This window comes from Schistocerca cancellata, chromosome 5 (assembly GCF_023864275.1).
Source record: "Schistocerca cancellata isolate TAMUIC-IGC-003103 chromosome 5, iqSchCanc2.1, whole genome shotgun sequence".
Taxonomy (NCBI): Eukaryota; Metazoa; Arthropoda; class Insecta; order Orthoptera; family Acrididae; genus Schistocerca; species Schistocerca cancellata.
The window spans coordinates 710514717-710658895 of NC_064630.1; positions in this window are offsets into that span (position 1 = coordinate 710514717).

Genomic DNA, 144179 nt, shown 5'->3' on the forward strand with positions numbered 1-144179 from the left:
GGTACTAGGACAACTTTTTGAAATTAGAGAAAATCGTAAAATGATGGACGTTTGAAACAAACATATAGTTTTGTATTGTGCTTTGTCTCAGTTTCTTGCAATAACTGTTGTTTTTGTTGTGGTCTTCAGTCCTGAGACTGTTTTTACGCATCTCTCCGTGCTACTCTATCCTGTGCAAGCTTCTCCATCTCCCAGTACCTACTGCAACCCACATCCTTCTGAATCTGCTTAGTGTATACATCTCTTGGCCTCCCTCTACGATTTTTACCCTCCACGTTGCCCTCCAATACTAAATTGATGTTCCCTTGATGCCTTAAAATATGCCCTACCAACGGATCCCTTCTTCTAGTCAAGTCGTGCCACAAACTTCTCTTCTCCCCAATTCTATTCGATACTTCCTCGTTAGTTATGTGATCTACCCATATAATCTTCAGCATTATTCTGTAGCACCACATTTCGAAAACTTCTATTGGCTTCTTATCCAAAATATTTATCGTCCATGTTTCACTTCCATACACGGCTACACTCCACACAAATACTTTCAGAAACGACTTCCTGACACTTAAATTTATACTCTGTAAGTAGGCTGTTTAAGTTTTCTTATTGGTAACGCCACGTAGGGCTCTGTATGAAAATCAGTGGCTGTGCTGTATGCAGTCTGTGGCTAGTTTGCATTGTTGTCTGCCATTGTAGTGTTGGGCAGCTTGATTTTAACAGGGCGTAGCGTTGCGCAGTTGGACGTGAGCCGCCAGCAGTGGTAGATGTGGGGAAGTGAGATCATCCGCTCTCAAAAATGCGCCATCTCACTTCCCCACATCCACCACTGCTGGCGGCTCACCTCCAACTGCGCAACGCTACGAGCTGTTAACATCCAGCTGCCCAACACTACAATGGCAGACAACAATGCAAACTAGCCACAGACTGCACACAGCACAGCCAGTGATTTTCATACAGAGCACTACGTGGCGTTACCAATAAGAAAACCTAAACAGTCTACTTACAACTCGATGTTAAAAAAATTTCTCTTCTTCAGAAACGCTTCCCTTGCCAGTCCCACTCTACATTTTATATCCTCTCTACTTCGACCATCATCAGTTGTTTTGCAAAACTCCTTTACTACTTTAAGTATCTCATTTCCTAATCTAAGTCCCTCAGCATCACCCGACTTAGTTCGACTATATTCCATTATCCTCGTTTTGCTTTTGTTGATGTTCATCTTATATCCTCCTTTCAAAACACTGTCCATTTCGTTTAACTGCTCTTCCAAGTCCTTTGCTGTCTCTGACAGAATTACAATGTCATCGGCGAACCTCAAAGTTTTTATTTCTTCTCCATGGATTTTAATGCCTACTCCAAATTTTTCTTTTAATTCCTTTACTGATTGCTCAATATACAGATTGAATAACATCGGGCAGAGGCTACAAACCTGCCTCACTCCTTCCCAACCAGTGCTTCCCTTTCATGTCCCTCGACTCTTATAACTGCCAAGCTGGTTTCTGAACAATTTGTAAATAGCCTTTCGCTCCCTGTTTTGTACCCCTGCCACCTTCAGAATTTGAAAGAGTATATTCCAGTCAACATTGTCAAAACCTTTCTCTAAGTCTAGAAATGCTAGAAACGTAGGTTTGCCTTTCCTTAATCTATCTTGTAAGGTAAGTCGTAGGGTCAGTATTGCCTCACGTGTTCCAATATTTCTGCGGGATCCAAACTGATCTTCCCCGAGGTCGGCTAAGTTGAAACAAGGGCGCGGGAGTAGACAACATTCCATGAGAACAACTGACAGCCTTGGGAGTGCCAGCCCTGACCAAACTCTACCATCTGGTGAGCAAGATGTATGAGACAGGAATTAGTAACGCGAATTCTTGCAATAACTAATTAATTAAAATAAAAAACTAGTCTATTGTTCCTTGCAGACATGCTCATATATTAATTCAATCCCGTTGCAGAAGTATAAGTTTATTAGTGCGCGTACAATCCATTCATCAGCAACATTCCTCTCCCCCTCCCCCTCAAAGTGACGGACCGTCGTCGTGTATGGAGCACGACAACGGGAGGGAGGCAGGCGCGTGGACGTTTTGATGGACCAGAAGCGGTGGTTCAAGGGGACGTTAGACTTGCGGTCGTACTCCGTTATCCGGTCTTTGCTCTGGTGGTAACGTCTCCCGGAAAACGGAAGGGTTCGCGTCCACCTCCTGTGGCCCATAACAAGATGTAGAAGGCGTCTGCAGCTGAGGCAAGGGCGGCTCTAGACATCGGTAGGACGAGAGAACGCGGAGGAAGTGAAGGCTCCGTCTCCATGGGGTCGTCTCGCGGTGTCGTGATGACACCCTCTGGTACGACTGCTGTGGCCGGCTGTATTCGGGATACGTGAATCTGGGGGAAGAGATACAGAAGAATCACCGTGTTAATAACAGTGGCAAATTTGACTGTGATGGTGTTGCAACCCGTCTGGGCCTGAACTGATATATATATATATATATATATATATATATATATATATATATACAGGGTAAGTCACCTAACGTTACCGCTGGATATATTTCGTAAACCACATCAAATACTGACGAATCGATTCCACAGACCGAACGTGAGGAGAGGGGCTAGTGTAATTGGTTAATACAAACCATAAAAAAATGAAAAAATGCACGGAAGTATGTTTTTTAACACAAACCTACGTTTTTTTAAATGGAACCCCGTTAGTTTTGTTAGCACATCTGAACATATAAACAAATACGTAATCAGTGCCGTTTGTTGCATTGTAAAATGTTTATTACATCCGGAGATATTGTAACCTAAAGTTGACGCTTGAGTACCACTCCTCCGCTGTTCGAGCGGAGTCAGGGATTTTCACCTGCCTCGAGATGACTGGGTGTTTGTGTTGTCCTCATCATTTCATCATCATCCAGGAAAGTGGCGAAATTGGACTGCGCAAAGATTGGATAATTGTACGGGCGCTGATAACCACGCTGTTGAGCGCCCCACAAACCAAACATCATCATCATTATCATCCGCTGTTCGATCGTGTGTATTGGAGAGCACCGAATTACGTAGGGATCCAAAGGGAACGGTGATGGACCTTAGGTACAGAAGATACTGGAACAACAGATTACGTCCACATGCTAACACATTTTTATTGGTCTTTTTCACTGACGCACATGTACAGTCGTGGACAAAACGAGCGAGACCCCTCGCCTTTTCGTTATGCTGATCCGCACGGCTTTAAAGTCTGCTACACAGCATAACAGGCAAGGCGACGAAGTGCTACCAACATAATATGGACAGGCGTGAAATTGACAAACTATCTGAACTTTTTTAGACTGTTTTCAATAATCTGTAAGACTATATTAATGCTGAATAGTGTGTTAAATACAACACGTAAATATAAGACAGAACTGAAATAAGAAACGCTAATTGGTATGAACTGGACCAATAAAAATGAATTTCAACTTATCGAGATAACATAACTGTTTCAGTAAGACAAACAAGCCCAGATCGGTACGAAGTAGCAAAACATTATCCGCATTCGGCCGCGAAACGGTCTGTGTCAACGTTCAGACCAGTCATTCTGGATTACCGTTGCTGACCTACCATGAAAGTGTGCAAATTTAGCAATGCGTGAAGATTCATAACGAAATTCACTTAAAAATCATTCAGTGCCACGCTTAAGTCAATTCCATTATTGACAGAAGCGGAAAAAGTAGGCAGTAACATATATGAAATTCTACAAGAGTGTCATATTGACATCCACAGGACGCCAGTACAGAATAAAGGTAGTGATTAAACGTATGGGGGGCGCGAGAATTTCTTAAAGTTGCTTTACTGATGTTCTACCTGCCTCTATAGAGATTAGAACCGAAAACAAACTAGACCTTCCTTTCACTACGCTAGCAGACAACCCAGGCAAACAGCCCTCTATTATTACCCCAGACATGAACAAGCCGGCAATTTCGCAATGAAAATCTGCAGTTTCTGTTGCATAGAGCTTTCTGGACCCAAAAACATGAATTTTCATCCATTATGTCACCGCTTATGTGACAATCATTCGAGATGTTTATCGAAATAACAAATTACTGTTATTAGAGAGTAAATTTTGTAGGATAATTCTGCACCACCCCAGGAAATAAACGGCTACTTAGTTGCCAAACGTATCTACACTGTTTCGAATTCTCCACTAGACTCACCACAGCCAGAAAGCGTTCATTAGCCGAAGTGTTTCTTAGGCTAGCTAGCAATGGGAATGTTTGCACTTCTAAAACGCGGTGGCATTAATACTGGGATGTGAATTACCACGTGATTTGGATCGAAAACGTAGCTACGATTAATATGCTGATGTATCGACTGCAACTAGAACATTTCGAATAAAGAGTAGCGGGTGTTATTTATGCGGCCCTCATCTTCAGTAGCTGTCGTAGCTGTTTTCGTTGTTAGGATTTCGTCACCTAAACCGGTAAAAACGGAACCCTACTAGTCTCACTTTCTTGACCGACTATCGGTCTACCCAACCCTTAAAACCCGTTTACCTCCAGAACGGGTGGACATAATAAGCGGAAATGTATCGCACTTCTTGCGGTAACCGGTCCCTTGGTGGTATAAAAAAGTGAGCTTCTATGTCAACGCAATCTAAAGATGCGACCGTTTATGTAAAGAAAATTTACGCGAAAGGTCAAAAAATGGCTTCAAGAACTATGCGACCTAACTGCTTAGGTCATCAGCCCCTAGACCTCGAACTACTTAAACCTAGCTATCCTAAGGGCATCACAGACATCTATGCCCGAGGTAGGATTCCAACCTGCGACTGAAGCAGCCGTGCGGTTCGTGACTGAAGCGCCTGGAACCGCACGGCCACCGCACCCGGCGAAACCCTATTCACCTCATGTATAATGATAATACATACTGTCTAGTGAGGATAAACTGTATTCGCCAGCAACTCAGATCATTTGATCGCGGAAGTTTTACGAAGCTACATTCAAACTTTGTTCGAAGTCGTCTGTAATATCCATTTATAAACACCCTAGGAACGTCGTATGCGATATCCACTTCTGAAGACGCTGGCAGATACTGCAGCACTATAACAAGTAGGTGGGAATTTATTGTTATTGGTCCATGCATGACACTTTATTTCAATATCAATTTAACGCGCCTAGGTGTCCGTATATGGCTGAAACTAATGAACAAAAAGTAAATAAACAGAAAACAATTTCGATGTTCAAATCAAATGAATGTCACATGTCGTAATTACAACATAATTTCGTTGTTACATCTACATGACTACATCAACAGGATTTCTTGGCATTCCGGACTTACGTGCCTGGCAGAAGGTTCGAGTTATTTCTCTACCGTCCCACTTATTAACAGTGTGCGGGAAAAAGGACCACTTAAATCTTTTCTTGCGAGCCTTGAGTTACATTATTACTATGGTTTCTTCCTGTGTAAGTTCCCGAGGAAATACCCTGATCTTGCTGAAACTTCGCTCAGTGAAAGAGGGGACAAAATAAGCTAACACGTGTCTCGGCTTATCTGCTTACACTCTACCACTTCTGAGAAAACGACGGTCAAAGTTTTCAATGCGCTGTTGCTATAGTGTAGATACCTCTTAGCGGGTAAGCATTCAACTAAACCGGTGGCTCTGCGGCTACCATAGCGACTTCGAAACTTTGCGCTGCGAGTTCGAAACCTGGTTTTTCCTTTTTTCCCCCCTCACTCTCTGAATTATCTACGAATGTTTATTCTAATTTATGTTCAAACACTGTTGTCGTTATTCGCCAGCTAATTTACGGTGTAAAGAAATAAGTTAAAAAGGGAACACACAGTGCGTAGTGGGGCGATCACTCTGTTGTAGAAATAATTCAGAAGCCAGGATCGCTTAAATACTGTTTACAGGATAACCGGTTTCCACACACTAAAGGTGCCATAATCGGATCTGAATGTAGATTAACATTTATATTTTATTATATTATTATAATTTTATATATTTTATATATTTATAGATTTATAATAATATTATATATTTTATATATTTTATTATATTATTTATATTTTTATTTTGGATGTAACGATACATGAGGCAGACCAGATGATTTTAGTTCAGCTTGTCTCATTCGTTTATTCCTTTCTAATTCATTAATTACACATAAAGTTAATTGGCGAATAATGACAACATTATTTCAACATAAATTAGAAAAAAAGATTCGTAGATAATTCTGATAGAGAGGCAGGAAAAAAAATAACAAAAATACCCAATATGGTCTCGAACACGGGAATCAAAGTTAAGAAGGAACGAGCGTGGCCACTGAGCCACTGCTTCAATTGCGTTCTCGGCAGCAGAAGGTATCTACACTAGAGCAACAGCGCGTTGATAACTTTGACCGTCGTTTTCTCGGAAACGGTCGAGTGTCTGCAGATAAGCCGAAACACATGTTCGCTTATTTTGTCCTCTCCTTTACTGAGCAAAGATTCCGGACAATCAGCCTATGACACTTGGCGAGTTCCCCTCGTTAGTCGAGTCGCTTCTTACGCCCGGCGAGAATTATGTATGCCTCAGAGTAAACTGCGCCACTTGGAAACACGGCGAGCGGGGATAAACACGTTTTCCTTCTTATAAGGCAACCTTCTACAGATAAAATTCACGAAATGTTCTTCAGGTTGCCTCAGATATTTCAGAAATGTTTCTTGCGTTAGGCCTGCCGCATATGCAAAACGTAAACATTTCATTTCATGAAACATTTATCAGGATAAGACATGACAAGAGTGGACCAGTCCCGTCTGAGAAAAAATTACAGATTCTAAGTTGCTCCACTATGTAATGACACGGGTACGGGCTTGCGATCTCTCGTTTATGCCATCGATTTCCGTGTTACACATACTTGGCCACTGCGTTGTGGCTGCCATCTTGGAGGAGGCAGTCTGTTTCCTGCCAGCGCTATTTCCGCAGCCGTTAGTAACCGCGACGAATCATTCAGTCAGCGCTAAATGGCCCATCTGGCTGAGGCAGACAAGGGCGCTATAATAGCACTTCATGCAGAGGGATTTTCAAATGGCTATATAACAAGTCGACGGTAGCCAGGTGGATCAGACGAAAGGAAGAGAGTGGTAACCTGAATGGGAGGCCTCATGGCCGTCGCCGCAAAACAACAGCAGCTCAGGATCAGCAGATACGCCGTTTCAGTGAGAACGAACCGTCCATTTGTCAACGCACGACAAATTCAGCAAATTCATGACGCTTGGAATGAGTTACTTGAATCTCCTAGTTCTGTGGCTCGAGTTGTGGGCTCAATGCCCAACAGACTTCCAGCTGTTGTGGTAGCCAAAGGAGGCTATACGCGATAGTAATCAGCATCAGCAGAGGTGTTATCTTTTTTTTTCAGCCCTTCACCAATCAGCTGCAAAAGCTGTTTCAAGTTTTTTTTTGTTTTTTTGTTTTTTTACAGGCGTATATGTTATATAATTTCAAGGAAACGCAATAAGTGGAATGTGGACAAACAGATAAATACACAGCAATATATGTAATATTTAATTCGATAAGAGATGAAATACTCACCTTATATATTCATGCAGTCTCTATAAAATGACACACGTGTAAATGCAAGAAGGGTACAAAACAGTTCAGCACAAATTACAAATATTGAGGAGAAGCTCGCCGATGAAGGCGTAATTGGAGTACAAAGGTTGGGCTAGAAGGAGAGGTAAGGAGGCCCGAAAAAGCAGAGAAAAATCAAATATACCTACAAAAAACTGGAGGAAGGTCTGGAAAAATATCATCAGTAAAATTATACCAACTAGAGTCAGTGCCGTATGGTGCGACGTTGCAAACGAAACCATACCCACAGCGGAACGATTACGAAAAATCAAATTGAGACCATCTCCATACTGCGACAAATGTGGGCTTGTAGAAACTGTAATAGGGGGAGACTTCAATCTACCAGGTAGAGAATGGGATAGTCACACAATCAGAACTGGAGCCAGGGACAGAGACTCTTGTGACATTATCCTGACTGCCTTGTCCGAGAATTACTTCGAGCAGATAGTTAGAGAACCAACTCGTGAAGCTAACGTTTTAGACCTCATAGCAACAAATAGACCGGAACTTTTCGACTCCGTGAATGTAGAAGAGGGTATCAGTGATCATAAGTCAGTGGTTGCATCAATGACTACAAGTGTAATAAGAAATGCCAAGAAAGGAAGGAAAATATATTTGCTTAACAAGAGTGATAGGGCACAAATCGCAGAATATCTGAGTGACCACCATCAAACGTTCATTTCTGAGGAAGAGGATGTGGAACAAAAATGGAAAAAATTCAGAAACATCGTCCAGTACGCCTTAGATAAGTTCGTACCGACTAAGGTCCAAAGCGAGGGGAAAGATCCACCGTGGTATAACAATCATGTACGAAAGGTACTACGGAAACAAAGAAAGCTTCATCATAGGTTTAAGAGTAGTCGAATCATAGCTGATAAGGAAAAGCTGAACGAAGCGAAAAAGAGCGTAAAGAGAGCAATGAGAGAAGCATTCAACGAATTCGAACATAAAACATTGGCAAACAATCTAAACAAGAACCCTAAAAAGTTTTGGTCATATGTAAAATCGGTAAGCGGATCTAAATCCCCTATTCAGTCACTCGTTGATCACGATGGCACCGAAACAGAGGACGACCGAAGAAAGGCAGAAATACTGAATTCAGTGTTCCGAAACTGTTCCACTGCGGAAAATCGTAACACGGTCCCTGACTTCAGCCGTCGCACGGACGCCAAAATGGAAAATATTGAAATAAACGATATCGGAATTGAAAAACAACTGCTATCACTTAGTAGCGGAAAAGCATCCGGACCAGACGAGATACCCTTAAGATTCTACAGTGATTATGCTAAAGAACTTGCCCCCTTTCTATCAGCAATTTATCGTAGATCGCTGGAAGAACGTAAAGTACCTAGCGACTGGAAGAAAGCGCAGGTCGTTCCCATTTTCAAGAAGGGTCATAAATCAGATGCGAATAATTATAGGCCTATTTCGCTTACGTCAATCTGTTGTAGAATAATGGAACATGTTTTGTGTTCTCGTATTATGACGTTCTTAGATAATACAAATCTCCTTCATCATAACCAACATGGATTCCGCAAACAGAGATCATGTGAAACTCAGCTCGCCCTATTTGCCCAAGAAATTCACAGTGCCGTAGACACTGGCGAGCAGATTGATGCTGTATTCCTGGACTTCAGGAAGGCATTTGATACGGTTCCGCACTTACGTTTAGTGAAAAAAAATACGAGCTTACGGAATATCGGACCAGGTTTGTGATTGGATTCAGGATTCCCTAGAAGAAAGAACACAACATGTCATTCTTAACGGCAGATGTAGAGGTAATTTCGGGAGTACCGCAAGGAAGCGTGATAGGACCTTTATTGTTTACAATATACATAAATGACTTAGTTGACAACATCGGTAGCTCCGTGAGGCTATTTGCAGATGACACGGTTGTCTACAAGAAAGTAGCAACATCAGAAGACTCGTACGTACTCCAGGAAGACCTGCAGAGGATTAATGCATGGTGCGACAGCTGGCAGCTTTCCCTAAACGTAGATAAATGTAATATAATGCGCATACATAGGGGCAGAAATCCATTCCAGTACGATTATGCCATAGGTGGTAAATCATTGGAAGCGGTAACGACCGTAAAATACTTAGGAGTTACTATCCGGAGCGATCTGAAGTGGAATGATCACATAAAACAAATAGTGGGAAAAGCAGGCGCCAGGTTGAGATTCATAGGAAGAATTCTAAGAAAATGTGACTCATCGACGAAAGAAGTAGCTTACAAAACGCTTGTTCGTCCGATTCTTGAGTATTGCTCATCAGTATGGGACCCTTACCAGGTTGGATTAATAGAAGAGATAGACATGATCCAGCGAAAAGCAGCGCGATTCGTCATGGGGACATTTAGTCAGCGCGAGAGCGTTACGGAGATGCTGAACAAGCTCCAGTGGCGGACACTTCAAGAAAGGCGTTACGCAATACGGAGAGGTTTATTATCGAAATTACGAGAGAGCACATTCCGGGAAGAGATGGGCAACATATTACTACCGCCCACACATATCTCGCGTAATGATCACAACGAAAAGATCCGAGAAATTAGAGCAAATACGGAGACTTACAAGCAGTCGTTCTTCCCACGCACAATTCGTGAATGGAACAGGGAAGGGGGGATCAGATAGTGGTACAATAAGTACCCTCCGCCACACACCGTAAGGTGGCTCGCGGAGTATAGATGTAGATGTAGATGTAGCGCACACCTTCTTATGTGAAAATAGACTCAGAATTTGGAACTGGACTAGGAAGAAATTAGCGCTATCAACAGAACCGCAAAACGTCATATACCGATAACTGAAGCTTTACAACACGAAATTGTTACCCGTCCGCAAAGAATAACAGTTATTCGTGGCTACTGGGACAGTTTGTGTTTTACGTCGGAATAAACAAAACTTAGGACTTAGAAGAGTGCATGTTTTATATTGCAGAAGAACATTATAAGCTGAAGAAGAATAACAAATATAAGGAATGGTTTAAAATTTTTTTATCTATTGCTTTGTGTGGGCTACAAAGAGGTGGACAGTTTTATTGATTAGAAGCAGAATACTATTCTTCCACATTTTTCATTCCTGGAATATTCTTTTACGTTGGTTCTAAAATCAGAACTGTTCTAATTTGGCATAACCCCTCCGGCTCCGAAACTTCTTCAATTTGTTGAAAAATAAATGGCTTCGTTACAGACCTCATATGCATCCAGTGCATAATAACTTAAATTGTGAATATATTTCTGAATGAATGTTTGTTATTTATTTTTCCATCACCCTGTTCACTGTTATAAGTTATGTTCCACAAGGAACGCCCACCATTGGATGCGACAATCTGAAATTTACTTTACCTTAATTACTACTTCAATTTTGTTCTACACTTTAAAGGAATATACGAGTGCAAACATGGAATACATGTCTATAATGCAGCTGTTTAGTGACAGGTATGGGGGAGGCAATGTGGCCAGGCCTCGGATTTTTTCGACCCCTGCCCTCTTTGCCTCTGCCTACCTGGTGCTGAAAGTTTTCTCAAACTTTAAAAAAAAAATAGTGCAGTGGTCAGCACGTCTGTCTAGTAAGCAGGAGGTCTAGGTTCGAAGCTCAGTCGGTCACAAATTTTCATCTGCCGTCGTTGCTGTATTTCAACGACCTGTGACAATGTGGACATCGGTCCTTCGATATTTAAGATGCAATTTTTTTTGAGGCGATAGAGGTGATTTGCGAACATTGGTCTTGCCATCAAAATAACGGGACTCCAACGGCATCCAATCCTTAGTCATACTTAAGTTTTTCGTGTTAATTTTCTCATTTCATTCTAAAATAAGGGCGTTGATATGAGAAGAGGAAATGAAATATACGCTTCCAAGACATAATATTTCCTTGTGTGCTGCTACTGCATACATGAAAGCCCTGCAGTTAATTTTTGTATGTTGGATAAATTTTGATATCACCTCACATTCCTTTGTGAGAAGGTTCCTATTTTCTTGGGATTCAAATAGTGGACATTTCATCACTGGTTATTCTGATGACTAATGACATGATACCCGCTGCAATTGCTCCATGGCACCTGTGAGTAGAGTCTCACGTTGGTTACTATAAGAACACGCAGGCAGTGATATCCGCTCACTGCAGTCAGAACCAAAGGTGATTTCTTTCTGTTTATGGCGAAGCGTCTGCTGCAGTGTCCACGCTCAGCCAACATAAACAAATCGCGGCGGCATTGGGCACTGCTGATCGCTGCGCTTGTCGCAGGCCTCGACAACAAGAGCGCACTGTCTCTGCTAACGATACTATAGAGTTAATACGTAATATGCAGGACGTGGGTTGGGTGAAAATTCAGTTTGTAACTTCCCATCGCATTAACATACTTTACAGTCATATTTGATGCAATATTTATTGCCGGTTGTCTCTCTAATGTTAATAGTATCGATTCAGATTGTGCATGAACACGAAAACTCTCTCTCACACACAAACACACACACACACACACACACACACACACACAGTCATTGATTCCAGTGGGGGTGACAACTACTGTGTGTTGAACAACACATGCACCAGTCAGTTCCTCAGTTGGTGTCGAGTGGATGAGTTTTTTCAATTACCTTGCATTGCAAGAATTGTAAGGAGGAGCCTGAAAGTAAATGGACTTGTATCCTAAAGAGCTGCGACAAAGCAAAACTTGACCGATTATCAGATAATTGTCCACATGGGTTTTGTGGACGAGTATACTTTTAGTAACCGCGCGTGATTAGCCGAGCAGTCAGGGGCGCTGCAGTCATGGGCTGCGTGGCTGATCCCGGCGCAGGTTCGAGTTCTCCCTCGGGCATGGGTGTGTGTGTTTGTCCTTAGGATAGTTTAGGTTAAGTAGTGTGTAAGCTTAGGTACTGATGACCTTAGCAGTTAAGTCGCATACGATTTCACACACATTTGAACATTTGTTCTTTTCCTGTAAATAAACTGTTATCTCGTTAGTTCATACATTTATCTTGAAATAACGTATTTGTAATAAGCACATTGTATTATTATTTTCCACAGTGTTTAAGAATTCAGGCCATGCCATAGATAAGTGATCTATATTCAACAGTCCGATTAAGAATGTGGTTTACCCAGTCTATCATATGATGAGAGTCGTAGTCGGATATCCACATTAAGACTACCTAGCTGAATCCGATTAGAACGATCTGGTATCGAAATGAAATTACAGAATCGGATAATATGAACGTCTGTATTGCAACAATGCTCCGCACATAAATTCCTATGATGGAGTAACAGGTAGCAACTGCCTAAGAGAAAGTGAGAAATATGTCTACTAGTAGCAATGTAACGTAATTATAACCCACATTTATGTGATGGAAATACTGAATCGAACAATACCCATCTATTTCAGTGGTGGGAAGATACACCATATCGGATTTGCTGAGACATAATGACAATAATAATAATAATAATAAAAATAATAATCGCGTGTGGCGGATAGGGGAAACCCTCCCCCATAAGGGTGGTACCGAGGAAATCAAATACTAGGGGTGAAGCAAATACTAACACAATCCGGAACGGCTACTCAATCCGTTGAACCCAAAATCCAGACACGTCTGAGTGAAAATCACCGCTACTCTGGTCACCATCTGTTAGCTCAATGAGCTTGGCTGAAAATATTTGCTTTCAAAGGCTTCAACACCCTCTGGTCCTGTCCGGTCCTGGTATCACCCAAGCACAACCAATGAAACACAAGCAAACATGAACTATGCAAGCAAAGTCAACTTTACCCCAGGAGGTACACAGCCCGGCTGTCGACAGGCGGCAGCTGGATTTTCGGATTCTGGGGAGTCCAGGTTAGCACGACAGAGAATATCGAAGATCTCTGGTAAATTTCCCTACGAGCAAAAAACATGCATTTAAAAGGAAACATCGATACCTTGATCCAAACACGAAAACTAAATAATCTCACAAAAGAAATTGTGCGCACACTCCGCTGCAGAGTGAAAATCTCATTCTGGAAACATCCCCCAGGCTGTGGCTAAGCCATGTCTCCACAATATCCTTTCTTTCAGGAGTGCTAGTTCTGCAAGGTTCGCAGGAGAGCTTCTGTAAAGTTTGGAAGGTAGGAGACGAGATACTGGCAGAAGTAAAGCTGTGAGTACCGGGCGTGAGTCGTGCTTCGGTAGCTCAGATGGTAGAGCACTTGCCCGCGAAAGGCAAAGGTCCCGAGTTCGAGTCTCGGTCGGGCACACAGTTTTAATCTGCCAGGAAGTTTCAGCTATGTAGCCGTTTATTTCCTGGGGTGGTGCAGAATTATCCTACAAAATTTACTCTCTAATAACAGTAATTTGTTATTTCGATAAACATCTCGAATGATTGTCACATAAGCGGTGACATAATGGATGAAAATTCATGTTTTTGGGTCCAGAAAGCTCTATGCAACAGAAACTGCAGATTTTCATTGCGAAATTGCCGGCTTGTTCATGTCTGGGGTAATAATAGAGGGCTGTTTGCCTGGGTTGTCTGCTAGCGTAGTGAAAGGAAGGTCTAGTTTGTTTTCGGTTCTAATCTCTATGGAGGCAGGTAGAACATCAGTAAAGCAATGTTAAGAAATTCTCGCGCCCCCCATACGTTTAATCACTACCTTTATTCTGTACTGGCGTCCTGTGGATGTCAATATGACACTCTTGTAGAATTTCATACATGTTACTGCCTACTTTTTCCGCTTCTGTCAATAATGGAATTGACTTAAGCGTGGCACTGAATGATTTTTAAGTGAATTTCGTTATGAATCTTCACGCATTGCTAAATTTGCACACTTTCATGGTAGGTCAGCAACGGTAATCCAGAATGACTGGTCTGAACGTTGACACAGACGGTTTCGCGGCCGAATGCGGATAATGTTTTGCTACTTCGTACCGATCTGTACTTGTTTGTCTTACTGAAACAGTTATGTTATCTCGATAAGTTGAAATTCATTTTTATTGGTCCAGTTCATACCAATTAGCGTTTCTTATTCCAGTTCTGTCTTATATTTACGTCTTGTATTTAACACACTAATCAGCATTAATATAGTCTTACAGATTATTGAAAACAGTCTAAAAAAGTTCAGATAGTTTGTCAATTTCACGCCTGTCCATATTATGTTGGTAGCACTTCGTCGCCTTGCCTGTTATGCTGTGTAGCAAACTTTAAAGCCGTGCGGATCAGCATAACGAAAAGGCGAGGGGTCTCGCTCGTTTTGTCCACGACTGTACATTACCATGAGTGGTGAGGTACACGTACACATGTGGTTTCCGTTTTCAATTACGGAGTGGAATAGTGTGTCCCGACATGTCAGGCCAATAGATGTTCAATGTGGTGGACATCATTTGCTGCACACAATTGCAATCCCTGGCGTAATGAATGTCGTACACGCCGCAGTACATCTGGTGTAATGTAGCCGCAGGTTGCCACACTAGTTGTTTCATATCCTCTGGGGTTGTAGGCACATCACGGAACACATACTCCTTTAACGCACCCCACAGAAAGAAGTCCAGAAGTGTAAGATCAGGAGAACGGGCTTGCCAATTTATGCGTCCTCCACGTCCTATGAAACGCCCGTCGAACGTGTACGTTACGGGGTTATTACGAATGATTGAAGCGATTACACAGCCCTACAATAACTTTATTATTTGAGATATTTTCACAATGCTTTGCACACACATACAAAAACTCAAAAAGTTTTTTTAGGCATTCAAAAATGTTCGATATGTGCCCCTTTAGTGATTCGTCAGATATCAAGCCGATAATCAAATTCCTCCCACACTTGGCGCAGCATGTCCCCATCAATGAGTTCGAAAGCATCGTTGATGCGAGCTCGCAGTACTGGCACGTTTCTTGGTAGAGGAGGTTTAAACACTGAATCTTTGACATAACCCCACAGAAAGAAATCGCATGGGGTTAAGTCGGGAGAGCGTGGAGGCCATGACATGAATTGCTGATCATGATCACCACCACGACCGATCCATCGGTTTTCCAATCTCCTGTTTAAGAAATGCCGAACATCATGATGGAAGTGCTGTGGAGCACCATCCTGTTGAAAGATGAAGTCGGCGCTGTCGGTCTCCAGTTGTGGCATGAGCCAATTTTCCGCGGGCCACGCGTGAAACTTGCCCGCACGCGTTCAACCGTTTCTTCGCTCACTTCAGGCCGACCCGTTGATTTCCTCTTACAGAGGCATCCAGAAGCTTTAAACTGCGCATACCATCGCCGAATGGAGTTAGCAGTTGGTGGATCTTTGTTGAACTTCGTCCTGAAGTGTCGTTGCACTGTTATTACTGACTGATGTGAGTGCATTTCAAGCACGACATATGCTTTCTCGGCTCCTGTCGCCATTTTGTCTCACTGCGCTCTCGAGCGCTCTGACGGCAGAAACCTGAAGTGCGGCGTCAGCCGAACAAAACTTCATGAGTATTTCTACGTATCTGTAGTGTGTCGTGACCATATGTCAATGAATGGAGCTACAGTGAATTTATGAAATCGCTTCAATCTCATATATATATATATATATATATATATATATATATATATATATATATATATATAGGGTGTTACAAAAAAGTACAGCCAAACTCTCAGGAAACATTCCCCACACACAAAGAAAGAAAATATGTTATGTGGACATGTGTCCGGGAACGCTTATTTTTCCATGTTAGAGCTCATTTAATTACTTCTCTTCAAATCAGATTAATCATGGAATGGAAACACACAGCAACACAACGTACCAGCGTGACTTCAAACACTTTGTTACAGGAAATGTTCCAAATGTCCTCAGTTAGCGAGGATACATGCATCCACCCTCCGTCCCTGATTCGCTGATGCAGCCCTGGAGAATGGCGTATTGTATCACAGCCGTCCACAATACGAGCACGAAGAGTCTCTACATTCGGTACCGGGGTTGCGTAGACAAGAGCTTTCAAATGCCCCCATAAATGAAAGTCAAGACGGTTGAGGTCAGGAGAGCGTGGAGGCCATGGAATTGGTCCGCCTCTACCAATCCATCGGTCACCGAATATGTTGTTGAGAAGCGTGCGAACACTTCGACTGAAATATGCAGGGGCTGCATCGTGCATGAACCATATGTTGTGTCGTACTTGTAAAGGTACATGTTCTAACAGCACAGGTAGAGTATCCCGTACGTAATCATGATAACGTGCTCCATTGAGCGTAGGTGGAAGAGCATGGGGCCCAATCAATACATCACCAACAATGCCTGCCCAAACGTTCACAGAAAATGTGTGTTGATGACGTGATTGCAGAATTACAAGCGGATTCTCGTCAAGTGGGCCAACTGGCGGTGAATCGAGGAAGTACACTATATACTGAAGAAACTAAAATGAGCTCTAACATGGAAATTAAGCGTTTCCAGACACTTGTCCACATAACATCTTTTCTTTATTTGTGTGTGAGGAATGTTTCCTGAAAGTATGGCCGTACCTTTTTGTAACACCCTGTATATGCCATGTTGAAGAAGGATCTCGCCTCGTCCCCATCGTCAGGTACTGGTAAAAACCCTGAAAATCACAATATCATGCGGCGCAAAGCGATACTTGCGGACTTCCTTCGGCGCCGGATGCTGAGGAGGCTGGATCAGGTGGAGCTATGTCCGACAACTGCGGCCGTGAAGCAGTTCCGCCGGCGATGGTCCATCTCGTGGTTGCGAACGATAGGAGGTGAGAAACAGTTGCAATGCTTGATCCCACAGTGTGTGCGGTGCGAAGTTCTGGCAAGTTCCACTCCGCCGTTGAACCGTGGATGGAACGGTGCACTAATTAGATACTGTAGGTCATTGCGATCACAGAATGTTTCAGATTCATTTGACGTGAACTAAGCGTCGACCGACTCTATGAATTCAGGAAAACCTTCGAGGCCAAAAATAGAGAACAACGCCTGAACTGCGCTGCGTGAAGTTGTCGAGTTCACTGGCACAGCAAAAAGAAACTTGCCATGAGTCAACCACAATCAACCAACAAGTGGTCCCAAAAGATTCCGCAAAATCGATGTGCACACGTTGTCATGGTGTATGCGACTTAGGCCAAGCAGAGAATTTTTGTGCAGGAGCGGACTGAAGTTCCGCACATGCGTGATACTGTGACGTCATCTTTTCTATTTCAGTGTCCATACCTTGCCGAGTACAGTGTCAACGCTTTAACTGTTTCGTACGAACAAACCCCCAGTGTCCTTGGTGAAGTAACTACAACACTTCTTTTTTCAAAAGCTTTGGGGATCAACATACATGTCAGTCCACTGTCATTTTGAACAAGAATCACACCTTGCTGTACAGCGAGGCTATGCCGACGTGCAAAGTATCGGCGCACTACAGAGTTCTTTATGGTATGAAGCAAGCCAGGCCAAGATGTGCGGAAGTATTTTAGCAAAATTTTCAGATCTGAATCAGCTCCCGTGGCCTGTGCAAGTTTCCTGTTGTTCAGAGGATAGGATTCAAGCAATTCAGAATCCTGAGCATCGATGTGACAAGATGCAGCAGAAGCGTCAAAGTCAGTATCAGGGCCAATCGGAAGACGTGAAAGTGAGTCCACATTACCATGGTGAGCTGTCGGACGATACACAATCTCGTATTGGTACTGAGACAACAAAAAATCCCATCGTTGCAGTTTTTGGCCAGTTCGCACAGGACTGCAATGGCTTGTGATCCGTTACTAAGTACGAGAATTTTCTGCCATACAAATAGTGGTGGAGTTTGGTGACACTATACAAAATAGCCAATGCCTCTTTCTCTATTCTTGAATGGTTACAATGAGCTTTGGACAACAATTTTGATGCAGAAAGCATTAGGTCTGTCTTTATCACAAATACCGTATGAAAGAACTACATCGATTCCGCAAGAGAAAGCGTCAACTTGCAACACAGCTGGCTTTTCAGGATCAAAGTGAACCAAGCATCGATCACTGAGCAAAGCGTCTTTAAGTTTTTGAAAAGCTTCTTGGCACTCATCTGTACAAACAAAGGGGACGTTCTTGGAATGCAGGCGATGAAGTGGAGCTGCGATTTATGGAGCGTTCGGTATGAACCTAAAATAACAGTTTATTTTCCCTAAGACTGACTGCAGTTCTATGACAGTTCGAGAAAATGGCACGTCACATATGGCTAACAAATGTGACTGAAGACGATATACACCTTGACTGTTTGTGAAATGACGAAGATATTGTAACTCAGGTTCAAATTAAATACACTTGTCTAGTCTACACTTTAGTCCTGCATCAGATAACACAGGAAACAAAGCACACCAATTTAGAATGTGTTCTTCCAGTGTACGATCTGCTACGACAATATCGTTGTAGAGTTTGGTTCTTGAGCAGTCAGCTGTTCCAAATACCGTTGGAAAATGACGGGTGCGGAAGCACTGCCAAAAGGCAAACGTAAATATTTACACAAGTCCAAATGAGTGTTCACAACACTCATGGTTTGAGATTCTTCATCTATTGGTAACTGAAGATGTGCATCGCTAAAACCAGTTTTGGAAATGTAGCGACCAGCTACTGATCTGTCCATGAGATCCTATGGGTGTGTGAATGGAGAGGTATCAATCACAATTTGGGGTTTGACTATAAAGTCAACACAGAGGGGAAGGTTTTGGGAGCAAAACCAGTGGACTCGCCCATTGCTAGTTTGTATGGGTGCAATAGCTCTGCTACCTTCGAATTCTTTAAGTTCAGCAGCGACTTTGCCCCGTAGTGCAATGGCCCTGACAAAATTTCGATTGAGCGTTGTCTTCATAGCAATATACGAGTATGCTACAAATTTCTTAGCCTTGCCTAAACCTTCAGAAAAGAGTTCAGGGAATTCTTTAAAGTTAGCTACACTGTCTTTGGAACTGAATACAGTCACTGACAACACATTGTCCTGAATTTGAAAGCTAAACAGATAAAACGAATCAAGGCCAAATATGTTCTCACAATCACATGACTGTAGCCCAGTGAAACTCACAGTCCCCCGTATGCAAGCGGTACATTGCAGGCACAGTACATTTTCCGAGAACAGGATTGTATTGTCCATTATAAGCCGTCTGTTGCGTGCTAGCTTCAGACAGGCGTGGGGAGCCTAACACTTCATATGCGTAATGATTCAGGAATGCAACACAGGCAATCATGTCCAACTGAAATTACACACGTTTATCACTAATATGCAAATGAACAAAAAGTTTGTTGGACTGACATAGCACTGAAGAAACTGTTTGCCTGTTAGATTTGCTAACGCCTGCAGCAGGCTTTCGTACACTGCATTGATTATATGGACCAGATTTTTGTGAGTGGGCAGAATTCTTATGTTCGTTCTGTTGCAAACATACGGATTGCATGTGACCTTTCTTACGACAAACGTAACACTGAATTTGTCTGGAAGGCCTGTCTTGGCGTTTCTAGTGTAAATAGCACCGAGGGCATGGTTTAATTGTGTTCAGTGATGCAGCCGCCTGTTTAGAGAACTGTTTAAATAGCTTGGCACGTGTGTGCTGTCGCTACCCACTGGACCTGCTCTGAGCACAGGACGAGTCAACCTGACAAATTGGTGGCTACTCAAATGTATTGGTCGCTATGGCACCTGAATAGTACTCATCTAGATTTTGCACTAAGTGATGAAATGATGAATATGACTTTCAGAATCTGTTCACTAAGTTTGACATCTTTTAAATTGTACACGGTCGCATCATGCAACAAAACACCTGAATATAAAGCACCACAAGCACAATTTAAAGTGCATTTCCTCGTCATACCCTTCCAATCTGTTACCCACTCGCTATAAGTTTGTTCTGACAGTTTCTTGCAATAAAAGAATTGGTATCTACCTGCCACCACATTCGCTTGTTGTTCGTAATAGTTAGAGAATCTACAGCCTGAGTAGCGTTAGGAAACAATTTGTCAATGAAAGGAAAGACTGTACTTCTTACCGTTCACAAAAATTAATGTAGTTTCCCAATACCTGGTACATTGCGAACAATGCTGTGGGAATCATACTGTTGCAACCACTCAAGCCATTCATTCTCTTTTTCGTTGAAATCTCATAAAAGCGGTATGGCACTAGAAGGTACAGTTGTTGCATGTTGGGCTGCGTTACGTGTCTGGTTCGCAAATAACTGCTGTACCGTATTGAGAAGGTTTGCAATCTGCGGTGTCTGAAACTGAAACACCTGTGTTAGCAGTGTTGCATCTATCGCTTGCAGCTGAGGCACCTGTGGAGGGCGTGAGACAGGCGGTCTTTAGTTCTGGACTAGGCAAATGCAATAAACAGAAAATGGAAGCAATAAAAATAAATGCACAAACAAAGAAAATTTCTACAACGCCACCTGAAAACACTCAACGGAAAAAACACTATAAGACACGTTGTTGAATTGGATTGTTTGAGGGAAGAGACCAGCGAGGTCATCAGTCTCATCGGATTAGGGAAGGACGAGGAAGGGAGTCGGCCGTGCCCTTTCAAAGGAACCATCCCAGCATTTGCCTGGAGCGATTTAGGGAGATCACGGAAACCTAAATGAGGATGGCCGGATGCAGGATTGTACCGTCGTCCTCCCGAATGATAGTCCAGTGTGCTAACCACTGCGCCACCTCGCTCGGTAAGAGACACTGTTTAAAACATGTAAACACACCTCTGTGAAGAAAAGACAAGGTAAAATTAAGGAGCCAGCAAAACACAAAAGCTCAAGAAAAAAAAGAAGAAAACTGTGGAAGCCAGGCTCTGGGTCGTGGCTATGGTATTCGTTAAACACGTCGCCAATCTTTCGTCCAGCCTCATCGTCAATCTTGTTGTGTCTACGAACCCTGTACACACCATTAGATATACAATCAAATAATCAAATACAATATTTAACTTTGGTAACTGCGCAGATGTGTCACAACGAAAGGCGACATACCGAAAATTAGTCTTTGTAGTGACTGCTGATCTCTGACTGACAAAAGTCTTTCCTGAACCGCTATCGAAGAGCCTAACGCTGACGCTGCTATCCAAGTGGTTAATCTTGACACTGCTACTGAACTCGGGCGCCACCAATCGGGCGCGGCTGTTATGTCCTCTCCACCTAGGGGCTGCTGTTGCGTTGTCGTCCTCGAAGGAAGGTCGGTCAGCATGTCAATGGCTGAGTTCTTCGCACAGTCTTCTCTTCTTTGTCTTTCCTGACTGTCGTGCCGGCGCCTGACTTTACGCCGTAACATTATTAATCTATAGGAAATACACAGGGAGTACTAGCACAGCTTTTTGGAATTACAGAAAGTAATAAAATGATGGACGTTTGAAACAATGATATAGTTTTGTCGTGTGTTTTGTCTCACGTTTCCTGCAATGACTAATTAATAATTTAAAATAAAAAAACTAGTCTATTATTCCTTGCAGACATGCCTATATATTAATTCAAACCAATTGCAGAAATATAAGTTTATTAGTGCACTCACAATCCGTTGCGTCAACTTGAGGTACAGTATTTTTATATGGAGTCCTATAACTGACAGCCACGTATTGCGTGCCCATAACGCAGTACCCACACATGAAATTAAAAACTAGCATTAATAAAATTCTTAAACAGGTTGTCAGCACGTACGCTCAGGTGCCAAAAGCCACGGAATAGCGATAAGCACATTTATAGACGGTGGTAGTATCCATCAACAAGGACTAAAAGGATAGTTTATTGGCGTAGCTGTTATTTTTACACAGATAATTCATATGAAAAGTTTGCTGACGTAATTATGCCCACAAGACGGGAATTAACAGGGTTTGAACGCGGAACGATATGTGGAGCTAGGCGCATAGGACATTCCGTTTCAGAAATCATCAGGGAATTCAATATTCCGAGGTTCGTAGTGTCAAGCGTGTACCGAGATACCGAGTTTAGCAAATTTCGGGCACTACGAGGCGCATTCAAGTTCTAAGGCCTCCCATTTTTTTTCTCCGGACTGGAAAGAGATAGAAACATGCGCATTGTTTTAAAATGAGGCCGCGTTCATTGTCAATACGTCCCAGAAATGGCAGGACCGTACGGCAGATGGAATTTTACCGCCAGCGGCGAGAATGAGAACTGTTTTGAATACTTAAAATGGCGACGTTTTCCTTACTTGAACAGCGCGCAATCATTCGTTTTCTGAATTTGCGTGGTGTGAAACCAATTGAAATTAATCGACAGTTGAAGGAGACATGTGGTGACGGAGTTATGGATGTGTCGAAAGTGCGTTCGTGGGTGCGACAGTTTAATGAAGGCAGAACATCGTGTGACAACAAACCGAAACAACCTCGGGCTCGCACAAGCCGGTCTGACGACACGATCGAGAAAGTGGAGAGAATTGTTTTGGGGGATCGCCGAATGACTGTCGAACAGATCGCCTCCATAGTTGGCATTTCTGTGGGTTCTGTGCACACAATCCTGCATGATGACCTGAAAATGCGAAAAGTGTCATCCAGGTGGGTGCTACGAATGCTGACGGACGACCACACGGCTGCCCGTTTGGCTTGTTGCCAAGCAATGTTGACGCGCAACGACAGCACGAATGGGACTTTCTTTTCGTCGGTTGTGACAATGGATGAGACATGGATGTCATTTTTCAATCCAGAAACAAAGCGCCAGTCAGCTCAATGGAAGCACACAGATTCACCGCCACCAAAAAAATTTCGGGTAACCACCAGTGCTGAAAAAATGATGGTGTCCATGTTCTGGGACAGCGAGGGCGTAATCCTTACCCATTGCGTTCCAAAGGGCACTACGGTAACATGTGCATCCTACGAAAATGTTTTGAAGAGCAAATTCCTTCCTGCACTGCAACAAAAACGTCCGGGAAAGGGCTGCGCGTGTGCTGTTCCACCAAGACAACACACCCGCACATCGAGCTAACGTTACGCAACAGTTTCTTCGTGATAACAACTTTGAAGTGATTCCTCATGCTCCCTACTCACCTGACCTGGCTCCAAGTGAATTTTGGCTTTTTCCAACAATGAAAGACACTCTCCGTGGCCGCACGTTCACCAGCCGTGCTGCTATTGCCTCAGCGATTTTCCAGTGGTCAAAACAGACTCCTAAAGAAGCCTTCGCCGCTGCCATGGAATCATGGCGTCAGCGTTGTGAAAACTGTGTGCGTCTGCAGGGCGATTACGTCGTGAAGTAACGCAAGTTTCATCGATTTCGGGTGAGTAGTTAATTAGAAAAAAAATCGGAGTCCTTAGAACTTGAATGCACCTCGTACCTCTCACCGCGTACAAAACAGTGGCCGATGGCCTTCCCTTTACGACCGAGAGCGGCGGCGTTTACATAGAGGTTTCACTGCTAACAGACAAGCAGTACTGCGTGGAATAACCGCATAAATCAATGAAAGCTCACTGCCAAACTTATGGCATTTAATGTCGCTCGGAGCAGTAACGAATAGGCTGTACAAGCCGTATCGTAAGTTAGGGGTAGCGCCTTAACAAAGCAAAGTAATCAGCGTCTTCCAGAAATTACTTTCTGATAATGAATATTATTCGCATCGTAAATAGTCACAATCCGTTGCATGGACGTCTGGCATAGAATACATCAGAGTTTTCTTACTGCAATAAAAATGTAGCAAACATACATTTCAACGAACTCAATTAATCACTGGACAATTAAAAATTGGATTTGCGTACTTTCTACTTACAAGACTTTAATGGCATAATTTTGTTATTTTATTTCGATTGTAGAAGGCTTTTGAAAGTCAAATTACGTTTATTTTTTGTTGAGTGAATACTTTAATTGGGGACCAGAAAAGCAATTAACTAGGTGTCATATCTAATAACTAGGCTAGCGACCTCAATTTAGCTATGAACAGAGATAGTAGATGGTATTGTGTGTTCGTTGCCTAGCTCTTTGCTTAACAAGCTCCAAGTCGTCACATTTAAGCATTTCCGCTCGTCATCGGCAGTACAGCTTTGACAAGAATCATTAGCCTTCCTACTACTCGCTTCAGTTTTTAACCAATTTCATGCAGAATACGAAACTGTTAGACTTTTTCTTTAAGTATAGTTACGTATTTTCCACTAAATAAAACAATGTTCGGGCTACTAACAGCTGACAAGTTCAAGTGGCTCTGAGCTCTATGGGACTTAACATCTCAGCTCATCAGTCCCCTAGAAATTAGAACTAGTTAAACCTAACTAACCTAAGAACATCACACACATCCATGCCCGAGGCAGGATTCGAACCTGCGACTGAAGCGGTCTCGTGGTTCCAGACTGCAGCGCTTAGAACCGCTGACATATCCATTTCGATTAGATAATATTTTTCATATCAAATGCCACTGACACGATCACAGAAATCATTGAACTATGGCATGATTTCAGCACTGTGCAATTTTCAGTTGCTACTCCTACAAAATTACGACGACAGGAGTACCATTTAAAAACTGCACATTCTAAAAATCGTGTAATATAAGTGACAGGTTTCGTACCACAGTCGAGATGAAAAATGGAATTGTTTTTTTAACATTGACCAGAACTACGTTCAAACAGAAGGCGTAGGTGCTTAAAATGATACTGTGAAATGATGGTCGCAAACCATAAATGTAAAAGCTGCCTAACTGCCGGGCAAGGAGTTTTCGTTCAACCATAATTATTCACACGAGCCTTAGAGAAATTGTACTTACGATTCAACCAGAATTACCAAAATGAATATAGATCACATCTTAAATCATTGTGTTTCGCTGGTGACATTTTAATAATATCTGTATCTCAAGAACAAATAAAGTTCAACCATCAAGGCAAGTACTTAACAGAACGAGCCTGAAAGCAGACATTGACTTCAGTTATAACACCACCCAAGTAATTTAAAGTGAATACTTGGGAAAGAGAATGGTACATATTCATATGAAGTATTCATTTTATGCCTAGTGATATTAAAAATAAGGACCGAATGTTTAGGGAAAGAAAACAAAAATGATTAAACGCAGTTTTGAATGTTTATGTTAGATTAATGATATTTGTTTCGTTGATTAAAGTAGAAAGTGTGTAGAAGGTATTAATAAAGGTGTGCTACATGTTTTTTTTAACGGCTGCGAGACAGATTTTCAGAACGACAGTAACTAAAATACTCATAATTCTTTGCAAGGAGTGAAGAGATGACTACTGTAAGTCAGTTGAGGAGGAAGGAAAGCAGATTAAATGATGAAGAGCCAGACTGGAGTAAAAGACATAATTACGAGATTGATGACATTGACTTGGAGTGTGTTGGGAAATGTAGCCATCCGAATGCCTCTCACGTGGACCTCAGCAGATTTTTCTTGATCTCCAAGAAGGTGATTATGAAATGACAGGTAGGTGACACAACGAGGCATGCGATCATAATCTTTGTTGGTTAAAATACTTAGAAAGATCTGAACCCATTATTTGGCTGTAGATGTGAAAATATTTGTGTATGCAAGTGTGTGTGTGTGTGTGTGTGTGTGTGTGTGTGTGTGTGTGTGTGTCTGCGTGTGTGTGTGTGTGTGCGATTATGTGTGTGTGCGTGCGCGGGGCCCGATGGGACATTGTGAATGCTTCTTACAACGAATCAAGAGATAAAGGTTTCGATAGTTTGCCATTTATAACTTTTCACCTCAGGCAATTATCTGTTGCTACTGAAAGCTTCCTCGTACCTTCTTGGGCTAAACTGAGAACATGGGACGCTAAAATGCCGCTTTGCACATAATTTCTACCTAAGAACAATTTCTACACAATATGATTACTGTTCGGTTCAAAGATTCAAGGGTAGGAGATGCATTCATTGCGCAACGAAGAAGGAAAGAAGAGCCTGAACGGGTATTCGAGGGCATCCAAGATCACGGTTACGCTTTGCAATTACCTAGCCTGATTCATATGTGTGAGGATGTCCTCCCTGACATGTAAAAAATGGTTCAAATGGCTCTGAGCACTATGGGACTTAACAGCTGTGGTCATCAGTCCCCTAGAACTTAGAACTACTTAAACCTAACTAACCTAAGTACATCACACACATCCATGCCCGAGGCAGGATTCGAACCTGCGACCGTAGCAGTCGCGCGGTTCCGGACTGCGCGCCTAGAACCGCGAGACCACCGCGGCCGGCCCTGACATGCAGATCACGCACAACGAGAATGTCCAACCTCACATTTTAAGCCTAACAACTGTTCGCATAAGAACATGTAATAGTCAATTCGAACACAGTATGGATCTGCATAAAGTCTGACATTCTCACGACCTTGCTTTATCTTATAGGGCTGTAAAAGCCTGAAAAATTGCCGGCCGGGGTGGCCGAGCTGTTCTAGGCGCTACAGCCTGGAACCGCACGACCGCTACGGTCGCAGGTTCGAATCCTGCCTCGGGCATGGATGTGTGTGATGTCCTTAGGTTGGTTAGGTTTAAGTAGTTCTAAGTTCTAGGGGACTGATGACCTTAGATGTTAAGTCCCATAGTGCTCAGAGCCATTTGAACTATTTGAACCATGAAAAATTCAAAATATTTGTGTTGATGGCAGTTCTATTCACTTTGATTAATGCTTCTGCTGAAGGTACAATGTACTGAATAATCTGTTCTCAAATCAAGTACTGTTCCGTACACGAGAATGAGTGAACGTAATAGCACAAGTGGACAGTTCAAAAATCGCACAAGCTTCATAAATGACTGAAGAATGTAAATAAATTATAGATACTTTAGTGAACTTCTGATTATTAATAACGAATGCCGTACGCTAATCTTACAGATGGAGGACTGAAGTACCGATACCGTGTCGCGTGTATGGATATCTCGCTCTTTGAACAGCTGAACTTACGTCTGCACACGACTACACATACATCTACAGATTTGAAAGATTTGTAGACAAAATATTACGCCTAGCTGTGAGAGCAATAGCACGACCGCAACATGTACTGTGCAGCGTGGGGAACGGCTTTCAGGGCGTAACCCAATGCAGTACACAGCGTCCACAAACCTACTCCACCATACATGTAAAACCAGAACAGCAAAACTGCCGATTGCAGAAAACAAAGTCGTCAGCATAAAACCGGAAACGGAGTAGGAGATTGATTGGCAATGTGGCCAGGCTAAGTTATACCTCAAAATATGCTCAAATGTGTGTGAAATCTTATGGAACTTAACTGCTAAGGTCATCAGTCCCTAAGCTCACACACTACTTAAACTAGATTATCCTAAGGACAAACACACACACCCATGCCCGAGGGAGGACTCGAACCTCCGCCGGGACCAGCCGCGCAGGCCATGACTGCAGCGCCCTAGACCGCTCAGCTAATCCCGCGCGGCAAGGTATACCTAATTTTCAGCTATAGCAGTAGTCGGAAATGAAAAGGAATGAGTGATTATAATCTCCTGCTGTTGAAGAATGATGTAGAATAAGGGATAATACCACTGTAATGGCCTAAAAGAAGCGTTCCTTGGCCATGGTTTTGGGGGTAGAAGGAAAGGTGATGGAAAAATAATACTTATGGTAGTTACTGAGCATGTATTCCAGTATACCACAAAAAATATTTAAGGAAAAATATTACAAAATGGCGACACTGCACCAGTTCTCCCGAGGCACAATGAATTTGAGTCAATCTACTGCACGCACTGTAACTGGTGCCGATTTGAATCTGGAGAAAAGAAAATTCTATGTAATCTACATGTGTCTAGCTAGCGAAACTTGTAGGGAATTTTAAAAATATTGACTTTTGTGTAATTGACGAGTGTTTTAATAAAGTCGTTAAATTTTCGTCATAAAAATGGTCATTTGCTAATAAATCGTGTTTAAATTAACTTATCAAAAATCCCCTATTTGGTTCACAGTGAAGTGTCATTTCGAAGTTCTGCTTAAATTTTCAAATAAAAAGACTAAAAATTGGTGGAATTATGCTACGTGCCGTTTTGAAACATCGTGATCCGAGAAAAACGCGTTTGAAATACTTCAGTCTGACACCCAGCGGTTTCATGTCTTCTTCAACTCCATCCCACCTATCTCTTTCTTGGGCGTCCCCTCCGTCGTCTGCCTCCAGCTTGGCCATCAAAAATCCTCTTACATGCTCTGTCTTATTCCATTCTGACCACGTGCCCTGCCCACCGCAGTCTTCTTATTTTAATGGTAGTGACAATGTCAGGTTCTTCATAAAGGTATTGTAGTTCTGCATTCGTACATATGTGCCAACCTTCTTGCTCATATATTGGGCCATATATTTTACGTAGCACCTTTCTCTCCCAAATGCTAAGGATTCTTTCCTCATTTACAGTCAAGGTCCACGTTTCGACACAGTATTATAAAGATTTGCTATAAGTATCGCCGGAGTGGTCTTCGTTCAACCTCTACTTCTACGTCCTCCCCCTACATAAACAGGTCAAAAGCCGCTGATGGCATGCCCACTTTACCTTCGGTGACGCCATTCCACAAATACCGTACACTCTTTAACATTATGGCCGAAATTTCCGTAGCTAAATTGTGATTATGGAGTCTAGGTATGACACATTCTATACAGTTTCCTTAAAAAAGACTTAGTCATTTTGTTTGATCACAATGTATATACAAACTGGCACCTACCCTACAGTTTTCGGAAAATCCGTTCCCAAAGAAGACGAAGTAAATATTCCAGAATTCAAATGGAGAACAACTGTCAGCATGAGTAACTTATAAGTAGATATCCCGGGTGTAATGAAGCAGTTTAAAGCACTTAATAAAAGCAAGTCTTCCGATACAAATACCACACCAGCAAGGTTCCTGTCAGAGTGTGCTGATGCCAAACCCCCATACTTTCCAATCATAAAAAATCGGTCGCTCGACAAAATATCCGTACCAAAAGTAATAAAAAAATTGAAAGTTGTACAAGTGACACCGATATCCAGGAAAGTAAAATAGAAATAATCCACTGAACTACAGAGCCATATCACTAATGCCAATTTGCAGTATGATTCTGGGACATGTATTGTGTTCGAACATTATGAATTACTTCGAAGGTAACAGTCTATTGACACAGAGGTCACGAGGGTTCAGAAAACATCGTTCTTGTGAAAAAAAAAACCTAGACGTTTATTCGCACGGAGAAGTGAGCGCTATCGACAGGGGGTCTCAAACTGGTTCCATATATATAGATTTCCAGAAGGCTTTTGACACGGTCCTCAAAAGAGACTTTTAATTAAACTGTATGCCTATGGAGTACCGCTTTAGCTGTGCCACTGGATCCACGATTTTTTCTCTTTAAGGTTACAGTACGTAGTAACTGACGTATAATCACCGAGTAAAACAGAAAAGATATTTGGCGTTCCGCAAGGAAGTATTGCAGGCCTTCGGCTGTTGTTACTATATACAAACGATTTATCGGATCACCTAAGAAACCCTTTTAGAATATTTGCAGTTGATGCTTTCATTTACCGTCTAGTGAAGTCAAAATGACTTAGACACGATATACAATGTTGCGAAAAGTGGCAGTTGTCTCTCAACAATAAAAAGTGAGACATCTCCCATATGAGTACAAAAAAAAACTTTAAATTTCCATTATACGATAAGTCACACAAATATAAAGGCTGTCAATTCGACTAAATAACTAGGAATTACAATCGGGAAGAACTTAACTTGGAACGATCACGTGGTTAATGCTGCACGGAAGGAAAACCAAAGACTAAGTTTTATTTGAAGAACACTTAGAAGATGGAACAGGCTGACGGAGACTGCCCACACTATGCTTGTTCGACCTCTACTAGATTGCTTCTGTGCTGTAAGGGATCCTAAACACATGGGATTGAACGAAGACTCGAAAAAATTCAAAGAAAGACAGTTCGTTTTGTACTATCGTGAAATAGGAGACACAGTGTCACGTAGTAGGATAAGCAAGTTGGGATATTAATCATTACAACAGTGACGTTTTTAACAAGATATGATCCTGATTCCAGCAATGTTAGGAGTTTTTCGTTGCTGCGAAATGTTTTCATGAAGTGTCAATCACCGACTTTCTCCCTTGAATGTGGAAACATTTCATTGTCGTTAGCATATGTAGGGAGAAATGGTGATCATAGTAAAGTAAGAGAAATGAGAGCTCGTATAGAATAATTTAAGCATTCATTTCCCCTGCGCGCCGTTAGAGAGTGAAACGGTAGAGAAACAGTCTGAAGATGGTTCGAAGATTCCTCTGCCAGGCACCTAAGTTGAACTGCAGAGTACTCATGTAGAAGTTCATGTACATCAGGGTAACTAAAATCAACAAAATTTATTACAACTCGGAGTGGTACACTTAACTGGTCTGTGCTGTGCACGGTATTGCTTGTAGAACCTGCTTCTTTATTACTTCACTGATCTCAGCTCTGAGAAAAACGAGATCAGGATTTTAACTCTTCTTCCAGCGACGACAATAGAATGTCTTTGGCTGCTTTGAGTCATGGTTGACTTTTAGTTGCCAGCACTCTGTCCACAACTCAAGTCAACCGTTGTTACATGGACTGACGCGCGGGATTAGCCGAGCGGTCTAGGGCGCTGCAGTCATAGACTGTGCGGCTGGACCCGGCGGAGGTTCGAGTCCTCCCTCGGGCCTGGGTGTGTGTGTTTGTTCTTAGGATAATTTAGGTTAGGTATTGTGTAAGCTTAGAGACTGATGATCTTAGCAGTTAAGTCCCATAAGATTTCACACACTTTTTTTTTGTTACATGGAATGTATCCCCCAACAATGTGGTGTCTGTTGAAATCGCCGATAATGACTGTTTCTTCTGGTTGCGGTGATTTCGTGGGGGTAGGAAAACAAACTTAGTAGCAGGGTGCAGTTGTCAAGTTCCAAGGTTAGGATTTCGATGTCGTCATCATCTGCTAGACATGCGGATTTTATCATTAGGCTTGCTTATCAGAATATTGTACATCCATGCTTTGATTGAGGTCTCTCTGTAACTAGACTCATGCCATGGATTCCGGCTGCCACTCGTTACTACTACTGTGGGTTTCATGTTTGCATAAAATATCATAGTCATGTTTTTGACATATGTCTGATAGTAAAAGTGATTTCATTGTTTGAAATACCTCATTGATGATGGAGATTGTTCTTAAAGAAGATCCTGAAAAGGGCCTCCTCTGTAAATCCCTGGTTGCCATAGTAGCGAGGTCTGGTCAGGCCAATGGAACAGTTGTTGGGTGACGCCGGGTGACCTTTTTCGTCGTAAGAACCCCGCACATGGAGTCACCTGTCTTGTCCCCTGCCTCACCGGTAAGACAACCATACTTCCAATGAGTCGTCTACAGCCATACCTTCACTTTACCAGCCAAACACTGATTAGAAATCGAGAACCCGGAAACAGCACATCTTTGTAACAGTTTGACGGCTCACAATCCGTGATGAATATATTGAAAGACGACCTTCAGTAACGAATTTAAGCATGAGAAATGCCATGGTACACGGTGATTCAGATTGAAGCTGTAATTTATAGTGCTCGGTTATTCAGTTCAGGTCCTAAGAAGCGGAGGGAATATCATCTGCGGCAGCGTTATCCCTACTAAAGCACTGCGTAGACGGCATCAGATTTTCTGCAGAATGTGTAACACTACACTGCGTGCAGTTGAGGGCGTCCCTGGGTATGACGCCCGAAGGAGGAATGCGTACGCAGCATACGGCAGAGGAGGTCGCTGCTCCTTTTGAGAGCGTCGCAGACGTCGTCGCCGGAGCTGCAGCAGCCAGAAAGGGTGTCTCCGAGGGCAGGCCCGTATATACCAGACGACCCCTTTTTTCTTCGTACTACCGCTCGGTATCTAGCGCCCGACGCTATTTTTATTGACTCGGTGAACTTTACTGTTGCCGTTTATCATGAGTACTAAAACTTTTACGACGTTCTATCGCGAGAAGCAAACACTGGGGCACTCAGAAAGCCGTTCTGCCCATCTGTATTCCGGGCAGGCGCCCCGCAGCCGTGTCGCATCCGCTGCGTCTGCCAGCGCGCCCTGTCACCGGCCCTGTCAGCGCGCCCGACCTCGCGTTTTACTTGCAAAATGAAACGAGCGGTCGTCCCAAACATCTGCGACAGGCAAATAAACAGCGAGACGAAACAGCGCAGTCAAATGAATCTCGTTTCAGAAAATCACAGGCAGCACGAAGGTTTACATCGACCACTGTAAGTGTTAACCGAAATGGGTATGATGCAGTATGTTGATGAATTATTTACACAAATGCAACCTTTGATTATAAAAAGGTAAGTAACTTACAGAAATGACTGATGTAGACCGAATGCAGTATATCTTCAAATTTCGCTTCCAAATATTCAGTGTGGCTACCTTTTGTAACAGCACAAATATCCCATCTGTAATCAATTTCCTGCCGGGAAATCGTCGTCGCCGGCGATTGCTGGTTTACAAATCACTTGTCAATGTGGACGGCACTCTAGGTGCTTCGACATCTTCCGGGAAGGGTAAAAAGAACGAAACGAGAGGTGTTTCTAAAACAGCTCAATTCGTTTTAATTCATGGTCCTACTTTGTTTTGTGGGGCTAGGTTCAATTTTTCTTTAATGAAGGTATCTTCTTCCTCTAGTATAGGTAACGGATGGCTGACTGTAGCTTTCGTTGCCTGTAACAATGCAGGGAGAGCAGGTTTGGAATCCTTTGAAAGCAGAGAAATCTTAGCTTACCGTACTATACCTGTTTCTGAGATTATCATTCCTAGTGAGGCTTCCTACCTTTTACCGCACGGGAGTTTGTCTTTGTCTTGTCGTAGACGTTGTAAGATAAATTCCGACTGTAGCGTTCACTTGTGGGTGAAGGCAAGTGGTCCGTCATCTTTGGAAGATTGTCGCATTGTCAGTGATTGTACTTTATATAATCAAAGCAAGCCTTGGTGTATGGTGGCAACTGCTTATGTTATGATTGTTATGAGTTGTGACAGCTCGTCGAAGATTCCCAAAAGCGGAGGAAAAAATACTATCTCAATAATACGAGGGTTGTCAACAAAGTAAGTTCCCATCGGCCGCTAAATGGACACCACAGTGAAAACCCGAAGATGCTTTGCACAGATGTGTTGGGTAGTGTCTCCAGTATGACCATCGATCGCAGCAAGACGCTCTTTTCAGTTTTGAGCGCACTGTGAACGAGTAAAGGCGCCAAGAACAACGATGTCTCCCACCAAGTAGGAGCGCCCGCTCAAAGGCTTCGCCTTAATGAATGCAGCCCGCCTAACACAACTGCCACGCACTCCCTTCTTCACAGCAATTCTCAGCCGCACTCTGCAGGGGCAGTGAAGACGCTCCTGCAGCCTTTTCGATGTGAAGTGTTCGATCACCCACAACACAGCTCTAATTGGCTGGCCCTGAGTATCGTCTCTGTTGACATGAAACACTGGGTACGAAGTCAACACGTGGGCACAGGCTACGCGCTACACACCAGCGTAGAGAATTATCGGAAAGCACAGGCGGCAGTCTTCTATGATGATGGTGTTGGAAACTTGGTATAGCGCTCCGACAAATGTCTAAGTCAATGCGGCGACTATGTAGAGGCATATCTGAAAAGTGTAGCTAACTCTTGCAAATAAAATGTTTCTGATTTTCACTGTGGTTTCCGTTTAGTGACCGATTGGAACTTACTTTCTGGACAACCCACATGTAATCCCACTCCCAGAAGTCCCTTGACGTTAAATCCAGTGTTCTTGGTGGCCAGGATATTGTTCCACCACGTTCAGTACTAGTCAGCACATTCTGTGGAGACACACGACAACTCCAAGATGATAATGTAGTGACGCACCATCTTACTGGGAGATATTCTGTTTTAATTTAGGCACTACATGGTTTTTAAGCATTTCCAGGTATGACAAGCCAGTTACAGTAGACCCAAAAAAGGAACCGTAGGTCTCGTTTCAATTTACTACGATGACGTGGTTTCTGTTCGCCCCATATCCAAATAATATGCTGATTCACTTCACTTTGCCTGAGGTGTGAAAGGTGACTTCGTCACTGCAAACAATTTTATTAAGAAATTGATCTTCAGCGTACATTTTGTCGAACATTTCTACACAAAACTCATCCCGACTTTCCGTCACTTTCTTTTAAATTTTGCAACATTTCCAATTTATAGGCTATCAGGCGTTTCCGTTATACCTTCCACAATGTACCAATAGGTAGAATCAGTTTTTTGCAGCACGTCTCACTGATTTGCCCGGACTACGAATGTAAGACTACCGAACTTGTTAAATTGCGGCATCGGTGACTTCTGGCCTACGCTGAGCCGGCCTCCTATTTCGGTGAAACATTGTAATCTGTTATAACAGATTTCTTTGTAGTCTAGCTCGCAATATTTAGTCCTGAATTGTCTCGGAACTGTAATAGCGAATTTTGATTCGTGAAACCATAAACAACACTACACATTCTGTGCAGCGTTATACGACTCCACGAAGAATGTTGAAATAACACATTCACGCAAGCCACCTAGTGGGAACGTCAGGAAGCTGCAGTGTCAGGCACGAATAAGACTTTAAGAGATACTGCATTCAGTGCTGTATCAAACATTTTTGTAAGTTATGCACCTTTTTCGCAATTAAATGTTACCATCGTATGGCGCCTTCGTCCTCCCGCCCCCGTCCAGCCGTAGACTGATCTGTATTGCTAAAGGGCTAAGGCGTCCAATCCATTCAAATTGCAGGTTGCCAGTCTAGTGGCTTCGAGGAACAATAACAATTTCATTTTCAGATTTTATACAAGTATTGACAGAATTGGAATAATGCAATCATTAAGAAGTATATTTACGTTTAAAATGAGCTATCTGAAAATTACCACAAGACAGAACATTCTGTTTGGTATTGGAGGGTGTCAGATGCGCGCACACACACACACACACACACACACACACACACACACACACACACACACATACTGTAAAATTAACAAGTACAGTCTTTCACACTTTTTTTCAAGTAACTTTAATTACAATGGCCAGCTTAAAAAATTAAAATCAACGGTAAAGGCCACCAAGGGAAGAGATGTTCTTCCTTTCACCCTCTTAGTAACAGTGGGGTTAATAGGACCCCACAGGCACATAAAAAAACATATTTCTAGTTTCCAAAACTATTGTTTTCAAAGTATATGACTTTCTCCCTGTTAGTTAATTGTATCCAATGATAAGTCCTTCATTTTTTTTATATTTACAAACTATTGAAATTTATTAATGGTTTTTTCACTATCACAGTCTTAATATGGCCCTAATTTATATTGTTGGTTTGTTCCTTGAACGTTTTAGTTAGGGGGCCGCCCCTGGTATCTGAGTGGTCAGCGCGACGTAATGTCATACCTAACAGTCCGGGTTCGATTCCCGGCTGGGTCGGAGATTTTCTCCGCTCAGGGACTGGGTGTTGTGTTTCCATTATTATCGTCAGTCATTTCATCCCCATCGTCACGCAAGTCGCCGAAGTGGCGTCATCTCGAGAGACTTGCACCAGGTGAACGGACTACCCGATGGGAGGCCCTTGCCACACGGCATTTCCATTTTCATTAGTTCGGGAAATAGAATGATGAACATTGTATTATAACAGCTGTTGTACGAAATAGCTCAAACTATGAAAATATTGTTTCCTACTTACTTCTGTGCCAATTATTTTACTGCATCAGTTGTACCATTCCTAGTACCAGAGAGGTAAAAATGATCCTGTAAGCACGTTGGAAAATCATATCTCCTTTGTTTCGAAAGCATGATTTTCATAATATACGATTTTCTCTTTCTGAGTGAATTGTACCAACGACGTTTCGATGTTTCGTTCAGTTTTATATTTACAACACATTAAAATTTATTCATAATTTTCCGCACTGAGTCATAAAATAGTCAGTATGATCCTAGTCTACAATTTTTGTTTTGTTTCTTGAATGAAAAATGTATGAAAATGCAATCATTACAGTTACATTACACTACTGAAATGTATGTTTCCATGTTACTTCACTAAAATACTTCATATAATATCCGATGTCAATTACTTGCAGTCTGTATGACCCCAGTGGTATTCAATAAGATAAATGCCCTGGTAGTACGATGGTTAACTTATGCAGAATGTAAACATTAAATTCAATTCAATTCTTTGAGGAATTGAACTGCTTATAACAGCTTCGAAATAGCCGCCAGATACGTTCTCCCGAAATGCAGTGGACTATCTCAAACACGGTAATTATGATACATAGGGAACCACAACCTTCAGTAATGTAAACCGCACATAGGAAGCATTTACCACCCATACCATAAAATGAAACAAGCCACAATATCCTTTATATTATAAAGGAAAGAGTACGCTTTGTACGGTAAAGTGATCAGAAAACCAAATTCTGGAACTGAAAAAAAATCTTAAATCTGGAGCTTCATTGAAAAAATTGCTACCCTTAACTGTCACCTAAATAACAAGATTTTTCAAATGCTGGACAAGTATCAAGCATTAAAAGGTTAAAATAAATTCGCCACCATTTTATTTTAAAAGCATATTGCTTGATATGAACCTCTATGGACAACAGACCACTAATCTGAACTAAGAGCACAGCTATAAAATATATTTACTTTTAATACATTTTAACACATTGGTTGCTATGTGTTCACACTGATTCACAAGGTGACTTCCTGGGCAGGCTAAGTGTATGAAACTGATATACATATTTCAGGGCGTGTGTATAATTGGGATACACAGCCACGCCGAATTCAAATGAATACATAGTTTCCCAGGCCTTTTGGACAGGCTCTGCGCTTTTGGTTCCGAAATTCGTTGGCGGAACTCCTCGGTATTTGTCATGAGATTACTGGCAGCCTTTTCTCCACGTTGGCAGCTGTAAGGAACGGTTGTTAGAATCTGAATTTCATATGTTTATACTGTCTTTTCCTTGTTCACACCTGTAAAGTATACCATACAATCTGTTAATTAACTGAAATATGTCGTTGCATCTGCTGCGAATTTGTGATCAAAACTGATGAAGAATGACAAATACGGTATTTATACTATTTTTGCTCCTTTCAAAAAAAATGTCACTCGTCTGAAAATGCTGAAAGGAATCTTAATTTATCATTAAAAGTTGTGCATAATTCCTATAAGCGGGCCTAGCAGGAAAGATATTGAAGAAATCAACTTCACAGGCCATTTGTCTAACAACTATGCACACCCGAAAAGGCCCCGGCATTGTGGGATTCAAGTCCGGCAGCCACTGCGTTAAAGGAGAAACACTAATCAAATGAAAGGACCTGCTCAAATACGAAAATCTTTTCTATAAAACCTAGACCGCTAAACATCAACATTATTACACAAAATGTAACAGCACTCATTCGAAACCAAAATGCAAATGTCGGGTTACCATATGGGTATAGAGCCTGTCACTCACAGTATAGACTTCGAAACAATGATCTAAAATAGCGGGAGTCTCCTAATCAAGACTAGTCTGTGGCGTATATTAATACCAATTCTGAAAAATGTTTGCGCGTCCCACTGTAACTCTCAATATTTATTCCTTTGCGCTATCCCTTTCTTGTCATGATGAAAATACACAGGCAACACGAGCAGTAATCTTTGCACCTCTTGTCTTTTAACTAAAACAGACAGACCATTCAATCGCACGTACACACTCATAATCTCGATGGTGAATTAGCCAGGATGGCAAGTGTAATACATTCATGTCAATACTCAGTTTAAACTCTAAACGTAACTTTAATTGCAGTTGATATGCAGATGATCCCGCGAGCATCTGGTCTAAATGCTGCAGCCAAACGTCCGTCCAAGGTAACACTGTGCGAACTCCTCGGCATCAAATCTACATCCGAACAGCTCGCTCGTTGTCTCACAGTACTTCACCACTCTTGCATGCGACGAGAACATCCGTGAACTGACTAAAGACTAACGAGGAGACCTCACATAAACGATATTTCTTCCAAGATAAAAACTAGGATGAATGCACTGGAATGTGTGACCGGCACATGTTGGGGATCACACCTGAAAATCCTGATGAACTTTTATTAGACTCTTGTGAGATGAAATTTGGATTATGGATGCATATTTTATTGTGATGGGGCAGGAAAATCGAGATCGAAGCTAGACAAACTTCAGTATCGTTATACTCGAATATACACTGGAGCCATGATATCCGCAACTACTAGTGCTCTCTTTGTTGAGGCAGAGGAACCACCACTGAGTATCATAAGAGAGAAACTTGCAAATAAATTAATTTTTAAGTGAATCTCACAGACAGGACACCCTGTAGTGGATGTTATGATAATACTGGTCAGACACCGAAAAATTTGATTCTCGGGAGACAGAAGAAAGCCACTGATATTGAAATCTTTTGAATGAAATCTCTTGAATAAAATACAGAAATACGATCTTACTGTAATTTCTAGCCACTGTGCACTGTGAGCTAACGCGAAGAAAATGTACTGATCTTCGACAACACTGTACAATATGAATGTTGTCCGAATTTGAAGACTGCAGTCCCCAGTCTACTTTCCTGGATTTGACAAAGAATTGATGCGGGATGATTTCAGCACCACAGACAGCGTAAAGTATGGTGTGTAATTTATTACCCCGCAGAAAATTATCTAGCCATGATTCTTTACTTAAGGAGGCAACATCTGTTTCGCAGAAGTGATTGCAGTTAGAGAAGCAGTGAAGTACGACTTATCTTGCAGACGAAGCAGTATGGTGATATTAAAAAACTCCGTAAGCGTACTAAAAAGCCTTAAAAAACCAAAATGGAACAAAGGTGTGTCTCCTATATTTATAGACATTATTAAAGACGTCGTTACAAATCAGCAGTCAGGAACAGTAACAAATTTCTTTGGATTCCACATCACAGTGGCACCTCTCATAATGATATAGTAGACGGGTCAGCGAAGCGAGCAATGAACTTAGGTGATGTCCTAAATGAGAAACTTTTTTTCAAGAAATTCTGAGCTTGATCAATGGGAAAACGAGAATCGATTGGTAGACACACTGTGGTTCGACAAAGACATCAAAAGGGATATAATGTGTCCAGCTGCAGCCTAAAATAGCGTTATCCCCTTGGTTTACTGATCAGTATAAGAGCAGACGATCCATAACGATTACGCATTGCCTACATGATGGCAATCCCCGGTTTGAAAGAAGCTCCATAATGAGATTTATGCAATGAAGAAGGAGGCGCGAATCATCTGCTGTTCTCGAGTACCAGATACAGTGCACAACAAAAATCCTTCATCAATGCATTGGTTAATGCAAAGATTCGCTTCCAAACTCGCCTGCAGTGTTGATGCCAACACAGAAGAGTGCACTAGTTTTAAATGTGATGTTCAACCACTTAAATGTGAGTGACCTAACTGTCTGGATACGCGGTGTACATGGTGTTTTCCTTTTTTATAATTACTGCTGTGGAATAGTCATTTTATGAGTAGTTTACAGTTGTGACATGTATCAATCATTTACCCATACCCTAAATAGTTGTATAAATAGAAATTTGCAAGGTCTATGGTAAAAAGCTACTTTGTAACTGTGATATATGGCTGTATGATGATGACCAAAAGCCAATAAATAAAAAAAAAACATCCACCAACCACCGACATTAGCCAGAGTTTCAAACCTCTTCGAAAAACTCTTCTCACTGATTCTCCCCGCCAAATAGTGAAAGGAAAAAAGTTTATCGCATATTACACTTTCGAAGTTACTTCAACGTAACTTCAACATCAGGGATGACGTTTACAATTATATCTAATTGTATTCGCAACACATTTTTCTGACAGTATCCAAGTATCGGCAAGGACCAGATCAGTTTTACCTTGTTCAGAAGCGAGGGAACTTTTATAGCGACCCACGCTTCCTCAGCACGTGAGGGACCGGCCAGGGAAGCAGACATTTGCTCCTACTCGTCGGTGGAATGACGTGGTTGGCAAGATGTATTTCAGGCTCGACACACAATATAAATGAAATGCGGAGATTGGAAACCTACGTACTATTTATTTGAAAAATTCTGTTTTTACCGCAGCTGCGTTCTCGGTACACTGGTGGATGACTCTAGATTTGGTTGAGATACCAAAACATGAATGAGATGCCACATATCCTTTGTGGATGTCTATGGTTCTCTATAGAGTTATAAAATTTAAAAAGATATGACAAGCTTCTGTCGGCTGCAGTTCTGCTATTGCAAAACCTATTGCTGTGTTTCTGTACTTTCACTGTCACAATCAAAACATAGAGCATCAGCACCAGCGGCATTTAGAAGAAAATATTTCTTCTTGCTATTCAGTCGAAATCTGACTGTTTTTAGAGCGTGTGTGTGCCCATAATACAAAATGAACCTCGTGAAGGGGAAAACAGCACGCTGTCATTGTTAATAACGTTGTTCATTTACACTGTCTGTGAAGCATTAGATTGAAACTGTAAGCGTAGCTGGGTCATATACGTACGTTATTAAATATTATGTGCTCTGTAAGTACATACCTTATGCACTGCATTTCAGTGAGTCTCTACCATGTGCTCCTTATACCACATGACATTATAAAAAGACATCACAACAACACGAAAACCGTAGTACATCGGTAGTTCCTTCTTTCATGTCATTAGTATTCTTATCACCTAAATCTTGAATGAATTTTGTTAAACTTATTTGATGGCGATATATTTTCTACATTTCTATTACGTCTTGTACAGCGTAGTTGAGATGTGAAACTCTCAAATGTCCTCTTTCGCTATCTAATAGCTATTGAACTAGACCTACTGATCGAGGAGTAGTTTACGTAGTACCTAGTCTTGATGCTGGGCTATTTATTGGTGGTGTATAATAGACTCGCATATGTTGGTTTAAGTATATACTAGTAATTGTCCTTGTGTTAACAGCAATAATAATGTACTTCTGTGAGATATTTGTCGATATATTCTCTACATGTACATGCCATATAACTGGTTTGATTACATATGTATTAAGTGATATATGAACATACAACACTTTCTTTTATGTTCTTAGATTTTGTTTTCGGGTCATTGTTATTCGTCCGCTTTATACCTTACATTTTTCCTATACTACGCCTAGACTTCGAGCATCACTTAGTAGTATAGTGCTCATGGCTTATAATATTGAGATTTGTGTATAGGAAGCTAACTGATCGCATTTGTTACCACGTATGTTATGATGTGTTCTTTCTTCATATTTGTAGTATTCTTATCACTGAAATCTCCAATGAAAATCGTGAAATATACTTGTTAACGACATATTTTTTACACTTTCTACATTTATAATATGCCTCCTACGTGGCAGTTAAGAGTGGTACCGCTGAATATTATCCTTCGGCATATATATTGCTCTTTAAACTACACCTAGACGCCGAGCCATAGTTTAAGTAGTACCTAGGTTTCATGCTGTATTGTTGGTGTTATATGTATGATAAAGAGATATTGACACGGCGCTTTAAGAATACACCAGATAACGACCTTCGTTTCCTGTAGTAATAACATATGTACTTCCTATATTGCTGTCTATTCTTGTTATTTACACCTTAAACGACCTTCGATATGTTTTTTTGTCGATATAATTATTTTCTCTGTGAACATCATATTAGTGGGTTGATTATGTATGTATTAAGTGATATTAAGATTTTATAAGATATTATTTTTAAAGAAGCTATTTTTTAAAAATTTTAAAATTTTAAACAAATACGTTTCGAGATGTACTCAGATTTGGAATATTTATTGTTGCAAGTACAGACAAACTGCATAATAGCATCGTATACTTCAAAGGTGTTATTTGCCCTTATGCTTTACATGCTGCGATGTCTTTCTGTCCGTTACTACTACAGTGCCACCTAGAGGTTAATGGTAACGTCTGTGTCGTTTATTTCAGAATCTCAGTCGATATTCAGCGATTATGTGAACAATAGTATGTTTAGTCAATGAAATAAGCATGACATTTTACATATAAATGCTTTAGATCTGACATACCGGTGTTCTTCCCAAATTGAACGAGGGCAAAGCGAGTGTCTATATGTTTCCGAACGAACCCTAATTTCTTTCATCTTATCTTCGTGGCCCTTACGAGAATGTTCGTTGGCGGCAGTGTAATCGATCTGCAGTCGGCCTCAAATGACGGTTTCCTAAATTTCTTCAGTATCGCCTCGCGAAAACAGCATCGTCTTCTCTCCAGAGATTCCCATCCGAATTAAGGAAGCAGTTCTATAATACTTGCATATTTATCGAACCTACCAGTCACAAATCTAGGAGCATGCATCTGAGCTGATTAGGTGTCTCCCTTTTGTTTTAAACTCATTCAGTTGCTTCTCCATGCCAGGCACGCATATTACCATGTTCTCCATAAGGGACTCTGTGAGATGGTATAACGTCGATATGTTTGTACGATCCTCTTGTGTGAATGATTTCTTAAGCGGGAAATTTAGTACTTCACCTTTCCTATTATTATCTTCTGTTGCGACAGCAGACTGGTCTACGAGTGAGTCCACAGAAAGCTTCGACTCTCTTAGTGATTTTACGTAAAACCAGAATGTTCTCAGGCTCTTAACAAGATCTTCGGCTACGTATGACGGTGATAACTGTTGTATGCTTCGTGCATCGATCTTCCTACAGAAGCATGAATCTCTACTAACGTTTCCTACCGTCATTTGCCCGTTCCCTTTTGAACAGCTAACGTAACCATCTGTGTTCCCTCGGCGCCCTCTGAATTTTATTATTTAACCATGGAGCACCTTTTCCATCCTTAATCCACTTAATTTGCATATACCACTTGAGAGCGTTATTTACAGTCGGATTAACCTCTGCCCATAATTGCTCTACGTCCATCGATTGGAATTAAATGATGTCCACTCATTGCCTATGTGGGATGCTAACAACTGTATATCTGTGTTTTCTAGCATAAATACTCTCCTAGCCTTCTTGATGGATATATTAACTTGAGTAACCATGCCGGCCGCTGTGGCCGAGTGGTTCTAGGTGCTTACGTCCGGAACCGCGTCGCTGCTACGGTCACAGGTGCAAATCCTGCCTCGGGTATGGATGTGTGTGATGCCCTTAGGTTAGTTAGGTTTAAGTAGTTCTAAGTGTAGGGGACTGATGATGTCAGATGTTAAGCCCCATAGAGCTTAGAGTCATGTGAACCATTTTTTTTAGTAACCACGGTCGTTATGATATCATGATCATTAATCTCAGTCACTACAGTGACGCTGTCCACAAGGTCGGGCCTGTTTGTATCTGAGAAGTGTAAAATATTTCCGTTGACTGTGGATTGTCTAACTAGTTTTTCAGGGCAGGTGTTGAAAAGTACTTCATAACGCAATCCATCGCTACCGTCTATAGTGAATCGATAGACGTCCAACTCATTGCTCTGCGGATTAAAGTTACCCCCATATTATACTGCATAATGTGGATATTTCCGTGCGACTGAGCGTAGACTTTCCTTGAATGATTCTACAACTGTTGCGGCGGAATCAGGTGGCCGGTGTTAACATTACCTACACCTGCTACTCGCTTTCAGGTAACTTCAGAGACTAACTCAGCTTAGACCTGGATAGACAAAATCTCTTGGTCCACAGCAATGAATCCAAAGCGTGGAATCCGTATTTCCGAATTCCGTTCCTTGATAAGTATTTATCGAACCGCTCAGTTGGCTGTAGCAAGCGTGACTGCGTCTCGGTGGCGTGGTCACTGCTTGCTTCACATGTTTGCACCTCATTGAACTTTCTGGCTGTGAGTATTCCCTATTAAAGGGCAGACGTAGATGGCACTCTAGTAGCTCTGTCGCTATGCTATCTATTGGAGGATAACGTTGAAACCATTATCAGTACATCTGCTACCACCCAGGTGACATATGCCGTCATCGGGTAAAAATCAGCGTCGTTTTCCCAGATGCACAATTGTTTTTTGGAACCTTTTATTTTCAAAAAATATTTGGAGTTTTTGACACATTTTACTTAACCAGAAAGTACATTTGTAATGAATTTCCTACAAGTAAGACAGTTTCATGTGTGTACACTTGTATAACGTACCCCATAGTTCTACCATTGCATCCGTCGAAAACTGATGTTTGCCTATATCAAACCAATTTTATCTTTCCGTCCAAATGTGTGTTATTTACTCATTTGCCGTTGGATGGGCGAATATGAAGTTATGCATCTATCGCTGAAGTGTTCCTCATGGAAATACACTACAGGCCATTAAAATTGCTATACCGCGAAGAAATGCAGATGATAAACGGGTATTCAGTGGACAAATATGTTGTACTAGAACTGACGTGTGATAACATTTTCACGGTTTGGGTGCATAGATCCTGAAAAATCAGTACCCAGAACAACTTCCTCTGGCCGTAATAACGGCCTCGATACGCCTGGACATTGAGTCAAACAGAGATAGGATGACATGTACAGGTGCAGCTGCCCATGCAGCTTCAACACGATACCACAGTTCATCAAGAAAAGTGACTGGCGTTTTGTGACGAGCCAGTTGCTCGGCCATTATTGACCAGACGTTTTCAATTCTTGATAGAACTGAAGAATGTGCTGGCCAGGGCAGCGGTCGAACATTTTCTGTATCCAGAAAGGCCCGTACAGGACCTGCAACATGCGGTCGTGCATTATCCTGCTGAAATGTAAAATGTTTCGCAGGGATCGAATGTAGGGTAGAGCCACGGTTCGAAAAACATCTGAAATGTAACGTCCACTGTACAAAGTGCCGTCAATGCGAACAAGAGGTGATCGAGACGTGTAATCAGTGGCACCCCATACCATTACGCCGGGTGCTACGCCAGTATGGCAATGATGAATAGACGCTTCCAATGTGCGTTTACCGCGATGTCGCCAAACACGGATGCGACCAGAACCTGGATTCAGCCAAAAAATGACGTTCTGCAATTCGTGCACCCACGTTCGCCGTTGAGTACACCATCGCGGGCGCTCCTGTCTGTGAATCAGCGTCATGGGTAACCGCAGACATGGTCTCCGAGCTGATAGTCCATGCTGCTGCAAACGTAGTCGAACTGTTCGTGCAGAAGGTTGTTGTCTTGCAAACGTCCCCATCTGTTGACTCAGGGATCGAGACGTGGCTGCACGATCTGTTTCAGCTATGCGGATAAGATGCCTGTCATCTCCATTTTCTAGTGATACGAGGCCGTTGGGATCCAACGTTCCGTATTACCCGCCTGAACCCACCGATTCCATATTCTGCTAACAGTCATTGGATCTTGACCAACGCGAGCAACAATGTCGCGATACGATAAACCGCAATCGCGATAGGGTACAATCCGACCTTTACCAAAGTCGGGAACGTGATGGAACGCATTTCTCCTCCTTACACGAGGCACCACAACAATGTTTCACCAGGCAATGCCCGTCAACTGCTGTTTGTGTATGAGAAATCTGTTGGAAACTTTCCTCATGTCAGCACGTTGTAGGTGTCGCCATCGGCTCCAACCTTGTGTGACTGCTCTGAAAAGCTAATCATTTGCACACCACAGCATCTTCTTCCTGTCGGTTAAATTTCGCGTCTGCAGCACGTCATCTTCGTCGTGTAGCAGTTTTAATGGCCAGTAGTGTAAGTGACGATGCAAAGTGGTCACGTATATCTCTGCACACCAGAGTTCGTTCAGTTGGCCGAGATACATAGAAATTTCGAACGGCACGCGAAATAACGGCTTAGCTGGTTCTGAATCGCATAAATTAAGTCGGAGGCGCGTGCTGCCGCCACCGGCGGGGCATTAAATAATTTGTAATGCTGCGGAGTCACGCACGCTTGCTAAATCCCGCGAAAGCCATTACTAGCCAATACTTGGGGGATTAATAACTAACCAAGTTATGATTACGGTTCAAGATTAGGCATTAACGCCCGCCGCACCGTGTGAGGGGTGGAACGGGTGTTGCGCCGCCCCCGCGGCACGGGCAGAGGGAGGCTGGCTATAACTCTGCTTCCGCCTCTAATATCTGGGGCTTAGCAGGCGCCCCGGGAGAGCAGCCAATTGATTCATAGATGCTCCTTATTGTTCGCGCAGCACAATGCGATAACTTGGCAAATGGATCTCGGAGCATGGCTCTGGGGCCCGAGAGGAGGGGAGAGATGGAGGGGAGGCATCGCTATACCAGAAGCTCTCGTAGCCCTGCCGGGAAAGCCGCGGTTTCTGCGCTGGTGGAACCGACCCTACTGGATGGAAGCGTTCGCATTCGGGCAGCCCATTTGACGTTAGCCTATATGGAATACGTCACCGTCAAATGAATACAAACACCGAGAATTTTGGAATGGGCAACTGTCACTCGTCCGAGCGTGACGCAAGTGGTGTGCAAATCCTACAGATGAATTGCTGGGGAAAAAAAAAAGAAAAAAGGTATGCTATGAAGAAATTATGCGAATGTGACAGAGATCGGTGGATATGATTTGCACGTGCACGTAGACATACGATTACTACGGCAGAAGGACTGGATTGTGTATTCAAGAGAGAGAGCTTCATAGACACATCTTCGTCTTGGAATTTCATTTACTGTAAAGTTGTGTTTAGTGATGAGTCCCGCTTCTAACTGAGCCCCGGTGACCAGTGAAGACATATCTGTAGACGCCTTGAACAGGGTGGTGATACGATCTTGACTGTCGCTCATCATATGGACCGACAGTCAGAAGTGACCGTCTGTAGTGGAATTTCTGTTCATAGCTGGACCCTGTTGCTTGCCATCTGCGGCCACTGCATCCTTACTGCACAGCGGTACGTCGACGGTATTCTACGCCCCGTTTTTCTGCCCTTCATGTCAAGATAATACCCGCCCGTACGTGGTGAAACTTTGTACAGCTTGTCTTCGTACTTGCCAAACTCTACCTTATCCAGCAAGGTCGCCGGGTCTCTACCCACCCGAGAACTCTGGACCATTATGGGCAGGGCCATCCAACACGCTGGGGATTTTGATAATCAGACGCACCATTTCGAGAGATTTTGTCACGATGTCACTCACGAACTCTTAATGATCATCTTGTGGTGTTGCCAGTTTTCTTGTTATGTCCGCACTTGCTACGAAACGGAATTGGAACTTGTAATGGTCGCCTGGTCGTAGATATAGCTAATTGCTATAATCGCACTATTTCACTCCCATTTACGGAGCTTGTTAGCACTTGATGTTAGGTTGGCGCCATTAAAATGCATTGTGTTGTGGTAATCGCTGCTACTTGCTGGATCGCTGCTGTGTCTCGATGCTGATGCTGGCTCTAAATCTGGTTGTCTAGGGTTAAAAACATGAGGTCCCGTGTTTTTTATGTGCTTTTGATGATAAAGAACGAGCGAAACCAACAAATATGTAAACATCAAATATTTATTACTCTGGTGGCCATCTTAATTCCACTGTCCACCAAAGACCATGACACAACACAAAGTAGTATTTCCGTTACATGTTCTTTGCATTGTTTATCCACCTCAAACAATAACACACAAACACACTTTACCAAAGTGACATTCCGACTGCCTCCCGACCTTTCTTGCTGCTTGTATTTATAACATTGTCAAAGAACTACTAAAAAGAGATATAGTTTATAAGTCACATGTACATCTGTTATCATAATTTGTGCAGAAAAGTTATTAATTTGCATCGAGTGACATAATTTAACATTTTATTAAAATGACAGACAGATTTGTTGACTTGACAGAATAATTCTTTGTTACAAAAAGGCCGTTTTTTAGAAGTTTGTCAATTGACTTCTCTAATTTGCATAAATAAGTAAATAACATGAATTATTAAGAATTACATTGGTTTTCGTCTAAAATAGGATTGATTACGTGAATACTGAGTGAAAACGCTCCTAGTGAACAAATAGGTTTCACTGGGTGATTTTTATTTAAGGAGATCCAAAATACCTAAGTTGGTCACTATTTTTCGTACTTCATATTAATTATTTAAGATGAACTTAGTGTTTTTACATGATGACATTTGTTGTATCAGTGATCAAGTGATATTAACTTTTGTGTGGGTCAGTTATTCAGTATAATTTAATGGGTTGACTGTTTATGGAGACATGTTATGCAATCATTGTTAACATACACAATACCTTTTCTATAATCATAAATACTCGTTAAACTGGTTGAATTTGGAGGGTATCGCATACTTTGGTACAGTAAAGCCTTAAATATGTTCCATTACAATACCCCCCTCGGGTAATATCATTTACAGAATGTTAATGATATTAGCCGACTAGGACAAATGTGTCAAATGGTTAAAATTTGGAAAAGTACTACTTTAATAATTTTTTTTGTTTAACTATGCATAATGTGTATGTATGCAATGACCGTTACACCATTTCAAAATGACTTTTTCCTGCAAATATTTTAGTTGTGTTGTTTCAAATGCACTTTGTGTTATGCCTCTCAGTATGACAGCATAATAAAAATATTTAGTAATATATGAAAGTAAAAAAAAATGTTAATCTTTGCTCCCAGTGAGCCACATGGAAAATGATGAAAAACAGACACAAATATATCACCTGCGATTTTAAGATATATATAAACAATATATGTAAATTATTTCAAAGTCAGTTCTCATTGAGCCACATATTAATCAAGATAATGGAAGGAGCATAAATATATTACACAGAGGGACAGGTCATATGTCCATAGGAAAATATTGCAATTGTCTGCTCTTTTTGAGCCACATAAAAGAAATGAAAACAAAGAACATAATTATAAGTATGGACATGATATATATAAACACAAACACTAGAGAAGTCACATGTATGAGTATAATATGCATTTGGAAAAAAAGGAAATATTTAAAAAACTTGTCTCCCATTGAGACACATAGTCAAGACAGTACAAGAACATATTAATGCTAAAATTGGACACTTAAATTGGTCACAACATAACACAAACATCAAACTTGGTGAACATCTGATTAGCTGTAGAGAATTGTACACAAATCTTATGCCTAAGAACACAATAGTATCAAAATGATGGGTCTTGCACAACAATTTTTTCATTGTCTTTTATTTGGTGGAAGTATGTCCCATATTCAACAATACAAAAGGAAAGTAATAAATGTTTGTCACCTTCTTGCCCGTTGCAAGTAAAAAAGATGTCTCAAAATTTAATATTCAATAGTGACAATAAAAATATAAAAACATTCTCTCAGAGATCTGGAACTTCTCCAGGGTCTGTAGGATGAGTGGTAGTTGCTATTTGACACACCCAGTAAAAACTTTGCTGATAACATGTTTTATGGAAAATGGGTAAGTAACTGTATTCAAACAGGGAAATGTGCTTAATCATGTTTATATGGTTTCAATTCAGTGTTGTTTCTTAATCCAAATAACCTTCTTGATCTGGGAAAGATAAGTCTATATGCATTAGGATGTGGGCTTTCTTTTATTTCAAATGGACAAATGTCAATGTTTACTTTTACATATGGACAACCTAGCTCAACATCTTTGTCAATTTCAGTATTTTCAAACAATAGATCATTTTCAATTTCTTTAGTTCCTAAGTCTAATGTCTCTTTCCTACACTTAGACACATCCCTCTCTGTTTGCAAAGCCTTGACATTTAAATATAAACCTTTGTTTTCATCTGTTCCTTTTAACACTGTGTTGTCACTTAACAAACTACTGTTTTCACCCCCTTTTTTATAAAGTCCACTACGGATTCTTGTCCACCATGTAGGATACAAGGTTGCACTTACCTTTGCTAATTCTTTCCAAAAGACATCTTTATTTATACAGTTTCCATAGTTGTTCCACAAAACTTCTAAAAACTTTTCCCCTTTTTGTTGAAAACACACATTTACATTCCATCCCTTTACATTTTCTTTAATATTATTATTATTACCATTATCATAGATTAGTGTTTCATAGTTCCCAATAGGCAATAGCTTGTCCTCAGATACACATTCCCTAGTCTGCATTTCACTTAAATTAACCTCATTATTACCCATGTTTGTCACATCACTTACCTTTACCACATAATCACTTTTCAATTCTACAAATACTTTTATTTCTTCCTCCACACTCTCATCAATAACATCACTTTATTTAGGATCATTATTTAAATGTCCCTCTATTCCTTCTTCCTCCTCCTCCACAACAACCCCATCTTCAGTTTCCCCCCTATGTATCTGAATCTCAGCAATTGAGTCTTTAGCTCCATTAAACACTTCGTCATCCCCCTTCTTATCAAATAAACCCCCCAAAATAGATTCTATTTGTGGTGTGTTTGACTTGTTATTAACACCAGTATCTTTTTCAGCCCAACTATGGAACTCTGCAATACCTTCAACTTCTGCACTTTCACTAACTACCTGTGCTTGAACACTGTTTTTATTAACTGTATCACTTTTACTCATAGTATCCCAAAACCTTTTCTTAAATTCTAATTTATTCATTCTAACAACATCAGTATTTTCATGGTACTTACTCTTTACATTGTATCCTCTCCTTTTGCAGTTTCGGTTATGTGTTGTCCTATCATAATATTGTCTAGCCCCAAAACTACGGACATCTAGTGGGACTGTCCACCGTTTCCCGGCTGGTTCCCACGGTCTGTCCGTTTGTAGTTGTCGTTTTGTTCACTAGTTTCAGCAAACCCCCTTCTATCTTGTTCTGTTCCCCAATACCTATTTCTATCATTCCTGTTATCTCTCCTCTCTCCTCCATCCTCCCCTATTTGGAGCATTATTTCCAGAATTTTCAAAGTCTCTCCTCCCATAATGATCTCTATTTGCATTCCTGTTCCACCCCCCATACTGGTTGTTGCCAGAGCCAAAACTTAGGTTATTTTCTCTTTCCAAGGCCCTATCTAATCTATCTACAAATTTCAGGAACTCTTCCATTGAATCGTCTGGTCCATGGACCAATTCCCACTGCAGTCTCTCTGGTAACCTTCTTTTTAAAACATCAATTTGTGTCATAATATCAAAATAGTTATTCAAGTGAGCAAGCTTTTTCAATTGATCTCTGCAAAATTTTTGCATTCCCCCTACTTTCCCTCTATACACTGGTCCATTTAGAAATTCTGACTTTAATCTGGCTTGTTTGGATTGTGACCAAAATTTGCAAATAAACTTAGCTTCAAACTCTTCAAAAGTATTCCAAGAATCATTATTCTCATTTGCCCAGGATAGGGCCTCCCCTTCTAGAAGCCGTTTTACTAACTTAATTTTTATGTTATCTGACATTCCTACAATAAACATATCCTTACATTGGTGAATAAAGTCAATACGGTGCAGATTTTCACCAGGAAAGCATTTCACTTGGATGTGCCCATACATTGTATTTTGATTGTAAAACATTTGTTTTGACATCAATGCATCTTCCAATTGTGTATATTTGGTGTGCATATTTTCTACTTTTGTATCTACATTAGGGGTGTACAGGTTGTATTCTTGTTTAAGGTTTTCTGATGTTTTGTCTATTGTCTGATCTAATCTTTCAACTTCAGTAACTACTGTGTTGTAGATGACAGCAATGCTGTCTGTGTTAGCTTGTATGTTTTCATTTAAACTTTCAACTTCAACTTGAAATTCTTTTCTGAAGTGTATCAACTGTTCTCTAGTGTCCTTACTGAGGGTAGTTTTAATTTCCTCACACTTCTCATTGAGATGAGTATTCAATAGATCGAAATTCAAACTTAACTTATCCAGTCTATCTGTGTTTTCTTTAAGTTTCAAACTTACTTGTTCACTTGATTGTTTAATTTGCGAGCTTATTTGAGTTGCAAACTCTGCTAGCCACTCTGTTAAGTTTAATTGTTCACCATCCCCTGGTTCAATTTTTACATTTCCTACGATCTCATCACTCTCAGGTAGAGACATGTTAACTATTAATTATTTTAAATGACAACAACAAAATACCTTGTTTTTTGTAGCTATGCTATGGTGTCACGATCGGTGTTCTTGCTGGCTTTCTTCACTTATATTCGATTTTATCGAAGCTGAAGTCTTGATTGATGAATTCCGTTGACATAATCCAGACGTTAATCTTCCGAGCGGTGTGATGATGGTTTTTGTTAGTCGCACTAACACACTTTATTTATTTATTTAATTTTGACATATTTTCACTGTTGCCACACTGCAAAAATAAACTTTTTTGGAATGCTAAGCACTTACGAAATTTATCACTGCAAAATTATCATCGATGCACTTAAAGATCCCGGACGAGCCTCCACTTTTGTAATGGTCGCCTGGTCGTAGATATAGCTAATTGCTATAATCGCACTATTTCACTCCCATTTACGGAGCTTGTTAGCACTTGATGTTAGGTTGGCGCCATTAAAATGCATTGTGTTGTGGTAATCGCTGCTACTTGCTGGATCGCTGCTGTGTCTCGATGCTGATGCTGGCTCTAAATCTGGTTGTCTAGGGTTAAAAACATGAGGTCACGTGTTTTTTATGTTCTTTTGATGATAAAGAACGAGCGAAACCAACAAATATGTAAACTTCAAATATTTATTACTCTGGTGGCCATCTTAATTCCACTGTCCACCAAAGACCATGACACAACACAAAGTAGTATTTCCGTTACATGTTCTTTGCATTGTTTATCCACCTCAAACAATAACACACAAACACACTTTACCAAAGTGACATTCCGACTGCCTCCCAACCTTTCTTGCTGCTTGTATTTATAACATTGTCAAAGAACTACTAAAAAGAGATATAGTTTATAAGTCACATGTACATCTGTTATCATAATTTGTGCAGAAAAGTTATTAATTTGCATCGAGTGACATAATTTAACATTTTATTAAAATGACAGACAGATTTGTTGACTTGACAGAATAATTCTTTGTTACAAAAAGGCCGTTTTTTAGAAGTTTGTCAATTGACTTCTCTAATTTGCATAAATAAGTAAATAACATGAATTATTAAGAATTACATTGGTTTTCGTCTAAAATAGGATTGATTACGTGAATACTGAGTGAAAACGCTCCTAGTGAACAAATAGGTTTCACTGGGTGATTTTTATTTAAGGAGATCCAAAATACCTAAGTTGGCCACTATTTTTCGTATTTCATGTTAATTATTTAAGATGAACTTAGTGTTTTTACATGATGACATTTGCTGTATCAGTGATCAAGTGATATTAACTTTTGTGTGGGTCAGTTATTCAGTATAATTTAATGGGTTGACTGTTTATGGAGACATGTTATGCAATCATTGTTAACATACACAATACCTTTTCTATAATCATAAATACTCGTTAAACTGGTTGAATTTGGAGGGTATCGCATACTTCGGTACAGTAAAGCCTTAAATATGTTCCGTTACAAACTCCACCTTATACAAGACACTTTTTTTCTGTTTTGTTTCACCCAGACATGTTTCAGCACTTTTTGTACTATCTTCAGTGGTTTACTTATTATTTTTTTTAATAAAAAATAACCCACTGAAGATAGCACAAAAAGTGCTGAAATATGTTCAAAAATCGTTCAAATGGCTCTCAGCACTATGGGACTTAACATCTGAGGTCACCAGTCCCCTAGAACGTAGAACTACTTAAACCTAATTAACATAGGGACATCACACACATCCATGCCCGAGGCAGGATTCGAACCTGCGACTGTAGCGATCACGCGGTTCCAGACTGAAGCGCCTAGAACCGCTCGGCCACACCGCCCGGCGGTGAAACATGTCTAGCTGAAATAAAAGATGAAAAATATCTTTGCCATAAGGCGGAATTCCTATTCCCATTCCATATCAATTAATGCTCGACGAATAACTGCTTGCAGAAGGACCAGAGATGCACCAAAGCGTTATTGACTTGCTGAAGTTGTGAAGTTCCTCCCCTTGAATAAATCATCCTTTTATTCTGAAGTTGTACTCATTCGTTTGTCAGTACAAGAACATCGCATCTAACTACTTCCGTTCCATTCCGATAATTCTTTCGTGGTGCGTCATTTTTTTTCCTCTTAGTTTGTATGTCATTGCCAAGTAACCAAGCTCGATGAAAACTGGATCGTTCGTAGAAGGAAGTGCTACACTATTGTAAAGATGCTAACTGAAAGAAATACGCAATGAGACGAAAAGTAATGACACTTTCTTTCTATGACAATACTTACACTTAAGTCATCGCTATTTATGATGGCCACTGGGCATTAAAAAGAGCGGGTGTGGATTTTAATCTGGTGTGTGATCATCACGGGCAGCAATGAATGCTCCACAACGTGCTCCTATGTTGGCCACTAGGTTATTAAGGAGTTTTGGCGGTAGAACCTTCCATTCCACCACTAGCACCGTGCATAACTGCTACGTGATCGCTAGTGTTTGTTTAAGTGCCGTGTACGTCTCCCCAACACACCCTCCAAGTACTCGATGGGATTTAAGTCGGGGGAATGGGCAGGCCAGTACATTAGCCACCACAGTACACGGCAATCTCTCGCTGTACGACACACACTGTCTTTCCCATTTATTTCATGTGCCTGCTCCATTTGGTATTATAGTCAGGATGAGCTCGCACCACGTAAACGATCCACCCACGAAGATCTATAATTTTTTTTTCCTTTTCTACTGCTTCTTCCAGCACTAACCTAACCATTTCTGAATGATGTAGCAAATGTCCTACTAAATGAACTACTAACCTTAGTGAAAGAAGGCTGTGTTAAATGTCAACAAAAAAGACAACCTCGACCCAGATAACAAAAGTGATGGATTTTGAAGCTCATTACATAGTCCCAATCAAAGTTGTAATAAACGTTCACAAAATAGAGACAGTGAATAAAGTCAGACGCTTAGGAAAATTCAGTCTCCTTCACAAACGAGAAAGACATCCAGGAAAGATTGATAGATGCACTGAAATTAACGGGATCATACGTGAGTGCTGAACAAAAACATGAGGAAGGATACCCTAGAACTTAGAACTACTTAAACGTAACTAACCTAAGGACATCACACACATTCATGCCCGAGGGAGGATTCGAACCAACGACCGTAGCGGTCGCGCGGGTCCAGACTGAAGCCCCTAGAACCGCTCGGCCACACTGGCCAGCTGTCTACAGCAGTTACCGACCATAGAGGAAAAGACTAAGAGGTAGACCAAGGTGTAAGCGGACACATAAAATAAATTCTTACCAAAGACTATAGATGGTGTAACAGGCAAATACCCATTAGAAGGAACAAGAAGAAGAAGAAGCACCAGGCATAAAAGTAGTCGCATTTCGGTAGGTTGTACCTCACGGCTTACGAAGGGCTGCTATGGTGAATTATTTTCTTTATGCATACACTTTTAATAAGAACCATGTGTCATCAAACACATAGCACAAAAGGCGAGGCAGCCTGCTCCATAAACATGCAGAACATGTACATAAATCAAGATGAGGTTTCGTCTAGGTTGTATAACGAGGATGAAAAGGTTTTCGTTTGAGGGTGTTGCTGCAACTATTACGCAATCGGCTGGTCCTGGCGGAGGTTAGAGTCCTCCCTCGGGCATGGGTGTGTGTGATTGTCCTTAGGATAATTTAGGTTAAGTAGTGTGTAAGCTTAGGGACTGATGAACTTACCAGTTAAGTCCCATAAGATTTCACACACATTTGAACATTTTTGATTAGGTAATGTAGCCCAACTCTGATGCGGGCGTGTAGGCAAAGACGTGTAGGCAAGGGATTAGAGTGGCACTCGAGTCTTTGCGATGTCCTTGCGGTAAATGCAGAAACGTGAACTATGGCGACGTAATTACCAAATGCGTCCATACAAGATCAACGTGCTGTTATTCTTTCCTTGGTTGACGAAAGACGAACACTGGTAGATGTCCATCCGAGAATATGAAGAATGTATACACATTTAAAGCGAAACGTCTAGGGAAACAGCTACAAGGCGTGCTTCTGCTTCATGGCAACGTACTCGCACATCCCCGTATCGCAAATGTCGTAACTCAGAATTCAGGCCAGCTAAAGTGGGAGACATTCGACCACCTGCACTATAGCCGTGATCTCTCCCGTTCCGATTATCACGCTTTCAAAAATGGTCCAAATGGCTCTGAGCACTATGGGACTTAACTTCTGAGGTCATCAGTCCCGTAGAACTTAGAACTACTTAAACCTAACTAACCTAAGGACATCACACACATCCATGCCCGAGGCATGATTCGAACCTGCAACCGTAGCGGTCGCACGGTTGCAGACTGTAGCGCCTAGAACCGCTCGGTCGCCTCGGCCGGCATCACGCCTTCAGTTCCCTAAAATGGTACTGAAGGGTCATCGATTCCTTTTGGACGAGGACAGCGTAGTAGCCCGGCTAACAGTGCGCCATCTGTATCTACCTTTCAGTAGGCAATTTTCACAGCCAGAAGGCTCTGTGTGGTGTAAACGTGTGAAGCAGGCAGGTAACCATGCCACGCAGACAAACTCGTGCTTCCCACAGCTAACTGAGCTAGTTTGAAAAGCATCAAAATGTGAATTTTCGAGCGGTGGGATGCCTTTCGGAGAACTACCACACTAGTTCGACTAGCTGGGTCAGTTCTGTAACGATAATGGTGTCAGTGGTCAAGTGAACGTTCTCACATGCCACAGCATCGACGTGCACAACTTGACTGGAGCCGTTAGAGGAAAGCATATTCTACCTGAATGACCGTGACAGCCGTCAGAGGAAAGTAGATTCTACCTGCATGCACGTGATAGCCGTCAATGAAAAGCAGATTCTACCTGCATGCACGTGACAGTCGTTTGTGCATCTGACGTAGACCTGGTGAGCGCTGCCTTGTAGAGTGTATTCAACCAGGAAACACCGGCCCCATCTCAAGCAGTATTGTCAGGAGTGTAATAACCTACTCTTCTCGCCCAACTTTGGGTTTCTGGAGGGGACGCTAACCAGCATTCGATACGAACGGAATGTTGTTAGATTCATTATTTTGTTATTTTTGGAACCGGAAGGCGATGTGCTGTTCCTACAGGATAATGCTTGCCCACACATTGCCCATGAAACTCAATGTGCTCCGAAAAACATACAGCGCTTCCCTGGTCACCACGTCTCGGTTTGGTCTCCAGTGGGCCACCTATCGGAAATTGATGGGACAGAAGTGACTCGTACCACTCGTCAGCCAACAACCCCGTGAAAAGATCGAGCAGGCGTGGCGTAACGTACCCCAGGACAGTATTCGTCATCTGCACAATCGATCGGATGCCAGAGTAAACACCTGTGTTACTGACCTTGGGGGCTACAGCACGTACTCCAAACGATTCAGCATCGTTCGATACCTGGTACCTCAGAACCGCCTGTCCTATTGATCAATAAACGTAGTAATCTCATGTACTCCATATGCACTATTGCAACAGTAAATCTCGAGTAAATTGGTAACCTCTAAAAGAGTGTACAATTTTTTTCTACAGTGTGTAAAACAGTTTTCATTGGCATAATACATGCAGATACGAACAGTTTTAAAAAGTTTTGTGGATGCAAGATTTCAATTTTACCTATCTGCGTACGGCATTATTCCCTTATAATTATTGTGATCTGAGGCCAGCCTACAGAGAACTTTACTATATTCTGTTGCATAATTCCGACTTGGTTTCTTGACATAGAGCTCAAACTTATGAAATGTTTTCGGGTATCATTTTGTGTATTGAATTACAAGTGTTCATAGCTTTCGTATTATTTGAATTATGTGCATAATTTTGCAATGTTTTGCTGCTCCTGGCGTTGCTGTGGATTTTAACGGAATTATATTGAAACACGTGTTGTAATTAAATACGAATATGTGAGAACTTTGTAATACTTCGTTAAACCGTTTTCTTTCAGCCTTTCTATTTTTGGGTAGTTTGTTCTGCCACGGGAGGGACAAAATATGCATACTGATTTTAATCACTTTATGGTACTTATTTAACGCAATATTATGAATAACGAGGAGGTATTGAATAGAATTGGGGAGAAGAGGAGTCTGACTAGAAGAAGGGATCGGTTGGTAGGACATGTTCTGAGGCAACAAGGGATCACCAATTTAGTATTGGAGGTCAGCGTGGAGGATAAAAACCGTAGAGGAAGACCAAGAGATGAATACACTAAGCAGGTTCAGGCGGATGTCAGTTGCAATAGGTACTGGGAGATGAAGAAGCTTGCACAGGATAGAGTAGCATGGAGAGCTGCATCAAACCAGTCTCAGGACTGAATACCACAACAACAACATTATGACCAATTAAATTTTTGTGATGTGCTGTAGCCATTCCCTGCTCTCTAGCGATTATGCTTATAATTGTGCATTTCGGCATTTCCTTCATTGAATTATTCTGGTTTTGCAATTTTCCTTGTACTTTCACCGTAGAGGGAACTGAGAATGGTGCCGCATATTACTCTTGTGAAGGCTGTATTGACGTTGCGTAATACTTCAAGCTGTTGTGGAGTGAACACCAAATTAATTTTCACTGGAAGGTTATCTTGTTACTTGGGTTAGAAATTAATGATTACACCATTTTTTGAAACTGGTGCATGCAAATCTATTATCAGAGTAGTGGTTTGTCTTCTAATGAATCTTTTTCATTTGATTTTTATAAAATTTTGCTGTACATTTAATGCGTATACTTGTGCGATCATTGTACCAAGATATCATTGCTCGTTAATTGGAGCAGTGTCATTGTTATATGTTATTTGTGTGGGTAATATAGTGTATCTGTTACCAAATGGTGGACCGATTACTTTAGTGAAATTCACTAAAACTGAAGCTCTTTTCCTACTAGCCCTAGGCGGCACTATCATGGTGGGATGGTAGAGTTCCAGTTCCAACTTTATATTTGGTAGTGGAGAAAGACTGTAGAACTTGGTAGTGTACAGAAACTTATCCAAACTCACCAAACTCCTTTCCCCTCTCTTGTTAGCACTAAGTGAGCTTCTTGTACAGTGGAGTGTACATTCATCTTCACACACAGTGGAGTGTACATTCATCTTCACACAATCATTCTGTGCAAATTCATTGGCATTAAAGATCTTAGTTATTTGTTTTTCAGCGCATTTCTCTACTATTGACAGTCTGTTGCTGGTTTTGTTTAATGAAAGTGATTTGGTGATTAATAATTCTATTCTTTTGTGTATCTGAAGGAAACTTTGTCTTTGATTCGCTGTTGGTTTTTAACCGCTCTCTTGGGTTTTGAATTAAGAGATTAAAATATTCGATAATTTTACTTTTCGTTTCTCCTTTTTTGGCACTACTCAGAGATAATGTGGCATTGGGAAATATGACGTCTTTATTGCCAGTTTCTTGAGTTATAAATATTGCATTTCTGTTTTGTTCACTGGTGTGTACATACAGGAGACTGATTATTGTCTTGCTTTCCTTTACGTTCATTACAAAATGGAAAGAAATTAGCAAGTCAAAGGAAGACGAAAAGACTCACAGTAAGATTGCAGATAGGAATGGGAAACCCAGGTCTGTTGTACAGGCATTTACTACTGATACTCTGCTTTCTTCTGCAACTCGAGAATGATTATGGCCATTTCTCCGATTAGGATGTGATTTATGATATACTTTGTGTTAATATGAGTGAACATACAGGTGGCTCAGAAGCGGTGATTCCACTTGAACCCAGTAGTACCTGTGGAGTTTTGTGCCGGCCGGAGTGGCCGAGCGGTTCTAAGCGCTACAGTATGGAACCGCGAGACCGCCACGGTCGCAGGTTCGAATCCTGCCTGGGCCGTGGATGTGTATGCTGTCCGAAGGTTAGTTAGGTTTAAGTAGTTCAAGTAGTTATAAGTTCTAGGGGACTGATGACCTCAGCAGTTAAGTCCCATAGTGCTCAGAGCCATTTGAATCATTTTGTGGTGCTTTGCCAGGCTATTGTACGACTCCTACCGTGTATACTATTTAAGCTGAACTGCAGATTACCACTTAGTCTTCAACGCTTATTAATGTTCAGAATGTTGTAGTTTACTGTTGGAGCTACTGAGGGAATTCATGGAACACAAAGTTGACACAAAAGAACAAAATGAGAAGCTAGGTGTACAATTAGAGACTAATACCAAGGAACAAAAGTGTCCTGTCCAACAACAGGTACGTTAAATAAATGAGTGGAGATGAACTCAAGAGAACAGCAATTTACTGTGACTAGATTAATGACTTAATTGTAAAATTTGGAATTCAAATTTGAATCCATTGGGCGGGACATGTGAACAGTTTTAATGAACTCACAGATCAGATGTGGGGAAAGTTATATTCAAAATGTGATGGGTATTTCTACTGTTGAAAACATAAATGAAGATTTGAATGCCTTGCAAGAGTGACATGCAAAGGAAAACACTTTTTTCAGACAGGTTAGATGCTGTTTCAAGTAAGGAAGCCATGGATCATATAGAAGAAAAGGTTAATTACACAAAACCTTGAGCGGGTCCTGAGTCATTGAAGGTCGATACTGAGAAAGGAATTTCAGAAAATAAGGAGGAGGCACAGAAAGTTGCTGTAGAGGTTGATGAACATGCTGCTGCCATAGCACAGCTGATTGTTATTTGTGAGTGGAGTTCAAGTAGCACAGAATCAGTGATTCAGAAGAGGTAGGATCACTTTTAAGCTTAAAGAGGAACAGAAAGAAATTAATAAAAGAATTCGTTATGGAATTATAAGAGGAATTCTAAAATTGGGGAAAACTATGCGAAAGTGTACCAAGAAATCGAAGTTATGTTATAAGCCAGGGACAATCTGAGGAACCAGATTCAGGTCATGAGGACGAACTGGAGTCAGAATCTGTTTATAGGAAACAGTTATCAAAGTAGGAGGGAATTTAATGCTGAAGTTGTAGGCAAACATGGATTCCTAGCTTTGGTTACAGAAATTTTCTGTCATTTGTTTAACATACTTATGCTAGTTTAGAATTTCCTTTTGCTTCATCCAATTTTACTATCACACATAAATTTTAATTCATTTGTGGTTGTTTAGAGGTCAAACTTGCTATGTGAATATGTACACTAACTCTCAGTTCGACTTGTACAGTATTTCGTCGTTTGTTCTTGTCTGCATAATGATACGAAGTAGCTCAGTACGGAGTAAAAAAAGGTCATATTTGTGATGCATAACTGTAATTAATTTCATTTCACAAACCGATATTGATTCTCTGAAAATGTACTTTTAAAAAACTAATTCCTTTGCGGTCTGTACCGTAAAACCAAACTGATTTGGATATGTTTGCTGATCCTAACGGGATTTTTATAAAACTGCAGACATGATCCTGAAGAAATTCAGAGTTTACTCCAGGAATTCGACTGTGAAAGTGGAGGAGGTTCCCATTGCAGTTACGAATGAAATAAGTTTGAGGAAGCATCAGCTGAATTTCTGTTTTCAAAGTGGTAATGCCGCGCGAGATTAGCCGAGCGGTCGAGGCGCTGCAGTCATGGACTGTAAGGCTGGTCCCGGCGGAGGTTCGAGGCCTCCCTCTGGCATGGGTGTGCGTGTTTGTCCTTAGGATTATTTAGATTAAGTAGTGTGTAAGCTTAGGCGCTGATGACTTTAGCAGTAAAGTCCCATAAGATTTCATACACATTTGAACGATTTGAACAAAGTAGTAATGATAATTTTTGGATGAGGAATATGGTACTGGAATCAGAGATTCGGCAGAAACCGTGGCAGTAGAGCGTTTGGTCATGATTGTAGATGGCAAGACGAGATTCAGGAGCATGGATCACTGAGGTGTGATCAGCTCATCTGAAGAAAACTACAAATGTCAAATGTCTGCTGCCAGGGGAAGGGCGTGTGCTGTCATCAGTCAGTACAAGAGGAGCAGAAGGGATAAGTGGGGACACTGACCAGTTAAATGTGTCAGATTTTAAGGATGTGAGGAAACGTTGTTAGTTAAATAGGGAAAATTTTAAATCAGAAATGTATCTAGTGCTTGCAATATATTTCAGTGCAGCTGTTTCCTCATCTGTTCACGACACGGGAAATCAAGAGTGAGCCAGCGTTTCACAGATCTGAAAGTGTAGGTTCTTGACCTTTTCTACCTTTTCAGTGGATGGAGTGGTATAGGACAATAACTGGAAAAAACCTTGAGGTGAAAAACAAATGGGTCTTGAATCTCATTTCAGTGGTATAGGTACTGTGTGAATTTTGTTATCGTGCCAAAGTTAGCAACCTAATCAATTTATGGAATGGGTTTTATGTTGTTGGACCAAGCGGTGATGAATTTGGGTTGTATAAAATGAGACTCATGAATAACAGAATTTAAGTTGTTATTTGATAAATGTGGGATTAGGAAAAAGAATTCAGAACTGTAGTCTACAGTCTCTCAACTGATCTGATTACTCTCTTGATGTTAAGTTTGTTGAGAGTGAGAGTAGTGCTCATGCAATTCTGTTGTTGATTCCCAAGAGATGTTTGTGATTTGCAGAAAGTACAGAGTCTGGTTCATTCTGTTAAGGAGGTAGGGGAAGCAATTAAAAATTCATACAGTGCATTACAAATACAATCTTTAGTCCTTCACTTCATTACTATTATTGGTTTCCTTGCGGTGCTCTGTGCAGATACACCCGTCTCTTACAACCTAATACATCTGTGGTGGTGGGGCACTGTATTGACACTGGACACTCTACGATGTACGATAGTGTCGAAATTTTAGCCTCGACTTCACCTTTCTGGGACTCAGTAGTGAAATAAGGAATTGAAATTCGGTTGGCGACGAATTTAATTAATAGGGACAGCGGTTCAGCTTGGACAAAACATAGAATCCGGCAATTTCTGCAATTAAATCACAAAGACGTCGCGACGGTGCAGCTCCCCGTGACACAGATATCACCGTATGGAACGGCTGCGCAGCCACAGACTTTATTACCACTCATATGTTACACATCTTTGCTGCCTACGAACGTCTATGTCGCCTTCTGTATCTTTGGCCGCATACGCAGTGGTTGGGTCCTTGAGTTTCAAAGGACGGAGCAAGTGCTGGAGCGTTAGTCACCTCGGCTCACCCTGAAGATGGCTGGACAGTATTCAGCCTAAAAGTTAGAAGAAGAAACTGAATTTCTGCGTAAGCATGCCCGAACTTTAGTGGAACATGTACTATTTTGACCACTTGGCTGCTGTGCTACGGCCCTTCTCGCAGTCTCTCTTTCAGGTATTTCGTAGACATACTTGTAATTTAAATACAGCAAAATTGCTTCGGGACAGAAGATTAAATATTCACAGCATGTGAAATAGCCATTAATTAAAAAAATGTTCTAATTTGCTGTCCCTCTTATATTTATATAGTACTTGAACCGAACTCCACACAACAAATGAGACTGTAAACATTATTCATAACACAATGTAAAACTTCACCGACGTAGGTACAACCTTCTTCCACTGTATATTACATCACATCTTGCATCTTTTTTGTAGGCTTTAGTCGCGTTATTTAGTTTAACTGGTTTGTCTCACATAAGACTTAGAGATTTCATCATTATATTTTAACTGCGATGATAACTGTATATCTCTGAAAACTATTTTAGCCCGCTAATAAACGAGGTTCTCAGGAATAGTAGTAGTTCCAGGTCAAGTTCATGAGAGTACATATGGATGCACTTACCTCCTTCGACAAGTTTTTATACTTACGTGAGAGTTATGTGTCTGAATCCACAACATTTTTGATTAATGGTAGAACGTATATCGTCTTTTTGTTTAGCAACCTGGAGTCCTACCAACGGTCTTCGCCATGTTCGCGTTTACCAGAAGGCCCTGAAGCGGGGAGCTCGTGTTTAAATGAACCTTGCTGATGGGTAATGACTGTTTTTCTATTTCGTCACTTTTCACAACTTATGCTCTCCTTTACAACATGAAAATATCTTTTGCTGTTTTTTCAAGGACCGAACTCCTAATAATTATACTTCTGATACATGGTCTTCGCACTCTGTAATCAAGTCTCACGGCTATTGGCTACCAATGGCATTATGCCAGAGGCAATGGTTGGGTCATCTGCTGTTTAACTACCGGTAGCAGAGCCGTATGTAGCAGTATTCTCCATACCTGTACAGACTGACCTGCTCCACACCTGTGGTTCCACCAGTCCTCAAGGTTGTATCAGCGGCGCTTTCTTCCTACAGTATTTTATTTGGGTGTCCGTTTCGACTGTAACTGAACCATTATGTTTTACGTTTCATCACAGAATGTAAGAATAGAAGATGATATCTTAGAAGATGTAAACCGGTCATTTAAAAATAAAAATAAACAGCTTAAATGTTATCACTGCGGTGTGTATTGAAATTAATTATATATTAATAAATCGATATTTTCCCTCGAATAATGCTCCAAAAAAAAATTAAATTTGATTAAAAGGCAACAGAAGTATAAGCAGCAGTATCTTTCTGATGCGCTTCCGTCTATTTGACGTTTTCAGAACTCTCCCTCTATAAGAATCGTAATAGTTAAGTTTGATTTTCTTTAAAGGACACGGCTTTGCGAGAGCAAGACATGAAAATAGTGTCTTCTGTAGCTTCTACTGCGTAACTGATACACATAAATCTTCAAAAGACCAGCAGTGTCACATAAAAAAACTGAATTTTTACATATTTCTTCTTGAAACACCACAACTAATTCAGTAATTTATACAGCACTGTGATGCCTGTTGCTGGTAGCTAACTAGTTGCTAATAAAATAGTGAAAACAGAACAACTTTATTTTCACTTAGGTGATAAAGTATCTCAGACCAAATAGGTCACATGTTTTACGATATACTGACTGACAGCCCCGACTCGTTTTCAGCATAAAGGTGCACACAGTGAGTGCTTGGTCTGTCTGTACCCGGCTCCCGGTCCGGCTACTGCCGGGTCTGGGTTGTTACTATGGGTTTTTGGCATTAAAGACACGTAACGTGTATCCACAGGACATGTGGCCTGTAATTGAAGAAGTGTCATGATGATCTCTCCATTAGCAAAAGATTCCGGAACAGTCCCCCATTCGGATCTCCGGGAGGGGACTGCCAAGGGGGAGGTTACCATGAGAAAAAGATTGAATAATCAAAGAACGGATAACGTTCTACTTGTCGGGGCGTGGAATGTCAGAAGCTTGAACGTGGTAGGGAAACTAGGAAATCTGAAAACGGAAATGCAAAGGCTCAATCTAGATATAGCAGGGGTGAGTGAAGTGAAGTGGAAGGAAGACAAGGATTTCTGGTCAGATGAGTATCGGGTAATATCAGCAGCAGCAGAAAATGGTATAACAGGTGTAGGATTCGTTATGAATAGGAAGGTAGGTCAGAGGGTGTGTTACTGTGAACAGTTCAGTTACCGGGTTGTTCTAATCAGAATGGACAGCAGACCAACACCGACAACGATAATTCAGGAATACATGCCGACGTCGCAAGCTGAAGATGAACAGATAGAGAAAGTGTATGAGGATATGTAAGTATGTAAAGGAGGACGAAAATCTAATAGTCATGGGCGACTGGAATGCAGTTGTAGGGGAAGAAGAAGAAGAAAAGGTTACAGGAGAATATGGGCTTGGGACAAGGAATGAAAGAGGAGAAAGACTAATTGAGTTCTGTAACAAGTTTCAGCTAGTAATAGCGAATACCCTGTTCAAGAATCACAAGAGGAGGAGGTATATTTGGAAAAGGCCGGGAGATACGGGAAGATTTCAATTAGATTACATCATGGTGAGACAGAGATTCCTAAATCAGATACTGGATTGTAAGGCGTACCCAGGAGCAGATATAGACTCAGATCACAATATAGTAGTGCTGAAGAGTAGGCTGAAGTTCAAGACATTAGTCAGGAAGAATCAATACGCAAAGAAGTGGGATACGAAAGTACTAAGGAATGACGAGATACGTTTGAAGTTCTCTAACGCTATAGATACAGCAACAAGGAATAGCGCAGTAGACAGTACAGTTGAAGAGGAATCGACATCTCTAAAAAGGGCGATCACAGAAGTTGGAAAGGAAAACATAGGTACAAAGAAGGTAGCTGTGAAGAAACCATGGGTAACAGAAGAAATACTTCAGTTGATTGATGAAAGGAGGAAGTACAAACATGTTCCGGAAAAATCAGGAATACAGAAATACAAGTCGCTGAGGAATGAAATAAATAGGAAGTGCAGGGAAGCTAAGATGAAATGGCTGCAGGGAAAATGTGAAGACATCGAAAAAGATATAATTGTCGGAAGGACAGACTCAGCATACAGGAAAGTCAAAACAACCTTTAGTGACATTAAAAGCAACGGTGGTAACATTAAGAGTGCAACGGGAATTCCACTGTTAAATGCAGAGGAGAGAGCAGATCGGTGGAAAGAATACATTTGAAACGTCCCCTTTGAACAATTATACATGACTGTGCTTAAACTGACACGCAATATTTTTTAGCGCAACGCAATCTGACTTTCAATAATCCCTACAAAAGAATGGCCCTGACTAACATTAACCTATACCTTTCACAAATCACTTACCTCACAAAAATCTTCGTTACTCCAACTACTGCAATACAGCGAACGCCACTACTGCCAGCTAAATAAAAGATTCATACTACGGAAGGCACTAACTACTGATAGTCATAGTTAGCAAATGAAAGATTTTAATAGAGAACAAACAATGTATTTACCTTAATAGTGTTGAAAAATCATAATATACATAGCAGTTCATGACATCCAGTCTTACAAATTTCAAAACTCCGCCATTTCTCTCCCCACATCCACCACTGCTGGCGGCTCAACTCCAACTGCCAACGCTACACGCTGTTCACAGCCAACTGCCCAACACTACAATGGCAGACAACAATTCAAACTAGCCACAGACTGCACACAGCACAGCCAGTGATTTTCATACAGAGCGCTACGTAGCGTTGCCAATAAGAAAACATAAACATCCTACTTACGTAGCCCCCATGCTTCCCACAAAAAATTTTACAAATTCTTTTGGGCACTGGCCAATACGGATTTGAAAAAATTTTTCATAATTACAGTAATAAAGATATCAAATGCACTCACTTATTAATACAATGTTGGTCCAAAGCTAAAGTTTTCTCACAGTCCATAAAGACAGTCCTGATCATTCATCACATAAAAATTGCAGTGTTTTTCGCAGTCTGAGCAGTAAAAGAAAATGCACACAGAAGTCGTAGATTTCCATGCAGTCCTGAAGAAGTAGTGTTGTCCTTCCAACGGAAAGACAGTGCTGACTCTTGACATGCAGACAGGTAATGGGCTACAACAGAGCAAACTCACCGCAGAGTCAGTCGAAGTTGATGAATATTGGTAGGTAGGTCATCACAGAGTAGACCCACTGTAGTCCTGGTAGAGATTGTGGTATTGGTGGGCCACCAGAGGTGCAGACCCACTGCAGTCCTTGTAGAAATAATGGTATTGGTGGGTCATCAAAGATGCAGACCCACTGCAGTCCTTGTAGAGATGGCCAGCAGCCATCTGTTGTGACTGTGCAGGTGCACAATAACCGTTAAAGAGTCTTGCGGATAATATAGCAAGTCCATGAACCACCACTTGTGCACTCACAATTTTTTTTTGAAATGTCCTTCGAACCAGCAATGCTGTTATCCAGTCCCTTGCTGAATTATTAACACACGTGCAAACACTATCAGTCCCTACTTCTCACATATTGTCCATATACTATGACCAACAGAAACGTGTGCAGTGAAATGTAACTTACAAGTTACTTAATTTGATAAACTGGTGTCAATTACAATTTTATAACATAAGAATACAATAACAAAGGTGCAAAATACATCATTAAAAACATAATAATACAGATAACATTTGTAGTAATACAGGCTTTACAAAATAATAGAAATAAACATAGACATCAGTGTTACAGGAATTATGAAAGAAGTAAATACATAAAAGATCACAATAACTTTTGAAACATCAACTTGACACATAAGCATTAAAACAAAACAGAATAAATAATGTCTAAGCATATTTACAAGGTAAATAACATATTATTAATGCCAATTATATTTGAGAATAACAGTATGCCTCATCATAGTGAATGTAGCTTAGTATTAGAAAAATTCTACAACATAAGTCTTATCAGATAAACATATAAATACAGGAAAAACATAAATACACAAGGGTACACAAACATATAGCGGAATAATACAAGAAAGGACAGGGTGTCAGTGTGTTTTTCTGAACCAAGTTTCAGAGTGTCCATTTGTGTGGAAATCGTATCTACTGTGCCCTTTAAGTTTTCGTGAGTTTTTGCAAGTTGCGTAACCGAATCGGTAGGTGCAACTGAGTCAATTTTAGCTTTCAAGGTGTCGTGATTTTCATGAACAATAGTTCGCAGTTCTTTTATGGCTGCTTCGTGATTCTGTAATGCATTTTCATGACGCGAAAAAATAGGTTGGAAATGCTCACAAATTTGTGTTTTTAGGTGATTACAGACTTTTGACATTTCGATTCGATTTTATGTAACTCAGTAGTTAAATCTTCACGTGTGTGTTCAAGCATGGTGTGAAGATTTTGTTCCACTGTGTCTAACTTTTTAAATTTTGTTCCACTGTGTCTAACTTTTGAAGATTTTGTTCCATTGTGTCTAACTGTTGCTGTGTTTGTTTCTGGTGTTGTTCCATTGTGTCTAACGTTTGAAGCCTTTGTCACATTTGTCTCTGATTTTGTTCCATTTGTTGCATTAATTGCAATAATAATGTATTAGTGTCTGGAATCTGTTTCTCTATGCTTTTTGGCAGTGCATTTTCACCGGCTACATTCACATTTTGACAAGCAGAAAATGTGTCTTGACTCATTTGAGAAAACGGTGAGGACCCAAAACCTGAATCTACAGTATTTGCGAAATTGTGTCCTGTCATTTCGGATTCCTGAAGCGAGCTGTTGCCGAACAATCCATCGATAATGCTTCCCTGTTCACTACCTGTTTGACTGTCTACACCATTATTTGCCGCCCGCTCCATATCCCTACGCACAATTACCAAATTACTTCTTCGAATGTCTGTTAATTCATTACACAGTGGTGCTGATAAGTTACGCTCGTCGTCACTATTATTTCTCAGATTACTTTGAAGCCTAGTGTTACGTTTTCCACACGCCATTATTGTCACAATATTTCACACGATAACACAGAAAAGCACAATTCGAAGAGCATAAATAAGAGAACACATTAACATAGCACTGAAAATAATATGTAGTTGATTGCAAGCGCAGCTGCGAAATACTTGGTGCAAATCTACATGCATGCCACAACTGTTTTACCGTACAACAATGAATGACTGCAACTACAAAGGAGATTCTCTCTACAAATACGCGCTAGCAATAAACAACAGCTACACTAAATACACAAATTACAAGGAAAAAATCAGAAGATTCTAGTGAGGTATCCTCGGCTAAGGGTCGACATATGAAACGTCCCTTTTGAAAAATTATACATGACTGTGCTTAAACTGACACACAATATTTTTTAGCGCAACGCAATCTGACTTTCAATAATCCCTACAAAAGAATGGCCCTGACTAACATTAACCTATACCTTTCACAAATCACTTACCTCACAAAAATCTTCGTTACTCCAACTACTGCAATACAGCGAGCGCCACTACTGCCAGCTAAATAAAAGATTCATACTACGGAAGGCACTAACTACTGATAGTCATAGTTAGCAAATGGAAGATTTTAATAGAGAACAAACAATGTATTTACCTTAATAGTGTTGAAAAATCATAATATACATAGCAGTTCATGACATCCAGTCTTACAAATTTCAAAACTCCACCATTTCTCTCCCCACATCCACCACTGCTGGCGGCTCACCTCCAACTGCCAACGCTACACGCTGTTCACAGCCAACTGCCCAACACTACAATGGCAGACAACAATGCAAACTAGCCACAGACTGCACACAGCACAGCCGGTGATTTTCATGCAGAGCGCTAAGTAGCGTTGCCAATAAGAAAACATAAACAGCCTACTTACACATTGAAAGCCTCTATGAGGGTGAATATTTGTCTGATGTGATAGAAAAAGGAACAGGAGTCGATTTAGAAGAGATAGGGGATCCAGTATTGGAATTTAAAAGAGCTTTGGAGGACTTACGTTCAGATAAGGCAGAAGGGATTGATAACATTCCATCAGAATTTCTAAAGTCATTGGGGAAGTGGCAACAAAACGACTATTCACGTTGGTGTGTAGAATATATGAGTCTGGCGATATACCATCTGACTTTCGGAAAAGCATTATCCACTCAATTCCGAAGACGGCAAGAGTTTACAAGTGCGAGAATTATCGCACAATCAGCTTAACAGCTCATGCATCGAAGCTGATTACAAGAATAATATACAGAAGAATGGAAAAGAAAATTGAGAACGCGCTAGGTGACGATCAGTTTGGCTTTAGGAAAAGTAAAGGGACGAGAGAGGCAATGCTGACGTTACGGCTAATAATGGAAGCAAGGCTAAAGAAAAATGAAGACACTTTCATAGGATTTGTCGACCAGGAAAAAGCGTTCGACAATATAACATGGTGCAAGCTGTTCGAGATTCTGAAAAAAAGTAGGGTAAGCTATAGGGAGAGACGAGTCATATACAATATGTACAACAACCAAGAGGGAATAATAAGAGTGGACGATCAAGAACGAAGTGCTCGTATTAAGAAGGGTGTAAGACAAGGCTGTAGCCTTTCGCCCCTACTCTTCAATCTGTACATCGAGGAAGCAATGATGGAAATAAATGAAACGTTCAGGAGTGGAATTAAAATACAAGGTGAAAGGATATCAACGATACGATTCGCTGATGACATTGCTATCCTGAGTGAAAGTGAAGAAGAATTAAATGATCTGCTGAACGGAAGGAACAGTCTAATGAGTAGATAGTATGGTTTGAGAGTAAATCGGAGAAAGACGAAGGTAATGAGAAGTAGTAGAAATGAGAACAGCGAGAAACTTAACATCAGGATTAATGGTCACGAAGTCAATGAAGTTAAGGAAAAAAAAGGCATTTCTGGCCAAGAGAAGTCTACTAATATCAAATAACGGCCTTAATTCGAGGAAGAAATTTATGAGGATGTACGTCTGGAGTACAGCATTGTATGGTAGTGAAACATGGACTGTGGGAAAAGCCGGAACAGAAGAGAATCGAAGCATTTGAGATGTGGTGCTATAGACGAATGTTGAAATTTAGGTGGACTGATAAGGTAAGGAATGAGGAGATTCTACGCAGAATCGGAGAGGAAAGGAATATGTGGAAAACACTGTTAAGGAGAAGGGACAGGATGATAGGACATCTGCTAAGGCATGAGGGAATGACTTCCATGTTACTAGAGGGAGCTGTAGACGGCAAAAACTGTAGAGGAAGACAGAGATTGGAATACGTCTAGCAAATAATTGAGGACATAGTTTGCAAGTGCTACTCTGAGATGAAGAGGTTAGCACAGGAAAGGAATTCGTGGTGGGCCGCATCAAACCAGTCAGTAGACTGATGACCAAAAAAAAAAAAAGTTTCAGAGGGTGGTCAGATGTCCTTCATGTTGCCACCCCATACCGCCTAGGACAGAAGTAATGTACCCCAACTGTCTGCGTATGCTGTAAAGTGTGAAATAATGCAAACGTTTTTCAAATGTCTGCTAGTCGTGTAACTGAGGTGGGGATGTGAGGACCAGCCCGGTATTCACCTAGTGGGATGTGAAAACCGCCTAAAACCACATCCAGGTTGGCCGGCATACCGGCCTTTTGTCGTGAATCCGCCGAACGGATCCGATCAGGGGCCGGCGCTCCTACCCAAAGTCCAGGAAGCAGCGTATTAGCGTTCTCGGCTATCCTGGCAGGTAATGAGTGTTTGGTGCAAGCGGCAAACGAAAAGTCATTAACTACATAACGTAAAATAAAAATTATGAAACCCCTGTAATACATTTTGCATACGTAATCGAATTAGGTACTGTATGTACAACACATCGCCCCCAATGAAAGATATTTGCCGACTGAAGACTAGCAACCGAAATGTAAATAACTCTTTTTAAAATTAAAAGATATTAGAGAAACAGAAACTGTGAAGGAATCGTAAACCAGATATTCAGTAGTCTTCCTTCAAATACTGATTAACACAGCCCCTCGCTTATACGTATACTGTTTCTTACAAGTTATTCTACATAAACTGTAAAATTTCTGTAAAGCTTAAAACCTTGGAGACAGATAGTAGCATACTGATGTTCAAATTCATTCGAAGAGGCGGTTTGGATTATTCACTTGATGACACCCGATATTCCTCACAAAGTCCAAAATGTGCGATCGATTGCCTTTATAATGCACATCTTTAAGATTTCAATATATGTTAGTAATGTAAGCATCGTGAAGCTGATTGTGATATAGAAAATATACCCTTAATTCAACTGGAGGAGAAACTTAGCAAGAGGAGAAACAAAAACCCTACATTGAGTCAAATGTTCTGTGATTGAGCTGATTACTTTGACATGACTTTTTGAGAGTGCTTATTTACAAGGTCACAATCATCTTTACACGTGTGATCAGATTCACAACAGTATTTCTGACGCTATGAAACATTCCATCAATTAACTGTGGAGGCACCAGATTCAGAACGAATTAGAAAATAATGTAATATCCCTCACAATTTTTTATCATTTTCATCTTCAACGCTTTATCAGAAGTTTTCTGTTTTTCTTCCTTCTTAGCAGCTGAATTTAAATTTCAGAGTCGATTATGCAAACTGCTTGCAGAGTGTAAGAAGCGATGCCCAACTTTCAATTATGCATTAAGAGCTTCATAATTAGTTGGAAGGAAGTCGTTAGTCTGTGGTTTCCTTATGAAACACAATAGCTGGGTATTAGCCAATATTGTCTACTTTTCTACAGCCAAAATTCAATGTAAACGTCAAAATTGTATAAGAAACCGCCATTTTAATTTAGAGCTGATTCGTCTCCCCAAGACGCCAGACCAAATTGTTTTTTTCTGAAATGGAAGCGTAAGATAAACCGTTCTCTCATGCAGTTTTTAGATATACCCAATAACACATTTCATTGTTTTCTATTTCCATGAAGTCACCCATGAGCAAATAAATCAGGCTATTGCTATTTTCATTCAGATAAAAATGTATAGGACTGAAACTGTGGGATATAAATACTATAGGATAGCAAGTTGGGTAGTAACCATTAATACAAAGCTTCTATCATTTCTTACGAAAGTCCTACTCCTCTGCATTGTGTTATAGCAAAGAGAAAGTGTTCTACGGTACTGCAGTAGTTTTTCACTGGGGGGAGATTCTGGAAATTTGTGTAGCATAAATTCTTAGTACTTTTGTACACAGAAATTCTGTGTACGTAATGAAAGTTGTGGAGGATTTGCTTATGAATTTATGTAACTACATTAAATGCAGTTTTTGCACCGTCGATCCAACTTCTAGCTAGTTTTCTGGATTTAACTTCTGTGAAAGACTAGTATCTTATTCTGTCTGATGAACACAAAGGTACAGAATGTCATGATTGTTGACTAAGAAATAAAGTCGAGATGTCTTCGGACGTTCCCGCACACATGCTACTTCCAAATACCTGCCGTAATGCTCTCTGTCACAACCATCTTGCTCTTTCACACTCCTGGAAATTGAAATAAGAACACCGTGAATTCATTGTCCCAGGAAGGGGAAACTTTATTGACACATTCCTGGGGTCAGATACATCACATGATCACACTGACAGAACCACAGGCACATAGACACAGGCAACAGAGCATGCACAATGTCGGCACTAGTACAGTGTATATCCACCTTTCGCAGCAATGCAGGCTGCTATTCTCCCATGGAGACGATCGTACAGATGCTGGATGTAGTCCTGTGGAACGGCTTGCGATGCCATTTCCACCTGGCGCCTCAGTTGGACCAGCGTCCGTGCTGGACGTGCAGACCGCGTGAGACGACGCTTCATCCAGTCCCAAACATGCTCAATGGGGGACAGATCCGGAGATCTTGCTGGCCGGGGTAGTTGACTTACACCTTCTAGAGCACGTTGGGTGGCACGGGATACATGCGGACGTGCATTGTCCTGTTGGAACAGCAAGTTCCCTTGCCGGTCTAGGAATGGTAGAACGATGGGTTCGATGACGGTTTGGATGTACCGTGCACTATTCAGTGTCCCCTCGACGATCACCAGTGGTGTACGGCCAGTGTAGGAGATCGCTCCCCACACCATGATGCCGGGTGTTGGCCCTGTGTGCCTCGGTCGTATGCAGTCCTGATTGTGGCGCTCACCTGCACGGCGCCAAACACGCATACGACCATCATTGGCACCAAGGCAGAAGCGACTCTCATCGCTGAAGACGACACGTCTCCATTCGTCCCTCCATTCACGCCTGTCGCGACACCACTGGAGGCGGGCTGCACGATGTTGGGGCGTGAGCGGAAGACGGCCTAACGGTGTGCGGGACCGTAGCCCAGCTTCATGGAGACGGTTGCGAATGGTCCTCGCCGATACCCCAGGAGCAACAGTGTCCCTAATTTGCTGGGAAGTGGCGGTGCGGTCCCCTACGGCACTGCGTAGGATCCTACGGTCTTGGCGTGCATCCGTGCGTCGCTGCGGTCCGGTCCCAGGTCGACGGGCACGTGCACCTTCCGCCGACCACTGGCGACAACATCGATGTACTGTGGAGACCTCACGCCCCACGTGTTGAGCAATTCGGCGGTACGTCCACCCGGCCTCCCGCATGCCCACTATACGCCCTCGCTCAAAGTCCGTCAACTGCACATACGGTTCACGTCCACGCTGCCGCGGCATGCTACCAGTGTTAAAGACTGCGATGGAGCTCCGTATGCCACGGCAAACTGGCTGACACTGACGGCGGCGGTGCACAAATGCTGCGCAGCTAGCGCCATTCGACGGCCAACACCGCGGTTCCTGGTGTGTCCGCTGTGCCGTGCGTGTGATCATTGCTTGTACAGCCCTCTCGCAGTGTCCGGAGCAAGTATGGTGGGTCTGACACACCGGTGTCAATGTGTTCTTTTTTCCATTTCCAGGAGTGTACATTACGGGTGAGGATTGATGGTAGAGTACCAGTGGAAAAAATGCCGGCCGAAGTGGCCGTGCGGTTAAAGGCGCTGCAGTCTGGAACCGCAAGACCGCTACGGTCGCAGGTTCGAATCCTGCCTCGGGCATGGATGTTTGTGATGTCCTTAGGTTAGTTAGGTTTAACTAGTTCTAAGTTCTAGGGGACTAATGACCTCAGCAGTTGAGTCCCATAGTGCTCAGAGCCATTTGAACCATTTGAACCAGTGGAAAAAGAAAGCAAAAGCACCACGGTTCTGGTCTGATGGCCAAATAGGACCGACCAATGGCCGTGTCAGCCTCTGCCAATGGGTTATCGATTATCGAAATGCGGTGTGGAAGAGGTGTGCTGTAAGTACACCGGTATCCTGCCCGCTGTTGTGTTAGCAGACTAAGCGTCGCTACCACCTACTGAACGACTTTCCCAATTTGCATCACAGGGCCGAGTGCATCCCTTTCCCTCTTTCCAGCACATCCCACAAAGGGTTCAAATGGTTAAACTGGCTCTGAGCACTACGTGACTTAACATCTGAGGTCATCAGTCCCCTACACTGAGAACTACTTAAACCTAACTAACCTAAGGACATGAGGCCAGAGGTAGGATTCGAACCCGCGTGCGCAGGAGTCGCGATGTTCTGAACTGAAGCTCCTAGAATCGCTCGGCCACAGTGGCCGGCTCCACAGAATGAAAATTGCTGATAGTACCGGGGGTAGAAACCAGTGAACCGAAATTTTAATTGTAGGACGTGTAGGGTTGTGTTTATTAGCAGACGATGTTGAGATGAGTGTCTTCTACAGGAGACCCAACAGTCTTCAAGGCTACAGTGGAGTTTCAGTTGTGGTTGCAAGTCACCCACTTGGAAGACGATGTCGGAAACAACAATTGCCCAATAATGGTCATAGACTACTTGATTTAGGTGACATCTAAATAATAACCACGACCCAATCACGTCACCAAACGGTTTAATACAGCAGGCAACAAATCGTATGATATAAATATCGAATGATAAGAACACCTTATGCCGAGTACTTTCTGGAGGGATTTTAAGTTTCATAAACGCAATACCAACAAAATTGTGTAGCCTTTGAAAACAAAAATCTAAAATCCACAAATTCTCACTTCATAAAAAAAATTTCAAGGTTTTCATTGATTATTTTTACAACAGAGTGGTCAGGTATTAGGAAACTGAGATAACAGAATAACACTTTTCTGACAGATCACTGTAATTTATTAGCAATACTACAGCATCCTCGTGTCCTCGGTTCTCAAAGTACACTTATTATACACTATGATACAGACATATCACGAGGAAAATCAAATTACACATAAGTTCCACGACCACGAATAAATGCAGTCAAGGTATCATCTATTGAAAATATACACACTTATGATACGAACACACGTAGGTTTATCAATACCAAGATTTTCAGAAGTATCGCTCCTCCCTGCAGCCTACGATGGATTGATAATAAATATCTTTAGGGTGGAAAATTCTCCAAACTCGTCGTCAGTGACAGAAGAGCAGAATGAATGGGAACAACAACTACAGTAAGCCATGCTCCACTCTTTTCTTTTGGTGGGTTTGTGAATTTAAAGTCTACTCCGCCACCAAGGGAAACATCTAGTCCATGGAGGAAGTCCATGATTTCGCGGTGTCCACATTCATATTGAAATAAGACTCCACATCGAGAACAGTTTTGTACTTGGTAGGACGCCGGAGTTACACATTGTCCAGACGACTGCGAGGCATCTTGCCGACTGAACGCCGTCTTTTCAGATTCACATAGCAAGGCTCAAATGTGACTGCGTCAGCTACTGATAACGAAAGGTAAACTTGATAGTACACATTCAAATTTTGATGATTTACGTGAATGCTTATCTCTCCCTTTTAATCGGATTGCTCCATAAAATGATCAAAGGCAAGTCAATTGATAATGTGTTTAGTTTATCCTCGTCGACGAGAGAATCACTCTTCAGTAACAAATTACACCTCGTGTAACAACTTACGAATCCTGGTCATCAAGCACCACCGGACACAGCATAAATTACGTCCGGTGCACCAAATGACGTATGTGGCGCTACACACTACACTCTACAGGCGAAAGCATCAGCAGCCCTAGCAGGGCATTTCTCGCACAGAGGAGCTAGAATCGCTTACCGCACCTTCAGATAGATTTATTGTAAAACTGGCCAGCATGTCAGCTCCAGATTTCTATGGGTGTCACTTATGCTACAAGACTAGTAAATATATTAACTGAAGGGACCGTGGTGCAACACATCTAAATTTAGAATTAGGAGACAGCCTTAGTTCACGGAAGAAAAATTCTCATATTCGAGTCATTAATTGAGTTAAATATAGCGCTGAGAAACTGCACTGAAAGGCCACGCAAAATTCGTTTTATCATAACTTAACAAAATCGCCAGTTTTTTGCTCACAATGTTGCAAACCCGAAACACACCTCCTGGAATTTTCTACTATAAATCATAAGGCGTGTACTACCTTCACTACTGCTAGCGACACAAAACCTCCACTTTCATCACACATATGGTACCTAAAAGATGAGTCCAAATATGAATCCTAAATTCAATAAAATCTTGCACGATTAGCACACGTGTGTAGAATCTGTAATCATGTTCCCCCACATGGGTGTAAAACGCGACTAGCGAACACCCTCATAACGATCTGCACAGATAGGAACAATAAACGACGCACGGCTTGCTGTAGACTTACGCAAGACAGACAGAATAACAACCACCCGCACGACAAAGCTAGAACACCTGTTGTGGGCCGGGCTCCGTGCTAGCACGTGGAGTTCGACTCACAAGGAAACATAACCAAATCGATCTCACCTTGTACGACGAAAAGGAACACTAACATATCAGCACTAGCAATCTATCCCACACGAAAATTTGGGTCAACATTCTGACAGTACGCAATGATGACCTGAAAGTAGAGCTTTTAAATTTCATGCAAAGCAGTTTTGTCACTCACTCCTCCAGAAAGCAGTTGCCTAATTCGGGCGGGAAGCACTCGATAGCAGAGAAGGTCAGAGGTTTGTGAATACTGTGTCGACACTATATGTAAACTGAAGTTGGAGGAGGAGGAAGGAAAGGAAAAGGGAGGGACGATTGGTATGATCTCCATCGGGACATTCCGCGGAATTAGCGGCGACGAGTGAAAAAGAATGCCAATCCGAGATTCGAGCCCAGAATCTCCTCCTATCAGCAGTCCATGTCGTCCACTCTCCCAACTTGCCAACTTGGAGATTGCTGCCGGACGTCAGACGTGATCGTGAATTCGTACTGAAAAGGTGGATTCGTTGTCCATCGAGGCGAAGGAATTACATGAACTTGTGGTGTCTGTACTTTCGGACATGCCCGAAATACGAGACACCACGCTGAATCCTCAGTTGTGGTTTATTACATGTAAATTGAAAGTAGAGAGGGGAGGGGAGGAGAAAGGAGAGGAAAGGGAAGCGGCTGTTTATGTCATCGGGACTGTCCGCGGAATCAGTGGCGACGAGTGACAATGTGTACCGGTAAGTGCAGTGGCTAATGCAGCTGTTTAGTAACCAGGAGATCCCGGGCTCGAATTCCAGAATGGCGCACATTTTCACTCGAGGCCGTTGATTCCACGGAAAGTCCCGATGCAGCTGACCAATAGTTATTTTCCTTCCTCTCCTCTCCTTTCTTCCACCTTCAGTTTACATGGAATGTATCACAGCTGTGGATTCCACGTTGTGCCTGTTCTTTCGGGCATCGGCCATGTCCGAAACAACAGACACCCCGCATTTATATAATTGTTTAGACACTGGAACATGCTTTGTTCACTGTTGCAAAGTGTGCGGTTTCTAACCTGTAGCTCGGGCCAGAGATCACTTAGTTTAGGACCTGCTTATGTTGCGATTCACAACTGCAGTATAAATGAATGAAATGAACTGGCATGTCGTTAAAGACGTAGCGGACTGCTATTTTATTAATAAAGTTGGTGTTGTATGTTTCTTCTTTGGATTTTAAGGCTGGCGCTGTTCAACAGAAGTACACTTGCAGGAGATATGCTGTTCCTCAAATATACGAGTATGATTAAACTGTGCATCGGGTATCGTTTACATCGTTCAACAGTTAATTTTCAGTTACTTCGCTTTACTGATTTTGTTTGAGGCGTATATACAGCTGGAAAATACCAATACGATAGCTTTGTTAAAATAACATTGAACGCACTTGTGCATGCCATTAATTATTACGTCCACACATTAATTGCTATTTGAAGCATGGGGTGACATGACTGTTCTCGTAGAAAATTGCAAAACACACTGAGTAAATGTATTCACCTCCCCTTCCTCTTTTCTCGCCTACAGCTGGGCTGGGCTCCACTTTACAGTACTTCCCGCTTGGATGTTCGGCGGCTGTAGTGGGGCGAAGCGAGTCGCAAACAAACGGTGCGCACGAAACTATAAGAACTGTTATTTAAGAAGATAGTAACGGCATAGTATCAGAATTATAGCCCAAATTTTCGAGCGGGGTCAATTTATGGGGCCGTCCGTTGTGGCCGAGCGCTTCTAGGCGCTTCAGTCTGGAACAGCGAGACCGCCACGGTCGCAGGTTCGAATCCTGCCTCGAGCATGGATGTATGTGATGTCCTTAGGTTAGTTAGGCTTAAGTAGTTCTAGGTTCTAGGGGACAGATAACCTCAGATGTTAAGTCCCATAGTGCTCAGAACCGTTTGAAACAATTTATGGGTCTGATATGTTGCAAGTATGTTCTCCCTCCTTAAAACATGAAGTTGTATTAGCGATGATTCTTTGTCAGACTACACTCACTTTGTTATGAGACTTGCATAACCTGAAACTTTTTGTGGACGTTTACTATACGTCGCTCAACATGTCAGTACGAGGAAACTTGTGTGCAAAACCGCATAACTGAGAAAGACTATTCATGATATATTGCTATGTGCATAGACGTGATGTGCTACCTATGTTTGAAATTTGTTTACAAACTGTTAATGTAAAATCGTGTTACCAATTGTTTGCCTAAAGACTTGTCAACGAATATTTGTTCTACGTCACAGCTACTTGTGTGCGAATATATGTATATCGACCGACAAACTGAGTACGTGAAAACAATGTCGTAGTGAAGTAGACAGACACTTTTGAGTGCATCGCAAATTGACATTTACTGCACTGCATTTCTTTGGATCTTCATCTCTGCCAGTCTGAATAGCCAGAAATGGTTCATTACTATACCTACGGACGCTTTGCTCCATAACGATGAAGACCACTCGACGGGTGGAGGAAATTTTGGACGACTCCTCAGGGAGCAAAACATTCTCGCAAATGACGGACACCCTTAAATGACGGACACCCTTACCCGGTCTAAACAAGGATCGTGCCGTCCGACGTCCTACTTCCATGCCATCACGAACTTATGCTGTGCAACGGGAATCCACCAGTCTTCTGTCAGGAGATGTACAACCTAGGGCAAGAAGAAACACAGTGACATCAATCTAAATAAACAGTGTAACCAGTGGAGAAATATAAACTGTGCTACAAGTGATCGCGCTGTATCAAAACTGCGAACTGTGACGTAACTGCCATAAACAATGTTCAACTTTATAACGTTATCGCATGTTTTCGGTTCATGAAACTATGAACGACGACACGTAGTGAAAAGACGTTATATCTCAAACAAAAAGACATTTTAAGCACAATACTGTGCGAAAGAGACTATCAACAATAAGAAATTGTAATTTCATGTTAACGAATGTGATTTTGTACCAAAATCAAATGTTGATCCACATTTGTAAAATCCATGATTCCCAACGCGCTAGTGCTGAACAACACGCGACTGCGCATGCGCGGTAGACGCAAAACCAACATAAAACTAATATAGGCGCACGCACCACATAGAGACATTGAAAATCTGTTTTGTGTAAATATTATGTTATGATATGTATGTCTATTTGTAGGCTTATGTATGCAATGTGCTTTGGAGTGAGTTGCTCGCCTGCATGTGTGTCGTTTCGCCTCGCAACTCAGCGGGCAGTTTAAAGGCACATTTGTATGCTGAGCTTTTATTAGCAGAAAAAGTAATTATAAGTAATTAAATAAAGAAGTAATTTGAGCCATAGATATAGTCCACGACTGTGTAAATACTGTAAGCAGCCGCTGGAAATATTTGAAGATTTTTAATCGTCATATGATTAGCAGAATAAGTCACCTTTTGCATTGTAGGTCTTGTCCAAATCAGACGTATTTTGTCACACCGTCATTAATACTACATTATTTTATAAATGCATTCACGAGTTGCAACCAAACGGCACTTGTAATTGCACAATGTAAATGTGGTGATTTACATTGTGTTTCTATTTCATAATATACTGTTATTACTAACCTGGGTATGGTTTATTTTGTATCTTTAATCAATGTAAGATTGTTGGGTGACTTGGCATAGCAAAAGGTTCCGCATTTCCAAACAAAAAGTGGCCCCGCTCGATCCACCGTCGTCTTGTAGTGCTGTCTTATTACGAAGTTCGATTTTAAACACAGGGAGAAGAAACACGGTTAAAAACTATACGAAAGGACCTTTAACAAAAAAAGCAATGTTCAAATATGTCTGTGACACTATCTCCCCTATTTCGCGATAATACAACACGAGCTGCTCTTCTTCGTACTTTTTCAGTGTCATCCGTCAATCCCACCTAATACGGTTCCCACACCGCACAGCAGTACTCCAGAATAGGGCGGACAAGCGTAGTGTAAGCAGTCTCTTTGGTAACCTGTTGCACCTTCTAAGTGTTCTGCCAATGTATTGCAGTCTTCGGTTTTCTCTGCCCACAATATTATTTATGTGATCGTTCCAATTTAGGTTATTTGTAATTGCAATCCCTAAGTATATAGTTGAATTTACAGACATCAGATTTGTGTGACTTATCGCGTAATCGAAATTTAGCTGATTTCCTTTAGTACTCATGTGAATAACTTCGCACTTTTCTTTATTCAGGGTCAAGTGCCACTTTTCGCACCATACAGATATCTTATCTAAATCAATTTTCAAGTCGTTTTGATCATCTGATGATTTTACAAGACGGTAAATGACAGCATCATCTGCAAACAATCTAAGACGGCTACTCAGATTGTCTCCTACGTTGTTAGTATAGATTACGAACAATAGAGGGCCTATAATACTTCCTTGGGGAACGTCAGATATTACTTCTGTTTTACTCTATGACTTTCTGTCTATTACTACGAACTGTGACCTTTATGACAGGAAATCACGAATCCAGTCGCACAACTGAGGAGATACTCCCTAGGCACGCAGTTTGATTAGAAGACGCTTGTGAGGGACGGTGTCGAAAGCCTTCTGGAAATCTAAAAATATGGAATCAATTTGACATCCCCTGTCGATAGCACTTATTACTTCATGAGTATAAAGAGCTAGTTGTGTTTCTCAAGAACTATATTTTCTGAATGCGTGCTGGCTATATGCTAATAAATATTTTTTTTCGAGGTACTTCATAATGTTCGAATACAGTATATGTTCTAAAACCCTACTGTAAATCGACGTTAGTGATATAGGCCTTTAATTCAGCGGATTACTCCTACTTCCCTTTTGGGGTATTGGAGTGGCTTGAGCAATTTCCCAGTCTTTAGGTACGTATCTTTCTGTGAGCGAGTGATTGTATATAATTGCTAAATATGGAGCTCTTTTATCAGCATACTCTGAGAGGAACCCGTCTGGTATACAATCTGGACCGGAGGCCTTGCCTTCATTAAGTGATTTAAGCTGCTTTGTTACACTGAGGATATCTACTTCTATGTTTCTCATCTTGGCAGTTGTTATTCATTGGAATTCAGGAATATTTACTTCGTCTTCTTTTCTGAAGGAGTTTCGGAAAACCGTGTTTAATAACTCTGCTTTAGTGGCACTGTCATCAGTGACTTCACCGTTGTTATCGCGCAGTGAAGGTATTGATTCTGTCTTGCCAATGATGTGCTTTATGTATGACCAGAATCTCTTTGGGTTTTCTACCAGATTTCTAGACAGAATTTCGTTGAGGAAATTATTAAAGGCATCTCTCATTGATGTGCGCGCCATATTTCGAACTTCTGTAAAACTTTGCCAATCTTGGGGATTTTGCGTTCTTTTAAATTTGGCAAGCTTTTTTCGTTGCTTCTGCAACAACGATCCGACCCGTTTTGTGTACCATGGGGTATCAGTACCATCACTTATTAATTTATGTGGTATATATCTCTCAATTGTTGTTGATACTATCTCTTTGAAAACATTCCACTACTTTTCTACACTTATATGATTAGATCGGAAGGAGTGAAGACTGTCTCTCACAAAAGGCGTTAAGAGCATTTTTATCAGCTTTTTCAAATAGATATACTTTGCGTTTCTTTTTGATGATTGTAGGTGTTACGGTGTTCAGCCTAGCAGCAACTGCCTTGTGGTCGCTAATCCTTGTATTCGTCACAACACTCACTATTTGTCCAGGATTATTTGTTGCTAAAATGTCAAGTATGCTTTCGCAATCATTTACGCTTCGAGTGGGCCCATGAACTACTGGTTCAAAATAATTTTCTAAGAAAGCATTCAGTACAATTTCGGATTATGTCTTATGCCTGCCGCCGGCTTTAAACGTATAATTTTTCCAGCATATCAAGGATAGATTGAAGTCACCACCGACTATAACTGTATGAGAGGGGTACTTACTTGAAATAAGACTCAAATTTTCTGTTCAGCAACTATGTCTTCTGAGTCGTGGAAGAGGGGGGGGGGGTTCGGTAAAACGGTCCAATTAATAGTTTAGTCCGATTGTCAGGTATAACTTCTACCCATACTATTTCACGTGAACTATCTACTTCAATTTCGCTACAAGGCAAACTACCTCTGACAGCAATAAATACCCCACCACCAACTGCATTTAACCTATCCTTTCTGAACACTGTTAGATCGTTTGCAAAAATTTCGGCTGAACTTATTTCCGGCTTTAGCCAGCTCTCTGTACCTACAACTATTTGCGTTTCACTGCTTTCTATTAGGGCTTGGAGCTCTGGTTCTTTCCCAACACAGCTACTACAATTTACAACTACAATACCATTCGTTTCTACAACTACCTTACTGTTTCACCTGTCCACCATCTGAAGGACGCCTCTTCTGTGGTTCCCTGAGGCCCTCTAACCTAAAAAACCGCCCAGTCCTTTCCACACAGCCCCCGCTACCCGTGTAGCCGCCTCCTGTGTGTAGTGGACATCTGACCCATTAAGCGGAACCCGGAAACTCGCCACTGGATGGCGCAGGTCAAGGAATCTGCAGCCCACACGGTCACAGAACCGCCTGAGCCTCTGATTTAGACCCTCCACTCGGCTCTGCACCAAAGGACCACAGTCGGTTCTATCGACGATGCTGCAGATGGTGAGCTCCGCCTTAATCTCAGAAGCATTTCCGCTAGCCGCCCGAAACCAGATAGAATCTGCTCCGATCCAAAGCGACACACGTCATTGGTACTGACATGAGCGACCACCTGCAGTTGGCTGCACCCTGTACTCTTCATGGCATCCGGAAGCACCCTTTCCACATCCGGAATGACTACCCCCGGAATGCTCACAGAGTGCACACTGGCTTCCTTCCCCTCCTTGGCAGCCATGTTCCCGAGGGCCCCATTACGCTCCTAACGTTGGAGCTCCCAACTACCAGCAAACCCACCCTCTGTGAATGCCCAGACTTTCCGGGCCGGGAAGCTTCCCTGGAATAGGGTGGACGACTGCATCCAGCTCAGAGACATTGTCAGCCACAGATAACGCCCGAAACCTGTTCGTCAAACGAACTGGGGAGGCCCTACGATCGGCCCCACGGAAAGTTTTTTCCTGCCTGCCAGACTTTGGAATGATCTCCCACTCGACCACGGGTGAGGGGTCAACCTCAGTGCAGGCAGTACCCGGGGACGTCACAGCTGTGGACCGATCGGAGGACACGTGGGAAGTGCTCGACGTCCCTCTCATCCCCATGTCCGATCCCCCACAGTGACGCCCCTTGGCAGCAGCCTCAAGCTGTGTGACGGAAGCGAACGCAGCCTGAAGCTGTGAGCGTAGGGTCGCCAGCTCGGCTTGCATCTGTACACAACAATCACAGTTCCTATCCATTACTGCACTCCTCCTGTTTGAAGCTCGTAAAAATATGTAATAAACGAACAGTGTACTCGCCTTATTAGTAGCAGGAACCAGCGGTGCGCTCTCGCTGACGGTCTAACTGACACTGAGCTGTTCTAACCAAACAAACAAAAGCCTACACGATAGGAGGGTCGATACAACGGTCGATAGCAACGGCGGTACTGTACTTTACATTGTTATTGAAATAGAAGATTGTGCCTAGTAAGCACTCGAACAGGGAAGAAATTACAAAAATAAACTAGTAACTACACAGTCTTTGTTTATCTCTTCATCTTCTGCTTGCGACGATCGCATTGTAAGAGGTCCATGACTATGTAAGAAACAACTTAATGAATCGAACAATCAACTTAATGAAAATCTCAAACAGTTGAATGAAAAACACGACATTCTTAATGAATCGAACAAACAACCTAATGAATGTTTTAAACAGTCGAATAAAAAACACGACAGTTCGTTCAAACAAACTAACGAAAAACTTGGCAGCTCTATTGAACAGCTTACTGAACAGTTACAGCCGTTGCGCATAAATGTAATGAAACTAAAAACAACTGCGTGAGGAAATTAAGACCTGTGCCAGGAATAGTAGTGAAGAGATACACAATACACATGCAGCCACAACAAAATGACTTAGAGATGAAACTAGTGCAGTTGATAAACGATGTTCAGAGAACACAGTTACGCGACGAGTTTAAATTAATGTCAGCAGAACTTTCACGCACACTGGATGTGAAAGTAGACAAGAAATTTAAACAACAGAACAGCCAAATTGACGAACGTTTTAATCACCACATACAAAACAGTGAAACGCGTTACCGCAAATTCATACAGGGACAGAACAAAGTAAAGAAACAAGTCATGGAAACAATTACTATACAGAAACAGGAAGATAAGCGTAAGTTGTTAACAAAAGCAAAAACATACGTAGACAACAACATTGCTACAGTATGAGGCGAAATCAGTACAATCAAACAGTTGAACACCGAATTGCATGATGAAAACTCCGACCTTAAAACAAAAACAGACACACACACGGTAGACTTTCAGGCAGTGACCAACTGACTTGAACAATTAGAATTAATACAAGATCCAGATGCCATTAAAGCAGACGTTAAGAAATTAAACAAAACCACACGTAAAATGCAAAAACAAGTTAATGCTTCTGACAGCAAAAACGACGATCAGGTAAATACACTGAGAAATATGGTGAATTGGCAAGTCGTATTGACGTTATCGAAAATAACGACACCAAATCAGACAATACGTCACCAATTTCGTTCAATCAAACACCCGAATTCCTAAATTTACAACAGACGATCAGTGAGATAGGTTCTTCCAACAATACATTGCGTAGAAAATTGTCATCTTTACAGCAAGAAGTGACAGAAATGAAAAATGTGTCAGCCTCTAGCACGTCACGGCGTACGCCACATTCTGAACATTTGTCACATTCACACAGCCAGTCTAACTTATGTAACTTACAGAGAGTACGTGACTTAGATTCCGAACAGACACAGACAAACAGATTATCATACAATCCTGAACCTGTTCAGACATTCAGAGACGATAATTTTGAATACAAGCACTTTCTATCCATTAGGAAATTTAAGGTATTTAAAAATGACAGAACAAAGATTCACCCTGTGGATTGGATACGACAATTTAGTTTTGCATTTCCACCAACTTGACCCGTAACACACAAACTTGAATTTATTTGCAGTTTTTTGGAAGACGAACCGGCAACTCGTATGAGATCTCGACACAACGTTATTCGGTAGAAGAATTTCAGAATGCTTTTTTGTCAGCCTATTGGTCGAAGACGACACAGTGCGGAATCAAAGATCAGGTAATTATCTTACCGAATTATGAGAACACAAATTTTCCCACTGTCACGCAATTTTTTGAACACATGGTACAACAAAACCAATATTTATGTGAGCCATACAGTGAGTCAGCACTTATCCAATTATGTATTTCAAAATTACCACGCCGCACAGGATTAGCCGAGCGGTCAGGGGCGCTGCAGTCATGGACTGTGCGGCTGGTCCCGACGGACGTTCGAGTCCTCCCACCGGCATGGGTGTGTGTGTTTGTCCTTAGGATAATTTAAGTTAAGTAGTGTGTAAGCTTAGGGATTGATGAACTTAACAGTTAAGTCCCATAAGATTTGACACACATATGAACATTTTTTTGAAACTACCACCATCGTTATGAGTATCACTTTTAACAGGACAGCTGAAAGAAAAGGTTTCGGCATTTAGAGATCTGTTACAGCTTTTGAAAGTTCATCAATCAGACTATTCGTTCATAAACAAAAAATTCTCACAATATAACCAAGGTCAACAAGCATACAGTAACTACGATCAGCCACGCTATTTTAATAGCAAAGGTGACAGACGCTCCAGGAACGACAACCACCAGAACTTTAATAACAGAGAAAATTTTAATTATATAGAGTCAAAATTATCAGCAACAGCAAACACGTTTTGGCAACAATAGAGGCTTTTCCCCACAACGCAATGAAACCAGCCAGTTATCATACCTAACCAACAAATAATGTGCAAGGTCAACCAAGCTTTAATGTTTCGCCGCCTACACGTATAGTGTCGGCTCCGCCAAATAGTAACGCACAGCAACAAGGAAATCACTACGTACAGAAGACACATCATTTCAACTCTTATCGCAACGCGCCGTATAGTGATGGTTATCATGACAAACGTAAGAGTAATGAGCACCGTTTTCACCGTACGTTTAACAACAGTAGGTCTTATCAGCAGCAGAATCAACCACAACAAAAGATTATCATGAATGAACCAGACAGTCGGTATCATCCCGAACCTAATACGTCAGGACGAAATAAGAGAACAGTACAAATGGTTGAAATGTCACAGCATTCTCCTGCAAATAACAGCACGTCAGATAGAATTTGACTAGATACAGTACAGCCTGCATCTTCCAGTAACGTAAGCAATGTTTTTGATACACAGAATCTTGTTCACGAAAATGTTATCACTTTTGACGACATCCGAGACACACTTTTACATGAAAAACCAATTATACAAAAAACCTTTTCCCACCCTATTATTGAAGTAATGATTGGATCATCCACATTTTCAGCAGTAATCGATTCTGGATCACCTATGTCAGTTAAAAATGAAGAAACTTTCAACGAATGTAACAAAGAGAATACTTACCCTACGTTACCACTAGGCAAATCTAAAAAAAAAAGGAGCAGTATTTGGTAAAGGAGTAGATGTAAAATTAGACACACTTATCATTTTGTATAGCAGGTCATACGTTACACTCAAATTTTTGGATTGTTACCTTATTGACAACAGACGTTATTTTAGGTAAGAATTTTTTGGTACAACAAGACGCAATTATTGACTTTCAAAATTCCTGTTTAATGTTAAAGGATGAAAAGATACAACTGGCATTAGAATTTCAGCACGCTTTATCGGCAGAAGAACAATGAATTAATCGAACAGAGGTCATTTCTACACCGCGTAACATAGATTGTCATTCGACATTGTTCACAGATACATGATCCATCCTTTTTCTTAACAATATGGAGCGGGTTTATGTACGGACTAACTGCCGGTTCAACAATCCCTTGGTCAAGTATAGCTTGCAATTCTATCTTAACTTGTTCTCTGTGGATATAAGGAACAAGATAATGTTTAGCTTTAAATGTGTCATGCTGTTTAACTTGAAATTCACACATGAAACCGGACATAGTACCAGGGATGTTGCCAAAAACTGGAGCTTGCTGTAAGAGAATTTTGCGTAGCTCTGTACGTTCGTCGTCTGTATTTGCACTGCTCAGTTTTACTCTCTCTGAAATCCTTTTTGTGACAGTCGGCTTCGTCTGGTGTGTTGTAGTGTACACATTGCGTATACACTTTGTCATTTCTTAATATGTTCTGTACTCAGTGCGTGTGCCCTCTATTTAATTTCTTAATATGTTCTGTACTTATATTATTTATCAATAATGTTATGTATATGTATATACTCTGTGACTGTAGACTTAGTAAACCACCTCTGCCAAATTTTTGCAACACCCCCCCCCCCCCCCCCCCCCAGTGTGGAGGGTTATGTAAGAGGTCCATGATTATGTAAGAGGTCCATGACTACATGACTAAGGAATTTATTGCTAGCGCGCTCGAGCAGATGTAATTTCGATGGATTGCTCACGCACTGCCTGCGATATGTAAGCTAGAATAGAATCGCAGACCAGAGAGTAGTGTCGACTGCAGAGAGCAGTGTCGGCGGCAGTAGGAGCATTGTGGCTAGTATGAGTAAGTAGTAGCTAGCAGTCGTGTCTATGGAGCTGGCTGGGCTGGTCGTGGGGAGCGATGGCAGTGCCTGAGCGATGTAATATAAGGTAAAAGCAACCGCGCGCATATGTAGTTCGTTACAACAAAATTTGTACTATTGTTATATCAAGTCCCATGTAAACGTTTCAGAAAATCTTTTAGTAGTAATCCTTTTGATAAAATTAACTTTTTGACAGTCATTCATCTGAATTTAAGGACTTTACTAATTTCTGCAATCCATGGTCATCCCGATTATCGTAAAGAGAAATCAAACGTTTCCTTTTATACGTGACAAATATAGCGCCAGCATTGCACTAGGCTCTGCCAGAAAAATTTCTAATAGGAGCAGATATATACGCGTTATCCGGCAACTTCATTGAGGTAAGAATTTTCAATTTATTCAGAATGATCTTTCAGGGCCATGACGCAGCACTGCTGACGTCCAAAAGTTACCAGTTTAAATTCACAGTCAATTATTGAAAAGTTATAAGTGAGCCACAGTTTTATTGAGAGTCACGTTAGTATTGCGAGGTTACGGAATAATAAACTGTTGGTAGGTTACACTGAATGTGTATGCTATAACTATTTTTTCTGTTGGGAGGTTACAGCATGTACATCGGAAATGTCGTTTTAAGCGAGAACAACCCTGTCACTTCAGTGTTCACAGTATCTCCCTCTATGCACTGCTTTCCTATTCAAGACGAATCCTACTCTAGTTACAGTTTTCTGCTGCTGTGGAAGTTAATTTATAGCCGACTGACCAGCAGTCCTAGTGCGATGTTATCTCTTCGTTGGTTATTTCATATTTTTCTCGCAGCCTTATCCTCCTTGAAAGAACCGGCTGCAGATCCGAATAGGTGACTAATATGGAATTATTTTCAATGGAGAGATCATAACGGCAGTTAGTATTTCAAGTACGGGCCACATGTCTTGTATATACTCATTATAAGTCTTTAATTTAGTGGTTTCCACTGCATTCTGCATCTTCTGCTGCCACTTCCTCCTCCCGTTTGGAGTACTTTGCCACATGCCAAAGAATTCCCTGAGTAGTTGCTCATTCCTCCGGCCTCTTTGACCAGGCTGTTGGCAGAGCGAGAGGGACTTCTTATGCCGGACGTTTTCGGCTCACGCTGCAGAATTTTTTTCTTTTTTTTTAGATCTTCTGAATGGTTTGATGCGGCCCGCCACGAATTCTTCTCCTGTGTTAACCTCTTCATATCAGAGCAGCACTTGCATCCTACGTCCTCAATTATTTGCTCGATGTATCCCAACGTCTGTCATCCTGAAAGTTTTTGTCCTCTACAGCTCCCTCTAGTACCATGGAAATCATTCTCTCATGTCTTAACTGATGTCCTATCATCCTGTCCCTTCTCCTTATTAGGGTTTTCCACATATTCCTTTCCTCTCCGATTCTGCGCAGAACCTCCTCATTCCTTACCATATAAATCCACCTAATTCTCAAAATTCGTCTGTAGCACCACTATTTACTTCGATTGTCTTCTGTTCCGGTTTTCCTGTAGTCTGTTTCACTGCTGTAGAATTCTGTGCACCAAACGTGTATTCTCAGAAATTTCTTCCTCATATTAAGGCCTATGGTTGACAGTAGTAGTAGACTTCTCTTGCCCAAGAATGCCCTTTTTGGCACTGCGAGTTTTCTTTTGATGTCCTCCTTGCTCCGTCCGTCACTGATGATTTTGTTGCTTCGGTAGAATAATTCCTTAATTTCATCTACTTCGTGGCCATCAGTCCTGATGTTAGGTTTCTCGCTGTTCTCATTTCTGCTGCTTCTCATTACTTCCTCCTTTCTTCGATTTACTCTCAATCCACATCCTCTAATCATTAGACTGTTCATCTCATTTAGCAGATCCTGTGACTCTTCTTCGCTTTCACTGAGGATATCAATGTCATCAGAGACTTGTATCGTTGATATCCTTTCACCTTAAATTTTAATTCCAGTCATAAACTTCTCTTTTATTTCCATCACTGCTGCTTCGACGTAGAGATTGAACAGTAGGGGCGAAATACAAATCCTTGTCTTATACCTCTCTTAATTCCAGCACTTCGCTCGTTCTTGGTCGCCCACTCTTCTTATTCTCTCTTGGCTGCCGTACATATTGTACATTACCCGTCTCCTCCTATAGCTTATCTCTATTTTTCTCAGAATTTCGAACCTCTTGCACCATTTTACATTGACCTATGCTTTTTCCAGGTTGACCAATCCTAGATTTTTCTTTAGTCTTACTTCCATTATCAACCGCAACGTCTCTCGAGCCTTTACCTTTCCTAAAGCCAAACTGATCGTCATCTAGCACATCCTTCTGTATATTATTCTTGCTAGCAACTTGGATGCATGAGCTGTTGAGCTGATTGTGCGATAATTCTCGCACTTGTCAGCTCACGCAGTCTTCGGAATTTTGTGGATGATAATTTTCCTAAAGTCAGATGGTACGTCGCCAGATCCAGACATTCTACACACCAACGTGCATTGTCTTCTGTTGCCAAGGATTTTAGAATATATGGCAGGTTGTTTTCTATTTCTTCCGCCTTATTTGATCTTAAGTCCTCCAAAGCTCTTTTAAATTCTGGTTCTAATACTGGATCCGCTACTCTTACAAATCGACTCCTGTTTTTTCTTCTATCAGAAAATATTCCCAATAATAGAGGCTTTCAATATATTCTTTCCACCTATCCGTCTTTTCCTCTGCATTTACACTCCTGGAAATTGAAATAAGAACACCGTGAATTCATTGTCCCAGGAAGGGGAAACTTTATTGACACATTCCTGGGGTCAGATACATCACATGATCACACTGACAGAACCACAGGCACATAGATACAGGCAACAGAGCATGCACAATGTCGGCACTAGTACAGTGTATATACACCTTTCGCAGCAATGCAGGCTGCTATTCTCCCATGGAGACGATCGTAGAGATGCTGGATGTAGTCCTGTGGAACGGCTTGCCATGCCATTTCCACCTGGCGCCTCAGTTGGACCAGCGTTCGTGCTGGACGTGCAGACCGCGTGAGACGACGCTTCATCCAGTCCCAAACATGCTCAATGGGGGACAGATCCGGAGATCTTGCTGGCCAGGGTAGTTGACTTACACCTTCTAGAGCACGTTGGGTGGCACGGGATACATGCGGACGTGCATTGTCCTGTTGGAACAGCAAGTTCCCTCTCCGGTCTATGAATGGTAGAACGATGGGTTCGATGACGGTTTGGATGTACCGTGCACTATTCAGTGTCCCCTCGACGATCACCAGTGGTGTACGGCCAGTGTATGAGATCGCTCCCCACACCATGATGCCGGGTGTTGGCCCTGTGTGCCTCGGTCGTATGCAGTCCTGATTGTGGTGCTCACCTGCACGGCGCCAAACACGCATACGACCATCATTGGCACCAAGGCAGAAGCGACTCTCATCGCTGAAGACGACACGTCTCCATTCGTCCCTCCATTCACGCCTGTCGCTACACCACTGGAGGCGGGCTGCACGGTGTTGGGGCGTGAGCGGAAGACGGCCTAACGGTGTGCGGGACCGTAGCCCAGCTTCATGGAGACGGTTGCGAATGATCCTCGCCGATACCCCAGGAGCAACAGTGTCCCTAATTTGCTGGGAAGTGGCGGTGCGGTCCCCTACGGCACTGCGTAGGATCCTACGGTCTTGGCGTGCATCCGTGCGTCGCTGCGGTCCGGTCCTAGGTCGACGGGCACGTGCACCTTCCGCCGACCACTGGCGACAACATCGATGTACTGTGGAGACCTCACGCCCCACGTGTTGAGCAATTCGGCGGTACGTCCACCCGGCCTCCCGCATGCCCACTATACGCCCTCGCTCAAAGTCCGTCAACTGCACATACGGTTCACGTCCACGCTGTCGCGGCATGCTACCAGTGTTAAAGACTGCGATGGAGCTCCGTATGCCACGGCAAACTGGCTGACACTGACGGCGGCGGTGCACAAATGCTGCGCAGCTAGCGCCATTCGACGGCCAACACCGCGGTTCCTGGTGTGTCCGCTGTGCCGTGCGTGTGATCATTGCTTGTACAGCCCTCTCGCAGTGTCCGGAGCAAGTATGGTGGGTCTGACACACCGGTGTCAATGTGTTCTTTTTTCCATTTCCAGGAGTGTATCAGTGGAATTCCCGTTGCACTCTTAATGTTACCACACTTGCTTTTAATGTCACCGAAGGTTGTTTTGACTTTCCTGTATGCTTAGTCTGTCCTTCCGGCAATAATTTCAGTTTCGATTTCTCCACATTTTTCACGCAGCCATTTCGTCTTAGCTTCCATGTAATTCCTATTTGTTTCATTCCTCAACGTCTTGTATTTCTGTATTCCTGTGTTTCCCGGAACATTTTTGTACTTCCTCCATTCATCGATCAACCGAAGTGTTTCTTCTGTTACCCATGGTTGCTTCACATCACACTTACCTTCTTTTTACCTATGTTTTTCTTTCCAACTTCCACGATTCCTCTTTTTACAGATGTCCATTCCTCTTCAAGTGTACTGCGTACTAAGATACTCCTTACTGTGTATCCATGGTCTTACAGAACTTCAAGCGTATCTAGCCATTCTTTAGTATTTCCATGTCTCATATCTTTTGTGTAGATTCTTCCTGACTAATGTCTTAAACTTCACCCTACTCTTCATCACTACCATATTGTGACCTGTATCTATATCTGCTAGTGGGTACGCCGTACAATTCTGATTTCGGAATCTCTGTCTGTCCATGACGTAATGTAACTGAAATCTTTCCGTATCACCTGGTCTTTTCCAAGTGTGCCTCCTTCTGTAATTCTTCAATAGAGTGTTAGCTATTACCAGCTTAAATTTATTACTGAACTCAATTAGTCTATCTCCTCCCTCATCCTTGTTCCAAGCCCATATTCTCCTGTAACCTTTCTTTCATTTTCTTCCCCTTTAACTACATTCCAGTCCCCAATGAGTATTAAACTTTCATCTCTCTTTACGTACTGTTAACCTTTCAATATCCTCATATACTATGTCTCTTCATATTCAGCTTACGTGGGCTTTTTTTTTTTTGTGCTGTTAGGGCGCAAAACTGCTTTGGTCATTAGCGCCCGGTCCGGGACTTAAGAAACAGTAAAAAATCTAAAATAGAAACCAGCAGCAGTGGGAACGAAAGTCATAAAATAGGAGAAGCTAAAAACAGAAGGAAGGCTTAAAAATCCACTACAGAAAGGGGTTGGGTATCCCAAAAAAAAATCAAATGACTGACGTCATTTCACTGGCACGAATGAACTCTAGAACGCGATCGGCCGATCGCGTGTCATCTGCTAAAATTGACGATATATCAGGCGACAGCTGTAGACGGGCGCGTAACGGAGTAAAATAGGGGCACTCAATTAAAAGGTGTCTTACCGTCCACAACTGAGAGCAGTGGGGACAGAGTGGGAGAGGATCGCCGCTTAAAAGATGTCGATGGCTAAAAAGACAGTGCCCTATCCGGAGTCTAGCTAAAATTACCTCCTCCCGACGACGCGTTCGGGAGGAAGAGGTCCAAGCGCAAGGAAGGGCTTTCACTTCCCGCAATTTATTACGGGGAAGTGTTGACCAATGCGCATGCCATAAATGAGCAACTTTGCGACATAAACCGCTCCGTAGATCGGTGAAGGGAAGCGACTGAATAGCTGGCCGAGGAAGAGAGACTGCAGCCTTGGCCGCTGTATCGGCCGCCTCATTCCCACAGATACCAGCGTGTCCCGGGAGCCAGAGGAACGCCACCGAGACGCCCCGCAGGTAGAGCAAGCGCAGACAGTCCTGAATCCGGTGGACCAGAGGGTGCACAGGGTAAAGAGCTTGGAGACTGAGGAGAGAGCTGAGAGAATCTGAGCAGATAACGTATTGTATCCGCTGATGGCGGCGGATGTAGTGGACAGCCTGGAGAACAGCGTAAAGCTCCGCAGTATAAACCAAACACTGGTCGGGAAGCCGAAAGCGATTTGGGGTGTCGCCAACAATATAGGCACTCCCTACACCTAACGATGTTTTCGAGCCGTCGGTGTAAATAATTGTGGCGTCCGTCATTTGTGCACATAGAGCAGCAAATGCCCGACGATAAACAAGTGTAGGGGTACCATCCTTGGGAAATTGACAAAGGTCACGGAGCAGGCAGATCCGGGGACGGAGCCAAGGCGGTGCTCTACCCCAAGTTGTCAAGAAGGTTTTAGGAAAGCGGAAGGAAAGAGAATGGACCAGTTGACGGAAGCGGACTCCCGGGGGTAGTAGGGAGGAGGAGCGGCCTGCATACCCTACATCAAACGAGGCGTCGAAAAAAAGGTCATGTGCTGGATTAGCAGGCATGGAAGACAGATGGCTAGCATAACGACTCAGGAGGACTGCTCGCCGAATGGACAGCGGAGGTTCAGCAGTCTCAGCATAAAGGCTTTCCACAGGGCTAGTGTAAAAAGCTCCAGACACTAAACGTAATCCACGGTGGTGGATAGAGTCGAGACGCCGAAGAATAGACGGCCGAGCAGAGGACTAGACTATGCTTCCATAATCCAATTTCGAGCGCACTAAGGCGCGATAGAGGCGGTGAAGGACCACACGGTCCGCTCCCCAGGAGGTACCATTCAGGACACGGAGGGTGTTAAGCGATCGCAGACAGCGAGCCGAAAGATAGGAAACGTGGGAGGACCAGCACAGTTTTCTGTCAAACATAAGACCCAAGAATTTAGCGACGTCTGAAAACGGAAGGTTGACAGGACCTAGATGTAAGGAGGGCGGAAGAAACTCCTTACGTCGCCAAAGTTGACACAAACGGTCTTACTGGGTGAGAAACGGAAGCCGGTTTCGATGCTCCACGAGTGGAGGCGATCGAGACATCCTTGAAGACGTCGTTCAAGAAGGCTGGTCCGTTGAGAGCTGTAGTAGATCGCAAAATCGTCCACAAAGAGGGAGCCCGAGACATCAGGAAGGAGACAATCCATAATTGGATTTATGGCGATGGCAAACAGTACAACACTCAGCACGGATCCCTGGGGTACCCCATTTTCTTGGGAGAAAGTACGGGAGAGAGTAGTGTTCACCCGCACCCTAAAAGTGCGCTCTGCCATAAATTCGCGAAGAAAAAGGGGCAGCCGGCCTCGAAAGCCCCAAGAGAACAGTGTGCGGAGGATGCCTGTCCTCCAACAGGTATCGTATGCTCTCTCCAGATCGAAAAATATTGCTACCGTTTGGCGTTTCCGGAGAAAATTGTTCATGATATAAGTGGAGAGAGCAACAAGATGGTCAACTGCAGAACGATGCTTCCGAAATCCGCATTGGGCTGGTGTTAAAAGACTGCGGGATTCCAGCCACCAAGCTAAACGGTAATTCACCATACGCTCCAAAACCTTACAGACACTACTCGTGAGAGAAATGGGGCGATAGCTAGAGGGGAGATGTTTGTCCTTTCCAGGTTTCGGAACGGGAACGACAACAGCTTCCCGCCACCGTCTGGGAAAGGTACTGTCGGTCCAAATTCGATTATAAAGGCGAAGGAGGTAACGCAGACTATGGGTTAATAAATGCAGCAACATTTGGACATGGATACCATCCGGTCCTGGGGCGGAGGAGCGAGAAGAAGAGAGGGCATGTTGGAGTTCCCGCAGGGAGAAAACAGTATTGTAGCTTTCGTGATTTTGAAAGGAGAAAGCAAGATGTCGCACTTCCGCTGCACGTTTCTTCGGGAGAAACGCTGGCGGGTAATTTGAAGAGCTCGAAATCTCAGCAAAGTGCTGACCCAACGAGTTAGAAATTGCGACGGGGTCCACTAAGGTATCATGCGCGACAGTGAGCCCAGAGACCGGGGAGAAACTAGGCGCGCCTGAGAACCGTCGAAGCCGACTCCAAACTTCCGAGGAGGGAGTGAAGGTGATAAATGAGCTAATAAAGAATTTCCAGCTTGCCTTCTTGCTATCGCGGATGACGCGACGGCATCGCGCACGGAGCTGCTTATAGCGGATACAGTTGGCCAAAGTAGGATGGTGACGGAAAATGCGAAGAGCACGTCGCCGCTCACGTATTGCGTCACGGCATGCCTCGTTCCACCAAGGAACTGGGGGGGGGGGGGCGCCGGGGCAATTCGGAGGTGCGTGGTATTGAACGTTCCGCAGCTGTAAGAATAACGTCGGTAACGTGTGTGACCTCATCGTCAACGCTGGGAAAGTGACGGTCATCGAATGTCGCTAGAGACGAAAAAAGTGTCCAGTCGGCCTGGGCAAACTTCCAGCGTCTCGGACGCATATATGGCAGTTGAGGCTGCAGTCGAAGGACACATGGAAAGTGGTCACTCGAGTGTGTATCATCAAGGGCGAACCATTCGAAGCGCCGAGCCAGCGGAACAGTACCGACCGCAAGGTCCAAATGAGATAAATGTGTCGTGGAGGCAGACAAAAATGTAGGGACCCCAGTGTTGAGGCAAACTAGATCCGCTTGGTGGAAAACGTCTAGCAATAGTGAGCCACGTGGACAAGGATGTGGAGATCCCCAAAGCGGGTGGTGGGCATTGAAGTCCCCAACCAGCAAATAGGGGGGTGGAAGCTGACCAAGAAGATGAAGGAGATCAGCTCGTGCCATTGGTGTGGACGATGGAATGTATACAGTACAAAGAGAGAACGTGTATCCGGAAAGGGAAAGACGGACGGCGACAGCTTGGAAGGAAGTGTTTAAGGGGATTGGGTGATAATGGAGAGTATCATGCAGAAGAATCATGAGTCCTCCATGGGCTGGAGAGCCTTCAACAGAGGGGAGATCATATCGGACGGACTGAAAATGAGGGAAAACAAAGCGGTCATGGGGACGCAGCTTTGTTTCCTGAAGACAGAAGATGACCAGCGAGTAGGATCGTAAGAGGATCGACAATTCATCCCTATTGGCTCGAATGCCGCGGATATTCCAGTGGATAATGGACATGGGGTGAACAGAAAATGGAGGAATGTGACCAAAGTTGCTGTCAACTCAAAGACTGCTCGGAGCTAGCGACCGACAGCATGGAATGGCATTCAGCCGAAGGCAGAAGATCGTGATCCATAGGTTGGTCAGGAGCAGCTCCTGCCACCAGCGATCGGCCGGTTGACCGGCCACCAGCAGTGCGCCTCGGCGACACAGAAGACGGCTGAGGGCGATTTCCGCCAGGTGGTGCTGTAGATGGGACACGCCTTGGCGGAGAAGGAGAGGAACTGGGTTTCCTTCGAGCCTTCTGAGAAGTATGATGTTTAGATGAAGGAGGAACCGATGGTTGGGAAGTTGCGGTACGTAAAAACTCTTCACGAGTATGCTCTTTTTTGGAAGGCTTGGTGTCTGACTTTTGGGCTCGAGATTTAGCAGAACCCGATGAAGGGTGAGCCATAGAGTGGGCAGGCGAAAGTGGTGAGGTTGAATGGGCGATCTTTGCGCTGGCCGATCTGACGACCGTGGCACTAAAGGTTAGGTCGCAAGTCTGCGTGGCCGCCTCCTTTGTTGGCCGAGGAGAAGCAAGGACAGTGCTGTATTTTCCTGCCTGAGGCATGGTGGGCTGCCGACTGGCAAATAATTTTCGAGCAGCAAAGGTCGACACCTTTTCCTTCACTCTTATTTCCTGGATGAGCTTTTCGTCCTTAAAAACGGGGCAATCTCGAGAGGAAGCAGGGTGGTCACCCATACAGTTGATGCAGCGAGGGGATGGAGGTGGACAAGCACCCTCATGGGCATCCTTGCCACACGTAACACATTTGGCCGGATTGGAACAGGACTGGCTGGTGTGATTGAACCGCTGACATCGATAGCAACGCATAGGGTTTGGGACGTAAGGGCGAACGGAAATTATCTCATAGCCTGCTTTGATTTTCGATGGGAGTTGAACTTTGTCAAATGTCAAGAAGACAGTGCGGGTTGGGATGATGTTCGTGTCAACCCGTTTCATAACTCTATGAACAGCCGTTACGCCCTGGTCAGACAGATAGTGCTGAATTTCTTCGTCAGACAATCCATCGAGGGAGCGTGTATAAACGACTCCACGCGAGGAATTTAAGGTACGGTGCGGTTCCACCCGGACAGGGAAGGTGTGGAGCAGAGAAGTACGCAGCAATTTTTGTGCCTGGAGGGCACTGTGTGTTTCTAACAACAGGGTGCCATTCCGTAATCTGGAACAAGACTTTACAGGACCTGCAATTGCGTCGACACCTTTCTGAATAATGAAAGGGTTGACTGTGGAGAAGTCGTGACCTTCGTCAGACCGAGAAACAACAAGGAACTGTGGCAACGATGGAAGAATCGTCTGTGGCTGAGACTCAGTATACTTAAGTTTGTGAGCAGACATAGTGGAAGGTGAGGAAACCATTGCGGAAGAATCCCCCATGATTACCGGCGTCTCCGATGGCGCACTCCTCCCTTGTGGGGGCCCTCTCTGAGGGCACTCCCGCCTTAGGTGATTGTTCTCACCTCAGGTCACACCTCCCGACAAACGGACGTAGGGAACAATCGGCACTTTCGGAAGGTATCAGCTCGGGTAATCACCCCTCCCTGGGCCTGGCCGTTACCAGGGGGTACGTACGTGTCCTACCTGTCTACCCGGGGCGGGGAATTACGCGTTACCCCGTCACCGGCTACGCACAAAAGGCGTGGGTCGGCCTTCAGACACGCACAGGGAGGAAGAAAGAGAAAGGGAAAGGAAAGAAGAGAGGTCTCAAACGCCGCAGCGGAGAAAAAGGTAGAGAGAAGAGGTAAGGAAAAGAGAAGGACAAAGGAAGGAAGAAGACATAAAAGCAAGGAAGGCGGAGAATGCAGTACATTTACGAGCGTCCGTCTCCAGACGTAGGCACAAACCATACTCCCAGATAGGGAGAAAGGGAAGGAAAGAGCCAGAGGTGAGGGGAGGAGGGGCGAAGATAGGGATGGGGAAGGATGCGGAAAGGGAAGGTATGCAGCCCGGAAAGGAAGGAAGGCCACATTAGCTCGGGGTCCCGTGCTCGCTACGCACGTATCCACAAAAGAGTTGTGGACCCCCTGGGGGGACGACGTGGGCATGTATACCTGTCGGTGTTGGTTGGCAGTCGATTCTGATAAGAACATCCGTATTACTGAACTGTTCACAGTAACACACTCTCTGCCCTACCTTCCTATTCATAACGAATCCTGCTCCTGTTATACCACTTTCTGCTGCTGTTGATATTACCCTATATCCATCTCGCCACTTGTCTTCTTTCCATTTCACTTCACTGACCCCTACTATATCTAGATTGAGCTTTTGCATTTCCCTTTTGAAGTTTTATTGCTTCCCTACCACATTTAAGTTTCTGACATTCCACGCCCCGACTCGTAGAACGTTATCCTTTCGTTGATTATTCACCCTTTTTCTCATCGTCACCTCCCTCTTGACAGTCCCCTCCCGGAGATCCGAACGGGGACTATTCCTGAATCTTTTGCCAATGGAGAGATCATCAGGACACTTTTTTCATATACAGGCCACATTTCCTGCGAATACACGTTATGTGTCTTAAATGCAGTGGTTTCCTTCGCCTTCTGCATCCTCACGCCGTTGATCATTGCTGATTCTTCCGCCTTTAGGGGCAGTTTCTCACACCTAGGACAAGATAGTTCCCTGAGCCTCTGTCCGCTCCTTCGCCTTCTTTAACAAGGCCGTGGGTAGGATGATGGCGTCTTCTTATGTCGAATGTCTTCGGCTGCCAATGGCGATTATTAATAAAAATTTAAGCAGTGGCGGGATTTGAACCCGGAACCGAGGTCGTTTTGATTTCTGATCAAAAACGCTACACCTAGATTATTTTTGTTCAAAGTCTAGGCTGTGACTGGTTTCGAAAACGGAACTCATGACATTCTGATTATTAATCAAAGACGATGACCCTATCCCACAGGTGTACAGGCGCATATTCGTAAAGCGTCGATAGTGTGCCAGACTGTAGACAAAGTTCCGAACATATTGAACAGTTTCTACAATACGAATGGCTCGAAGACCTCTTGAGTGGCAAAAGCCCTTACGTTTTCTGGACGTTGTTTACAAATGAGAGAAAAAGACAGTGTTAGCAGAGTCTAAAGGTAGTGTGACAGGACATCTCCTGTCCTCCACAAAGTAACTGGATAGTTTAGTCAGAAATCTAAGACTGTTTGCTGGTGATGCTCTAGTGCAGGGGAAAGTATTCATTGCTGAGTTACTTTATGGAGGTTAAGGATGATTTGAAGAGAATTAGTAATTGGTATGACGAGTGGCACCATGATTTAAGACCAGTCATATGGAAGTTAATGTGGATGAAATGGAGGAACATTCCAATACTGACCAAATAAAGTATAATTCGTACACTGCTTCACTGACTCAGGGCGATGAAATATCTATGCGTGACGTTTCGAAACCACATGAAACACGTACATACGGCGTCTTATAGTGAAACAGACTACCCTTTCTTCATTCTCGATGTTGTAATCTTGTGGAATTCTGAACTATTTGGAAACCTTATGATGTTGGACGAAAGGAATACTTCAGTGCAGTTCAGAAGCGCGCTGTACGATTTCTTACGGATCGGTTACCAGCATTAGAAGTATGTTAAGGAAACACCCGGATAGCTTAGATGGAAACTGCTGAAGGAATGAAGAGTATCTTTTCACAGAACAAAACTGATGAAGATCAGTGACTCACAATTTTCAGCAGTCGGCTAAATGTAATAATAAAATGAAGAATATTAAGACTCGTACATAATAATTAATTCTTCTGAGTAGTTCGACTTGGCCCGCCAAGATTTCTTCTCTTGTGCTAACGTTATCGTCTGAGAGTTACCTGCACCCTACAACGTCCATTATTCATTCGATATATTCCAATCTCTGTCTTTCTCTACAGTTTTTATCCTTCACCGCTCCCTGTAATAGCATCGAAATTTTCCCTGATGTGTTAAAACTTGTGTTATCATCCTGTCCTTTTTTCTTGTCAGTGTTTTCGTTCGTTTCTTTCTATTCTAAGGAGAACCTGCTCGTACCTTAACTGTCCATATAACAGTCAACATTTTTCTGTAGCACCACATCTAAAACGCTTCATTCACCTGTGTTACGATTTAAAACAGCCCATGGTTCATTACCATTAGATGTTGTGCTCCGAACGTACAGTCTCAGAAATTTATTCCTCAGCAAGTACAAAGGGTATAGATCTACATGCATCCGACACAGCCTGTTGGAGCTTGAACAGGCGGCATGTTTGCCCTTGCGTTGGCTTCCATTGTCCTGAAGCTGCCCACGCTTCCGATCACAATTTGTGCGCGAACGCTTCGTAGGCTTGTTGAGCGAGAAACTGGTATTTACAGGCGAATTCCGGTTCAGCCATTTGCACAGCAGTCAACGTATTTGCGTTATACGCTGCTGCTGTGACTACGGTCTGCCGACTTGGGTGTCGAACATAGTAGCGGACGAACGATTGTTTGAGAGACTACTGAATATCTCGTGGATGTGGACTCCTTTGTATTGAGGACAACGTCACTAGCAGCTGCTTCATTACAAAGATTATGGAGCCCGAGGTATTTGCCTTCACTCCGGCCAGTTCCCTACACATGGGAGGTAGAACATGTGAGACTTCCATTTTGTCTGCCCTCCATGGCTGATCTGCAAACTTTTCGTTCCACTCTTCCTGAAAATACATTTTTTCTGCGGATCTGGGGATACCAATACAAGCAATTCAGTTACATATTCACGACAAACTATTGACTGAAACACAGTGCAATACTATTACAATAAAAAAGTTATAAGATTTAGTCCACAATTACACTTTTAATTTTCGAAATTGCGGCACCAAACAACATTATCAGCTCATTCATGGACTCACAGTCATCAGAACACTAGAGCATAATGACACACCTAGTTGTGTGATTTACTTCAAAAACTGCGTGCACCAGCTCAGGGCCTGATGAAGGCACTTGTTTGAGAGACTACTGAATATCTCGTGGATGTGGACTTCTTTGTATTGAGGACAACGTCACTAGCAGCGCACTTAGATCGGTAGTAATTTGAGAAGATGCTACTGTAAATTAAAATATTTTTTAGCCGCTTGAAAATATTGGGTTGGCTTCCAATTGAAGGCTTCAGTCTATCTGTGCGATATTTTAATAAATAAATGAAAACACAAATTTCAGTTCGACTAAAGACAATACCTCAATGCAGAAGCTATATAGTTCCAGGTTAATAAAATAGGTTTGAACTGGGATATGATGCCTAATGTATGACTTTAAGCAAGTCAATGTCACTTAGCCTCTCCTACTCAGTTCAGTCTCTCACCTCCAAGCTGGCGAACTCCGGGAACCTGTGCAGCCTTGTGGAAGATTGGGTACCCAACCCAACTGGCGAACAGAGTCAGGATAGACAAGCGCGGGAGAAAAGGTCTTCCGAAGAACAGGGGGTTAGGCTATGGGCTAATAGACCATACCCAGAAGAAAGTTTTATTACGGAAGCACAAGGAAATGTAGCCAGACGGACGCTTAGGAAAAGAAGTAGCAAAGTAACAAGGAATATAAGAACTAGACAGTGTAATGTACGTAAGTTATACAGAACTAACCCTTGGGAGCCTGACTGAAACATTGAAACATACAAGGTGGTTATCAGGGCCTTGCAAGATATAAGACGGACTGGACAAGGTACCTTCCAGGAACAGCACTGTATTACGTACTAGAACGGCCACATCAGCGAACACATATTTGGTGTGGGATCTATAGTCAACTGAACCATTGAATAGTTACTGATAGGTTTAAAGGAACAATTCCAAGTATATGTTATATGCGATAAAATGCGCATGTTCCTTCTGAGGGACCAATCGAGGTGTCGCAGTGGTTAGCGCACTAGACCGGCATTCGGGAGGACGACGGTTCAATCCCGCATCCGGCAATCCTGATTTAGGTTTTCCTTGATTTCCCTAAACCGCTTCAGGCAAATGCCGGGGTGGTTTTTTTTGAAAGGGCACGGCCGACTTCCTTCACTAATCCGATGAGACCGATGACCTCGCAATTTTGTCTCCTCCCCAAATCAACCCTATTGAGGAGAAGACAGCAGAAGAGAAGGGGATATTCTATGATGGGCAAGCTCATCAACAGTGTCCAAAAAATGATATAAAATGGTGATAGGAATGGCTCGGAGCACTATGGGACTTAACTTCAAACGTCATCAGTCCCTTAGAACGTAGAACTATTTAAACCTAACTAACCTAAGGACATCACATACATCCATGCCCGAGGCAGTATTCGAGCCTGCGAACGTAGCGGTCGCGCGGTTCCAGACCGTAGCGCCTAGAACCGAACGGCCACCCCGGCCGGCAATGGTGATAGGAGATATAAATTCTAAGGTAGGGCAGGAGCCGGTCTTATACCCTACCACTGGTAAATACAGCCTCCATAAATAGAGTAATAACAATGGACTCCGCTTGATAACTTTTGGGGCTTCACTTAACATGACAGTTTCTGGCACCTGGTTCCAGCGTAAGAATGAACATAAAATGTTCTGGGTGTCACCAGACAACAATACTAGGAGCCAAATTGATCATATATTAACAAAAACCAGGCATGGCTCTGATGTACCAGACTGCCGTAGTATCAGATGTACTAATACGGATTCTGCTCATTAGCTCCTCGTAGCAAAATTTAGAGGTAGAATTTCAAAATGCGCATAAAGTAAAAGAGAAAGAGAAAATAAGTTTATTTCAGAACTTAAAGACCCAAGTAAGTCGGAGCATCTAGCTATTAATATATAAAACAGACTGACAGGAATCCTGCAGAACTATCCTCATAACATAAATGAGCAGTGCAATAAAATCAGAAATGCTGCAGAGTAAGTGATTGCTATGGAACTACTGACCAGAATGAATGAATGATATGACGAGGAATGTGAGAAGGCAACAAGAACAAAAAATGAATCATATGCAAAGATGCATGCCAGAAGAACAAGAGTGCTTATAGATGACTATAGAGAAAAAGGTGTGCAGAAAAGCAGATTCTGAAAACGAAGAAGGAAAGTTTTTTTTTTCTAGAGGCAGTTGCAGGGGACTGAATCACCGAATAACGCTAAAGAAAGCAGAAAATTGTACAGAATGGTCAGTGACCTAAGGAAGTATTTTAAACTAAAAACAAGACGCTGTAGAACAAAAAAATACGATCACGGAAGGAGTGTTACATCGATGGGCAGAATACTTTAACGAACTATTATACTCCTAGAATGCTTAAGCATGGACACTAACTAAAAACCGACAACTGGAAGGAAAGGAAAATGGGATGTCCTGGATGGAAGAGATACTGCTAGCAATATAGAAATTAGCCAACAATAAGTCACCTGGCGATGACATCTTCCAGCTGTGCTTACTAAGTGTGCTGAAGAGCATCTTATTACATGCACTGACGCTCTGATTTCATATACAGGATGTTACAAAAAGGTGCGGCCAAAGTTTCAGGAAACATTCCTCACACACAAATAAAGAAAAGATGTTATGTGGACATGTGTCCGGAAACGCTTAATTTCCATGTTAGAGTTCATTTTAGTTTTGTCAGTATGCGCTGTACTTCCTCGATTCACCATTAGTTGGCCCAATTGAAGGAAGGTATTGTTGACTTCGCTGCTTGTGTTGACATGCGACTCATTGCTCTACAGTACTAGCATCAAGCACATCAGTACGTAGCATCAACAGGTTGGTGTTCATCACGAACGTGGTTTTGCAGTCAGTGCAATGTTTACAAATGCGGAGTTGGCAGATGCCCATTTGATGTATGGATGAGCACGGGGCAATAGCCGTGGCGCGGTACGTTTATATCGAGACAGATTTCCAGAACGAAGGTGTCCCGACAGGAAGACGTTCGAAGCAATTGATCGGCGTCTTATGGAGCACGGAACATTCCAGCCTATGACTCGCGACTGGGGAAGACTTAGAACGACGAGGACACCTGCAATGGACGAGGCAGTTCTTCGTGCAGTTGACGATAACCCTAATGTCAGCGTCAGAGAAGTTGTTGCTGTACAACGTAACGTTGACCACGTCACTGTATGGAGAGTGATACGGGAGAACCAGTTGTTGGCGTACCATGTACAGCGTGTGAAGGCACTATCAGCAGCTGATTGGCCTCCACGGGTACACTTCTGCGAATGGTTCATCCAACAATGTGTCAATCCTCATTTCAGTGCAAATGTTTTCTTTACGGATGAGGCATCATTCCAATGTGATCAAATTGTAGATTTTCACAATCAACATGTGTGGGCTGACGAGAATCCGCACGGAATTGTGCAATCACGTCATCAACACAGATTTCCTGTGAACGTTTGGGCAGGCATTGTTGGTGATGTCTTGATTGAGCCCCATGTTCTTCCACCTACGATCAATGGAGCACGTTATCATGATTACATACTGGATACTCTACCTGTGCTCCTAGAACTTGTGCCTTTACAAGTACGACACATGTGGTTCATGCACGATGGAGCTCCTGCACATTTCAGTCGAAGTGTCTGTACGCTTCTCAACAACAGATTCGGTGACCGATGGATTGGTAGAGGCGGACCATTTCCATGGCCTCCACGCTCTCCTGACATCAACCGTCTTGACTTTCATTCATGGGAGCATTTGAAAGTTCTTGTCTACGCAACCCAGGAGCAAATGTAGAGACTCTTCGCGCTCGTATTGTGGACGGCTGTGATACAATACGCCATTCTCGAGGGCTGCATCAGCGCATCAGGGATTCCATGCGACGGAGGGTGGATGCATGTATCCTCGATAAAGGAGGACATTTTGAACATTTCCTGTCACAAAGTGTTTGAGGTCACGCTAGTGATTAATGTGATTTGAAGAGAAGTAATAAAATGAGCTCTAACATGGAAAGTAAGCTTTTCCGGACTCATGTTCACATAACATATTTTCTTTCTTTATGTGTGAGGAATGTTTCCTGAAAGTTTGGCCGTACCTTTTTGTAACACCCTGTATATGGACGCAAAAAATCATCCCAGACTATTGGAATATTGGTGTGAAATGTGCTACTCATAAGAAAGTGGACATCCTGGATTACATAACTGATCACCGCATTTTATACGTGTACAACCCTTTGCAGAAAAGCAATTGGGAGATATCAGGCAGGTATTAGATCTGATAAATCAGCTGCTGATCAAATATTCACCCTGAGGCCGATTTGGAAAAACACCAAGGAACACAATATACACTCCTGGAAATGGAAAAAAGAACACATTGACACCGGTGTGTCAGACCCACCATACTTGCTCCGGACACTGCGAGAGGGCTGTACAAGCAATGATCACACGCACGGCACAGCGACACACCAGGAACCGCGGTGTTGGCCGTCGAATGGCGCTAGCTGCGCAACATTTGTGCACCGCCGCCGTCAGTGTCAGCCAGTTTGCCGTGGCATACGGAGCTCCATCGCAGTCTTTAACACTGGTAGCATGCCGCGACGGCGTGGACGTGAACCGTATGTGCAGTTGACGGACTTTGAGCGAGGGCGTATAGTGGGCATGCGGGAGGCCGGGTGGACGTACCGCCAAATTGCTCAACACGTGGGGCGTTAGGTCTCCACAGTACATCGATGTTGTCGCCAGTGGTCGGCGGAAGGTGCACGTGCCCGTCGACCTGGGACCGGACCGCAGCGACGCACGGATGCACGCCAAGACCGTAGGATCCTATGCAGTGCCGTAGGGGACCGCACCGCCACTTCCCAGCAAATTAGGGACACTGTTGCTCCTGGGGTATCGGCGAGGACCATTCACAACCGTCTCCTTGAAGCTGGGCTACGGTCCCGCACACCGTTAGGCCGTCTTCCGCTCACGCCTCAACATCGTAAAGCCCGCCTCCAGTGGTGTCGCGACAGGCGTGAATGGAGGGACGAATGGAGACGTGTCGTCTTCAGCGATGAGAGTCGCTTCTGCCTTGGTGCCAATGATGGTCGTATGCGTGTTTGGCGCCGTGCAGGTGAGCGCCACAATCAGGACTGCATACGACCGAGGCACACAGGGCCAACACCTGGCATCATGGTGTGGGGAGCGATCTCCTACACTGGCCATACACCACTGGTGATCGTCGAGGGGACACTGAATAGTGCACGGTACATCCAAACCGTCATCGAACCCATCGTTCTACCATTCCTAGACCGGCAATGGAACTTGCTGTTCCAACAGGACAATGCACGTCCGCCTGTATTCCGTGCCACCCAACGTGCTCTAGAAGGTGTAAGTCAACTACCCTGGCCAGCAAGATCTCCGGATCTGTCCCCCATTGAGCATGTTTGGGACTGGATGAAGCGTCGTCTCACGCGGTCTGCACGTCCAGCACGAACGCTGGTCCAACTGAGGCGCCAGGTGGAAATGGCATGGCAAGCTGTTCCACAGGACTACATCCAGCATCTCTACGATCGTCTCCATGGGAGAATAGCAGCCTGCATTGCTGCGAAAGGTGGATATACGCTGTACTAGTGCCGACATTGTGCATGCTCTGTTGCCTGTGTCTATGTGCCTGTGGTTCTGTCAGTATGATCATGTGATGTATCTGACCCCAGGAATGTGTCAATAAAGTTTCCCCTTCCTGGGACAATGAATTCACGGTGTTCTTATTTCAATTTCCAGGAGTGTAGAAATGGATCATATATTGGTTGATTTTAAAGCAGCACATAACACCATAAAAGAAATATGCTTATTGAAGCCATGAATGAACTGGGCATACCACAATGCGTAATACGCCTGATATTCTGTCTCTGGAAAAAGTAGTAAATGAAGTACGGATACAAGTAAAGATAACACCAAGTTCTGAAACTAATTGTGGACTGATGTATCCGGGAGATGCACTCTCATGTATTCCTTTTACTATAGAACTAGAGAAGGTAGGACAGCTCAAATCAACACAAGAGGCACAGTATTCAGTAGAATAGGTCAGCTTCTGATCTATTCAGATGATGTGGATATTATTGCAACACCATAACTACAATACCTGCTAAAGTAACATAGGGCACCGGTGGTGGTAGCAATAGAAATGGGAGCCGAATTGAACATCACTAAAACGAAATACATGCGAATTATAAGACCAGAAGAGGAAATTGACCAGAATCATATAGAATCTGTAAGTGAATTTTTCTGTCTAGAAACAATTGTAAACTCACAGAGCGGTATTAGTATGGAAATAAAGCGGCACACCCACCGAGCTAATAAATGCTATTATTGGTATTATTGACTGGTCCCGTAATTTAAGTTCGCCGGCTGGGGTTACTGAGCGGTTCCAGGCGCTACAGTCTGGAACCGCGCGACCGCTACGAAAGCTGGTTCGACTCCTGCCTCAGGCATGGATGTGTGTGATGTCCTTAGGTTAGTTAGGTTTAAGTAGTTCTAAGTTCTAGGAGACTGATGACCTTAGAAGTTAAGTCCCATAAGATTTAAAAATTGTTGGTGTCGGAGAATGGAGACACAAGACGCTGGACACGGACGAATGCAACGATGTCCCAGAGCAGGCCAAGATCCGTCAAGGACTGTAGTGCCAAGAAGAAAAGAAGAAGGTTAATAATCTAGCAATGGAAAATCCAGGTAGGAATATCAACAATGCAGGAAAAGACAGACTGCTACTTACTGTAAAGAAGACACTTCAAGTTGCTAACAGGTACAATTCAAAGACACTTACGTAATTCGGGCCGAAACACTGGAGTTGGCGTCCGTACGTGAGGTGTGCTTGTTTCTGTGTGTGGTTGGAGTGTGTCTCTCTTCTACCGATGAAGGCTGTGGCTGAAAACTTTAGGTAATTATCTTTTAATGGTGCCTGTCTGCAACTTGACGACGTGTCTTCTTCAAGGTAAGAACGTTAATAAAACAGTTTCTAATTAAGTGCAACAAATCCACAAAACACACACACACACACACAAGGACACACACACACATATGCAAAAAGCTCACTGAATATGATTCAACGCCAACTATCGGCAGGAAATTCTCTAGAAATCTGTGAATGTCGACGTTCATCGTTTCTAAGAGTTTGCCTTATCTAGCAGCACGGTTGATTTCCCTTCCAGCCTCATTCTGCGATGGTGAGAGGTCGGTCGGTGTGGGCACGCGATTGCCGTAGCACTACAGTGGCGGAGCTGGTGGCCAAAACGTGTGGAGGAAGGCAGTCAGCTGCAGCGAGGAGAACCAGCGACGTCTTCTGACGACCAGTGCCACCAGAGCGGTGGACAAGCACGCAGCGGATCGCCAGGGGCCGGCGAGTTGTCCAAACAGCGGGCTGCTCCTGGTGATGTTGTACAGTGTGTTCAACTTAGAAGAGGCCTATTCTGTCAGTAATGTGTAGTAAGTGAATTTTTTAGTTGAAATGTAAATATTGTTGTGATATGGGAACATTTTGAACAAGACGGCGTAATCGTGTCTTCTTTCTTAAAATGCGCTTAATATGTGTTCGTGATTATTTTTTGACGATATCTCACGATGTATGTCGACGAATGTTCGAGGAGAAACTTCAAAAGGAGGTACCAATGAAAAGTGTTATTCAGAAGTTGGTTTAAAATTTTTGTTAAATAGGTTATTTTTAACGGCGCAGATTATTCAAGATATTATAGCAGCATTTACATCATTTCCCCACAAATTTTTGCTTAGAATTACCAATGAAAAGAACGTTTCACTTGGTTCAGATCACTCCGCAGTGAGAAGAATACGTTATCCGTACCGCATGAAAGTTTTCCATGAGTTGAATAATACTGGTTATGGCAGAAGGGTTCACTATCTTCAATGGTTCGAGATACTTATCAGACGCAAGAGTGATATTTTAGATCTAGTGTTTTTCACAGATGAAGTTTGTTTTTTTCTTGGTGGGTACGTAAATAGCGCACTTTCACCGAGTCTCACCTACACCTACAAAAGTTGACGTATGCTGACCGGTTTCAAGCCGACGGATGGTAGGACGTTATTCAACAGTACATCGCGTTACTGCAAAAGGATAAGTATGAGTGTTGGTTGCAGCAAGACGGCTTCACTTGCCATATAGCTCGCTCTACTTTGCGATGCTGCAATATCTCTTTGTGAAAGGATCATTTTGACATCATTGTGGCCACCACGATACCTTGATCTTAGGATACTTCTGTCTGTGGGGCTACATAATGATATTAGTTCCAAATGGTTCAAATGGCTCTAAGCACTATGGGAATTAACATCTGAGGTCATCAGTCCTCTAGAATTAGAACTACTTGAACCTAACTATCCTTAGCACATGACACACATCCATGCCCGAGGCAGGATTCGAACCAGCGACCGTAGGAGCAGCGCGGTTTCGGACTGAAGCGTCTAGAACCACTCGGCCACAACGGCCGGCGTATTAGTTACACGAGTAACACATATAACCTGCAGGAGCTGAAGACGAACATTACGAAATCTATCAACAGAAAAGGTGGTGTAAACCTAACAAGAGTAACCAGGAACATGATCAAACGAGTCTAGAAGTGCTCAGAAATAGATGGACAACATTTACAAGACGGTTGTAATTTATAATAGCGTATGATGTAAGCATTGCAACAAAGTATTACTTATAGAATGAACTTAATGATGGGTCCTTTTTTAAGCTGAACACTCTTCAGTCGGGCGCTTCACGGAGACGAACGCATGAGTTCTGGGCATCCCGTGCTGGCTCAGAGTTATCATCAACACTGGGAATCACCTCGTACCTGTTGCTAAGACATAGGGGTCCAGCTGTCGGGAGTGAGGACAGAAGGTCAGATGTTTTTTATCAGAAGCCGCAGCGACGTCTGGGTCACCAGGGGATTCCAGTGGCACCAAAGATGTCGCAGTTCTTGTCACTGGCGACCCGACGTCACCGCAACTTTGAGCATTAGCTAGAATCTTGTCGACGTTATTCCCCCCCCCCCCTCCCCGCCAACCACAGAACAGCTACAACTGAAATCAATTATTAAGACAGGCTTAACACTTATGATAGGGCCTGCCGTGGGTTCTGCTGTGGTGGGGGCATACTGGTTTTGCCATCTGGTCAACCGTTCTGGTGGCTACATATTTTCGCAACGTCGTCTTTCAGACGCTCCTTTCTGCTGCATCAGTGGTTGAATAGTTACTGTTACATTGCATCTGGCCCTTCCTGTGACATTCTTCTCTGTCACAATAGTTGGAAGCATTGTAGTCAGGCACCGCACAGAGATGAACGCATGAGTTCTAGGTGGGGTCAGGAGCGACGGACTCGAGTACCCCGTGTGCTATGATAACTGCTACCTGTGCAGACAAACCAGCGTGGTGGAGTAGTTGGTATCTTTTCCTGGCCTGACGGGAAGAAAGTGTTTTTGCATGTCAGGAGAAGCCGTACCTGAGTTCTTCTGGCTACTGATGGCTGTACGCTGGTTGTTTTATGGTTTTTACAGTGTCCGTTGCTGTGCACAAGTGATGCATTGGGCGTATTTCCTAGCGACAACATTTTGCACGAAAACCACGGCTGTCGAGTGACAAGTTGTGACAGTTGATCAAAGAAACAAAGGAGTGAGAGTGTGTACCGTGAGCGAGAGCAGTTCTACCTGTTAACTACACGCTGCGAGAATGCGCAATTATTAATCCTAAGGCGCTTTTCTTACAATTATGCCGTGATGGCAGCCGCTGAGAATGCATCCAGTTACGTCTATCACTTGAGTAAGCAATTGTATGAAACATTCTAGGAATTCTTGCTGCGACATTCCAGGCTAAACCCTAGAGATTTGGACGATTACTTCCAGCGTTTTCGTCGGGAGCGGCTGATTGTCTAAACGGCTGGCTTATACATTGATGAGCCAAAACATTGTCTCCACCTCCTTAATAGCTTGTTTGTCCATCTTTGGAATTAAATTCATCATTGACTCTTCATACCAGGAATATGACAGTGTGTTGGTAGGTTTGTGGAGGTCTGTGGCATTGGATGCCTACGCACAAGTCATATAATTCACGTAAATGTGGTTCAAGTGGTTCAAATGGCTCTGAGCACTATGGGACTTAACATCTGAGGTCATCAGTCCCCTAGAACTTAGAACTACTTAAACCTAACTAACCTAAGGACATGACACACATCCATGCCCGAGGCAGGATTCGAACCTGCGACCGTAGCGGTCGCGCGGTTCCAGACTGAAGCGCCTAGAACCGCTCGGCCACCAGCGGCCGGCACGTAAATGTGGGCCGTTGATTTGTGTACGTGGTGATGGCACCCGGTAGCGACCCAGATGGGTTCCATAGTATTTATATAAGGGGAATTAGGTCACCAGTACATCAACATGAGTTTACTGTAATGCTCATCAGACGACTGTATCACGGTTCTTTCTCCGAGACGCAGACGATTATACTGCTAAAAGATGACATCGCTGTCGCGTGAGGTACCGAACGTGAAGGGATGCAGGTGATTCGCAGCTCTCAGCGTGTCTTAGATTACTACCACAGGTCCCATGAAAGCGCATGATATTGTCCACCACAGCGTAATGCTACACCCACAAGCCTGCGTCCGTGGCACGCTGAACGTTTCTATGACGGTGTCTGTTGAGACGACCTAGTACAACAAAAATGTTATTGATACGAAGAGCCGACACGTTTCCATTGATCTACGGTCGAATCTCGAGGGTCCCGAGCCCACTGAAATTGTAGCTGAGGATGTCGTTGGGTCAACATGTGAACACGTAGCAGTGGTCTGCTGCGGATCTCCATGTTCAACAATGAACGATGAACGGTGTCTTCCAAAACACTTGTCCATGCACCAGCATTGTACTCTTCCGAGATAGATGCCACAGATCACCATTTGTCTTATTTGACAGAGCAAACAAATCTTGGAAACCGACGTTCTGTGAAGGATCGAAGACGTCCAACATTTAACGAATAGTGGTAGTTTCACTGTCCTTCTACTGCCTTCCATAGATGCTCAAGACGGTAACACGTCAAAATTCGACCAGTTTCGCTTTTTAACAGATACTCATTCACAGTCTCTGCATAATAGTAATCTACCCTTTGTCAATGTCGCTTATCTCAACGCATTTCCCCATTTGCAGCTCATACCTGCGCTAGGATGTTCCCCCTTCCTAGTCTTCTCTGCTTACACGCTTTTGTTGCTACGTCACATGCCCGCTACGCCACGAGGTGGTACACCGTTGTGGTGGGCAGTTTTGATAAAGTTTTGCCTTATCAGTATATGGCATATGGATAACTTGTGATTTGTCGGTAATTACATTCTGTTGTCGCAGATGGTCTCGACGTCTGCGCTGATGGCACCACCGTGGTAGCATGAACACTGCCTGTTCTCTGCATCGAGAGCTTGCTTCCATGTACTGCTAAGATTATATCCGCTGGCAAGGTTGAAAGTCATTTCAAACATTCTTATTTCTACAGCCTCGCTAATTACAGAATCCCGGTATGCTGGGACCTGGCACAAAACTTTGGTTTCGTCAAAATATATTTCGTGTTTCATTGCAAGGCTGTGCCCAGCAACTGCAGATTTCTCCGGTTCTCGATTTTTGTTACGGAGCTGACGTTCTACCCAGCGGTCGGAAACTCCCAGAGATCGTGAGTCGGAAAGTTTCACATATTCGTTGAGAAAATTAAAAAGTTTCAGATATTCGTTGAGAAAATGAGAAAGATTAGAGTGGGCCCAAACAGTACTTCAGTACGCCTGTATGTGGTCTCACTCTTTACAAATGCTCCTTTGGTGGACACATTGAAACGATAAAGTTGTTCCGACATTTTTTTACGACCACCTGCTTCTTGTGAGACAGCAAATTTTATGAAATGACGGATGGAATTTGCTAGGGTTCTCCGCTGTCTCCAGTAGTGGCCAAATGTTTCATGGAACATTTTGGTTCCCCTTCGTTCGCGTTCTTTTTATCGATATGTTGACAACACATTTATTGTCTGGCCACATGGCGCAGGAGCTCTTGAACACTTCCTTGAACTTACTAACAGCACTCAAGAATCCAGTTCAATGTCGAGACAGAGAATAAAGGAAGGCTGCCATTTTTATATGTTTTGGTAAACCGAAATTCGGATAGACATCTAGACCAATCAATGAACCGCAAGCCGACACATACTTTCTGTATCTTGGCGCCCAGAGTTTTCATCATGCAGTCCAGAAGAAAGAAGTTTTAAGTACATTGATTCACAGAGCAGAAGCTGTATCTGACGAAGACCACTTGGATTCCGAAATTAATAATCTGAAATACGCGCTGCGAAAAAACTGCTGTGGTTCGCTTAATATGAAGTTCGCGTTCTCCTGTAAATGGAACCACTAAAATGTTGAACAAACGTTCACGTAATTATCCATCGACTACACAGGCCAACGATGTAAAAAATTTTTTGCTGAAAATACCTTATTCTTATGATTTTAGGGTGAAAAATTCAAACATGATACTTAAAACTCTGTATCACACACCATCTGTTCACATTTTTCAGTCAAATTTATTAAATTAAGCATTTTTTAAAATAATTTAACAGCTTTTGTATGGTTAAAATAGATTAAAAAGGAGGTGTAATGGTGCCGGCCACCTCAGGTGTTATGTCCTATAGCGCTTAGAGACATTTGAACCATTTGTCGTTAACCACTATATCACAACCTGTGAACTATCTCGGCTAACCAGTAGGGTCGGTTGGTTATATATTGTGCAGTGGTTTTCAATAAATATTGAAACACTGTGCATGTAATCAACCCAGTCCTACCACTCTCCTATCGTTCCGTAACACTCGTCGTAACACGCTTTTTAGCGTACTGTTGTGATTTCGGAATGTGTGTGTGGATTAGAAGAAGTTCCTCTGCAGATCACTTTGTTGGCCACTGGTTTTTACATTCTCATCTCACGGTTATTGATAGGTAATTTACGGTAGTTACTGTTTCCAGAGAGGTTTCGCCAGTACCATAATAAAACTGTAATCGGTCTCTTCACCAATTTAAGCGCAGTACGTTAGATATGTTCACATTCAGGATCAACTACTTAACGCTGCACCACACATCGGCCTTTCGCAGGTCTTCATGCATTTCGGTACTATCTTCTGATGGTGCAACCTTCCTATGGACAATAGTTTACAGACAGCCACAAAGAGGTTAAAATGTTAACAGCTGCATTATGGTTATAGAAGGTGAAGAAAAGAAGCAGCATTTGGCGGTCGGAATGTGATTCGTTATCTCAGTTAACGACAAAAGTGTATCCAGGGACACCTAGCCCCACAAATAAGATTAACAGAAATTCGATTTAAAAATGAGGCTTTGTCGACGCTGTAACGGCGTGTAGCGTGGCCAAAAACAGGTAGAGTGAACTCCGCACTGTGCCACGCTGTTCCACTAGCCCAGTGAGACGAGGCAATGCCATGGGGAATGGATATGTTAGGTACAAAAAACGCAGTAGGTAGGCTACACTAGATTTCCTATTACTCTATGCATAATAATTCCATTCTGTACGTTTGACGTCCAAGCTTATCTTCACAAATCCGGTGCGAACACGTACGAGGAACGTTCACTGTAGAGAAGATGTTCAAATCGAACATTTTGCATTTCCAAAGACTTCCCTACTTGCTGGATCATACTTTGCTGGAACCTATGCAGCATACCTTTATCCACCATTTCCGAAGCGGCAGCCATTCGAACTATTAGATCGTGTACATCCATGGGTGGAGTATTAAAGAATTGTCACTTTAAGTATCCCCACAAATAGAAATCTAGCGGACTGACGTTTGGGAAATGCGGAGGTCAGAACATTGGACGTCCACGATCAATCAATTTCCCGAGAAATTCTTCATTTAAATAGCTGCGAACATTCATTCCAAAGTGTGGCGGTGCACCGTCACGCTGAAACCAAAGCTGTCGCCGAACACCAAGTGGAACGTTTTGTAATGAGTCAGGCAAAGTATTACAACGAAACCTATGCTATGGGGGATATTCAGCTTCTAAGATAAGGCAAGGAAAAGGCCCAAAACAGTCCTTCCATGATTCCAGATGACATGCTTACGCCAAGCTGTGCCTGCAAGTCATATTCACGGGTGAAACGTGGATTGTGTTTCAAACCTATAATGGCTCTGTGGAGGTAGATAATACTTTCATGTGTGGAGCTAGGTTCGTCAGTACATATCACGTTTATAAAATGTTCGTTTACCTTCCACTTGGTCCAAACGTCATTCACTAAACTGTTGTTGTTGTGGTCTTCAGTCCTGAGACTGGTTTGATGCAGCTCTCCGTGCTACTCTATCCTGTGCAAGCTTCTTCATCTCCCAGTACCTACTGCAACCTACAGCCTTCTGAATCTGCTTAGTGTATTCATCTCTTGGTCTCCCTCTACGATTTTTACCCTCCTCGCTGCCCTCCAATACTAAACTGATTATCCCTTGATGCCTAAGAACAGGTCCTACCAACCGATCCCTTCTTCTGGTCAAGTTGTGCCACAAACTTCCCTTCTCCCCAATCCTATTCAATACTTCCTCATTAGTTTTGTGATACACCCATCTAATCTTCAGCATTCTTCTGTAGCACCACATTTCGAAAGCTTCTATTCTCTTCTTGTCCAAACTATTTATCGTCCATGTTTCACATCCATACATGGCTACACTCCATAGAAATACTTTCAGAAATGACTTCCTGACGCTTAAATCTATACTCGATGTTAAGAAAATTTCTTTTCTTCAGACTCGCTTTCCTTGCCATTGCCAGTCTACATTTTATATCGTCTCTACTTCGACCATCAGTTATTTTGCTACCCAAATAACAAAACTCCTTTACTACTTTAATTACGTCAGCATCACTCGACTTAATTCGACTACATTCCATTACCCTCGTTTTGCTCTTGTGATGTTCATCTTACATCCTCCTTTCAAGACACTATCCATTCCGTTCGACTGCTCTTCCAAGTCCTTTGCTGTCTCTGACATAATTATAATGTCATCGGCGAACCTCAAAGTTTTTATTTCTTCTCCATGGATTTTAATACCTACTCCGAATTTTTCTTTTGTTTCCTTTATTGCTTGCTCAATATACAGGTTGAATAACATTGGGGAGAGGTTGCAAACTTGTCTCACTCCCTTCCCAACCACTGTTTCCCTTTCATGTCCCTCGACTCTTATAACTGCCATCTGGTTTCTGTACAAATTGTAAATAGCCTTTCGCTCCCTGTATTTTACCCCTGCCACCTTCATAATTTGAAAGAGAGTATTCCAGTCAACATTGTCAAAAGCTTTCTCTAAGTCTACAAATGCTAGAAACGTAGGTTTGCCCTTCCTTAATCTAGCTTCTAAGATAAGTCGTAGGAAACTATACTTGTCGACTGTGGTTTTCCAGCTGTTGGTGTTAAGTTTATGCGTAATGATATGGATGCAGGTCACCATCGTGCAGCACTTTAACAACCAGTCTTTTAAATAGCTGGAACTACCTTGTGATCTCACGTGCACGTCACTGAGGTGCTTGTTGAACGGTTTCAATAATCGCGTCCTCTGTTTGTGTAGTACGTCTAGTCCTCATGCGACCTCTGTCCATTTCTTTTGGGTGAAGATTACCGGTTTCTCGAAGGCGTTGCTCTGAGCGGGGAAAAACTTTCTTATCGGGACGGTGGCCTTGACAGTACCGAGCAGCATATGCACATGCAGCAGCAGCAGCAGCTTGGTTATCGTATGCAACCAGCGCCAAAAGCATATCGACATATTTATCGTTCTCGTACTACATCGGGACGCCGCCCTACATTTGACAGGGCCAGTTACGGTTGTCCATTGCGTGGTTAGTAACGCATGCATGCAGTTTAATGAAACATACTGTCATGAGACAGACTATTGTCATATGACTAAATGAAGTCATGCTTAAAAACGACGAGAACTAGGGCAAGGACATCTAACAATTGAAAAAGGACCTTAAGCAGGATTCAAACCGTCACTCCATGGGCCTTGTAAGTCTCAGTATTCAACTCAGTGAGATACGACAGCTGATACGGTAGCACAGTATCACATACATTTTGTGGTGTCACCGCCAGACACCACACTTGCTAGGTGGTAGCTTTAAATCGGCCGCGGTCCATTAGTACATGTCGGACCCGCGTGTCGCCACAGTCAGTAATTGCAGACCTAGCGCCACCACACGGCAGGTCTAGAGAGGCGTACTAGCACTCGCCCCAGTTGTACGACGACTTTGCTAGCGACTACGCTGACGAAGCCTTTCTCTCATTTGCCGAGAGACAGTTAGAATAGCCTTCAGCTAAGTCCATGGCTACGACCTAGCAAGGCGCCATTAACCGTATCTGGAGAGAGTCTCATTTGTATAGTCAAGAGCGATGTACCACAAGGATGAATTAAAGTTAAGTAAACAGACGCTACGTACTTTTCTTTAGTGCATTAATAACGTATCCTGTTCCAGACTTCACGCCCGTCTGCGTTAGATAGCGTACATTTCGGCCTCCTCTATCTACAAGGTGTTGGCACATTTGCCAACACATCACATTTCTCTAAACATTCCAGTGCACTAACATGGTGTGACAGTGTTGCCTGCTCCTAGTTTTGATAGATTTATTTTCAAAATAAACCTAATCTGATTTTGCTAGATAAATGTTTCTCTTGAATTTGGATGAGGAAGCACGTGCCCACCTTCAAGTGCGACTTTTTTTCTTCACCATTTATATTGGAAACGGTACCGGTCAATGATACTCCCTTGTGGTACTCCCTACATCACATATGACGGTCTTTTCCCAGTACGAACAACGTATTAAGTTGTGCCAGAAAGTCACCTGTTCCGTTACTCCTTCAGTTCTGTTTTTTTTTATTTTTTTTATTAGTAAACGTCACTGCGAAATTGTATCGAATATCTTCTGGAAGTAGACGGACACGGCTCCCACTTCGACGCCTTTTGTCTACAGCACGTTGGGAGTACAACGAGAGTACCATGCACGAGACAATATTACACATTTAGAACTGCGTGTCAATGACGTTCGTGTCACGTGCTGGCAACACATATGAGACTCGTATGTGCACCCTCAGCCGGACGCTGAGGAGAGAAAAAAAAGGGGTTTTGTAAAATTGTTGCCAGCATGTGAACATAACGAAGCGGCGGCGTTCATTAGCACGCGTTTTAATGAGCGGCGCTCCGCCATTATTGCATGCAGCCGACTGGCCACCGCTGCCTGACGGCCTGGTGCCTGCTGATGCTCTTCCGTCCACCGCCACAACACTACAAACTCCCCCATATCCCCCTGTCCATTTCACATGGACGGGTCCTGGCACTACACCACGTTCGCTGCGGGCCCCCCAACCTCTGCCACAGTTTGCTCGTTATCTGATTAGTTGGTGCAGCTTTGTGGTCGTTGTCGACGATGTTCTCGTCGGTCGGCCCTCATTCTCAGGTTAATTCCAAACGCTCTAACGCGATATCAACTGAAATTATTCTTACAGCCAGCAGTAGTGGTCAAAAATAGAAAGAAAGATATTTTTGCTTGTATCGGTGACGGCTATACTTTAGTGGAAGCAACAGAGTTTGAAAAGTTGAAGTCAGATACAAATAGTTTTAATATACTGAAATGCCTGTAGCACTACCTGTCAAGGTCATACAAATTTCTGTCACCATTCATCACCTGGACACAAAAACATAACTCAGCAGCACAGAGGATAGTTTCCAAACACTCACGATAAAGTTTCAGGTAGTATATTTGGATCAAGTTGCAGAAGCTCTTTGGGCAGCATAAGAAACGGGAAACATTTGTGTCCGTGCAGCCGTGTTTGTCATCATTTCGGTTTCTGTAAAGTATTTTCGACCACTTCTGATTGATTTATTGTCTATGATTCTGTTGTGTGAAGAGAGTTTTTGACGCTATCGGTGTCGCCGATGTCTCAGGGCACTGTGATGTGTGAGGTCTTTGTCTAGTGTCATATAGAAATGTACGCGGAAACGGACACACTTTGCTGGGACACGTGCTTCACCAAAATTGAAGGAATTCATAACACCCAGCTCATATTGCAGATGTATACTTACTAACGATATTTAGATAGTAGATCAATATATCCTTGGGAAAATTACGTTTTATGGTACTTGGAGGTGCTTATTGGAGGCTATGCAGGACGCATCAGTACTGTGAAAATGACTCATATATAACTACGCTTGTATATGATTATATAAAACAACAGGCACTATAAACGGCAGCGGTGGCCGAGCAGTTTTAGGCGCTTCAGTCCCGAACCGCGCGACAGCTACGGTCGCAGGTTCGAATCCTGCCTCGGGCATGGATGTGTGCGATGTCCTTAGGTTAGTTAGGTTTAAGTAGTTCTAAGTTCTAGGGGACTGATAACCTCAGAAGTTAAGTCGCATAGTGCTCAGACCCATTTGAACAGTTTTTTGAACAGGCACTATATATTACCTAAAAAATGGTTCAAATGGCTCTGAGCACTATGGGACTTAACAGCTGTGGTCATCAGTCCCCTAGAACTTAAAACTACTTAAACCTAACTAACCTAAGGACATCACACACATCCATGCCCGAGGCAGGATTCGAATCTGCGACCGTAGCAGTCGCACGGTTCCGGACTGCGCGCCTAGAACCGCTAGACCACCGCGGCCGGCTATATATTACCTAGTATACAGAGACTGGCCCAAGTTACATGTTTGATATATACATTGCTGTACTGAGTAATCAACAGAAAAGCAAAGAGAGCGTTAATTCGTAGGCTAAGAATCTTAATGTGTAAGAGAGTGACAACAGCTTTATCAAAGACAGTACATTTTTTACCATGATTATAGAAGGGTATTAAATTTTTAACATGGAAACTAATTCATTTACTAATTTATGAAACTAAAAAATATTTTAGGACTGAAATAGGATGTATTAGCAACGAAAGCACATTAAGTACTCAGGTCTAAGAAGTATATTATCTTTAAACTTTGATGATAAAAACTATTCATTCTACATTTTTAGAAATTTTGATACCAGAAATAGTATGGTTTTAAAATGGTGCTGATGGTTCGTTATATGGCTCTCATGCACTGATGTGTTAAGCGTAAAGTTCATACGTGAAATTAACTTATCATATAATTTCTGCGAACTGGTATGAAAAGATATCAACACTGACTTTAGGTTTCTATTAACGCTCTCCATGAACAACGTTTCAGGGTAACGTGGCATAGTTGTGATGCGTGAAATGGCACTCTTGAAACAGGATTTACAGAAGTCTCTGGACGCAAAAGCGAGCGCGTTGTCGCTTTCAGTACACTGGGTGCAACAAAAACCCCAAAAATTCCACTTAGTAGTTTCATAGTAACGTCCGTATTGGCGCTATTAATGGGGACCAAACACACAAATCTTGAGAAATCGTTGACACGAACTAACAGGTAACGATTACGCTCCTTAGTACGTGACAGAGACCCTAAATGGTCGAAAAATATTTTATCCAAGGGACGATCCTTCTTACGTGATATAAGTACTCGCTTCCTGTTTTATAAGTGTGAATCCCTATACTAACTTCCTGATGTCCTTCTAAAGGTTTGGCCAAGTCAGCTGCTCTTTCATTTTCACAATTGTTTTATAAATACCCAAATGTCCTCCGTCAATGGACTCATGAAAATACCAATTTCTTAGACCGAGAGATCTTGTTTCTGTTATGGTAGGCTGCCTTAAAACACCGAAATCTCGTATGTGAAAATACCTTCGATCTTCGACATTCACCAGGATCTTATCTCTAATTTCCGCTAGCAGTGTCCCCTGCTTTTGTCGCTTCACCAGACTTCTAGAAAGGGCGCAATTGTACTAGGCACGGCAGCCACCTATTTCTGCCGTACACCTTCTACGTTTCCATCCGGCAGTTCAACATCCTCTCGAAACGTCGTGCTAAGTGCATTGGCATCTTGGTTGCCTATCCCCTCGATATGATTCACCTTCAACCTAAATGCTGATATTCTAAGGGCCTGTCCAATATAGTAGGACACCAAAACCCTTGAAAGAGGATGATTTTCAATTTAAATATCAATTCCTTGTGTTCCAAATAGAGGAGAAACTTTTCTAAACCAGACATCATGCTCAGGTCCTCGGGCTCATAAACACATTATTTATGTTCAGCTCCTGTCAATGATCTAGAAGTATAGGCAATAACTCTCCTCCCCTCTTAGTGTTTCCGTAATAATACTTCTACCAGTCCAGAATTGAAAGCATCCTTTTGGAGCACGAATTCACGTTCCAATTCTGGGAGACACAGTAACGGTGCACTTGTGAGGACCTGTTTTAGACTATCATAAGTTACTTGGTGGCTTCAGGTCCACCTGCAACTTTCGCCTGTTCGCATCTGTTGATTCAGTTGCACAAGCAATTGAGCGAAATTTGCATAAATGATCTAAAAAAACATTGACCGTTCTTATGAAGCATGCAACTCCTTCTTTATCATGAAGAGTGAGAAACAGAGGAATGCCTTGAATGCTTTTCTAATCCACCTTAACTCCCCCAGAGGAAACTCTACATCCTAGAAAAGAACTTTTCCACAAGGCTGAGTTCACTCTGGATAGATTTACAAATAATCAGGCTTTCCGAAATTTATTCAAAACGTGACTCAAATGTTATTCCAAATATTTATTGTATACTGCCACATCATTCAGATAATATAGACAAATTTGTACTTCAGATCCTGTAGGATAGTTTATAATAATGTATACAAAACTTCGACTCCTATGGCGAAACCAAATGGTCCGCAGATACATTTATGCAAGTTACAACGCGTTGTATAAACTATAAGTGCTTTTGACTCCTCAGTTAATCGGAATTTGTGGTAAGCCTCGTTGAAATCCTACGCTGTAAAATACTGAGTGGCTGCAAGCCATGTAAAGCAGTTTCCATGTCCTGGAGAGGCATTAAGTGTAACACAAACTTCTGATTAGGCAGCCTGTGATCTACCACTAATCTGAATTCTTCCCCAAACTGTTTCTTTAGTACAGTACACCGGCGACGCATAAGATGACACAAGGACTATTGGTAGTTGGGAGCTCCAATGTTAGGTCCGTTAGGATCGGCTCTTAGAGACGTGGCTGCTAAGGAAGGGAAGAAATCCAACGTGAAGTCCGTGTGCATATCGGGTGGAGTCATTCCAGACGTGGAATGGGTGCACAGTGTACAGCCAACTGCGGGTCGTGGATCAAGTCGGTACAAATTGTGTGTGTCGCTGTGGATCGGAAGGAATTCTCTCTGGTTTCGAGGGGATTTGAGAAGTGGCAAAGGCTGCCAGTCTTGTTTGCGAGATGAAAGCAGAGCTCACCATTTGCAACATAGTCGACAGGATCGATTGCGGATCAGAGCCGAGAGGAGAGCTTTGAATCAGAGGCTCAGACGTCTCTGCGACCTTGGAGGTTTCCAGTCTGGAGCGGCACGACCGTTCTAAGTTCCAGGGGACTGATGACCTCAAATGTTAAGTCTCATAGTGCTCAGTGCCATTTGAACCTTGTAGGCTGCAGATTTCTCGACTTGTGCCATAGGATGCTGGATTTCGGGTTCCGCTGAATAGATCAGGAGTCCATTACGCAGAGGAGGCGGATACACGAGTAATAGCGGATGTATGGTGCAGTCTGGACGCTTTTCGTTTGGTTAGGGGGTCTCGGGGAAACACAAAAAGGGCTTCAGCCTCAAAGGACGGAAGTTCGTTGATGCTGGAAGTAGTTTATCTTGTAACGTAAATGAAATAAATAGTTCCTGTGGGTTAGTACGGGCAGAGGTCATTCATGGCAACCGGAATAAAGGAATAAAATAAAAACTGGATCCTTTTACCGACCATTCAAATAAGATGATAGTTACTGAAAGGTTCAAAGAAAACTTGATTTTAATTTCAAACACGTACCCGACTCTTAAAATTTACCCTTTATATGTTTGCGAAAATACATGTTTAAATCCGGAGGTAGGCGTAAAACATTATCCGAAACTATACTACACGCATTTTCTGAAAATAATTTCGAGCAGTTAGTTCACGAGTCCACGCGGTTGTGAAAACACTCTTGACCTCTTACAAACAAATAATTCTGAGCTAAATCGAACATCAAAATCGATACAGGGATTAGTGAACATAGGGTTGACGTAGCTAGAGTGAACGTTTTAACCTCCAAATCCTTCAAAAATAAACGAAAAATATACCTATTCGAAAGAGCGAAAAAAATCACTCGACACATCCCTTTAGTCTCCACTCCTTCCAAATTAACAATGTAAATGTAGACCAGATGTCACTTGAAATCAGAGGAACAGTATTAGTAGCAATTGACAGATTGATACCAAATAAATTAACAAAAGATGGAGCTGATCCCCTTTAGTACACAAAACGGATCAGTACACTGTGGCAGAAACAACTAAAGACGGATGCAACCTTAAACGGACGCTAAATCTCCTAGACTGTCGATCTTTTACGGAAGCTCGAAATTTATCGCAGACTTCAATGGGAGATGCTTATGGTAGTTTCCACAATAGAACTTTGTCTCAAAACCTGGCAGAAAATCCAAAGAGATTCTGGTCATAAGTAAAGTATGCGGCAAGAAACAACCAATACTCTCCCTACGCGATAGCAGTGGAAACACTATTGACGGCAGTTCTGCCGGAGCAGAGTTAGTAAACACAGCCTTCCGAAATTCGTTCACCAAAGATGACGAAATAAATATGCCGTAATTCGAATAAAGAACAGGTGCCAATATGAGTAACTTCGAAGTAGATATCCTCGTAGTAGTGAAGCAACTTATATCACTTGATAAAAGCAAGTTTTCCTGTCCATACTGAATACCAATTAGATTGCTTTGAGAGTATGCTGATGCAATGCCTCCATACTTAAGAATGATATACAACCACTAGCTCGACGAAAGATTCGTACCCGAAGACAGGGAGGTTCAACAGGTAACAGCAATATTCAAGAAAGGTAGTAGGTGTAATCCGCGAAATTAAATGGCCATATCACTAACGTCGATATGCAGCAGGATTTTTGAAAATATATAGTGTTCGAACATTATGAATTACGTCAAAGAGAACGGTCTATTGATAAACAGTCAACTCGGATTAGAAAACGCCGTTCTTGTGAAACACAACTAGTACTTTACTCACACGAAGTACTGAGTGTTATTGGCAAGGGATTTCAGATTGATTCTGTATTTCTCGATTTCCGGAAGGCTTTTGACTCCATTTCACACAAGCAGCTTGTAGGAAATTGAGTGCTTATGTTAGGGGATTCGTGATCTCCTGTCAGAGGGGTCACATTTCGTAGTAACTGACGGAAAGCCATCGAGTAAAACGGAAGTGGCTTCTGACGATCCTAAGATAGTGTTATGGGACATCTGCTGTTCCTTATATATATAAACGATTTAGGAGACAATTTGTGCAACCTTTTGCTGGCAGATGATGCTATGATCTAGTAAAGTCATCAGAAGATCAAAACAAATTGCAGATCGATTTTAAAAAAATATCTGTAGGGTGCAGAAATTGGCATTTGACCCTAAATAATGAAAACCTTGAGGTCACCCACATAAGTACTAAAAGCAATCCGTTAAACTTCGTTTACACAATAAATCAATTAAATCTAAAGTCCATAAATTTAGCTGGATACCTAGGAAATACATTTACGAACAGCTTAAATTGGAAAGAACAGATATAAAATGTTGTGGGGAACATAACAGTAGGATTTATGGCCACGAAGCATAAATTATACTATCTAGGCAGCAAAATAACCAATGACGGACGTAGAAAGGAGGACATCAAAAGCAGATTAGTACCGGCAAAAAGGGCATTCCTGGTCAAGAAAATTCTACTGGTATCGAACTTAGGCCTTATTTTGAGGAAGAAACTTTTGAGAATGAATGTTTGATGCACAGCATTGTATGGTAGTGAAACAAAGATTATGTGAGAACCGGAGCAGAAGAGAATTGAAGCATCTGAGATGTGGTGCTACAGACGAATGTTGAAAATTAGGTGGACTACTAAAGTGAGGAATGTGGATATTCTGCGCAAAATCGGAGAGGAAAGGAAAATGAAGAAAACACTGACAAGGAGATGGGACAGGATCATAGGACATCTGTTAAGACATCAGGAAATAACTTCAATAGTACTTCAGGGAGCTATAGAGGGTAGAAACTGTAGAGGAAGAAAGAGATTGGAAAACATGCAGCAAATAATTGAGGACGTTGGTTGCAAATGCTACTTTGCTTTGAAGATGTTGGCAGAGGAGAGGAATTCGTGGCGGGCGGCTCCAAACAAGTCAACAGACTGATGACTCAAAAAAACAAGTAATGGTCCTACCACACTTTCTTGGGTTACGCCGGATATTACCATCACATCGTCGAACAGGTTCTGTGAACAATTAAGTTTTAAGATCTATCTGCTAGGTATTATTTCACCTGGGTTGACATGGTAGTGACAAGGTGACAGCCTAATCTCCGTATGCCCATATGTTTTTGAGAGCTTTCTATTTTGTAAATCGGGTGTAAGGAGATCCGTAAGTTCCAGCTATTTATATTCAATACACGCGTTGAAGTTTCGAAGGTACAGCCAGTTATCTTGAACGTTGACTTTGCCGTAGAAGACAAACTGCAAAGAACAAGAGAAGGATAGGGTCCATAAAGAAGAACAATTACTGTTGGTGTTCGAACGTAACGCACAAAATCTGTTTGTCTCGAATGACCTCGTTTGGAATCCCCGTGGGCAAGGTAATGATGTCGAACATATCATCTTACAACTTTTTACGAGTTAGCTTCCGACATTGTACATTATCTCTAACACACAATAAACAATAGTAGCCCTAATTATAGATAAAATGTTAACAAGAACAATAGTTGACGGTGTATCTCTACTGTATGAAATGAAAAAGAAAAATAAAGAACAAATAGTGCTTCAACGAAACATCCTGGCAGATTAAAACTGTGTGCCGGACCGAGACTCGACCTCGGGAACTTTGCCTTTCGCGGGCAATTGCTCTACCAACTGAGCTACCTAAGCACGAGGCACGCCCCCCTCCTCACAGCTTTACTTCCGCAGTACCTCGTCTCCTACCTTCCAAACTGTACAGAAGCTCTCCTGCGAACCTTGCAGGACTAGCACTCCTGAAAGAAAGGATATTGCGGACACATGGCTTAGCCACAGCCTGGGGGATGTTTCCAGAATGAGATTTTCACTCTGCAGCGGAGTGTGCGCTGATATGAAACTTCCTGGCAGACTAAAATCTCATTCTGGAAACGTCCCCGCTGGCCAATGTGGCCGAGCGGTTCTAGGAGCTTCAGTTTGGAACCGCGCGACCGCTACGGTCGCAGGCTCGAATCCTGCCTCGGGCATGGATGTGTGTGATGTCCTTAGGTTAGTTAGGTTTAAGTAGTTCTAAGTTCTAGGGGACTGATGACCTCAGATGTTGAGTCCCATAGTGCTGAGAGCCATTTGAACCATTGTTTGGAAACACCCCCAGGTTGTGGCTAAGCCATGTCTCCGGAATATTCTTTCTTTCAGGAGTGCCAGAGCTGCAAGGTTCGCAGAAGAGCTTCTGTACAGTTTGGAGGGTAGGAGACGAGGTACGGCGGAAGTAAAGCTGTGACGACGAGGCGTGAGTCATGCGTGGATAGCTCAGTTGTTAGAGCACTTGCCCGTGAAAGGCAGAGGTACCGAGTTCGAGTCTCGGTCCGGCACACAGCTTTAACCTGCCAGGAAGTTTCATATCCGCGCACACTCCGCTGCAGAGTGAAAATCGAATGTCAGTATTTCACCGCTCAACAAATAATTGGAAAGGGCTGCGAGCTGCCTCGATCTTCCACATAGCACAAGCAGTGTCATAGTGGCGACTATGGATGACAGACTTTGTGGATTTGGCTGAACGCGTGCGATACCTCCCTCGTGAGTCTCACCCCCAGTACTTCCCTCGTAGTTCTAGATCCCAAAGTAATTTTTAATGAACAACACGTGCGTAGATCCCTACATGGTAGGCTTCTTGGCTCGCCTAACACTCCATTTGCTTGGTGGCAGTGAAGCAGTCACTGCCTACATCGTTTCCAGCCGTGTCCCTTCCGGACGCTCGACTGCCCGGGCGTGGGCCGCACAGTGGTTTTATAACGGCGCGGCGCGTCCCCTGGAGAAATTCGCCGCCGGCCCGCAGCATTGCTGTGCCACGGCGCGCCGGCGGCCGGTCTGCCCCCCAGCACCCGCCGCATTATGGGCGGCCCTCGCTGATAGTTTTATTTCTGCGGCGCGACCGCCTTATCTCCGGAAATAACGGTTACTGCTCCCATCTCGCCTCCGCCGCTCTCCTGCCCGGATCCCGAATTGCCCGGCTTTCTCGGCCTCTCCTTACAGCGGCAGGCGACGCAAGGTGCTTTATTTTGGGTTCACGACTATTTCCAGCCTCTGCTCCTCTTCGAAGTAGTTTGTTGTGTTCTCGGTATGGCGCATTTAGTAGTATGGTAAATCCACACCGTAGTTTAGTAGACGTGGTTCTGTAGTCATACAGAAATTCTGCAGCATCACCGAGAAGTGATGATTTAGATAAGATATCTGTATGGTGTTAATAGTGGCAATTGACCCTGAATAAAGAAAAGTGCGAAGTTATTCACATGAGAACTAAAACAAATCAGCTAAATTTCGATTACGCGATAAGTCACACAAATCTGAGGGCTGTAAATTCAACTAAATACTTAAGGGTTACAATTACAAATAACCTAAATTGGAACGATCACATAAATAATATTGTGGGTAGAGCAAACCAAAGACTGCGATTCATCGGCAGAACACTTAGAAGATGCAACAGGAATTCTGGAGTACTGCTGTGCGGTGTGGGATCCGCATCAAGTGGGACTGACGGATATCGAAAAAGTACAAAGAAGGGCAGCTCGTTTTGTATTATCGCGAAATAGGGGAGATGGTGTCACAGACATGATACGTGAATTGGAGTGGCAATCATTAAGACAAAGGCGTTTTTCGTTGGGACGGGATCTTCTCATGAAATTTCAACCACCAGTTCTCCCCTCCGATTGCGAAAATATTCTGTTACCACCCACCTACATAGGGAGAAATGATCATCACGATAAAATAAGAGAAATCAGGGCTCGCACAGAAAAATTTAAGTGCTCGTCTTTTCCGCCGTGCTGTTCGAGAATGGAACGGTAGAGAGACAGTATGAAGGTGGTTCATTGTACCCTCTGCCAGGCACTTTATTGTGAATAGCAGAGTAATCACGTAGAAGTACATCAGAGAAACTAGCTACCTCACGGTACATGTCACGGTATGTAATGATTTTGATGATTATACAATGAAACAGTTCTAACGTTTTGTGCAGCCCCTTCTTCGCTACCTTAGGCTCAATTGCAGTTTTTATTTAATGACCTAAGAATTTTATTACGAGGCATAATATTGGGAGGTCTCGTAAAAATAAATCCACTTCGAAGTGTTGGTGAAAATAAATAGCAAGCCCCCTTTCTGTCCTCATGTCCCAAGAAGACTATGACGAGAAAATTAGTACAACAGGAACTGCTACAAGTAATGTATTTCAATCCAAAACTGTTCACAACGTTCTCAGTAAAAGCAAAAAAGCATACTAGATCCCTGCTGCACCCAGCATAGAATGTAAATGAGCTGTAAAGTGCAGTTTATGTGCCGGCCGGTGTGGCAGCGCAACGTTCCCATATTCTCACCCTGAAATATAATACTCTTTGAAAATTTTTTTTGGGTTATCTCATTGATTTCTCCGAATAAGTAACATCGGGGCAGGCCGCGGTGGCCGTGCGGTTATGGGCGCTTCAGTCTGGAACCGCGCGACCGCTATGGTCGCAGGTTCGAATAGTGCCTCGGGCATGGATGCGTGTGCTGTCCTTAGGTGAGTTGGGTTTAAGTAGTTCTAAGTTCTAGGGGACTGATGACCTCAGATGTTAAGTCCCATTGTGCTCAGAGCCATTTTTGCAGTTTATGTGAAATTTCAAGTAGGAAAGATTCAAAGAGAAGTTAAAAACTAGGTGGTAAACAAAAGCTGTACGAAGCGAAAATGAGCATAAGGAAAGCCATTAGACAAGCTCTCAGTGACTTCGTAACTTAAATTTTGTGAGCCGACGTGACTAAAAACCCTAAGAGGTTTTGGTCTTCCGTAAAATCAGTAGGTAATTAAAAAAACACCATTTCAGTCACTCAGTGACCATACGGAAGATCACAGAGAAAATGTTGAAATAATGAATTCAGTCTTTCGGAATTCTTTGAACACGGCATATGGTAGCACGGTCCCTCCACTCAATCACCGTAGGAACGTAGAAATGCCAGATATTGACATAATCTATCGCTGAATAAAAACACAACTGCAATGGTGGAAAGGCATCAGGACCGGAGTGAGACATCTGTCAGATTCTACAAAGATTGTAGGAAAGAAGTTACTCTCCTAGCAGCAGTTTATCGTAGTTCGTTGGAGCAAGGTATGGTACCTTAGGGCTGGAGAAAAACACAGGGGCCCTAGGACAGATGGACATAATTATAGATCTATATCGGTGATAAACTGTTGTAGAATTATTGAAACATCATAACTCTTTACTATAAAAAAAGATTTATGATGTTTTTGGAGAACGAAAATTTCAGTAAAGAGAAACGAAATGGATTCCTCAAACAGAGATCTTGCTAAACTCAGTCCACTTTATTCCTCCATCAGGCGATGGGTACCTGGTTGATGCCGTGGTCTTGACTCCAGGAAGGCATTTGAACCCGTCCCACACTGATATCTAGCGTAAGAAATACGAAATTGGCGAGTATCGGAGCACGTTTGCTACTGGATTCAAGGCTGCCTTGCACACAGAACTCAACGCATTAAAAAACTACTCCATATGCTGTCGAGGGTTTGTGCAACGACGCTGTTACTGATGTATTCTCTGAAGAACGCTTGTCAGAATGACACTACTAAAATATATGGTGTAAGAAAAATTCACGTCATCAAATACCAGTGCCAAATGTCACTTAGACATCCACGAGAGTAAAGCCAGCAGCATTTCTTCATATTCATATCAAGAAAACGCACACAGACAGATTCATCATCATTTTCAACGTGTCTTGTTGATGTACGTGCAAAGCAAAATTTTATCTAAGTACATTTTCTTGTAAACCATTAATTATGGTTCAAATGGCTCTGAGCACTATGGGACTTCTGAGGTCATCAGTCCCATAGAACGTAGAACTACGTAAACCTAACTTAGAACTACTTAAACCTAACTAACCTATGGACATCACACACATCCATGCCCGAGGCCGAATTCGAACCTGCGAACGTAGCAGTCACGTGGTTCCAGACTGTAGCGCCAAGAACCGCTCGGCCACTCTGGTCCCTTAATTTTCAGCGCCCCGATAAGCATTGCAGGTAGAAGAGGTTTGATCAGTGCTGTATCTCGTCCAGATAAGGTTATGAAAAGTGTTATGAAAAGAGTAGATATCCCAAATGCAAGGCTTAATTAGGGAGTGTAAATCTCAGAACAAAAACTAAAAAAGTTAAAGAGCGCAGAGAGCAGATTCTCTCATTGGAGATACGCTGACTATGCACCAGCCAGACAATAAATTACAGAAAGACCAGTGTAGGTTAATTAACCCTTCTCTGAAGACTGTGGGCACATTAGCGAACGGTGGTATCCGTTGATGCGCTCCAGGATGCAGACGATACCGTCTTTACGCTGCATAGGCATCAGGGGGGTCCACAAGGTAAGCACTACCGTACACACAAGCCACAGGGCTTCCAAGGACCATGACAGAATCTACATTCCATAAATAGATTTTCACTTGTTAAATTTTGTGCACACGATGATACATCAACGACAAAGTAGAGCGTTATCTCTTTGGATACACACAGTGTAATGATTATCACAAGTAAGGTAATCGATCAGAAGAATGATACATCAAACAAATCGGAAAGTGAAACAAGAAACTCAAATATACAAAACTGGTCCAGAACAACAATTCAAAGGACGTTCACAACGACCATAAACAAATCAATATACTTTCAAGATAAAAATGTACGGTGAATCCGAGCTTTTCAAAGATTTATCTATAACACACCACAGAAACCAAGTGTTATTAAAATTTCAAATTGACACTGGTTCCTTATTTTCCATAATTAATCCACGGATATACAACTAATTATAACCACGAGGCCAACACATATTAGTCAATGGTCAAATTTTTTTGGATATTGAATACAAGCTGTTTACCAAACACACTACATTCATAATTATTGAGACTGGATTCTGCACCCACCAAAAAAAAAATTTTCATCACCCTGGTTCCGAGAGTTCCAGAACCAGTAGGGAAAATTGGAACAGAGATCAACGTAAACATCATCTCCGCCATTTTTATTGCTATTGAAAAACACACATTGCATGTCGGACCACTATACAGCCAGACCTTCAGAGGTTGTCGTCCGACTGCTGTAACACCGGTACCTCTAATATCCAAGTAGCACGTCCTCAGTAGGGGGAAAGTCTTCGTATCAGGACACGTTGCATTGTTTCCAACTTTATTTAAGATGGTGGCGATGACGTCATCCAAGATGGCGGGTTTGGCGGTAAAATAGTCCAATTGTGCTACGTCCACTAACCTAAGCCTCCAGAAGAAAACAAACTGGCGGGAAGTTTGAATTACAACAGGATAATGCATGCAAAGACCGTACTTGTCTTTATTATTATTATTGATTACCATTCATTAACATTCATTATCATTCATTGTTATTTATTATCATTTATTATTATTTATTATTATTGACCTGCCTCCACTACAAAATTCCCTCCAAATTCAAATTCCTACACGATAATGGCTGCAAAACTTACTTTTGTTTATTATTATTCATTATAATTTGTAACATTCATTATCATCCATTGTCATTTATTATCATTCATTATCATTTATTATTATAGGTCCACCTCCACTAGAAAATTGCGCCAAATCCAAATTCCAACAGGTTATTCTCTCGAAAACTGTACTTCTATGTATTATTATCATTTACTGTTTATTCAAGATGTCCGATTTTCTCTATCACAAGTTCAAATCCCCAACACTATAATTGATCACATGTACGGGCTTTATCCGTCACTTATCTTTTTTTTTCACTGGTTGCGTATCATAATCGCAAATAATAAACTGCACTTGTAGTAACGTAATTCACGTCCTTTGATTTTGCAGGGGAGAAGGGACTGAAGACTTTCTTTCATGCAGTACGGTCATCACTTGTTCTCCAACACAGTAGGCACACACATCTTTCATATCGCAGTGCAGTCACCACGACGTCCGCGCTCCAACTGAATTAGTTCAAACCCTCGCCACCCCCTGGCCAGCGTGCGGAGACACTGCCAACACCCGTCACATGAGGTGGGGCGCCAGCCCAGCGATTGCTCCCATGTCGTAAACATGTTTTCGCTGGATACGCTGGAACTTGTCGAGTTTGACGTCATAGCGGCCCCTTGTCCGCTCACCACATGTATTCGTCACCTCCACACGTTTCCCGCAAGAATTGTCTCCCTACAAGGTCAATCACACAACGGTCGGCCGTTTCCCTGCAACACTTCCGGCACTACGTTCAAACCGGTCGATGCCGACCTCACACAGTCGTTCGCCACGTGTCCCTGTGCAAGCGAGAACGCAGTGCTACACTTTTGGCGGCAAAGTTTGCTCAACAGTGGAATCCGCCATGACTATATAACAGCACCTTTGGACCGCACTAGAACACCCGCTAATTGACTCGCTCTCACGCGCGCGTAATAACTGTACAATCACTGCACCGCCGCCCCGCTTACGTCACACACCCTCCGTACACGCGACGGACCTAGCCTTCTGTAAATACCTGGAAAATGACTCTTTATTTCAGACATTATGGTCATGCAGGTGTGTCCCAACTGACTTCTCCGTGCTCACACAGCGAAACTCCGGAGCGCAGCTGACGTACGCGCGGCCAGCTCAGATCGCTCACTGGCCCGCTGACGTCAAGCACACCCCCATGGCCAGCGCGCCAGGTAGACTGCGGCGAGGGCCACCTGAGGATCCCGCCACAAACGGTCGGCCGCGCCCGCGAGCACTTAACACTGGATACGATGTTTCCTGTCGACCGCGTGCGGTACAAAGGATACGTTTGGCGGCACAGTTTGACCGACAGTGGAATCCACCATGACCGTATAACAGCGCGTTTGCTCGTCGCGAGAACGCTAGCTAATTCATTCTCACCACTCCGCTATATTAAATAATCCCATTTACAATTTCATATACGTATGCAAACGTGTCCAACTCCCTAATTTCAACTACATTTCGAGGACCAGAACGCCACCTCCTCCTCCTAGGAACCTGCGCCAGGTTTGAAATCTGCCAGTAAACAAAGCTCACTTGCAGTTCTGCCACCAACCTAAGAAAATTGTTTCAAACTTAGCCACCAGCACACGTTTCTGGTAAATGGACTAACCCTGCACTAGGTCCACGGACCGAGCAACGAATTTACTTTATTTACGAATGGAGTATATATATCACACCGACATGTCCCACATCATACAGACCTGCAAAACACTCCTACATAACTCATTTATAATGTCGTAGACACACGATTGCTATTTGTAAACAGTTAAAAATAACTCATAGCACAGCCTACAGACATGCGAACCGCTCGTAACTAATGCAAAACATTTACCACCTAATTGCCAAACAACTGCTAATATTCGCAAACAATTTCAGTGCATAGGCTGATGGAAGTAGGAACGAGTGTACTTTATTTATTTGCTACATATGTCTTTCAAACTTTTACTTATCATAGGTTTCGATATGTAAGGCTGACATAAGACAGTTTCTGAACTCCAGTGGTGCACTACATTTGGAAACACAGCCACAACCATCAAGATAGTCATTCCATTCAAGACCTGTAACTTCTCTACAGATAAATTTGTCCAGTTATATCTATACTCACTCACATTCTGACCAGATTGCCGTTATTGCGCAAAAACAGCTCAGTCTTTCCTGTCCCCGATCCTCCTCCACCCCGCCCTCTGCCACGCCTGTATTCCCACGTCCCGCCTGGTCTCCATCTCTCCACCCTCCTTACCCTCTCCCAAGGTGGCTTCCGCCAGCTCCCTCTCCCTGATGATGTCCTCGTCCCCTCCATCTACCCCTCCTATCAACTTTGACCCTGCCCCGCCCCCCACTTCCGGTGTCCTTTCCTTTCGGCACCCTCTCTCCCTTCTCTTCTCTTCCCTTCTTTTTCCTTTTCCCCGTCACCTCCCTCCCCCTCTTCCCCCGGGCTTCCTCTCTCCCTTCCTCCCTCCCCCCTATCTCCCCTGCCCGTGGCGTCTCTGCTCTCCCCTCTCGCTCTCCCACTCCCCTTCCTCCTCCTCCTCTCTTGGGAGGTCCCCGGACTCGCACACGCATAGTGAACATTCGCGCGCCGGAGATCATCGCCTTCTGTGTCTCGTGTGTGTGACGTCGTTTAGTGCTTTTGGTGTCCGCCGTCCCACTACTACGTTCACTTGTGCCGTCGGATCCATCAGTGTTCTGTGCACCGTGCCATCGTGTTTTCAGTGTTGTTATCTTCACGTGTGAACGACTCCGTGTTTTTTGTGTCTCTGTGACCTCTCTCTTTTGCCCGTCACTTTGTTCATTATCATTCTCCGTTCTTATACTATTGTAAACACTATGGCTGAAGAGCGGCGTAGTGTGCTGCTGCCAGCCTACCTGATTTGTACAGGTATTAAACTAACAATAAAGTAAAAAAAAAAAAATCAGTCTTCCCTGTGCTGCTCGGGGAAGTAAAGAATTGCTGCACTCTATTTAATTGGAGCCCTTTTATTTAGTCGTGGAGTAAATTTGTCACAAAACACCCGCACTGATCCGACTGTGGTCATCTGACACAGGCAACAAACACGTAAACAAATCCTAGTTTCACCACACAATAGCAAACAGCTCTTAAATAATGCAGTTCACTGTATCAGCAGACGAGCTTTGAACTCTTAAACTCTCCAAATAAAGCACCGCACATTGCATAGACACGCTCGCAAAATAGTGCAACAGACGCCCCCAAACACCACCAGCTGCCAAACCGATCTTTAACACAGTCGCATTCGCACCTATCACCAGAGAAATTGATATCGCCTATGCGCCTTAGATTACGCTCCAAGGCAGGCAGCGCGGGCGTGGGTTCGGCCGGGAAGGGGATTCCAGAGTCTCCAGCCAAGTTCATCTTCCGAGCGCTCATAACAGCCGACACATGTGAAAGCTGCATTGTCCTTCCCATGTATACCGCCAACGTCTTAGGTCTGGACCTGCCTTCACGTCTATTGTCAGAATAGCTCATGGCTCACTGACACACACGATTAACGCGGCCGGGACAACATTTACTACTCGCATGCAACCGAGATGGTGACGGGAAAACCAATCACTCTGATCTGCGCTGCAGGCGTGTGTAATCATTGAGTACAATGTATTTATTTTTTCGAACAACTTATTTAACCATACAGTTTATCTATCACGCTATCACAAAGCACCCACCCAGATGTGCCCTGGGCCATGTTGCACAGCCCACAAACACGCACCCAATCATAATTTCTGTACACACTATAGCTAACTGCTATTAAATAATAGGCTCAGTACTCGTAAACTATCCTAATAACGCGTAGCAGAACCTGCACATCCGCTCGCAAAGTAACTGAGCAGACGTGCGCAGTTACCCCCCACTCCGCACCCTGCCCACAGGATCATGAAGCCACCCATCCGTCTGATTTTTGATCTTGCACAGCCCCTCCTCGGCTTCTGCAAGCGTGAGTTGGCACGGTCAACGCACTCGTCAGCGGTCAAAGCACACACATACGTCCGTCCAGGACCGCGTTCCCGATTCTCGACCACCGAAGCACAGCCTCCATACTCTAGACACATCATAGCAGCACAAGTCTTTACCTCCTATGACGCTGTAGCACACTTCACATTGCTCCTCACAAGACATTACACGGTCCTTTAACTAAACATAACTACACATCCCTGCTCTCGCCTCGTCGCATGAAGAGCCATCTAAAAACCTTCTCAATATTATTCCTACTTAACTTTTTTTTTAAATAAAATCTGATTTACACCTCCCGACGTAACGTGTGTTTGGTCCACCTGCGAACCCTATCACGGATGCTGCGTATTGTGGATCCGCCACTCGGACACAGCTCCGTATATATAGTACGCAGCAGATCCACACTCGAACGCTAACTTGGGTATTGAATACTGTGGATCTGCATTCAAATACAGCTTCCTATCTTGCGCGAGGCGGATCCACCTTCAAACACTACCCCGTGCGCGGCGTATTGTGGATCCGCATCTGAACACCGCTCTCTATATAACTCGCGGCGGATCCACATTCGAACTTTAACCCCACTCTACCGCCGGTCCTGGGAGTCGTCCGCGAGGCGTGCATGTGCAAAGAGGTACAGAAAACAGAGCAAGCGCTCTCCGAATGTGGAGGTGACTGGATACGCCTTGGTTACATTTAGAGACAATTTTAGAACACAGAACGATAACTTATATCGCGGTCGCATGGATGGATCCGACATAAAATCGAAAGAAATGCGAAAACTGATTAGCGCATGGATATAAAATAACCTAGTATAGACCGAAATGCGGTGAAAATGAGAACATACTTGCTTATCTTCTGGTTCACAGGGGGGAATTTGTACATGGAGTCAAGTATGCGGCAGAAAGAGGAATGCAGGAAAACGATGACTTCGAAGGGAGCCGAATAGGGAAGGCAGTCAATGTTTTCTCGTTGAGTTCGTATTATAGTGTATGTCTATTGAGGTAGCAGTGATACACGTAAGTTGAATACTGTATTTGATGCTTTTCAGGAGGACAGAGAATCATTCACGTCTAAACTTACTCACATCTATGTGAAATCATAACAGAGGGTGTACGGGATGATCGATTGAGACAGAGCTGCAACTAGGTACGATTCAAACGTTGACTCATTTATTCTAGAGAAGGACAAGTTGTTGAAGGTAGATTTTTTTCCCAGTATTCTATTTGGATGCTTTAGTCACGTGATATAGCCAGCGTTCTAGTCATATACGGCTATGTGTTTGGTATGTGGTTTAAAGCACTGTCTACTTGCGATCGTTAACGGCGAACCCGTCGGTCATCAGAGGACTTCCATCTCATGTGTGATGAAGGTTGACACATTCCTCTAAATGCACTTTGATTTACGCGATCCCCACCCTGTCGCATGCTTGGTGTAAAATCGAGACTTCAGCGTCATAACTAAGTTAGCTGTGGGTATTTGTGAGGGACTGTAATCATTGTGTACACACTTACCCGACAGACGGGTGTTTACAGAGTCGGCGACGGGATGACTTTAAATTTTCACATGTTGGACGCTGCTGTTATAGGATGTACCGGCTGCTAATAACTATCATTTTTATATAGACCTGATGGAGTAATAGTATTATTTCTAATAATAATAATAATAAATAATAAATAAAAATAATACTAAATGATAATGAATGTTATAAATGACAATGAGTGATAATGGATGTTAATAAATAATAATGAATAATAAACAAAAGTAAGGTTTTGCAGCCATTATCATGTTGGAATTTGAATTTGGAGGAAATTTTCTAGTGCAGGCAGGTCAATAGTAATAAATAATAATAAATAATAATAAATGATAATAAATAATGAATGTTAATGAATTATAATCAATAACAATAAAAAGACAACTACGGTCTTTGCATGCATTATCCTGTTGGAATTGAAACTTCCCGCCATATTTTTTTTTTGGAGGCTTAGGTTAGTGGACGTAGCACAATTGGACTATTTTCCCGCCAAAATTCAATATTCCCGCCATTTTTTCTAAATGCACATTGATTTACGCGACGTCCACCCTGTCGCATGATTGGTGTAAAATCGAGACTTCAGCGTCATAACTAAGTTAGCTGTGGGTATTTGTGAGGGGCTGTAATCATTGTGTACACATTTACCCGACAGACGTGTGTTTACAGAAATGGTGACGGGATGACTTTTAATTTTCACATGTTGGACGCTGCTGTTATACGTTTCTGTTTGCTTGTAGGAAGTACCGGCTGCTAATAACTATCATTTTTTATATAGACCTGATGGAGTAATAGTATTGTTTCTGACTCGTGATCTGGTGTGATCATTGGGCACTAGACGTGTCCGCAGGGCTAAATTGGGCTCGTATCATAGAAAGGAAAAGTTTTATGATTGGGGTAGAGATGGCTCAGCGTAATGTGACCGGGGAGAAGGATGTATGTCTGACAGGACGGGAAAGTAAGTGATCTAAGGTTATAGCCCGTTTTTAAGTGCTGAACGTTCTAGTCTTAGGAGTGTGTGTGTGTTTATGTTCTCTCTCTCTCTCTCTCTCTCTCTCTCTCTCTCTCCTACCGGAACCTTCGATGCACCGATCATGGACTCTAGAACAATACTTTACACATTTTAGATTGGATGATTTGCTTAAAAATCTATCGAACTACGTTGTGTATAAATATCGCTCCATTTTTGTTCTTCTTAACTGTATGCTGTTAAATTAAGGCACTTTGAGATCTGTTACTATAGATCGATATGGTGTGCTAAGCTCCAAGACTTGGATACATTACGAGAAATGTGGTGCACTTGGATGGATTAGGGCTAGGAAAGCTCTATTCAGTCAAGAGAGGTGGAGAGTAGCTGTATTCGTCTACTCGGTTGAGGAATAATTGGGTAGCGATGTTGCGGGGTAGGTAGATCAATGCCGATGTGAGGATGGTTTTTTAACGTAAGAGGACTAGATAGCTCTGTGGCCGCCATACGCAGAGAGATTGATCGAGTACTATGCGCGAGTTCTTAGAAATATGTATAGCGTTGTCTGGTATAATTTGATCATCTTTATGTGTTCGAGAATTAAGTGTGAATGGATGTGTTGACCAGTCATCTATGAATGATCGCAATGTTACTTGCAAAGTAGAGGATGTATGGTTTAGCTATGATACAAGAAATTAAGAAAACAAGCTGTCACATGATTGACCAGTGTTGGACTTAGTGTAAAATTTTTCGCGGTATCAGCTGTGATGGATAATATTACAGTATATCGGTGGTGTCTTATCCATCGCATCTGTGCATTGGGTACGACATAATGATTGATTGACAATGCTTGCTTGAGTTGGGGTAGAAATTTTGGTTGTTGGATCGCAACTTCCAGGGTTGCTAGCACCGAAAACGGTGATCATGTACTTGTGTGCAAAAATGACCAATCACTAGAAATTGAATGCAGAGTTATAAACTATTCGGTCACTGCGACATATGAGTTTAAATTTAGTGGTGGTCAATCACTTTCGAGGGAAGAGGCTACAACGCCAGCAGGCTCTTCTATTTTCCTTGTGTTGTAGGTGTCCTTTATTTAAAATCATTCAATGTTGAAGCTATCGACTGTAAGAATATGATTTATAAGGTGTAAGGTATAGTTTCCTGTGAGAGACCGTGCATCAGTCCGTGTTAATGTCTGTTTAGAATCAGACAATGACTTCGGAGTCGCGGCAGAAAGACGAAATGCTCGGCAGTGTGCAAAAGCGTGTTAGATAACACTGTTTGAACAAGGGCGAGAGGCAGCTTCTCATTCGCTTAGAGTATGGGTGATCGACATTTAGAGGGCTCTCTGCAGCGTGTGTGTATGTTTAATATGATCTTGTTCATATAGGCATTTGTAGTTTGAGGTGTTGGATTTGGTGAGCTGTTAGGAAGTCTTGGGTGGTTGCACTCTGAGTTATTCGGGGGGAGTATTGTGAATTCCGTTTGTCCTCGCTGGAGGTGGATCGCATTGGTGCCTTCGTGACTTTTTCACTGTCTGATGGTAGAGGATAAAGATGATAGGGTGTTGAGGATCTGTTGTACTTGTACCTAGTTTGAGGCGTACAACATTGTGCGCATTTCCAGCGATTGGTCTAAACAGGGTCCTTTTGTAGTAACTGAAATCGTTCTGTATATAGACAGGTTGCAGAAGATAATATATATATCTATCTCCGACTTAAATTGCAGAGATCAGGGACCAGCCTTTGAATATTGTCGTATGTGCGTGATGCTTTGTATAAAAGTTTGAATCTTTAATTGGGTTTGGTATTTCTGGGTGTGTGTAAAATTAATTTTACTGTTGAAAGTGCGAGAAAGACCAGTTGATTGGTGTTTAGATAGAGGCTACGTTGGTAATTCGAAAAGAGGGGATGGGAATGGTAAATTGATTGATGGGCATGGTTTGTGGGGTGATATATGAGTGTCAAGATAGGGTTGAGGACGTTTGCGTATGTTGATGGTGGGACGGGTGTGAGGTTAGGTGCGGTGGGAGGTGATCTGCTGCGTACTATATATACGGAGCTGTGTCCGAGAGGTGGTCCACCATACGCAGCATCCGTGATAGGGTTCGCGGGTGGGCCAAACACGCGTTACGTCCGGAGGTGTAAATTGGATTTTATTTTTTTTTTAAAAGTTATAAAGTAGGAATAATATTGAGAAGGTTTTTAGATGGCTGGTCATGCGACGAGGCGAGAGCAGGGATGTGTAGTTAAGTTTAGTTAAAGGGCCGTGTAATGTCTTGTGAGGAGCAATGTGCAGTGTGCTACAGGGTCATAGGAGGTAAAGACATGTGCCGCTATGATGTGTCTAGAGTATGGAGGCTGTGCTTTGATAATTATGCTACGTTGATATAAAGTTGACTTTCACCCGCGTTCGGTAGTCGGGGCTCGGGAACGCGGTCCTGGACGGACGTATGTGTGTGCTTTGACCGCTGACGAGTGCGTTGACCGCGCAAACTGACGGTTGCGGAAGACGAGCAGGGGCTGTGTGAGGTCTGAAATCAGACGGATGGGTGACTTCATGATCCTGTGGGCAGCGTGCGCAGTGGGGGACATGCGCGCGTCTGCTCAGTTATTTTGCGAGCGGATGTGCAGGTTCTGCTAGGCGCTATTAGGATAGTTTACGAGTACTGAGCGTATTATTTGGTAGCAGTTTGCTATAGTGTGTACTAAAATTATGATTGGGTGCGTGTCTGCGGGCTGTGCAACATGGCGCAGGGCACATCTGGGTGGGTGCTTTGTGATAGCGTGATAGATAAACTGTATGGTTAAATAAGTTGTTCGAAAAAATAAATACAGTGTACTCAATGATTACACACGCCTGCAGCGCAGATCAGAGTGATTGGTTTTCCCGTCACCATCTCGGTTGCATGCGAGTAGTAAATATTTTCCCGGCCGCGTTAATCGTGTATGTCAGTGAGCCATGAGCTATTCTGACAATAGACGTGAAGGCAGGTCCAGACCTGAGACGCCGGCGGTATAAATGAGAAGGACAATGCAGCTTTAACATGTGTCGGCTGTCATGAGCGCTCGGGAGATGAACTTGGCTGGAGACTCTGGAATCCCCTTCCCCGCCGACCGCACGCGAGCGCTGCCTGCCTGGAGCGTAATCTAAGGCACATAGGCGATATCAATTTCTCCGGTGATAGGTGCGAATGCGACTGTGTTGAGGTCATGTTTGGGGGAGGCCGAGCAGAGACTTTTGGTCGGTTTGGCAGCTGGTGA